At 42.4% G+C, this 144,179-nt stretch overlaps 2 protein-coding genes and 1 long non-coding RNA gene across 3 annotated transcripts; all 3 read left to right on the forward strand.

Annotated features, from left to right (window-relative positions):
- Window positions 1-24,093: 24,093 nt before the first annotated feature.
- Window positions 24,094-80,475, forward strand: prelid3b (PRELI domain containing 3). The gene is made up of 6 exons (XM_060918184.1): window positions 24,094-24,174; window positions 40,005-40,173; window positions 49,400-49,489; window positions 49,915-49,985; window positions 63,468-63,570; window positions 77,244-80,475. Exons 1-6 carry the CDS (start codon window positions 24,143-24,145, stop codon window positions 77,358-77,360), a joined length of 582 nt encoding a protein of 193 aa, XP_060774167.1. The 5' UTR covers window positions 24,094-24,142; the 3' UTR covers window positions 77,361-80,475.
- Window positions 80,476-110,912: 30,437 nt separating this feature from the next.
- Window positions 110,913-115,054, forward strand: LOC132884959 (uncharacterized). Its single transcript, XM_060919090.1, has 2 exons — window positions 110,913-111,183; window positions 111,513-115,054. The coding sequence occupies exon 2, from the start codon at window positions 112,382-112,384 to the stop codon at window positions 113,321-113,323; it is 942 nt and encodes a 313-aa protein (XP_060775073.1). The 5' UTR covers window positions 110,913-111,183; window positions 111,513-112,381; the 3' UTR covers window positions 113,324-115,054.
- A 35-nt stretch (window positions 115,055-115,089) lies between these two features.
- LOC132884960 (uncharacterized) lies at window positions 115,090-117,945 on the forward strand. Its single transcript, XR_009654515.1, has 2 exons — window positions 115,090-116,651; window positions 117,081-117,945. It is a non-coding gene; the product is annotated as an uncharacterized LOC132884960 (long non-coding RNA).
- The last annotated feature ends 26,234 nt before the right edge of the window (window positions 117,946-144,179 follow it).

A 144,179-nucleotide genomic window follows, 5' to 3' on the forward strand; every position in this document is an offset into this window, starting at 1 on the left:
TGGTTAAGATTCAGGTAAGGGTTAAGTTTAAGAAAAAAAAAAAAGGGGACTACAAAAAAGGTCCCCAAAGATCATCTTTCAGGCTTACATTTCCTATTTTTATGGTTAGGTTTACAGTTAGGGTGAGGGTTAGAGTTAAGGTTAGGTTTGGGGTTAAGGTTAGGATTAAGGCTATGGTTAGAGTTAGGTTTCAACTTTGGGTTAGGATTAATGTTAGGGTTAGATTTACTGTTAGGGTTAGGGTTCTTTTAGGGTGAGTGCTAGGTTTAAGGTTAAGTTTAGGGTTAGGGTTATTTTGCAGATGGAAGTCAGTTTGTCAGATGGAAGCATTAAGTGCTCTAAAATCTCCTGGTTAGATGGCTGTGTTAACTTCGGATTTGATCAAACACAGTGGACCAACACCAGCAGATGATGTGGTACCCCAATTCATCACAGACTGTGGAAACTTCACACTGGACTTCATACCCCTTGGATTCTGTGCCTCTCCACTCTTCCTCCAGACTCTAGGACCTTGATTTCCAAATGAAATGCAAAACAATTTCATCTGAAATGAGAACTTTGGACCACTGACCAACAGTCCAATTCTTTGTCTCCTTAGCCCAAGTAAGATGCTTCTGATGTTGTCTCTGGTTCAGAAGTGGCTTGATATTAGGAATGCAACAGTTGAAACCCCTTTCCTGAAAATGTCTGTGTGTGCTGGCTCTTGATGTCCTGACACCAGCCTCAGTCCACTCCTTGTGAAGCTCTACCAAGCTCTTGAATTGCCTTTTCTTGACAATCCTCTCAAAGCTGCAGTCATTCTTGTTGCTTGTGCACCTTTTCCAGCCAGCCTTTTCAGCAATGACCTGTGGCTTACCCTCCTTGTGGAGGGTTTTGATGATTATCTTCTGGACAACTGTCAAGTCAACAGTCTTCCCTATGATTTTGGTTGTATATACTGAACTACACAGAGATACACAGTATTTATTCTATTTTACTCAAACTTGAAATGAAATATTCTAATAATTTGAAATACTGGATTTCTGATTTTCATGAGATATAAGCCATAATCATCAAAACCAAAAAAAAGGCTTGAAATATTACACTTTACATGTAATGAATATAGAATGACAGTTTACCTTTTTGAATTATATTACAAAAGAAAATAACTTTTTCACAATATCCTAATTTTTTTAAAGATAAACTATCATAGCATAGTCTAAGCTATTCTCTACTTTTGGAAAATATTACCACATTGTCCGCATCAAGGAGTTAAGGAACATCTTATCTCATCATCTCTAGCTGCTTTATTCTGTTCTACAGGGTCGCAGGCAAGCTGGAGCCTATCCCAGCTGACTACAGGCAAAAGGCGGGGTACACCCTGGACAAGTCGCCAGGTCATCACAGGGCTGACACAGACACAGACAACCATTCACACCTACAGTCAATTTAGAGTCACCAGTTAACCTAACCTGCATGTCTTTGGACTGTGGGGGAAACCGGAGCACCCGGAGGAAACCCATGCAGACATGGGGAGAACATGCAAACTCTGCACAGAAAGGCCCTCGCCGGCCACGTGGCTCAAACCCAGACCTTCTTGCTATGAGGTGACAGCACTAACCACTACACCACCATGCCGCCCCGTTCAGTAGCATGTTGTTGGCTAACTGCAGCTGCTCTACTGCACAATTCACAAGGTGACACTTCATTTGGTATCTCAAACTCCACCAGGATACCAGTGTTGGGGAACTGCTTCAGTATCTCCTGGCTTGCACAGCACATAACAAAGTCTATATAAATGTTGAAGATTGGTGGGCTCTTGAGGGCCCTTTACCAACATCCTACAAAGGTTTTAAAGTATTGGCTAGCAACCTTGATATAGCCTTTCGTGTCAGTGCGAGATCCACTAAGGATTGCAACAAGCCTGGAGAAGTGATGGTGTGGCGGATGAATTCTATCATGACCCAAAGGCCATGAAAACAGATAAGACCCAATGTGCAACTACAGGAAATGAGCAGATAGCATACCTGAGGAGTTGGTTCATGAGGAGGGCAGGCAGGTGACCGGTGCAGCAGCACAGTCCAAAACCCACTTAGTGAAATCCAGGAAGAAGGTGACAAGTCCCAAAAAACAGCAGGCAAAGTTGTAATCCAAAACATAAACAAAGTCCCAAGCCAAAGTCACAGTGAGAGGTCCCCAAAACGGCAGGCAAAATCATAATCCAAAATGTAAACAAAGTCGAGGAACAGAGCATGAATGTGAGCAGGAGCTGGACAAAACTTAGGGTGAGTATTTATCCATCCTGAGGGAATCTCCTTGGTGTGTTTATATAGAGTGGCTGATGACAAACACATAGCAGGTGTGCTAACACAGCATGGGGAGAACAGAGAAAAATGCAGAGCAGAGCGCAAAGGCAGATCAGGATCTGGATGTTCCATGATGGATTGTGACAAGAACGGGTCAAAATAACATGACACACTTCATCATTTGGTGTCTTCAGTCCACAAAACATCTTTTAGGTGTTGTGAGAAAGAATGGCAACATTACAAAGTGGTAACTGTCAACTTTTTTGAAACTTGTGGCAAGAATCAAAATTGAAAAAAAATTCATGAGGTAAAATATCAAATGAGCTGTTGTTTTTGTTTCAAGTGCAATACAGATCAAAGATTATTTACAAATCACTGTTTTCAGTTTTATATTCAATTTCAACATGCTGTCCCAAATTCTTCAGATTTGGGGTTGTAAAAGTATATGTTTTATATACCAACATAATGTACTATAAAAGGCTTAGGTTTTCTTTTGCACAATTTAAAGATTAAAATGAAAACAACAACAAACATAGATGAACTGACCCCTCTTCAAACCTCAGCTGACTAAACCCCAAATCTGTTTGAAAGGATATTGATAAAGTGGGACACTGCTACCGGATGGTTTTGTAATCGATCAAACATTATGGTGTGGCATTATTCGGACCAATTTAGGATTCCGCCTGTGGTACTAAAACTTAGGGTCTCAACTGGTTTCTTCTGAAAGCCTTCTGTCTGTGGCTTGCTTTACATGTTACTGACAACACAAATTAAAGGTAGAGTGCACATACACTCATAGGTTTTACCAACACAGGGTTAGGCAAAATATAACTACAGGTTAGCTAATTTTAAACCATTTACCTGCAGCAAAATTTTCCCCAAAGAATAAATACCAAACCAGAAATTAAACCCAGCTCCTCTACTTGCTTAGCCGGTGCCTTTACCATTACACCACAAGCACTTATTTGTTTTATACTTTTCTTGACATTATCTAACCAGCAAATTTTTAAGGAGCGTAACATACTCAAGCTCATAATTGAGCTTTTCTTTTGGCTCCCCAAACAAATAGCATGACAAACATCACTACAGAATAGGTGAATTAGGCCAATGGGTGTAGTCATTGTGCAGCAAAAAAGATCTGTGCTGAATCAATTTGGTCTGCCCTTCTTATTTCCTGATTAGGTAATAACAGTTCAAATTTAGTGGCTATAAAAATCTTGCCACAGACACACAAGCATGCACACATGCGCAAGCAAGTGGTGAACTAAACCTCTGTGAAGCACCCCATATGCTGAGAACATGAAGGGATCAGGACACTTTGTCCAATGACCATTTTGTCCCATGCCATCAATTATTTTATATATGCGACAAGCTTGAGATATAAACAAACCATAATTCATTTAAGGGAGTGCATTAAGCAGGTTTATGACTGCGTCTCCCCATAATAAATGGAAATAAACAATTTTTGTAAAGCAAACGAGTGCCGTAGTATGACGGCTTCGACACAAAAGAGCAGTGTAAGGGGCATAAACAAGTAGACCCTTACCATTACAGGCTGCTCTTCGAGCTTTGAGTCCAGTGAAGCTGTTTAATTCATCATATAGCCAGTCTTAATAAGGCCAACACAGCCGTAATCAGTAAAATGTTTCAATAAATATTTTATTTAAATAGTATTTTATTCATTTAAGGGAGTGCATTAAGCAGGTTAATGACTGCGTATCCTTTGATTTATATACCTACCAGTAATAACCTATATGTACCTCCCACTGTCAGAGAGTGGTAGGAGACGGATGCAAGTGCAGAAGTAATGTTTATTTACAATTGTGAAAACACACAGGCAAACAAACAAAAAAACAAAACAATCTAAAACGGCAGGCAATCTCATAAATGTGAAACTAACAAAAGGTTGGGCGAGGCAGAAACAGGCTAAATCAAGCAAAGACAAAAACAGAAAGTAAGAACAGGAAACAGGCTCGGAAACCCAGGGAATCTACATAGGAGAATAAGGATCGGTAATGTGCACTGATGTGGTGTAATACTCTGCACTGAAAGTGCGTATTCTCAGTCTTTATGAAGGCACGCTGATTCCTCTTGATCATGTGCAGGTGAGCCTCGTTAACAGCGTGCGTGCGAGAGTCCGCTCGGGTGAACTCTGGACTGTGCATTCGCCGAGCAGACTCTCGCACGCATGTTCATACAATACTTTTGAAATATCAAACAAAAACGATAAATCAAAATAAAAAAAAAAATAAAAAAGTCAATTTTTTTTTAGACTGGCAAACAAATTATTCGTGTAATCATGCAAAATATCAGTCTACTACTCTTCAGAAACCTTTTATTTTTGTTCCGCGGCTTTCTCAGTTTTGTTTGATGTAATTTATTTTGGTTGCGATTCCAGCTTTCTCGTTTGCGCTCCCTGACTTTTTGCTTGCAGTTTTGGCACAAACTTCACGTGTGGGTGGGCTGTCCAGGAATGCATTCCCATTGGGTAACTTGTGTTTGACTGACAGCTATGCTCAGCGATTCCCCCGGAAGCTGTTGCAGCCACTTCCTACTCGGATTTTGGCGGACTGTTTGACGAGTGACCGATCCATTGACGGTAAACAAGGATCGAGTGGACTTCAGTGGCGACTATGATATTGAATTAATTCAACAAAGTGTAAGTACGGGACAAATGTGTTGTATGTGTTGGAGTAGTACACATTATGCAGGCGTGTTTAACGTTAGCAAGACAGCTATTAAACTGGGCAGTGGAGCTAAGTCTAACATTTGACTTGCCACGAAACACCTGCATAATGTGTACTACTGCAACACATACATGCAGGGCTCTCAAGTTTTGAAGACAGGCAAGAGTGACATCCCACCCCCAGCCCGGCCCGGCCTGGCCCAGCCCCCATAAGGGGGTCAGAGGGGGCGCGGGTTGGACGGGCCGTGGGAATGGGGGTGTTTCATTAATAATATTATTATTAGTTTTGTTGTTGTTGTTGTTAATTGATCAAACTTGTGGAGCAAAAGACTTGACACATGGCACAATTTAACCAAATACAAAGTATTTATTCAAATTTTCTGTGCGTCTTCACAACAAAAATAACAGTTAACTCTATTTTCCCCTCACTTTTGATGTAGGTATATAAGACTGGTGTGTGTGTGTGTGTGTGTGTGTGTGTGTGTGTGTGTGTGTGAGTGAAAGACAGAATAGATAGAGAGAGATTATGACTGGTGTTTTTTATTGTACGTGTTGGTTGCCTTTTTGGACTCTTATCATTTTTGGTGTAGGCTCCCATTTAAAACAGTTTGGCTCTAGCCCAGCCATTTTGAGGGTCATAATGGAGGACAATGTCCCGTCTAAAGCCAAGCTGTTGTGTGTCGTTGTTTTGTTTAGCCCGACCATTGAAAACACCCTCTCAGCATCGGCATTTGAATGCAGCAGAACTAAAACCAAGGTCGCAATCTTTGATAGCCTTCCAAATTGGTTCAAGCCAGTCACCTTTGAAAAAAGGAACCAAGGGCCTCTATTACTCAAATGTTTTCCTTTTATCGTAATTAATAATGAGCAAGTCATGTTGTGTGCAGAATATTTCTTACCTTGTTCTTTGTTGAGGACATTTTCCCCCAAAACTCCTCAACATCAAATGATGTTGGGTCCTCAGGCATGGCAATGTCCATAAGCTGGTAGTCCATGAACTCCTCACTTATTTGGTCCTGCTCTTTGGGGTCGTGATAAGGAAGGAGTCCCTGAAATCCGTGTGTACAAGACTGATTAGAATACAGTGAGAGACAGATTTGTTTTGTGATCATGACCATTAAACTTAAAAATAGTATGCAAAAACCCTTGCCTGTCCACAAAGTACAAGGCATCTTCAACCCCACACTCTTCTCTCAGCTGCACATCAACAAATCTTGCGTGTTTCAGGAGAGGATCTGTCAGTGGTACAGTAGTTTAGCCATGACATACTCCACAGCTCTGACTAGGAATGCTAGTGCTGCCTGCTGGAATTCTTTGGCCTCCTGGGATGTGACGTCTCCAGCCTCAAGAAGTCTGTTGAGCGTGGCTCTGGTGGTGAATCCCCATTGAGTTTTTCTCCTATCAGAGAGACAGAAGACATACAGAAAGCAAGTCAAATACACAGGCATCTTATAAGATATCCCTGGGTTTAATTGATACTATTAAATAAATCCATAGAAAAGGTGTATTTGTTGTCAATAAGCATAGATTACAAATCTCCATATGTGACTTCAAAACATTACCTGGCAGTTGGTGCTGTGGGTCCTTATAGGGGATATCATGGTTTCTTGATGAATTTCTTCATCTGCAAAATTTAATGTCATAAAAGATTCCAATGCATTATCAATGCAATTGCTACTCAGTTCAATGTCTATGAGTAGATTTAAGTTTAGATAATTAAGTTATTTTTTCACTCTGTGCAAGTAATTTATCAAAGGAGTAGCTACTGTACTGAATCAACAAATATGTCAGTTTTGATAACTTTAGATAGTCTTTTTTGATAAAGTCTCGTCTCGTCTTCATCCGCTTATCCGGGGCCGGGTCGCAGAGGCAGCAGTCTGAGCATGGAAGCCCAAACTTCCCTTTCCCCAGACAGCTCGGCCAGCTCCTCGGGAAGAACACTGAGGCGTTCCCAGGCCAGCCGAGAGACATAGTCCCTCCAGCGTGTCCTGGGTCTTCCCCAGGGCCTCCTCCTGGGGGGACATGCCTGGAACACCTCCCCAGGGAAGCGTCCAGGAGGCATCCGAAAGAGATGTCCGAGTCACCTCAGCTGATTCCTCTCGATGTGGAGGAGCAGCGGCTCTACTCCGAGCTCCTCCCGAGTGACTGTGCTTCTCACCCTATCTCTAAGGGAGCGCCCAGCCACCCTGCGAAGGAAACTCATTTCGGCTGCTTGTATTCGCGATCTTGTTCTTTCGGTCATTACCCAAAGCTCATGACCATAGGTGAGAGTCGGAACATAGATCGACCGGTAAATCAAGAGCTTCGCCTTTTGGCTCAGCTCCTTCTTCACCACGACGGACCGGTAAAGCGACCGCATCACCGCCTGTCGATCTCACGCTCTATCCTTCCCTCACTCATGAACAAGATCCCAAGATACTTAAACTCCTCCACTTGAGTCAGGACTTCTCCACCAACCTGGAGAGGGCAAGCCACCCTTTTCCGGTCGAGAACCATGGCCTCAGACTTGGAGGTGCTGATTCTCATCCCAGCCGCTTCACACTCGACTGCGAACCGCCCCAGTGCGTGCTGAAGGTCCTGGTTTGAAGAAGCCAACAGGACAACATCATGTGCAAAAAGCAGAGATGAAATCCTGTGGTTCCCAAACAGGATTCCTTCCGGCCCCTGGCTGCACCTAGAAATTCTGTCCATAAAAATTACGAACAGAACCGGTGACAAAGGGCAGCCCTGCCGGAGTCCGACATGCATTGGGAACAGGTCTGACTTACTGCCGGCAATGCGAACCAGACTCCTGCTCCGTTCGTACAGGGACCGGACAGCCCTTAGCAAAGAGCCCCGAACCCCATACTCCCGAAGCACCCCCCACAGAATACCACGAGGGACACGATCGAATGCCTTCTCCAGATCCACAAAGCACATGTGGACTGGTTGGGCAAACTCCCATGAACCCTCGAGCACCCTATGAAGGGTATAGAGCTGGTCCAGTGTTCTGGGACCAGGACGAAAACCGCATTGTTCCTCCTGGATCCGAGGTTCAACTATTGGCCGAATTCTCCTCTCCAGTACCCTGGAGTAAACCTTCCTGGGGAGACTGAGAAGTGTGATTCCCCTATAATTGGAGCACACTCTCCGGTCCCCTTTCTTAAAAAGAGGGACCACCACCCCAGTCTGCCACTCCAGAGGCACTGTCCCCGACCGCCACGCGATGTTGCAGAGGTGTGTCAGCCAAGACAGCCCCACAACATCCAGAGACTTGAGATATTCAGGGCAGATCTCATCCACCCCCGGTGCCTTGCCACCGAGGAGCTTGCAAACCACCTCAGTGACTTCGGCTTGGGTAATGGACGAGTCCACCTCTGAGTCATCAGCCTCTGCTTCCTCAGTGGAAGACGTGACATGGGATTGAGGAGATCCTTGAAGTATTCCTTCCACCGCCCGACAATATCCCCAGTTGAGGTCAACAGCTCCCCACCCGCACCGTAAAACAGTGTTGGCAGAGTACTGCTTCCCCCTCCTGAGGCACCGGATGGTTTGCCAGAATTTCTTCGAGGCCGACCGATAGTCCTCCTCCATGGCCTCACTGAACTCCTCCCAGTTCCGAGTTTTTGCCTCCGCAACTGCCCGAGCTGCGGCACGCCTGGCCTGCCGATACCCATCAGCTGCCTCAGGAGTCCCGGAGGCCAACATGGCCCAATAGGCCTCCTTCTTCAGCTTGACGGCATCCCTTACTTCCGGTGTCCACCACTGGGTTCGGGGATTGACACCACGACAGGCACTGGAGACCTTGCGGCCACAGCTCCGAACAGCCGTGTCTACAATGGAGGTAGAGTACATGGTCCACTCAGACTCAATGTCCCCCGCCTCCCTTGGAAGCTGGGAGAAGCTCTCCCGGAGGTGGGAGTTAAAGACCTCCCCGACAGAGTGCTCGGCCAGACGTTCCCAGCAGACCCTCACCATATGTTTGGGCCTGCCAGGTCTGTCCGGCTTCCTCCTCCGCCAGCGGATCCAACTCACCACCAGGTAGTGATCAGTTGACAGCTCAGCCGCTCTCTTCACCCGAGTGTCCAAGACATAGGGCCAGAGATCAGATGAAACGACAACAAAGTCGATCATCGACCTCCAACCTGAGGTGTCCTGGTGCCACGTGCACTTATGGACACCCCTATGCTTGAACATGGTGTTCGTTATGGACAAACCGTCCAATAACAAAACACCACTCGGGTTCAGATTGGGGAGGCTGTTCCTCCCAATCACGCCCCTCCAGGTTTCACTGTCATCGCCCACGTGAGCGTTGAAGTCCCCCAGTAGAACAATGGATTCCCCAGTCTGAGTACCTCTCAGTACCTCTCCCAGGGACTCCAAGAAGGCCGGATACTCTATACTGCTATTTGGCCCGTAGGCACAAACAACAGCAAGAGCCCTCTCCCCAATCCGAAGGCGCAGAGAGGCGACCCTCTCGTTCACTGGGGTAAACTCCAACACATGGCGGCTGAGCTGGGGAGCTATAAGCAAGCCCACACCAGCCTGCTGCCACTTACCATGGGCGACTCCAGAGAAGTGGAGAGTCCAGCCCCTCTCAAGGAGCTGGGTTCCGGAGCCCAAGCTGTGCGTGGAGGTGAGCCCGACTATCTCTAGCCGATACCTCTCAACCTCCCGCACAAGCTCAGGCTCTTTCCCCCCCAGCAAAGTGACATTCCATGTCCCAACAGCTAATCGCTGTGTTCGGGGATCAGGTCGTTGAGGCCCCTGCCTTCGACTGCCGCCCAATCCACACCGCACCGGCCCCCTATGGCTACCTCTGTGGGTGGTGAACCCACAGGAGGTCGGGCCCACATCACCGCTTCGGGCTGAGCCCGGCCGGATCCTGTGGGCAAAGGCCCGGCCACCAAGTGCTCACATACGAGCCCCAACCCCGGGCCTGGCTCCAGGGTGGGGCCCCGGCTGCGCCATACCAGGCGACGTCACGGTCCTTGATCTATTATTATCCATAAGGGTTTTAGTGAACTGCTCTTGGTCTGGCCTGCCACCTATGACCTGTCTGCCTTGGGAGACCCTAACAGGGGCGTAATGCCCCCGACAACATAGCTCCTAGGATCATTCAAGCACACAAACCCCTCCACCACAATAAGGTGGCAGTTGTCGGAGCGGTTTTGACAAAGTCACAACCTAAATTTCATAGGGGTATTGCACTTGAGAAAGGAGACATCAAAATAGCCTAACCCTCCCATTTAGCTCTTCATACAGCTGGAATATGGATGCATTTTCTCTCTGGAGAAGGAGGTTCAGTGTAGAGAACACTGGCAATGTGGCCTGAAGGAACAGGAGGTAGACTTCCATCAAGGGATTGGAAAATGCCTCCGCCAGCCTTCTGAATCTTGGTTGTTTCTCATCTGCAAATAGACTGTTAGTATTGGGTGTCTCATATAACCATCCTGTACTAGTGTCAATATGATGTGTGACTTACCAGTACTCGCAGATTTGAAGTAACCGGTGAGTGGGCCATACCGCTGCAGAATGCGGGTGATGCACATCTCCAAACTCAGCCACCTCACAGAAATGTGAGGCAGCATTTCCATGTACTCACTGCCATGGAGTTCACAAAATTCTTGTAAAATATGTAAGAAAAATAAAGTTATTTTTCCTCACTTTTGGTGTATAAGACTGGAACTAATTTAATTACAAACCTTTCAAGTAACCTTTACGGTTTGTGCTGCCCTTAAACCAGTATCCAATATCCACTACAAGGTCCTCAGTGTCAAATCCAGAGATCTGCAGAACATGACATGAGTGCATAGATGTATTGTCATTATACAGCAAATTATTTATTTAGCTTAACAGATTTTTTTTAAACAATATATTTATTGACATTTTTTACATAACAAAATGAAATTATGTACTTCACCTCAGTACATTTTGTACACACATCTGGGATATTCTTATTGTATTTATTTAATTTAACTGGTGTAATATAAACTCTCATCAACCATTTATACTGCAATAGTCTAAATCGAGTGTTGATTGATTGGGTGTGAGCCTTAGTGCATATAGATTGCCAGTCTTCTAATGATATATCTGTGCCTAGATCTTCCTTCCACGCTTCTCGTTTATGATCTGCATTTTCAACCGAATTTGATAACAAATAGTTATATAGCTCGGCTATAGCACCTTTACTTAAGCTGTCCTTAGACACAATTTTTTCCAAGTCAGAAATTGGATGTCTGGTTAAAAGACTGTTTTGGCTCGTCCTAATGTATGGTAATTCCTAAGCTGGAGGAATTTAAAGAAATTTTTTTTATCTATATCATATTTATGCCTAATTTGTTTGAATGATAACATGTCATCTGAGTTGGGCAAATACAAATCTTGAATTTTTTCTAGTCCCTTTGATGCCCACTTTCTAAATACAGCATCTGCTCTTCCTGGTATAAAATGCTGATTTCCCCAAATAGGAGTGTACGGAGATATTCGACTAGTTTCTTTAGTAAATTTTTGTACTTCAAACCATACTCTTATCATATTCTTGACAATCGGATTAGTGGTTTGTTTTATCAAGTTTGGCACTGTATCAGAGTAAAAATACAGGGGTAACGGCAAATGCAAACATTCATCTTCCATTTCTTTCCATTGTGGAACATCCCTTGTTGCAAAATAAAATTTAATAGTCCTTAATTGTACTGCCCAATAATACCATGTTATATTTGGACATTTTAAACCTCCATTACTATGTGGTAGGTCTAACAGGGATAGTCAAATTCTAGCTTTGTTGTTTTGCCAAATGAAACCAGAAAATAACATTAATTTCCTTTAAAAAAAACCATCAGGTGGAGACAGCGGAATATTCTGAAATAGATACAGTATCTTAAGGAGTATGTTCATTTTTATAATGTTAATTCTACCAATCAAAGACAAGGGCAGGGATGTTCATCTATTAATTGACTGTTATTTCCTCAGTCAATGATTCATAATTGGATTTTACAATTGGAGCTAATATGGACCTAATTTTTATTACCAAATATGTAAACTGATCTACCACTTTAAATTGGGAAGCTTCTCTAAATGGATTTTCTTTCTCTCTCTCGTCGAGTAATAAAATTGAGGACTTGGAGTTGTTAATTGTGTATCCTGAGATGCCACCAAATGTTTTTATTAATTCCAGCAACACAGGAATAGATCTACAGAGTTGTGAGACAAACAAAATAACGTCATCTGCATACAACGCTAATTTATGCTCTGTTTGACCAATTGTTATTCCAGCTATTTCAGTATGTGCTCATACAGCTATTGCTAAAGGCTCGATCGCTAAAGTGAATAACAGCGGAGACAGGGGACACCCTTGACGGCATCCTCTTTTAATGGTGATTGGTTCTGATATATTTTTATTTGTTAATATTTCTGCTGTAGGAGCAAGAAGGTCTGGGTTCAAGCCCCGTGGCCAGCGAGGGCCTTTCTGTGTGGAGTTTGCATGTTCTCCCCGTGTCCGTGTGGGTTTCCTCTGGGTGCTCCGGTTTCCCCCACAGTCCAAAGACATGCAGGTTAGGTTAACTGGTGACTCTAAATTGACCGTAGGTGTGAATGTGAGTGTGAATGGTTGTGTGTCTATGTGTCAGCCCTGTGATGACCTGGCGACTTGTCCAGGGTGTACCCCACCTTTCGCCCGTAGTCAGCTGGGATAGGCTCCAGCTTGCCTGCGACCCTGTAGAACAGGATAAAGTGGCTAGAGATAATGAGATGAGATGAGATTTCTGCTGTAGGGTTTACATACAACAACTGAACCCATTTTAGAAATGTATTGCCACATCCAAATCTTTCCAAGATATTAAAGAGATAAGGCCACTCCACCTTATCAAAAGCTTTCTCAGCGTCTAAAGATAGGAGGGCCTTATCAGAGGGGTCTCTCAATCCTTGAATAACATTAAGGACTCTTCTGATGTTATGGAATCCTTGGCGTCCTTGAATGAACCCATTTTGATCCCTATGTATTATACTAGGTAATGTTTCTTGAAGCCGTCTTGCTAAAATTTTGCACAAAATTTTGAGGTCAGAATTTAATAAGCTTATTGGTCTCATATTTTCACATCTGTTGTTGGGCTTCCCTGGTTTTGGCAATAATGTTATTACCGCACCGGTCATTGATTTTGGTAGACTGCCACTTTGGAATGCTTCCAAAAACACTTCTAGTAATGGCTTCAGTAATTTGGACTTAAATTTTTTATACAGATCAATTGGTAATCCATCTGGGCCAGCTGTTTTTCCTGCTTTCATACCATCAATAGCTATGCCTATTTCCTCTTCTTTTAGGTCTGCTTCTAGTTCTTCTACAAGTTCAGTAGAAATAGTTGGAAATTTCAGTTTATCCAAGAATGAATTTTGGGACTGCGGGTCATATTCTACTTGAGATTCATATAAATTTTCATAATATTTTCTAAATTCCTTATTTATTTCAATAGGGTCTACTATTGTATCCCCATTATTATTTTTAATTGAAACAATAGTTTTCCTTGTTTCTAACTGTTTTATTTGCCAGGCCAACAGTTTACCGGGCTTTTCCCCTTGTTCATAAAATGTTTGATTAAACCTGAGCATATCTGAGGCTGCCCTATCTGCAGATAGTTTATTATACTCTGCTCTTGAGAGCAGTAATTCTTTTTCTACAGCAGGGGTTCTATTCTTAAAGACCTGTTCTTGGAGAGTTTGTATTTTAGATTCTAACTGCTGTCTCTTTTGCCGCGATTCTCTAATTTTGGATGAGGTATAACTAATTATGTGTCCTCTTAAAAAGGCTTTGAAAGCATCCCACTTAATACCTGCTGTTGTTTCATTTGTGTCATCCTTAAAATAATTATCTATCTCGTTCCTGACATACTTAATAAAGTTTTCATCTAGCAGCCATTTCTTATTTAGGCTCCATCTCGGTGGATCTTTTACCAGCTTCTTATCCACATAGATCAGACAACATGGACCATGATCTGATATTAGTATGCTACTGTAATAACAGTCCTGTATTCTAGAAGCCAGTGTTGCAGATACCAAAAAATAGTCTATACATGAGTATGTCTTAAATGTACTCGAGTAGCAGGAGTAAGCAATATCATTAGGTTTAAAGTATCTCCATATGTCCAACAGATTCAACTCTTTAATAAGATGATTAATAATTACTCTACTTCTCTTATGAGTTTGGTCGACACCTGTGGATCTGTCATTTATTGGGTCCAGTGTGCAGTTCCAGTCCCCTGCTATTATGTACAGTGGTGCTTGAAAGTTTGTGAACCCTTTAGAATTTTCTATATTTCTGCATAAATATGACCTAAAACATCATCAGATTTTCACATAAGTCCTAAAAGTAGATAAAGAGAACCCAGTTAAACAAATGAGACAAAAATATTATACTTGGTCATTTATTTATTGAGGAAAATAATCCAATATTGCATATCTGTGAGTGGCAAAAGTATGTGAACCTTTGCTTTCAGTATCTGGTGTGACCCCCTTGTGCAGCAATAACTGGAGCTAAACATTTCCGGTAACTGTTGATCAGTCCTGCACACCGGCTTGGAGGAATTTTAGCCCATTCCTCCGTACAGAACAGCTTCAACTCTGGGATGTTGGTGGGTTTCCTCGCGTGAACTGCTCGCTTCAGGTTCTTCCACAACATTTCGATTGGATTAACATCAGAACTTTGACTTGGCCATTCCAAAACATTAACTTTATTCTTCTTGAACCATTCTTTGGTAGAACGACTTGTGTGCTTAGGGTCACTGGCTTGCTGCATGACCCACCTTCTCTTGAGATTCAGTTCATGGACAGATGTCCTGACATTTTCCTTTAGAATTCACTGGTATCATTCAGAATTCATTGTTCCATCAATGATGGCAAGCTGTCCTGGCCCAGATGCAGCAAAACAGGCCCAAACCATGATACTACCACCATCATATTTCACAGATGGGATAAGGTTCTTATGCTGGAATGCGGTGTTTCCCTTTCTCCAAACATAATGCTTCTCATTTAAACCAAAGAGTTCTATTTTGGTCTCATCTGTCCACAAAATATTTTTCCAATAGCATTCTGGCTTGTCCACATGATCTTTATCAAACTGCAGATGAGCAGGAATGTTCTTTTTGGAGAGCAGTGGCTTTCTCCTTGCAACCCTGCCATGCACACCATTGTTGTTCAGTGTTCTCCTGATGGTGGACTCATGAACATTTGCCAATGTGAGAGAGGCCTTCAGTTGCTTAGATGTTACCTTGGGGTCCTTTCTGACCTCGCCGACTATTACACGCCTTTCTCTTGGAGTGATCTTTGTTGGTTGACCACTCCTGGGGAGGGGTAACAATGGTCTTGAATGTCCTCCATTTGTACACAATCTGTCTGACTGTGGATTGGTGGAGTCCAAACTCTTTAGAGATGGTTTTGTAACCTTTTCCTGCCTGATGAGCATCAACAATGCTTTTTCTGAGGTCCTCAGAAATCTCCTTTGTTGGTGCCACGATACACTTCCACAAACATGTGTTGTGAAGATCAGACTTTGATAGATCTCTGTTCTTTAAATAAAACCGGGTGCCCACTCACACCTGATTATCATCCCATTGATTGAAAACACCTGACTCTAATTTCACCTTCAAATTAACTGCTAATCCTAGAGGTTCACATACTTTTGCCACTCACAGATAGGTAATATTGGATCATTTTCCTCAATAAATAAATGACCAAGTATAATATTTTTGTCTCATCTTTTTAACTGGGTTCTCTTTATCTACTTTTAGGACTTGTGTGAAAATCTGATGATGTTTTAGGTCATATTTATGCAGAAATATAGAAAATTCTAAAGGGTTCACAAACTTTCAAGCACCACTGTAATCTCCTGGGAGAGATGCTAGCGTGAGAAGTAGATTTGTAAAAAAGTTGGGTTCATCTGCATTTGGCCCATAAATATTTACTAGATTCAAGTTTACTGAGAGCAAAGATCCCTGGATAATCAAATATCTTCCATATTTATCTTTAATTATATCAAAGACTTGAAAGGGTATTGATTTGTGAATGAGAGTCATAACTCCTCTAGCTTGTGATGTGAATGACGCTGCATAGATGTTTCCCTGCCATCTCCTACTTATCCTTATATTGTCTTCCTTTAAAGTGCGAGTCTCCTGTAAAAAGACGATTTTTGAATCCATGTCTCTTAGCTTATTCATTACTTGTTTGATTTTCTTAGTTTTTTGTAAACCTCTACAATTCCAGGATATACATTTAAGTTCTACCCTTTGAGACATTCAGTGTTACACCACAATGGTCCCTTAGTAAAAGTAACATGACTGAGAAGTTCAACACATTTAACCATTAAAACATGCACTGAACTTACTAAATCATGAGAAAAAATGAACCCCATTTCCCCAACTGAATGGGAAGCCCCCCTTAGCTTATGCTGCTTCCAGCTACTTATGGATAGATCCCTGGATCAATCCTATTGGCCTTCTTGTTATGAAATACACAAAAGAGAGAGAAAAAAAAGGGAAAACACAAAACAATCAACCCTCCTTGCTCCTTGCTACAAATCTGCAAGAATAAACACACCTAGGTATGTATAGTATATGTACAAGCTTCATTAGTTACCAGGATGTAATACACTGACATCTCTTTTAGCCTTAACATGTAAATTAACGTTATTCAGAATTGAAATAAAATAGATGAATAAGAAAATAAGCCTGAGGGCAGTACTCAATAGAGTTGCACCATAAAATGAAAAAAAAAAAAATTGAGTGCGACTCTCTGTTGGAAAGAGTTGCCGTGCGCAAGGCCGGATTAACTATATGGGCCTGCGGCACAGTGCCCAGGGGCACTAACCACTCACAGCCAGTGGGGGGGCACCACATGACAGAAACTTTAAAAATATTTTTCGTGAATGTTTGTACACTTAAAATGGTTATACACTTGACATTGTTAAATAGTCATATATAATTCATTATGAACACTAATTTCATAAGAACAACAACAACAATAATCATAATTCTGATTTCTGAGCAAGAGTGGCCTATGTGACCATTAACCCCCCTTTCCTCAACCTGTCAGTTGAGCCAGTCCACCTACGGTGAAATGTATCAATTTTTTTAAAAACCGCGGTAGAAATGAAAAATGGACAGACATCAATTGAGTGGTTGTGCGAAGAGAAAATTAAAAAAAGAGAAAGACTCCAGGCGTGTAACTGCAATTAAAAATGTTCCAGTGTTAGATCGTTTTTTTATAAAAACATCGACAACTGCTGTCACTACCAGCGCTGAAGCCAAAGCTAGTGAAATCAGCGATGCTAGTGAGGGAGATGGCCCTGCTAGCATTAGCCGGGGAGATGCTACAACCACAGCCAGTGTTAGCCGAGGGGTTGGTGACGACGAGGATCACTTTGAGGAAGATGGGAGCGAGGGAGACCCCGGGGAGGAGGATATGTGCGAAGCCACTTTAAGCCAGGTAGAGATCAGTTCATACCATGGTGACGAGAAGGAAGACGGGGGATGTTATTTGAATTTATATTTCGAATTGAGACATTTGAATATGTTGCCTAGATCGATGCTATTTTAATTGATACACATTTTGAATTGACACATTTGAATATGCTGTATTGTATATAGATGGATGCTGTTTAAATTGCTGATGCTGTTTGAATTGATACACATTTTGAATTGAGATATTTTAATATGGATAGAATACAATATGGATGCTTTGAAGGTTTTTATTGAGACATACAAAATATGCTACTCATTTTTGAATAAGACATTTCAATATGCCTACATGCATATCGTTGGTTGTTTTCAGTGAATATGATGGGCTGATGTAGCCTAAATAAATTTTCAATGAGGAAGAATGACCTTGTTTATGTGTACTATTGTTTATGTATATGCTACTATTTTTGACAGCAAAGGGCAAGGTTTGTGTGTGCAGGAGGTTACTGAACGCGTGCGCGCAGGGTGGTGGTGGTGGGGGCACTTGAGGTATAGTGCCCAGGGGCACCGCATTGGCTTAATACGACACTGGCCGTGCGTGTGATCTTACATCTGCCATTATTTAACTCACATCGTGCGCTCAGTAACTGTCACTCAGTTCTCTTCATTCATTCCTCCAGCTTCTTCTTTAATCTTGTTTACAAACTCCTGTGCCTCCGTCGGCGTATTGAAGGTGTGTGTTTGCTCTCTGTAAGTCACCACCAACTTAGCTGGGTACATTATGCCATGTCTGAGTCCCAGGCTCCGCAGCTGCTGTCGCACTGTGTCATATTTTTTCCGTTGTCTGTGCACTTCAGTTGCCAGGTCGTTGTAGAATCGGACGTGCTTGTTCTTGTAAAGGACGTCTTTCTGCGACTTGGCTGCTTTCATCACAAGTATTTTCTGCTTGTAGTTCTGAAACTTCATTATTAAAGTTCTCGGTGACTCTTCAGTGTCCCGTCTCGGTCTGACTCAGTGCGCCCTTTCCAACACTATTGGGCTTCGCAGAGGGGCCAGATCTAGCGCCTCGGTAGCCAGCTCTCCAGAAATGAGCAGGGATCTGGGACCTCCACTCCCTCGGGCAGATTTACTAACCTCAGATTATTCAGCCGCGATCTCGTTTCCATGTCGATAATTTTATCTTCCAGAGTTTTATTCCTTTTTTCCAGCGTCTGAACCGTCTCTTTTAACTTAGTCTGCTCGTCTTCCACTGTGGACAGCCGTATCTCTGCTTCTGTTACTCTTTCAGTACAATCAACCAGTTCTTTCTTCGTTTCTTCAACTGAGGTCAGAATCCCATCCAATCTGGTTGAAAAGTCGGACCTTATGGGCCTTTTCCACTACCCTTTTTCAGCTCACTTCAGCCCAACACGGCTCACGTTTCGACTACCTCAGAGCAGCACGACTGAGCTCACTTCAGCCTTACTCAGCACCCAAAACTCGCACGGTTTTGGAGTGGGGCTGAAGTGAGCCAAACCGAGCCGAGTGGGGCTAGGGGCGTGAGGAGACACTCCCCTGTGCACTGATTGGTGAGGAGGAGTGTCCTCACATGCCCACACACGCCCCGCGAGCACGCTGGGAACCACCATCTGTAAACACCGTAAACCTGGAAGAAGAAGAATTACGACAAATTATGCGCCTCGCCTCATCTATACGCTCTTGCCAGTATCTGTTGGCGTTGTCGGTGACAACAAGCCACAGCACCAAGACCAGCAACACTAACAACTCCATGTCCTCCATGTTCATTGTTTACTATCCGGGTCGTGAGACTACCGCTTAAAAGGTCACTGATGTCACTGTTTGCGCCGCCTAACGACATCATGTGACGTCCACCCACTTTCGCTAACTCCACCCAATGTGTCCACCCACTTCCAGCCAGCATGGTTCAGTGCGGTTGTAGTCGAAATGCAACCCCAACAGCCCCACTCAGCTCGACTCAGCCCAACTCAGCACCGCCCAACTCAGCCGCGTTGGTAGTGGAAAAGCCCCATTTGGTTGTTTATTGCCATCAGTATTTCTCCTTTAGCCCCACAGAGCTCACTTCCACATTGCTCTGCAGATGCTGTGTCAGAGTTAGCTTCTTTGCTAGCGCTGCGCTCCATGCTTTGCGTCCCGAAGCTAATTAACTTCGCCTGCGTTGTTGTTTTCCCTCTGTCCCTGCTCGTTTTCCCAGTGTTCGGCATCACCTCATCTTATTCAACGTTCGCCTGTACTCTTTCAAGGTCTAATTTGCAATTTACATCAGGATTTGTTCAAGTTCGTAGCGGAGCGGAGTTGAACGTGACTCTCTAGCTCGCGGCCATAACTGGAAAACCCAGCTTAACAGATATTTAATGCAAAAGCAAACATGTTGGAACTTACTTCCAAAAACCTCTGCTCTGCGTGTTTGGCAGTGTTGTGTATTATGTGGCAGGGGCATCCATGGATGTAAATGCTTGTATTTTCCAGAAGCATTTTTGCTCCAATTGAATTTTTGGCACCAACATTAACCGGGGCATTGTCCACTGACAGGCCGACACAATTTCCCCATGGTATCTGATGCTCTTTCAGGACGTCGTTGATTTTTTTATAAATTACATCAGCTGTACCACAGCTTCTACCACTTGTGGTGCACAAATCAAGAAATCTGTGCACCACTTTTGTGGTGTCAAATACCCTTACAGTTAAGGGGTTCATTTTCTCTAGTCCTGTAACAATAAGGCATGTAACTAACTCTGCAAGCATGTACTGCATGTGTATTATTTCAGTGTGTGTGATATGAACATGAGGCCATAGAAACAGGCATTTTAGCTGTGAGAGGTATACCTGTGTCATTTGAGCCATCTGTGAGCAGTGTAAAGGGATTTTCCTTCATCTTCATCACCAGCTCATTCCTGTAATGTGGTACAACTGCTTCATTAATGATGCACATCGTTTTTGTGCTGGCACTCTTGAAATTCTGAGCTGTGGGAGAGTCTTTGAAACATTCCCTGTACAAGGGGCTGAAATGGTCAGCCACAGCAAATGGGACATTGTGTTGAGCCATTGCTACGGCAACTTTCACCTCTGCTCTCCTTGTCTGCAACAGAATCAAAGAGATAAAGATATAGCTATGCTGAAAACAGATTTGAATGTTAACACTGATTTACCCCATGTCTATGTCCATTAAAATCTATGGATTTCAGTAACAACAAAAATACACAACAGAGTAGTATTCTGTCCACGTCATGGGTGAATGTCTCATGCCATAGAATCAGTTGTATTATTTAGGAAAAATGGTATTCATGAACATTGTAATCAACCTTTTGGATGTAATGTGTTAGGTACCTTGACCTCTTGCACACTCATCTCTGCAGTCACTGGCAAGTAAAAGTCTTTGACTGTGCTGGTTGACTTAAGTGCCTGCTGTTTGGCCTGATGCCCCTTACTGTCTATGTGCCTTGTCACATCCCGCACACCTTGATGGGCACAGGAGTTCTCTTGGCGGCAGATGGAGCACCAGTAATAGGAGCTGGTGCTTCCTACAGTAATACAGTGGTGCTTGAAAGTTTGTGAACCCTTTAAAATTTTCTATATTTCTGCATAAATATGACCTAAAACATCATCAGATTTTCACACAAGTCCTAAAAGTAGATAAGGAGAACCCAGTTAAACAAATGAGACAAAAATATTATACTTGGTCATTTATTTATTGAGGAAAATGATCCAATATTACATATCTGTGAGTGGCAAAAGTATGTGAACCTTTGTTTTCAGTATCTGGTGTAACCCCCTTGTGCAGCAATAACTGCAACTAAACATTTGCGGTAACTGTTGATCAGTCCTGCACACCGGCTTGGAGGAATTTTAGCCCGTTCCTCCGTACAGAACAGCTTCAACTCTGGGATGTTGGTGGGTTTCCTCACATGAACTGCTCGCTTCAGGTCCTTCCACAAAATTTCGATTGGATTAAGGTCAGGACTTTGACTTGGCCATTCCAAAAGATTAACTTTATTCTTCTTTAACCATTCTTTGGTAGAATGACTTGTGTGCTTAGGGTCGTTGTCTTGCTGCATGATCCACCTTCTCTTGAGATTCAGTTCATGGACAGATGTCCTGACATTTTCCTTTAGAATTCTCTGGTATAATTCAGAATTCATTGTTCCATCAGTGATGGCAAGCTGTCCTGGCCCAGATGCAGTAAAACAGGCTCAAACCATGATACTACCACCACCATGTTTCACAGATGGGATGAGGTTCTTATGCTGGAATGGAATGTTTTTCTTTCTCCAAACGTAACGCTTCTCATTTAAACCATAAAGTTCTATTTTGGTCTCATCCGTCCACAAAATATTTTTCCAATAGCCTTCTGGCTTGTCCACGTGATCTTTAGCAAACTGCAGACGAGCAGTAATGTTCTTTTTGGAGAGCAGTGGCTTTCTCCTTGCAACCCTGCCATGCACACCATTGTTGTTCAGTGTTTTCCTGATGGTGGACTCATAAACATTAACATTATCCAATGTGAGCGAGGCCTTCAGTCACTTAGAAGTTACCCTGGGGTCCTTTGTGACCTCACTGACTATTACACGCCTTGCTCTTGGAGTGATCTTTGTTGGTTGACCACTCCTGGGGAGGGTAACAATGGTCTTGAATTTCCTCCATTTGTACACAATCTGTCTGACTGTGGATTGGTGGAATCCAAACTCTTTAGAGATGGTTTTATAACCTTTTCCAGCCTGATGAGCATCAACAACACTTTTTCTGAGATCCTCAGAAATCTCCTTTATTTGTGCCATGATACACTTCCACAAACATGTGTTGTGAAGATCAGACTTTGATAGATCCCTGTTCTTTAAATAAAACAGGGTGCCCACTCACACCTGACTGTCATCCCATTGATTGAAAAACACTTGACTCTAATTTCGTCTTCAAATTAACTGCTAATCCTAGAGGTTCACATACTTTTGCCACTCACAGATGTGTAATATTGGATCATTTTCCTCAATAAATAAATGACCAAATATTATATTTTTGTCTCATTTGTTTAACGGGGTTCTCTTTATCTACTTTTAGGACTTGTGTGAAAATCTGATGATGTTTTAGGTCATATTAATGCAAAAATATAGAAAATTCTAAAGGGTTCACAAACTTTCAAGCACCACTGTAAATGGCCATTTACATGTCCATTCATTATTAAAAGAGCTCTTGTACTGTAGGTGGCCGCTCCTGGTACCTTTTTCGCTTTTGTTTTGATGGTCTCTTCTGACACCCTAGCCATCTCCTCCACCGTCTCTTCCTCCTCCACCTGGACCGTCTCTTCCTCCTCCACCTGCACCGTCTCTTCCTCCTCCACCTGCACCGTCTCCTCCTCTAAAGGGTTTACTCTTTTTGCCACATCTGGGCCAGCATCCTCTCTGGGCTTTTTAGGGAGCTTTCCACTCACGGCAAATGAAAGGATGCTTAATTGTTTTTTTCCTGACAGCTTAGAAAGACGGCAATAATTAATGCATCTATGAGCAGGATATATAAAATATGACATGATTTTAAAAGTGACCTATTAAATTGACTATGCAATAGGCCTACACTTTAATTTATTTTGTGTCAATAAAATTATTTCCCCTATTTGGAGAGAGAGATGATTATAATGTGAGAATATGTCAGTCATCCTGTGCTAACGAAATATGACTAGGCCTAGACTACTTGTTCTGAACAGGTCTCGTCAGTGAACAGGCTGTAAAACTGTTGGCTAAGTTAAGGCTACAGACACACTCAGCATTGGAAAAAATGTTGCCAATTATCTGGGCAACATTCCTAAACAGCAGTGAAGTTGTCATTGTTTGTGTCAAACAAGTTGTGAATTTGTTGTAACATTAACACAGGAGATAACTTACTATGTGCTTGAAGTGATGCTCGGAGCTCCTGGTTTCTGGTTGGGACCAGGTCGAAACTGTAAGCTGGTTGTAGCAGAATCACGCGAACCTTTTATCATTGGTTGTTGCGTTACATCTTACCCAGATACTACAATGCTATTTTCTGATTGGCTATTGTGTAGCCCCTTTCTTTTTTGATTGGCTGGTAAGCTCGATTATGAACGACAGCGGAGACACGCTTGTTCCATGGTGAGACCCCGCGAGCGTTAGAGAAATGTTGGGTGCAGCGGCATAAGTTATTTTTCAGCGTGAGAGACACCATGTGTGGCGGGAGAGCGTGACAAAAGACCGAAAAGAGTGACTGTCACGCTCAATGCGTGACACTTGAGAGCCCTGTTGCCATCCCAATACTCCAGGAAGACATTGATATTACATTGAAAAACAGGTGAATACTGGAAGGATAGGTGGCAGAAGTCAGAGAGAAGACATCATGATCACCCGTTTAAGAACTGGACATACAGGACTTAACTATTCTTTTAACAAAATAGGCAAACACCCAACTGGAAATTGTGAATACTGTAGCCATCCGGAATCAGTAGAGCATGTAATACTTCACTGTAAGAAATATGAATGTGAAAGAAAAGAGCGTTATAAATCTCTCAGAACGGTTAATCATCATAATTTCATATTACCTGGTTTATTAGGGAGCGCGTCAAGTCAGATGTATTATTTTGTTTATTATTCCCCCCTCCATAGCCCCTGTTCCACACTCCAGCCCAGTCGGTGGCGGTAATGCACCTTTAATTTGGTTTGCCAACCGCCATAAAACCTTAAAGAAGAAGCGTTTGCCGGTCGAGTCTTCAGAGGTGGTCATAAGGCACGATGAAGATCTGGACGTCAGAACACATTTTCAAGTGAGTAGTGAATCTGTCTTTATGACATTTGTTTGCCCTACAGCTTGCCTAGCTAGTGACTAGAGGATATTTATTCAGATGCTTATTTTAGTTTCCTGGCTAACTTGGCTCTCGCCAACGTTTCGACCTTGGTTTTCATGTGACCATTGATTCAAGAAGCGAACTACTCCTACCCAGTCAGCTTGCTAGAAATAAAATGGATTAGATATACATTTAGCTGTTTATAGTATTTTTAATTCATCTTGTCTGGTTGTTTAGTTTCTATATCTTTGTTAACATTTTGATTGGTTAACATGCCGGACGGCTCCAGGCATTCAAAAACACGCAAATTAAAGTGTTCAATAGATCTACAGTTGTTTTGGCGTGTTAAACAGGAATGCTTTAGTACACAAATATTGTGACGCGTTTCTATACAGATGCAATGTATTTCACAATTGTACAGGGCTGAATATGAGCTCTGGGCAAGAATTGAGGCGGGTCACTTTTCACCATTCGGTCTCATTGCGTCATAGTCGTTGTAACCTTTTCCCTACATAAACGCTGATGCGGAGCAGGCTGATGATGGGCGAACGTGGTATCGACACTGAGCTCTACGTAAAAAAAATCTGGAGAGCTCATAGGTTCGTCAGAGTAAAGCCACCTGGTTGCCATCTTACCACTCACATGGTGGAGCGGAATGGTTATTTAGGCTACTGGAAGCTACACAAAATTGGACAAGTTATTTATGTAGTTGGTGAGAAATTACACGAAAAATTTCTGCATGTGCAGCAGTGAACTGTACAAACTGTCAAGTCAAAGGTTGTGGACAGACATTTCACCTGTGAATATTGATAGTGTGATCACTGTTACACGTTTGTTTACAGTGCTATTTGCGTGGCTATCGCATTTTATGATGGTTTGCAAGCGCGAAAGGAGAGAAACAGAAAATCGTTTTGTCTGTTTTTGTTGAAAATCTGATATTGATATCTGGGATGAACACCGTGACTGTGCCAGATTTTTGATGGAAATGTCCCAGACTAGATCAAAGCCAAAGTCTAGACATGTTGATATTGAATGTGAGAGCTCAAGCTCAATGTCTCAAATTCAAAAAGAAAAATGAACGGAATAAATTAGCCTCAGTAGCCTAAATAAAGAAGGACCATAGCTTTAGGCAGAAATGGCAGTGAGGGATGCAAATAGAGATATTGTTCTAGTTTGGTCCATAGTTATTTTCATTTACCTAAGGCTAAGCACAATTGACAGCGTCGCACCCATTTGCACAAATTGACAAATGATTGTCTGTTTTAACTATATGATTTTAGTTTAAATTGAGTGCAAGTATACTGATAAGTACTCTTAAATCAGGGTTGCTCATATTTCCTGGTCAACAGCTTATTTCCCGGATGGCATCTGATATATGATTTCCTGTACAAAGAAAAACTGCGTAAAAATCTCCATAAATATAATAGTAAAAGAGCTGTTCAAAAAAATGATCGGAGCCTGAACTAGAAAAGGGGAAAAATAACAACGAAGGGGAGTGCTATAAAGATATTTATTTTTTTCGTGGTCCGGTTTCCATCAAATCCTGCGCTCTGATTGGCTGGCGAGCGGGTCCGTATCCTACAATACGGACCCTGGTTATGGATCTCTGGCGACTCACTTGTTCACAACAACAAACATCGTAGCAATTTTTGTCACCATTTATTTTCGCATTTCTCAGAAGAATAGCATTAATTTTACATCATGGATAGTGATAATGACAGTCTTCACAGCAAAAGTGAGTTTTACAACCTGAAGAAGACGAAATAAAAGAAAACATTTCAGGAGAAAGCTAAAAACCTGTAACTGTTGCTAATGGTGAGCAAAAACATGGCTGAATCCTGAATGACTCAATTTTGTATAGGTGGCAAAATGTAGTTTTTTTTTTTTTCTTTCCCTGCCATGGGAGTGCACTTGTATACCGAGGAGGAAGCAATTTGCATTACAGCCGTGAATGAGGATTCAAAATCGCCTTGGCTTGGTTTTCCCTTTCGGGCGCTCTCATTTGCTGTTAGAATTTGGTAAAGAAAAAAATATAATATTTACCAGCTTAAGGTGGGTCCGTATCGTGAAATACCGTGACCTCGGCCTTGAATACTGACCTCGGCCCAGAGGGCATTGGTCAGTACTTTCAAGACCTTGGTTACGGCATTTCATGATATGGACCTCCCAGCTGGTAAATAACATGTATGTAAGGAATGTGGGTAAAGTTGAGAAAATAAGAGGAGGTAATGAAAGGAGGAGGGGGAGTCAGGAGATACTTTTCTTGGGGCAAATTTGATTGGATATGATGCTTTAACAAGCCAAATACATGCGATGTGAGTGGTAAGATGGTGGCCAGATGGCTTCACTCGTCTGTACAGCAGGAGCTGTTCAGATTTTTATGTAGAGCTCATTGGGTATCTAGTATGCTTTGGAGACACCCATGAGCATGTCCGTATCCAGCCGGTGTGCAAAGGTGTGGTGTGGTCCTTGTGATGCAAATTTTGTCAACAAAGGGTATGCATGCAGGTCTGTATGGGCTTGTGTGCACCCTCCATTTTTTTTTTTTTTTTTGGTCTGCGCGGACACTAACTGCACATGTGCTGGAAAACCAACATGGATGATAGTTCAACTCTTCACAGATCATAGATTTGAGTAGATGATCCGTGAAGAGTTCTGTCATTACTCATATTAGTACAATTTGTCATAATATAAAGACAATTAAATATGTGCCAGTAATTTGTGAAAGGAAATTATTTGATTTTATGTATATTCACACTTCTCTACTGATATTAAAAACTTAAAATATATGACGCACGAAAAAGAATTACTGTGTTTTACATCATCTTCTCAGAGGTCTTCAATGAAAAAAACATCAAGCAGGGCTACACATGGAGCCGCACCACATGTGTAGCTCTGCCTTGTTCTTGAGGCTGCAGCTGGGACCACCTCAAATCAGTTAATTCTGGTGTGTTTCATGCAGCAGTGACTCCTAGAAAAAACGTGCACCTTACATGCAAGTATAAATACTTCACTGTGCGCGAGTGTCAAAGACGTACCTGTGTTGTAGATTCTACATGGAAGTACAAGGATGTATTAGCACTAGGTAATCTGTATCGCACCTGAGCGTGTTTGACCTCTAAAGTCGGGTTTGTTTGACTAGTGTGATCGCTGCGTATTGCACTTGGGTATGGTTTACTTGGACCACTTGAAAGAAGTGCGCTTGTGTGCTGTTAGTTGGGTGATCACTAACCCACTGAACTCGAACACTCTAGTGTGCACTTAAGTCACTGGAGAATATTTTGATTAACATATCCGATTCTCATCTTATTAGTGAACATGAGTTATAGTTGGTGAGTAGAGTAAATAAGCAAATACTTGAGGGCCTTTGGATAATTAGTGCAGTGATGAGTTTTAGCTAGCAACAATTGTTTTTAGCCTCAGCTGATGCAGTGAGCAACTTCTCATTTCTTAATCATGTCAGAAGACGTATCCCATGTTTGTGGAAAAGATGTTACTGTGTTTCAGAAGGGTCAAATTATTGGCCTGCATAAAGCAAAGAAAACAACAAAGGACATTGCTGAAATGACTGGAATTGGGTTAAGAGCTGCCCAACATATTATTAAAACCTGTAAGGATAGTGGTGAGCAGTCAACTTCAGAGAAGAAATTTGGTCAGGAAAAAAATCTTGACCGACTGTGATCAGAGATCACTTAAATGAGTGAAGTTGAGCTATGAGTCAAGTTGAATCATAAAAAAAAGACAGTAGACCTCATGGCTGTGTTTTAATAGTGAAAGTAAGAGCATTTTCGTATGGATAATGTAATGATAATTCACAAGACTGGGACTTAAGACCTGTGTGGCCATGAGAGCCAATTGTTAGTGAGGCTAATCAGAAGAAATGGCTTCAATTTGCTATTTAACAAAAAGGTTGGACTCTGGAGTAATAGCAAAAGTTCATGTGGTCTGATGAGTCCAGATTTACCTTGTGCCAGAGTGATGTGCAAGTCAAGGTAAGAAGATTGGGGCATGAAGCAATGCACCGATTGTGCATAGTGGTCACTGTACAAGCCTCTGGAGGCAGTGTTGTGATCTGGGGTTGCTTCAGTTGGTCAGGTCTTAAGCTCAGAAACGTTATGTGGCAATAAAACGAAGTCAGCTGACTTCCTGAATGTACTGAATGATTAGAGTATCTCATCAGTGGACTCCCCCCCCCCCCCCCCCCCCCCCCCCCCCCCCCCGGATGGCACAGGTTCATTCTAGGAAGAAAATGGCAGGATTTATTGGGCTTAAATTTTGACAGTGTGTTTCAGGGAGCATGAGGAATCATTTTCATACATGAATTGGCCGCCATGAAGTTCTGAGCTAAACCCCACTGAAAGCCTTTGGAATGTGGCTGGAGAAGACTTAATGGGCTATTTTGACTCTCCTGTTAATACAAGATCTTGGGAAAAATGAATGCAACTGTGGATGTTGTGACTTTGCATAAGGTTGTTGAACCTTGGCAAATACATGACATAATCAAAGCTAAAGGCAATCCAACAAAATGATGTGTATATATATTTTTTAATATGTCCATAATTTTTTTTGGCTGGGCAGTGTATTGTCTATAATGGGCCTTTTCCACTACCCTTTTTCAGCTCACTTCAGCCCAACATGGCTCGCGTTTCGACTACCTCAGAGCAGCACGACTGAGCTCACTTCAGCCTTACTCAGCACCCAAAACTCGCACGGTTTTGGAGTGGGGCTGAAGTGAGCTCAACCGAGCCGAGTGGGGCTAGGGGCGTGAGGAGACACTCCCCTTTGCACTGATTGGTGAGGAGGAGTGTCCTCACATGCCCACACACGCCCCGCGAGCACGCTGGGATCTGTAAACACTGTAAACCTGGAAGAAGAAGAATTAAAGCCGCAAGCGGCCTCGACGGGCCCTCGCGCCAGCGGCCAAGGGGGGCGGGGGCATGCGTCGCTGCGAAAGACCTTCCACAGCTTCTGCGGCAAGAGACATTACTCCCACAATGGCGACAAAGCACAGAATTGGACACATGGCAACAATAGGGTCTCGCACTTCGTGCGTTGTCGACCATGGCAAGCGCCTCAAGAAGGGTCTTGAAAAGAGTTTGCTTGCCAAGTTTGACAAATCAGAAGCTGCAATATCATTTCTGCCATAACCAGCACCCCCAGGGGCGAAAGTGCACAAAATTTGGCGTATATGTCAGGTGAGCTATGAAGAGTTTGCGTATGAAGTTTGATGACAATTGAGTAAATAGAAGATGAGATATAGATTTTTGAAGAATAAATTTTTTGGTTTTTCCCATGTCAGTAGGTGGCGCTATGCTGTACATGAGCGATTATGAGTTGGAAAAATAAGTGTCTACAACAGCAACGTACAATCACAAGGTAGTGGAGTGAAGGAAAAGCATTATGGAATTATTTACCAAAAACCCGTTTTGGAGCAATTGCGTGGGCCAAAAACAGCGCCCCCCATGGACGAAAATTCCCAAAATGTGGTATACATGACATGGGAGGTAGTAAGAGGGTGGCCGTGAAGTTTGACCAAATTTGAGGAAAGATTGGATTTTTTGCCCAAAAATAGCGCCCCCAGTGGCGAAACATCACAGAAATTGGGTCAGATGTCAGAAGCCCAATGAGTGATTTGCGTGTGAAGTAAGAGCAGTGTTGAGCAATTAGAAGATTTGTTATGAATTTTTAAGCATGTAAAATTCTGCATTGAAAAATGATTGACGTATAACTTCTGAACGGGTCACCCTACGTGAAACGTATTTAGCAACTTTTGTCAGACATGTCTGTAGATGATGTGCATCAATTTTGGTGACGTTCCTATGAACGGTCTAGGAGGAGTTGCGCCGTCTTCGTGGCCATGCATTTCGCACAAAAGTGAAATTACCTCACTTCCTGTAGGGCGTGGCTAATGCATTGGCATTACATTTTTGTCCGGCTTGGTGAGATACATATGCGTACCAAAGGGCATGCCACTACTACAAACTACATGGCAACCAGGCACCTTAATGCGAGAGGCAAAAATCACAACACGTTAGGGGGCGCTATAGAGGCCCTGAGGCCCGCCTGGATCTGGGCTTCTGGTTCTCAGAAGCGGTGGCAGTCTAAGAAAAAGGAGCCAAATTTCGAGCGTTGTCGACCATGGCAAGCGCCCCAATAAGGGTCTTGTAAAGAGTTTGCTTGCCAAGGTTGACAAATCAGAAGCTGCAATATCATTTCTGCCATAACCAGCACCCCCAGGGGCGAAAGTGCACAAAATTTGGCGTATATGTCAGGTGAGCTATGAAGAGTTTGCGTATGAAGTTTGATGGCAATTGAGTAAATAGAAGATGAGATATAGATTTTTGAAGAATAAATTTTTTGGTTTTTCCCATGTCAGTAGGTGGCGCTATGCTGTACATGAGCGATTATGAGATGGAAAAATAAGTGTCCACAACAGCAACGTACTATCACAAGGTAGTGGTGTGAAGGAAAAGCATTATGGAATTATTTACCAAAAACCCGTTTTGGAGAAATTGCGTCGGCCAAAAACAGCGCCCCCCATGGACGAAAATTCCCAAAATGTGGTATACATGACATGGGAGGTAGTAAGAGGGAGGCCGTGAAGTTTGACCAAATTTGAGGAAAGATTGGATTTTTTGCCCAAAAATAGCGCCCCCAGTGGCGAAATATCACAGAAATTGGGTAACATGTCAGAAGCCCAATGAGTGATTAGCGTGTGAAGTATGAGCAGTTTTGAGCAATTAGAAGATTTGTTATGAATTTTTTAGCATGTAAAATTTTGAAGTGAAAATTGATTGACGTATAACTTCTGAACGGTTTATCCCACGTGAAACGTATTTAGTAACTTTTGTCAGCCATGTCTGTAGATGATGTGTATCAATTTTGGTGACATTCCTATGAACGGTCTAGGAGGAGTTGCGCCATCTTCGTGGCCATGCATTTCGCACAAAAGTGAAATTACCTCACTTCCTGTTGGGCGTGGCTAATGCATTGGCATTACATTTTTGTCTGGCTTAGTGAGATACATAAGCGCACCAAATGGCATGCCAGTACTACAAACTACATGGCAGCCAGGCACCTTAATGCGAGAGGCAAAAATCGCAACACGTTAGGGGGCGCTATAGAGGCCCCGAGGCCCGCCTGGATCTGGGCTTCTGGTTGTCAGTAGCGGTGACAGTCCAAGAAAAAGGGGCAAAATTTCGAGCGTTGTCGACCATGGCAAGCGCCCCAAAAAGGGTCTTGTAAAGAGTTTGCTTGCCAAGTTTGACAAATCAGAAGCTGCAAGATCATTTCTGCCATAACCAGCACCCCCAGGGGCGAAAGTGCACAAAATTTGGCGTATATGTCAGGTGAGCTATGAAGAGTTTGCGTATGAAGTTTGATGGCAATTGAGTAAATAGAAGATGAGATATAGATTTTTGAAGAATAAATTTTTTGGTTTTTCCCATGTCAGTAGGTGGCGCTATGCTGTACATGAGCGATTATGAGATGGAAAAATAAGTGTCCACAACAGCAACGTACTATCACAAGGTAGTGGTGTGAAGGAAAAGCATTATGGAATTATTTACCAAAAACCCGTTTTGGAGAAATTGCGTCGGCCAAAAACAGCGCCCCCCATGGACGAAAATTCCCAAAATGTGGTATACATGACATGGGAGGTAGTAAGAGGGTGGCCGTGAAGTTTGACCAAATTTGAGGAAAGACTGGAATTTTTGCCCAAAAATAGCGCCCCCAGTGGTGAAATATCACAGAAAGTGGGTAACATGTCAGAAGCCCAATGAGTGATCTGCGTGTGAAGTATGAGCAGTTTTGAGCAAGTAGAAGATTTGTTATGAATTTTTAAGCATGTAAAATGTTGCATTGAAAATTGATTGACGTATAACTTCTGAACGGTTTATGCTACGTGAAACCTATTTAGTAACATTTGTCAGCCATGTCTGTAGATGATATGTATCAATTTTGGTGACATTCCTATGAACGGTCTAGGAGGAGTTGCGCCGTCTTCGTGGCCATGCATTTCGCACAAAAGTGAAATTACCTCACTTCCTGTTGGGCGTGGCTAATGCATTGGCATTACATTTTTGTCCGGCTTAGTGAGATATATATGCGTACCAAATGGCATGCCACTACTACAAACTACATGGCAACCAGGCACCTTAATGCGGGAGGCCAAAATCACAACGACTTAGGGGGCGCTATAGAGGCCCTGTGGCCCGCCTGGATCAGGGCTTCTGGTTCTCAGTAGCGGTGGCAGTCTAAGAAAAAGGAGCCAAATTTCGAGCGTTGTCGACCATGGCAAGCGCCCCAATAAGGGTCTTGTAAAGAGTTGGCTTGCCAAGGTTGACAAATCAGAAGCTGCAATATCATTTCTGCCATAACCAGCACCCCCATGGGCGAAAGTGCAGAAAATTTGGCGTAGATGTCAGGTGAGCTATGAAGAGTTTGCGTATGAAGTGTGATGACCAATTGAGTAAATAGAAGATGAGATATAGATTTTTGAAGAATAAAATTTTTGGTTTTTCCCATGTCAGTAGGTGGCGCTATGCTGCACATGAGCGATTATGAGTTGGAAAAATAAGTGTCTACAACAGCAACGTACTTTCACAAGGTAGTGGTGTGAAGGAAAAGCATTATGGAATTATTTACCAAAAACCCGTTTTGGAGCAATTGCGTCGGCCAAACACAGCGCCCCCCCATGGACGAAAATTCCCAAAATGTGGTATACATGACATGGGAGGTAGGAAGAGGGTGGCCGTGAAGTTTGACCAAATTTGAGGAAAGATTGGATTTTTTGCCCAAAAATAGCGCCCCCAGTGGCGAAAGTGCACAAAATTTGGCGTATAAGTCAGGTGAGCTATGAAGAGTTTGCGTATGAAGTTTGATGACAATTGAGTGAATAGAAGATGAGATATCGATTTTTGAAGAATAAATTTTCTGGTTTTTCCCATGTCAGTAGGTGGCGCTATGCTGTACATGAGCGATGATGAGTTGGAAAAATGGCGCAATGCTGTACATGAGCGATTATGAGTTGGAGAAATAAGTGTCTACAACAGCAACGTACTATCACAAGGTAGTGGTGTGAAGGAAAAGCATTATGGAATTATTTCCCAAAAACCCGTTTTGGAGCAATTGCGTCGGCCAAAAACAGCGCCCCCCCATGGACGAAAATTCCCAAAATGTGGTATACATGACATGGGAGGTAGTAAGAGGGTGGCTGTGAAGTTTGACCAAATTAGAGGAAAGATTGGAATTTTTGCCCAAAAATAGCGCCCCCAGTGGCGAAAGTGCACAAAATTTGGCGTATATGTCAGGTGAGCTATGAAGAGTATGCGTATGAAGTTTGATGACAATTGAGTAAATAGAAGATGAGATATAGATTTTTGACGAATAAATTTTTTGGTTTTTCCCATGTCAGTAGGTGGCGCTATGCTGTACATGAGCGATTATGAGATGGAAAAATAAGTGTCTACAACAGCAACGTACTATCACAAGGTAGTGGTGTGAAGGAAAAGCATCATGCAATTATTAACCAAAAACCCGTTTTGGAGCAATTGCGTCGGCCAAAAACAGCGCCCCCCATGGACGAAAATATCCAAAATGTGGTATACATGACATGGGAGGTAGAAAGAGGATGGCCATGAAGTTTGACCAAATTAGAGGAAAGATTGGAATTTTTGCCCAAAAATAGCGCCCCCAGTGGCGAAATATCACAGAAATTGGGTAACATGTCAGAAGCCCAATGAGTGATTAGCGTGTGAAGTATGAGCAGTTTTGAGCAATCAGAAGATTTGTAATGAATTTTTAAGCATGTAAAATTTTGCATCGAAAATTGATTGACGTATAACGTCTGAACGCTTAATCCTACATGAAACGTATTTAGTAACTTTTGTCAGCCATGTCTGTAGATGATGTGTATCAATTTTGGTGACATTCCTATGAACGGTCTAGGAGGAGTTGCGCCGTCTTCGTGGCCATGCATTTCGCACAAAAGTGAAATTACCTCACTTCCTGTTGGGCGTGGCTAATGCATTGGCATTACATTTGTGTCCGGCTTAGTGAGATACATATGCGTACCAAATGGCATGCCACTACTACAAACTATATGGCAACCAGGCACCTTAATGCGGGAGGCCAAAATCACAACGACTTAGGGGGCGCTATAGAGGCCCTGAGCCCCGGCCAAGTTTGGGCTTTTGGTTCTGAGTAGCGGTGGCAATTCTCGGAACTGGTGCCAAATTTCGTGCGTTTTCGCCCATGGCAAGCGCCCCGAAAATGGCCCAACAGCGGAGAAAAATAAAGAAGAAGACGGAAGAATAATAATAGTGAACTCTTACAAGAACAATAGGGCCTTTGCCCATAGGGCTCGGGCCCTAATTAAAGCCGCAAGCGGCCTCGACGGGCCCTCGCGCCAGCGGCCAAGGGGGGCGGGGGCATGCGTCCCCGCGAAATACCTTCCACAGCTTCCTCGGCAAGAGACATTACTCCCACAATGGCGACAAAGCACAGAATTGGACACATGGCAACAATAGGGTCTCGCACTGGACGGTGCTCGGGGCCTAATAATAATAGCGAAAGTGCACAAAATTTGGCGTATATGTCAGGTGAGCTATGAAGAGTTTGCGTATGAAGTCTGATGATAATTGAGTAAATAGAAGATGAGAAATAGATTTTTGAAGAATAAATTTTTTGGTTTTTCCCATGTCAGTAGGTGGCGCTATGCTGTACATGAGCGATTATGAGTTGGAGAAATAAGGGTCTACAACAGCAACGTACTATCACAAGGTAGTGGTGTGAAGGAAAAGCATTATGGAATTATTTCCCAAAAACCCGTTCTGGAGCAATTGCGTCGGCCAAAAACAGTGCCCCCCATGGACGAAAATTCCCAAAATGTGGTATACATGACATGGGAGGTAGTAAGAGGGTGGCCGTGAAGTTTGACCAAATTTGAGGAAAGATTGGATTTTTTGCCCAGAAATAGCTCCCCCAGTGGCGAAATATCACAGAAATTGGGTAACATGTCAGAAGCCCAATGACTGATTTGCGTGTGAAGTATGAGCAGTTTTGAGCAATCAGAAGATTTGTTATGAATTTTTAAGCATGTAAAATTTGGCATCGAAAATTGATTGACGTATAACTTCTGAACGCTTTATCCTACATGAAACGTATTTAGTAACTTTTGTCAGCCAAGTCTGTAGATGATGTGTATCAATTTTGGTGACATTCCTATGAACGGTCTAGGAGGAGTTGCGCCGTCTTCGTGGCCATGCATTTCGCACAAAAGTGAAATTACCTCACTTCCTGTTGGGCGTGGCTAATGCATTGGCATGACATTTTTGTCCGGCTTAGTGAGATACATATGCGTACCAAATGGCATGCCACTACTACAAACTACATGGCACCCAGGCACCTTAAGGCGGGAGGCCAGAATCACAACGACTTAGGGGGCGCTATAGAGGCCCTGAGCCCCGGCCAAGTTTGGGCTTCTGGTTCTGAGTAGCGGTGGCAATTCTCGGAACTGGCGCCAAATTTCGTGTGTTTTCACCCATGGCAAGTGCCCCGAAAATGACCCAACAGCGGAGAAAAATAAAGAAGAAGAAGAAGACGGAAGAAGAAGACGGAAGAATAATAATAGTGAACTCTTACAAGAACAATAGGGCCTTCGCCCATAGGGCTCGGGCCCTAATTAAAGCCGCAAGCGGCCTCGACGGGCCCTCGCGCCAGCGGCCAAGGGGGGCGGGGGCATGCGTCCCTGCGAAACACCTTCCACAGCTTCTGCGGCAAGAGACATTACTCCCACAATGGCGACAAAGCACAGAAGTGGACACATGGCAACAATAGGGTCTCGCACTTCGTGCGTTGTCGACCATGGCAACCGCCTCAATAAGGGTCTTGAAAAGAGTTTGCTTGCCAAGTTTGACAAATCAGAAGCTGCAATAGCATTTTTGCCATAATCAGCACCCCCAGGGGCAAAAGTGCACAACATTTGGCGTATATGTCAGGTGAGCTATGAAGAGTTTGCGTATGAAGTTTGATGAAAATTGAGTAAATAGAAGATGAGATATAGATTTTTGAAGAATAAATTTTTTGGTTTTTCCCATGTCAGTAGGTGGCGCTAAGCTGTACATGAGCGATTATGAGTTGGAAAAATAAGTGTCTACAACAGCAACGTACAATCACAAGGTAGTGGTGTGAAGGAAAAGCATCATGGAATTATTTACCAAAAACCCGTTTTGGAGCAACTGCGTGGGCCAAAAACAGCGCCCCCCATGGACGAAAATTCCCAAAATGTGGTATACATGACATGGGAGGTAGTAAGAGGGTGGCTGTGAAGTTTGACCAAATTTGAGGAAAGATTGGATTTTTTGCCCAAAAATAGCGCCCCCAGTGGCGAAACATCACAGAAATTGGGTCACATGTCAGAAGCCCAATGAGTGATTTGCGTGTGAAGTATGAGCAGTGTTGAGCAATTAGAAGATTTGTTATGAATTTTTAAGCATGTAAAATTCTGCATTGAAAAATGATTGACGTATAACTTCTGAACGGTTTACCCTACGTGAAACGTATTTAGCAACTTTTGTCAGCCATGTCTTTAGATGATGTGTATCAATTATGGTGACGTTCCTATGAACGGTCTAGGAGGAGTTGCGCCGTCTTCGTGGCCATGCATTTCGCACAAAAGTGAAATGACCTCACTTCCTGTAGGGCGTGGCTAATGCATTGGCATTACATTTTTGTCCGGCTTGGTGAGATACATATGCGTACCAAAGGGCATGCCACTACTACAAACTACATGGCAACCAGGCACCTTAATGCGAGAGGCAAAAATCACAACACGTTAGGGGGCGCTATAGAGGCCCTGAGGCCCGCCTGGATCTGGGCTTCTGGTTCTCAGTAGCGGTGGCAGTCTAAGAAAAAGGAGCCAAATTTCGAGCGTTGTCGACCATGGCAAGCGCCCCAATAAGGGTCTTGTAAAGAGTTTGCTTGCCAAGGTTGACAAATCAGAAGCTGCAAGATCATTTCTGCCATAACCAGCACCCCCAGTGGCGAAAGTGCACAAAATTTGGCGTATATGTCAGGTGAGCTATGAAGAGTTTGCGTATGAAGTGTGATGAAAATTGAGTAAATAGAAGATGAGATATAGATTTTTGAAGAATAAATTTTTTGGTTTTTCCCATGTCAGTAGGTGGCGCTATGTTGTACATGAGCGATTATGAGTTGGAAAAATAAGTGTCTACAACAGCAACGTACTATCACAAGGTAGTGGTGTGAAGGAAAAGCATTATGGAATTATTAACCAAAAACCCATTTTGGAGCAATTGCGTCGGCCAAAAACAGCGCCCCCCCATGGACGAAAATTCCCAAAATGTGGTATACTTGACATGGGAGGTAGTAAGAGGGTGGCCGTGAAGTTTGACCAAATTTGAGGAAAGATTGGATTTTTTGCCCAAAAATAGCGCCCCCAGTGGCGAAATATCACAGAAATTGGGTAACATGTCAGAAGCCCAATGAGTGATTAGCGTGTGAAGTATGAGCAGTTTTGAGCAATTAGAAGATTTGCTATGAATTTTTTAGCATGTAAAATTTTGAAGTGAAAATTGATTGACGTATAACCTCTGAACGGTTTATCCTACGTGAAACGTATTTAGTAACTTTTGTCAGCCATGTCTGTAGATGATGTGTATCAATTTTGGTGACATTCCTATGAACGGTCTAGGAGGAGTTGCGCCGTCTTCGTGGCCATGCATTTCGCACAAAAGTGAAATTACCTCACTTCCTGTTGGGCGTGGCTAATGCATTGGCATTACATTTTTGTCCGGCTTAGTGAGATACATAAGCGTACCAAATGGCATGCCACTAGTACAAACCATATGGCAACCAGGCACCTTAATGCGGGAGGCCAAAATCACAACGACTTAGGGGACGCTATAGAGGCCCTGAGCCCCGGCCAAGTTTGGGCTTCTGGTTCTGAGTAGCGGTGGCAATTCTCGGAAGTGGTGCCAAATTTCGTGCGTTTTCGCCCATGGCAAGCGCCCCGAAAATGGCCCAACAGCGGAGAAAAATAAAGAAGAAGAAGACGGAAGAATAATAATAGTGAACTCTTACAAGAACAATAGGGCCTTCGCCCATAGGGCTCGGGCCCTAATTATGACAAAGAAGAAGAAGATCGGAAAACTAGAAGATGGAAGACCAACCCAAGCGAGGAAAGGCCAGCCAGTTTATTGTTTACTATCCGGGTCGTGAGACTACCACTTAAAAGGTCACTGATGTCACTGTTTGCGCCACCTAACGACATCACGTGACGTCCACCCACTTTCGCTAACTCCACCCAATGTGTCCACCCACTTCCAGCCAGCACGGTTCAGCGCGGTTGTAGTCGAAATGCAACCCCAACAGCCCCACTCAGCTTGACTCAGCCCAACTCAGCACTGCACGGCTCAGCCCAACTCAGCCGCGTTGGTAGTGGAAAAGCCCCATATGTGGATGACATAACAGGGATTCAAAAGTGAAGCCAAAATGTCTGAGGCCATCTAGTGGCAGGCTGCTGTACGATTTTTAAACCATGCCCATTCCCATGGAATGGGATAGATGGCAAGCTCTCATTGCAAGTTACAGCTATGTGCTACCTCTCTGGGTCTGCACTCATACAGTAAAGACTGCTTCTGTTTTATTCTGACTGCAAGCCTGGCATAGTGCTGATGTGGCTCTATAATGGACCTAAAGCATCTGGAAAGTGCTGACTGGGTCTTTTCTGTGAATAAAAAACAATCTCATATCAGTGATTTAAGACCAGGAAGTAGGGGAGTGTGTTATTGCAGCCAGTTCTTACCTTTTTTTTTTTCCCCCCAGCAGTGATTCATTTAGTTTTAAATTTGCTGCCAATTGGTGGACACATTTCATGTTAAGTGCACATTATGCTGCATCTATTTTAGTTGAATTTTTAAATGGTTGAATGTTAAGACTGTGTCCCTTCCTTTAACATGGCTATTTAACAGTTCTGATGTAGTGGTTAGTGCTGTCGCCTCACAGCAAGAAGGTCTGGGTTCGAGCCCTGTGTCCGGCGAGGGCCTTTCTGTGCGGAGTTTGCATGTTCTCCCTGTATCCGCGTGGGTTTCCTCCGGGTGCTCCGGTTTCCCCAACGGTCCAAAGACATGCAGGTTTGGTTAACTGGTGACACTAAATTGACCACAGGTGTGAATGTGAGCGTGAATGGTTCTGTGTCTGCCCTGTGATGACCTGGCAGCTTGTCCAGGGTGTACCCTGCCTTTCGCCCATAGTTGGCTGGGATAGGCTCCAGCTTGCCTGCGACCCTGTGGAACAGGATAAAGCGGCTAGAGATGATGAGATTTAACAATTCAATATTTATGGTCTGAAGTAAATATCAATTTTGTTTTAATTTGTTGAAATTTTTTTTCTTAAAATTGCTTATTTCTTCCCTATCACTTGCACTATATGTGTGACATTAGTGCCTAACCCTGCTAAAGCTGTTTTGGCTGAATTGAAAAATTTCCAATAGCCACATTTCAAAATCTAGTGGAAAGCCTTCCCTGAAGAGTGGAGGCTATTATAACAGCAAAGGGGGACTAAGTTGAGAATGGGATGTTCAAAAAGCACATACGAGTGTGATGGTCAGGTGTCCCCAAACATTTGGCCATGTAGTGTGTTTATCAGCAGCATGTTTGCAAATTTAGCTATTTTCCAAATTTTGGCAGTTTTGCGTGAAATTCAAACACTCTCCTCTTCATATGCCCATTTTCCCCCAAATACAAATTGACAACACAAATGATAGTTTTTAACATTTTTCTTTACAGCCACCCATGGGAGACAGTGACAAAAGCAGCTATGCAGAAGTACCCCAACCCCATGAACCCTAGTGTATTTGGAGTAGATGTGTTGGACCGAAGAGTGGACCAGCAAGGCCGGCTTCACAGCAAACGCCTACTCAGCACAGAATGGGGCCTTCCATCTATAGTCAATTCAGTAAGAGCATCCTTTCAATTCTTCTACACCTGTTTCTCATTATTGATAAGTAAATTACTATTTATGGTAATACATCAGAGTTCCCACTGGCATTTGTCACACTCGTCATTGATGAACATAATCCATCAGTGCCGAAGAGAAAATTGCTAGTAATCATCACTGTAACAAATGTATTTGTCATCATTATCATAAGTCATCTTTTATAGAAATCCCTCTGTTTGCTGAAATCCAACCGCAGTGAAGAGAAGGCAGGAAGCCAGAGTGTAAACAATGAGCAAGTGCTTGTGACCAATAAAAGTCAACTACACATAATGACCAAATGAGCACCAAGCTTTTGACCAATTGCGGTGTGTCTTAATTAGTCTGGTGTTGTGGTGTAATTATCTCTGCGTGAACCAAACAATGGTGCAGTCTAAGCTGAGGAAGGTTTTTTTTTTGGGGGGGGGCAGGCTTCTTCAAGCACTGAACATGATTTAAGGGCCAAAACAGCCATGGAGGAGGCACACTCTGAGTCTCTACCATCCCTGAGCACATTGGACAGTGTCAGTAATATGGGGTCAGTTTAAAAAAAAAAAAAAAATTGAAAGTGCTGGCAAGCAACGTAAAGGGAGCTACGTTTTGGGGCTATAGTCCCCGGGTATTTTCACCCTTAAAAAAAAAAGTGAGAGATTAATAGAAAACAACTGACTTGGATGTCATTTGGGATTTTGAATGTTGTAATATAATTTAGCTTGGAACTGGTGTCTTTGTGGTCCTGAGTGAGAGATGATGTATCATGGTTTTCCCCAAAGTGTTTTAGCGTATCAGGCCCGATATGCTTGCTCTGCCTGCCGATACACTTAGTTGCTTTAGTTAAAATCCGATACATTTAATTTATACCGATTACGTTAAATTTCCTACTAGGGGCGGGCGATATGGGCAAAAAATAATATCTCTATTTTTTAGGATTTTGACGATATGACGCGGTACGCGGTGGTCCGGACTACCGTTGTGGTCCGGACCACGCCGTTTTCAGGTGTGGTCCGGACCACCAAGTTCAGAAGACAAATAAATTTTACATTTTCAGCTACTTCTTCCCCTAATTTAGAATAAATTCTTTCCTTTGCCCTTTCTTCTGTTGCTTTGTAGTCTCTAGCACATTTTTTCTTATTCCTTAGAAGCTGTTCATAACCACCCTGAGACATAATGACGAAAGTTGGTAAAATTATTTTTCACTTCCCTCGTGGCAGCTCCCGCTTTTTTACATGCGTTAGAACTGGTATCTTTTATTGCGCGTGTGTTTTACGCATGCATTTCTCTTCCGGTTTGAGAAAAAATAACAAATGATGTACGACTTTGTAAAAAAACTCGTATTAAATGACAAACACAGTATGATTTTGGTAAGTTTTTATTTATATCGTAATATAATACAGCATACGGTGAACCGGACCACAATCCAGGAAAAATAATTAATTAATGCCCTCGTTTTGTATGGAAAATACGGTGATCCGGACCACCGCGTACCGCGTCATATTTAAAAAAAAAAAAACACTTGCTTAAAGATTACAATAATTACAATGACTAAAAGAATCATTGCAGTGACACAAGTATTTAAGGAAAAGCCATATTTATTTTCTTAAACAACTTTTAATAAAAATGAATAATTCAATTGACAGTTCGTAACGGCAGCAAACATTCTAATCAACCGTCTCTGACGGCAGTACGGGTCTGCAAATATCCCGCCTGTTCCGCTGCCAACAACCAATCATATGTCAATCTGAACCAACAGCTTTCCAATCATCTTACAGCTTCGTGCTCCGCTGTCCCTCTCCTGCCGTTATAGAAGTACTGCGCCTGCGCAGTGTCAAAATAATCCACGAGAAAAGTGGATTTTAAAGCTTTTTCTGAGTCATGAGAACCAACCTAACACTCAAGTATAATCAACTTTTCATGGCGATTTCAATCATATGCTCTTCGCGACCGTTAGTTTTCACAGAGTCCAGTATTGATATCTTCCCATTCATGTTCAGAGGATCTGGTCTCACTAATCCGAAAAAGATGCCTGAAAGTGGCCGGCGAGTGACCGCACTTGGCCTGATAGGAGCCCGTCACAGCTTCTTTTTTTTTTTTTCCCCCCTCAAAAAAAAAACGTAAACTACAAGTCAAAGTTTTTCAGTATAACAATAATAAAGAAAAATGTGCTCAATTTAAAATGCATTGAAACTATTCGAAATCGGCTGATCGGTTCATTCATTATTATCCGTGAGTACAGAAACACTAGTAATAATTTCTGGATCATTGCTATAAACGTGGACTAATATTTCTTGGGAACCAATCAATCAAGTTTATTTGTACAGCGCTTTTAACAATAAACATTGTCGCAAAGCAGCTTTACAGAATTTGAACGACTTAAAACATGAGCTAATTTTATCCCTAATCTATCCCCAATGAGCAAGCCTGTGGCGATGGTGGCAAGGAAAAACTCCCTCAGACGACATGAGGAAGAAACCTCGAGAGGAACCAGACTCAAAAGGGAACCCATCCTCATTTGGGCAACAACAGACAGCCTGACTATAATATTAACAGTTTTAACAGGTATAACCCTCAACTGTCCTCATGGGGCTGTCCTGCTCTGGCTGGATGCTTGATTGGGTGATGGGAGCACACTCCTCAGCAATGATGAGATGCAGATGGGACCCTTAGGGCTGGCCAAGACAATTCAGTTACATTTCACCGGGTCTGGGACATGCGACAGAATGTCTGACGGCCGATTCCCTGCAGGCTACGATAGCCAGTCGAGGTCTCCACCGTCTCCACCAAAAGATTTCCTGTTGACTCCATGTAACTCAGAGGGACAGATTTGGGGGGGGGGGGAGGGAAAGAAAACACAGGTGGTTAGGTATGCCCAATGTCACCTGAATAAGTAGGAACAATATACATATTGCACCGAGTACAAACAGGGACTCCGGCAACTAACTGACAGCATAACTAAAAGGAGAGAGCCAGAAGGTAACACAGGCATGAGGGAGCCCCGGGACATAAAGCAGCAGCCACTACACCGTCAACAAACTTGAGTGAGCAAGCGAGTGGGGACTGACAGCATCCATACATCCCAGTTTACCAAAACACTCTATGTCTGAGGACCCTCCAGATCTACTCCTTTACCTCATAAACACCATTAACAAAAGGCTTGACTAAACAGATATGTTTTCAGCCTAGACTTAAATGCTGAGACTGGGTTAATGCATTAACCAATGGGTTAATGTCATGGAATGAACCAACCGACCAATCGCATTTTTTCTTCAGATGGTATCTGGGTAAATCAGCAGCTGTCTCAGCCAATCACATTTTATTGCTGGACGGGATCATGTCACGACATCTTCCGGTAGATACCCGAAATCAGCTTTGTGCGTTGTGAGGCCAGCGGAGCAAAAACAAAAACTTTTAATATGCTGAGCAATGTTTGATACATTTTGGAAAGTTGTTTTTGGTTGCTTTATAGGTTTCTTAGAATATTTAACTCGTCACGTCTGTGCTGCTCTCCTGGGTTGCTAGAAACAGTTGTGTTGCCCTGGCTTGGCGTATAAAATGTGCCCCCCCCCCCCCCCAAAAGCAATTCAAGGCCCGTCCGTCAGTCCGTGTCTGGCGCCGGGTCTGCTCCGCTCTGTATTGATTTTTGGCTGCTTAATTAAAAAAACTCGATAATGCAAAATTACACATCGTCAAAACAACGTTCACGATGACATCGCAGACGATACATATCGCCCACCCCTATTTCCTACCCACAAGTAACTAGATACATAGAGCAAATAACAGATCCATTTGCATACTGATTGATACTTGTGTTAAACAAGCGGTCCCCCCCCCCCCCCCCAATGTTTGTGTTGATTCTGTCAAAGTAATATGTCCACATGGTATGATGTGGACAAACTGTAATCTGTTGGCTATTAGGGATGTCCCGATCAGGTTTTTTTGCCCTCCGATCCGATACCGATCATTTGATTTTGAGTATCTGCCGATACCGAGTCCCGATCCGATACTTCTTATAATCCATAAAAAAAAATAAAGACGAGGAAAGAAACGGATCCAGGATGTTCCTCATTTTTTTTTTTTTTTTTATTTAACACCTTATTTTAACATCCAACAACTCCGTTAGCAAACAGAACACTTACGTGAGGTAGTTTGAACAATAAATAACACAAATTAAAAACATAACCTTAAAATACCTGGCAGGAATGTAAACAAATAAAAAATAAATAAATAAAACTGCCACAGTGCCAGTAATTTGCTTTTAAGAACGCATCTCAGTGGTATACAGTAATTTCAATTAAGGAAATGAACGTTTTTTCTTGATGAAAACAAGCATTTCTACCCTTTCAGGTTTGAGCCTGTTTTTGTCATCCAACACGTTTGCAACAGCACTAAAAACTCGCTGTATTGTGTCGGGTGTTTGTTTTTCAGGTGCCGTATCAGGTTTGTCGTATTAAATGCGGCCCTTTCCTGTCCACCCCTTGAAATTCCAACTTTACATATTTCACAGTTTGCTATGGCAATGTTGTCCTCAACTTTGAAATACTGCCACACTGCAGGCATGCTTTGCTTTCCGCTTCGAACTGCTTCCGTGTTCAACTTTGCCGGCAACGGGCAGCCAATAACCAATAGTGTCTCTGCTACAAAGTGATGTCATGCCGCACGCGTTGATGTTGCTGTGTTGAGACAAGAGGTCTGGTCTCACTCTGTGCCAACGCATAGTTATTGATGTGTTAAAAATGAGAATATATTATATAGATATATATCCGATCCCTGATCGGGAGGTAATGCCCGATTCCGATCGAGTCTGAAACCACGTGATCGGGCCCGATTTCCGATCACGTGATCGGATCGGGACATCCCTATTGGCTATGTCAAGATCACGTGTTCAAACCATCCAATAAAAACATCGAAAGAAAATGTCAGACATCCCGGAATTTTCCGATTCATTATAAGCGATCTCCTTGGCTGTCGATGTTGTCCATCACCAGACGCACAAGGCCGACTGATTTTAATCACAAAAGTTTGACCTAGTCTATTATCATTATGGCTTCGATCAAAGACTGGTTGACTATACGTCAACAAACCCACGTGAGTGATGGCGCACAAAACCACACAACTGTCACGAAAACGTAATCAATTTTGATCACAGCAGCTGGCTTAAAAAGCACTTGCTGGACAATTTGATCCACATCAGCATGGATGACAATGAGATGGACTATAAGAGGGTTGCCCAACATTGGGCCAAGCAAAAGCCAAGGAGAATTAATCTGCTTTAAAGGAGTAGAAAACTTAATTCATTAGTTTGGGTTTGCAGAAAGATTATGTACTTATAAACACACTCACGAAGTGAAGTTGTCCAAATGTGTCAAATATAGCATAATTTCAAATAATAATCATAAGCATTTTTGGTAGTATGATGTCACTGGGATCCATTTAACAAAAGAAGGCTCCGGATTATTCTTTTGTTAAAGGGTCACGGTGACATCACACTGCCAAATATGCTTATTATTATTCGAAATTATGCTACATTTAACACTTATAAAACACATTCATGAAGATAATTTAATAAGTACATAATCTTTCTGCAAACTTGGTTCATTCATTCAAGTTTTCTTTTCCTTTAAATATTTTAATCTTAATCTAGTCCATTTAATAAAGTGCCAAAATTCAAACTTTATAATATGCAGTTGCCTTACTTTTCAGTGTATCTTAGTTATACATATATTATGGTAATTGCATCAGAAACATTCTAAATCATTAGTTATAGTAATACACAACTTTATTTTAAGGTGGCAGTTCTTAGGTTCCGATACCTTTGTGATCAACAGGAGGTCATGATGATCGATTCTCTTCGTTGGATTGCATAAGATGGAGCAAAGCACTGTTCATATTTTCATGCACATTTTTGTTACAACGCTACTTGATCATAGATAATTAAGATATCCCTGTAGATTTTCAATCTACAACCCCGATTCCAAAAAAGTTGGGACAAAGTATAAATTGTAAATAAAAACGGAATGCAATAATTTACAAATCTCAAAAACTGATATTGTATTCACAATAGAACATAGACAACATATCAAATGTCGAAAGTGAGACATTTTGAAATTTCATACCAAATACTGGCTCATTTGAAATTTCATGACAGCAACACATCTCAAAAAAGTTGGGACAGGGGCAATAAGAGGCTGGAAAAGTTAAAGGTACAAAAAAGGAACAGCTGGAGGACCAAACTGCAACTCATTAGGTCAATTGGCAAAAGGTCATTAACATGACCTGGGTATAAAAAGAGCATCTTGGAGTGGCAGCGGCTCTCAGAAGTAAAGATGGGAAGAGGATCGCCAATCCCCCTAATTCTGCGCTGACAAATAGTGGAGCAATATCAGAAAGGAGTTTGACAGTGTAAAATTGCAAAGAGTTTGAACATATCATCTACAGTGCATAATATCATCAAAAGATTCAGAGAATCTGGAAGAATCTCTGTGCGTAAGGGTCAAGGCTGGAAAACCATACTGGGTGCCCGTGATCTTTGGGCCCTTAGATGGCACTGCATCACATACAGGCATGCTTCTGTATTGGAAATCACAAAATGGGCTCAGGAATATTTCCAGAGAACATTATCTGTGAACACAATTCACCGTGCCATCCACCGTTGCCAGCTAAAACTCTATAGTTCAAAGAAGAAACTGTATCTAAACATGATCCAGAAGCGCAGACGTCTTCTCTGGGCCAAGGCTCATTTAAAATGGACTGTGGCAAAGTGGAAAACTGTTCTGTGGTCAGACTAATCAAAATTTGAAGTTCTTTATGGAAATCAGGGACGCCGTGTCATTCGGACTAAAGAGGAGAAGGACGACCCAAGTTATCAGTGCTCAGTTCAGAAGCCTGCATCTCTGATGGTATGGGGTTGCATTAGTGTGTGTGGCATGGGCAGCTTACACATCTGGAAAGACACCATCAATGCTGAAAGGTATATCCAGGTTCTAGAGCAACATATGCTCCCATCCAGACGACGTCTCTTTCAGGGAAGACCTTGAATTTTCCAACATGACAATGCCAAACCACATACTGCATCAATTACAGCATCATGACTGCGTAGAAGAAGGGTCCGGGTACTGAACTGGCCAGCCTGCAGTCCAGATCTTTCACCCATGAAACATTTGGTGCATCATAAAACGGAAGATATGACAAAAAAAGACCTAAGACAGTTGAGCAACTAGAATCCTACATTAGACAAGAATGGGTTAACATTCCTGTCCCTAAACTTGAGCAACTTGTCTCCTCAGTCCCCAGACGTTTACAGGCTCTTGTAAAGAGAAAAGGGGATGTCTCACAGTGGTAAACATGGCCTTGTCCCAACTTTTTTGAGATGTGTTGTCATGAAATTTAAAATCACCTAATTTTTCTCTTTAAATGATACATTTTCTCAGTTTAAACATTTGATATGTCATCTATGTTCTATTCTGAATAAAATATGGAATTTTGAAACTTCCACATCATTGCATTCCATTTTTATTTACAATTTGTACTTTGTCCCAACTTTTTTGGAATCGGGGTTGTATAATGTACCTAAGTAATTTATAACAAAACAGTTTAACTTGCATGTTGAACTTTTAAGGTGAAATTTCAAATGTGTATACGTTAATACTGTTTAGGTCAGAAATCATTGAAACACTGGTAAAATCTATCCTATAATCATGTATCTAAAACCTCTCCGAGACCCTGAAAATGCACCCAAGAGCATCTATTTTCAAAAAATTTTCTGGGGGGGGGCATGCCCCCAGACCCCCCTAGTTTTGCTTCACGCCTTTGGCGCTTGCTTTCGCGCCATTGCTGCTTAATTGTCTGTGTATTATCATGCCAGAATTTAGGGGTTTAATTTTTTTCTGGGGAAAACAGATATATTTTTATTAAACTGATGATGACTTCTACTTGTGATATTAAGTCAATTGACACATGCCTCAGTTTCCTGAGACATTATGGCTGATGATGATGACGATGATGATGATGATGATAATGGAGGCAGAAACTGAAGTGAACAACATAAATTTAAAAAGAGCGGTGCCAAAATAATTAATAAAGATGTCATAATCTTTGAATGTGTATGGGTGATATTACTTGGTAAAGTTGGCTATAACCTCACAATCTCCCGTAAAACATAAGAGCCTTAGGAAAACACTGCTTGGCCACTGGTCTATTCAGTAGCTAGAATAGAAACACCCCTGTGCTAACCAATGGATGGTGAACACGGTGTCGTTCAGTGTTCGGTTCATAACTCGACGGGAAAATCAGATTCCGTCACTGTTGGTTGTTCCAAGACTCTTCTCGACTCTTCAATTGTAAATCAAGTTTTTTGTTGAAGTAAAGGGAGTCCGAATATCTCTTTTGAATAATTCCATGCTAAAATAACCTGAAATAAGCTCAAACTAAAGAGGTTTGTTTTCACTTGGTGGTGCACAGGGCCCCCAAAACAAGTTTTTCTTCGGGGCTGGAGTGGTGTCCAAATTTTACATGTAATGGTGAAGCCTAGCTGTATCTGTACAAATATTTGAATTCTGCCAGTTTGGTTGGTATAAACCTGTATAAAACTTTAAGTCAGTAACTAAGAAAAAATACAGACTAAGAAAAAGTAAAGAATACTTATTTGACTTTATTTTTCAAGGGAAAAAAGTGGAGAATAGTTTTCAGAACCCAGAGGGAACCCTGATGCATGTCTTTTTAGATAATTCCTAAGAAACTTTGATGGGCATCATTCAGAACTTAACTGACATTTTTCTTCTGTCTCAATAATTGCAAGATTCTTAAGGCTCGATGCATTTTGTTTGAGTTCACACATTGGTTGTGGATATGAATGTACTAGGCCTGCAAAAATAAATTGACAACACAGACTATGTTAATTGCTTTTGTTGCTTCTGGTTTTTTGCACTCTTTCAGTGGACTTTACCATAATTAATCTATATACTCTAATAAATTTAGATTTTTAATTGTTTATGTATTGTTCTTGATTTAAAGTGCTTTTTTTAAATGATGTTTGAGTTTTTGGGATTTGGGTTTGCCTGGTGGGTGGGAACTGGCAGGTGAGAAAAATGGGAAGAAAAAAGTTGTAAAGATGCTCCCACTATCTTTTCTGACATGATGCTCTTCAGTATATATCTATCTCTATATATCTTGTGCTACTGGTCAACATAATGATGTACTTTCTTTCTTTCCACAGATCATTGGTAATGTACGTGCATGTACGTATGTTCAAGAGCATTCACTTGTGGACCCTAAAGAGAAGACTTTGGAGCTTAAGTCTTCAAATGTATGAATGCAATATTTTACACCTATCACTGGCTAACATCCAGAGGAACAAATGTCTACTTGAATTTGTTTACATTATTGAAACAAAATTTAACTCCCATTTATGCAATTGCACAAAGATGTGATGAGAGCTAAAATGTGCTCTTGGATCAATAGCATAATACCCAACTTCTGAAACAAGCAGACTATTAGTTCTACCTTTTGGTATTTTTGTGTAGGAGACATGCAAATATGAATTAGATGAGCATTTTCTGAAAGGAAATATTCATACTTGCAAAGCAAAAAATAAATTCTAGCTTGACAGAAGTTTAGTTCACATGTAGCCGTTAGCAATCACAGAAACTGATTGATAAAAAGTTTCAGAATAACAATATAATGCTTTGCAAGCACTATATTTATACACTTTCTCTGTATGTTTGTTCCCAGATTACATTTACCAACATGGTGTCTGTAGATGAAAGGCTAGTCTACAAGCCACATCCAGATGACCCATTAAAGTAAGACCCATCAATTTGGTGTGCATTTGCGCATGTTCCTTCTGTTTGCAAGATCGAGAAAGCATGGATGTGACCTGTGAACAGTTGTGATACCTCTTGTACAGAGTCCTTGTTCAGAGACTCTGATTGTTGGCCTCAAATTATGCTAGCTAGCTACATCTCTCATAATTAAATCTTATTAACTTTGTGATGCTGCTGATCTTAAAAGACCTTAAAGTGCTAGTCTTCCCAATCTCACCGACTAATTGTAACCAGGCAGGGACACCCTAAAAGGTCACACCTACACAGTATGCTAAAGGAGTTACAGTTCACAAATGGCCAAAACAAAAAATGACTAGAGCGTACTTTTCAGCCCTCAGAGGAATGAAGCAGAAGTGGTTACCCACGTTCAGTTTATTTATGAAAATTGAGAATATACAGCATGATTTAACTTTTGCCAAAAATATACCCATTTTGAACTTAAACTTGCTTAGCTATCAGTACTTCAACTTGAAGAATTAACGTTACAAAGAGCTTAATGTTCCATGAAGAGCCAACTTGCTCCTCAAAGGCTGAAAATGGTTATGTTGTCTGAGCATGTGCATGACATCTTGTATGTTTGCCTCCGTGCCGGCCGCAACAAAGACCTTAAAGTGCTAGTCTTATGAAAATGACCTCATCCCTGGAAATTATACCTTTTATAAAACTAGACATGTTAAATAGTTTACTGTCTAAATTGTATTTTAATACGAGCCCTGGAACATGTTCTATTTAGCAGTTATTTCAGCTCAGTTTGGCTCGGAGTCCACCGTTACCACCGATGGGGTTTTTTTTTTTTTTTTTTTCTTTCCCCCGTTTCCGGTTGAGAGTACGTCATGCGCATTCTGGCTGCCGCTTCTCACCAGAGCTTTTTATTTTCTTTCTTTTTTTCAATTTTCATTTTATTTATTTTTTCTGTGTGTTTGAGTGTTTTGTCCGCCGGTTGTGGTGTAGCTCCAGACCCAGTTTTGGGCGTTGGTTCCCTCTAGGCCTTGGTTCGCTGTAGGTGATGCCTGCGCTCCCAGCTGTGGACTGCAGTGAGCTCGTTGCTCATTTAACATTCGTGGTTGTCCAGCGCTCTGCGCTTTAGTGCTTGGCGTGATGTTCCGAGCAACGTTGCTCGGTGGCGTCACGGCGGCTGTGCAGGCAGCTTGGGACACACCAGCGCTCTGCGTGGCGGAGCTTCTCTGCTCGCTTTGTGGATCCACGGTGTGGTGTTCGAGCGATGTGGCTGATGGCGTCACAGCGGCTGTGCTGGAGATGTGGGACTCGTTTTCATGTGCCTTTTGGTGGGACTGTGGCTGCTACACCACTGGAATTGCATCTTGACCCCTACTTGGTGGACTTTTTACTTTTATTTTTTATTTATTTTTATTTGTTTTTTTTTTTTTCTTTGTCTATAATTGTAAAGTGTCCTTGGGTTTCTTGAAAGGCGCTATATAAATTTAACTTATTTGTTACACAAATGCGTTCCTGGTAAATTTATTGTTAATTCAAAAGAAGTGACATCATATGCGCAATGCTTGAAAGGTCACAGCATTTAGAAGAACAACTTTATTCATCACATGCTTGTGAAATTCCTCTCTGCATTTAACCCATCTGAAGCGCACACACCCAGAGCAGTGGACAGCCATGCTAACAGTGTCCAGGGAGCAGTTGGGAGTTAGGTGCCTTGCTCAAGGGCACCTCAGCCCAAGGCAGTCCTATATTAACCTAACCACATGTCTTTTGAACTGTGGGGGAAACCAACGCACCTGGAGGAAACCAACGCAGACACTGGGAGAACATGCAAACTCCACATAGAAAGGCCCCCGCCAGCCGCTGGGCTCAAACCCAGAACCTTCTTGCTGTGAGGTGACCGTGCTAACCGCTTACACCACTGTGCTGCACCGTTCTGGCTTTTGTGTAGCACGTTTTTAAATTTATTTATTTTTTTAATTAATTCCAAAACAAAATTAAAACCAAAGCATGCCTCCTAAGAGTTGTCGTTCAAGGCTGTTAAAGTATAGCCCATTAAAAAAGCAGAATTTTGATCCATTATAGCTGAAAGTCGACAGGACACTTATGGAATGAATGGGTTCGATTTGTACAGACAGGATGGTTTGGTGTCTGCTCCATACATTTTTAAAAAGATAAATTTGTGAGGAAAATTCACATAGAAGGACCTGAGCGACATCTGGTGCACGGAGCGGTTCCTACGATTTGGAAACAAAAGTCAGAAGTGCTATCCCAAAGAGCTCACCACACAGTAAGTGTCAAGCTTGTGTTAGGCACTTACTTTCACTTTTAGCGCTGGAGCCAGCAGAAGCGGGTGACACGTTGCACCATATGCACTGTGTGCAGCAGCCAGGAATTTGTTAGGGTTAACCTCCAATACTAAGTTGGTCATAAAACTGCAACCTTTTCTGGTTCTAACAGTACCAATTACTGTAGGACCATGTAGACACTTTCTGTATTGTGCTATGTTAGGTAGAGGTGGGGGTGTCTGCATGCAATTGCCTTTATTTTTTCTAAACTAAAATCATCTCTACAACCGTAAAAGATTTTTAAAACACCACTCAAGTACTTTTGCAACTCTCACTCCAGACTTTACAAGAAAGCCACTGTCATCAATTACACCTCTTTCCTCTAATTTACAATGTGATAACTGCTTAACTCTGAAATCAGATAAAGCTCTGCGGTCCAAAATTAAAAGGCTGGCACATAAAAGGAAACAAATACAAGTCAATCAGAGCAAGTGGGTGAACACATTTAAAACTATGGTTGATTCTTCAGTACAGTGGTGCTTGAAAGTTTGTGAACCCTTTAGAATTTTCTACATTTCTGCATAAATATGACCTAAAACATCAGATTTTCACACAAGTCCTAAAAGTAGATAAAGAGAACCCAGTTAAACAAATGAGACAAAAATATTATACTTGGTCATTTATTTATTGAGGTAAATGATCCAATATTACATATCTGTGAGGGGCAAAAGTATGTGAACCTTTGCTTTCAGTATCTGGTGTGACCCCCTTGTGCAGCAATAACTGCAACTAAACGTTTCCGATAACTGTTGATCAGTCCTGCACACCGGCTTGGAGGAATTTTAGCCCATTCCTCCATACAGAACAGCTTCAACTCTGGGATGTTGGTGGGTTTCCTCACATGAACTGCTCACTTCAGGTCCTTCCACAACATTTCGATTGGATTAAGGTCAGGACTTTGACTTGGCCATTCCAAAACATTAACTTTTTTCTTCTTTAACCATTCTTTGGTAGAACGACTTGTGTGCTTAGGGCCGTTGTCTTGCTGCATGACCCACCTTCTCTTGAGATTCAGTTCATGGACAGATGTCCTGACATTTTCCTTTAGAATTTGCTGGTATAATTCAGAATTCATTGTTCCATCAATGATGGCAAGCCGTCCTGGCCCAGGTGCAGCAAAACAGGCCCAAACCATGATACTACCACCACCATGTTTCACAGATGGGATAAGGTTCTTATGCTGGAATGCAGTGTTTTCCTTTCTCCAAACGTAACGCTTCTCATTTAAACCAAAGAGTTCTATTTTGGACTCATCCGTCCACAAAACATTTTTCCAATAGCCTTCTGGCTTGTCCACATGATCTTTAGCAAACTGCAGATGAGCAGCAATGTTCTTTTTGGAGAGCAGTGGTTTTCTCCTTGCAACCCTGCCATGCACACCACTGTTGTTCAGTGTTCTCCTGATGGTGGACTCATGAACATTTTAACATTAGCCAAAGTGAGAGAGGCCTTCAGTTGCTTAGAAGTTACCCTGGGGTCCTTTGTGACCTCACCGACTATTACATGCCTTGCTCTTGGAGTGATCTTTGTTGGTCGACCACTCCTGGGGAGGGTAACAATGGTCTTGAATTTCCTCCATTTGTACACAGTCTGTCTGAATGTGGATTGGTGGAGTCCAAACTCTTTAGAGATGGTTTTGTAACCTTTTCCAGCCTGATGAGCATCAACAACGCTTTTTCTGAGGTCCTCAGAAATCTCCTTTGTTCGTGCCATGATACACTTCCACAAACACGTGTTGTGAAGATCAGACTTTGATAGATCCCTGTTCTTTAAATAAAACAAGGTGCCCACTCACACCTGATTGTCATCCCATTGATTGAAAAACACCTGACTCTAATTTCACCTTCAAATTAACTGCTAATCCTAGAGGTTCACATACTTTTTTGCCACTCACAGATATGGAATATTGGATCATTTACCTCAATAAATAAATGACCAAGTATAATGTTTTTGTCTCATTTGTTTAACTGGGTTCTCTTTATCTACTTTTAGAACTTGTGTGAAAATCTGATGATGTTTTAGGTCATATTTATGCAGAAATGTAGAAAATTCTAATGGGTTCACAAACTTTCAAGCACCACTGTAACTGTTTCAGCAGCTACATACAGATTTTATTCCTTTATTTGTGCTATCATTTTATTTCCTTTAATCTGACTTAAAATCCATTGCATTCCTAAGAATGCAGTGGATCTGGTTTGCCTAAATGCTCAGCCCCACAATACCAATAACTAATTAATAAATAAATCGGTCCCCTGCAGTCTGTGGTTGGTCGTCAGTAGATAGACAGTAAAGGGCGCCGCGGTACGCCAGAAATCTGGCGCGGCGCCGGAACGCTATCACCCCTGCTTAAGCGTGCCGTCCAAAATGGCTGCGTCACGTGACTTGGTCACGTGGGTGAAATACCTCAGTAGCCCAGGCCTGGGTTTATTGGTATCAGTGAGATTGCTTCTGGACTGATTCCCCCCCCCCCCCCCCCCCCCGACTTGAACCTGATCCGACAAAATATCTGACCAATCAGGTAATTGTTTACATGTGGCGTTGTTGGAGTATGTGCTATTTTTCTGAGCATCTTTGTACATCCTTGTTGCATCAATAGAGGAAAAGCTGATTATAAAGTGTCAAAGAATCGCATACTTTGACAAAGCACAAGCTGTACAAAGATGCAGCCAAAAAGGAAGATGTATGGAAGATGATCAGCAGTAGAGTGGGTATGACTGGCAAGTGTGTGTATAAAATATAATGATGCATTTTTAGAGACCCCACAGAGATGATTTTACTACTTTCATGGGAGTCAGTCCTCAATCTATGGGAATTCTGCTCCCATGCAATTCGAACCATGTGTGAACCATCCCCTTGTAGCTTTCATCGTCTTTTTCAAAAGAATAGTCTCAAGAACGCACGCCATTGTAGAGAATATTAGTCAGTGTGGACACAAAAGAAGGCAGTGGAGCATATCACCTCACATGTGCAACATCACTCAGGGGCTTCAAAGTTTGGGAGAATAGCAGGGTACAAATAATTTACAGCAGGGTTCAAAATGGTAAAATGTCTGCCGCTGGCAGACATAATGCACGCAAAGCGTGCAGGGATGGATGGATGGATGCAAGTATGAATTTTTCATGGGGTGGGATGGTTTGGAACAGGCCATCTAAAATTGGGATAACATATTTACCCGGGACAGGTATTTGAGGCAGGTCGTCTAGCTTAAGCTTGATTAGCGTTGTTATGCATGCCAGTGTTTCCCACAGAAATTTTGGAAACTATGGGGGCAAGCCATGGGGGAGGCGCAGGGGTTGTTTAAAATTGAGTGATATGTTAAATATTTAAGTTATTACTGAAAAACTGTTGATTAAAAAAAGACACTGAGAAATGGTCCTATAAACAACTTTACCAGGACTACAAAAATGCAGAAAAATAGGCTTTACTTATCCAAATGCTCCTGTTGGTTCAAAAGTTAAAGTGCATAGAACCTCACAGCACAACATGAAGTTACCTTAAAATATAATTGCCTCAGCTTTCATGTAAGAAAAAAAACCTATTAATACTAGTACTGTGTGCAGTCAGTCTCTCCTGAAGACTAAATTAAACAATAATTATAAACTAATAAAATAAATGGCTCAGGCTTCATAGAAGAAAAAAAACAATTTGAACAGAATCTCACAGTATGATGCTGAAGCTGCCTAAACAATGGAAAATAAAATACCATTTTGGCAAAAACATTGGCATCCATTAATTTCTTGTATTAAGTAAAAAAAATGTTGCCAGATACTGCTGACGTTTTACAGCCCAAAATATGTTCAAAACCCGCCAAAATGCACTTAAAACTGCCCAAATTGGGCGGGAAACCGCCCAATCTGGCAACACAGGCGGCAGTAATGGCTGCACTCATGTTGAGGATGTAAACACAGTTGACGCGGCAATGCATGACATAGTGGATGTAATTTACGTTCACAACTTTTTTTTTTTTTTTTTTTTGCTGTCAGAAATATTTAATATTAAATTTTGTGACTCAACTGACAATAGCCGGCGGCATAACAAGCCATAGCTGACGATTTGCCGCCGGTGACGGCTACTTTTGAGACCGCTGGTCACTGACCTATAAATCACTCCAAGCTAATGGTGGACAAGCTTTTAGTGATTTATTTAGTTTTATTTATTTATTTATTTATTTATTTTTTGGAACAGAATTCAGATGCAAAAAAATTGTCAAACCAGTTTTTTATTTATTGGTGAACTTTACAACCTATTTGAGTACATCACACACACAGAAAACCCAGGATTTTATGAAGTCATTTTCATAAGGCCAGCACTTTTTAACAAAGAATCGTGTCTCAGAATTTGCTGAAAATCGCAGTAGCTCTGGTTGAAGCAATCATATCTTGAAGGATGAAAATGCATGACTGGATGTTTTTGCAGCATTAAGGTTAACTTATCCAACTCAGAAACAACCTAAAACTCTGCAAATTCAATAGCAGATTGTTTTAAATTGAGATGAAGTCTCATATGGACATACTGATGTTAACATTCATAAAACTAAAGTTGATTAATGTTAATTATTAACGATGACTTTTGCATTGCCTATTTGTTTGACGTCAAGTCAGTTTATTTGTATAGTGCTTTTAGCAACAGACATTGTCGCAAAACAGCTCTACAGAAAAATAGAGGCTTTTTTTTTTTAAAATATGTGAACTAATTTTATCCCTGATGAGCAAGCTGATGGCGATGTGTGGGTCGATTTGTTGTCTTACAATGATGTAAAGATTGTTTGCACTAGTGGATAATTGCAGCGGATACTGTAAAATTAACGTTACATATCTCAAATCAAACAGTGTTGTGTCTCCGAGGCAGCCAGGTGATGATCCAGAGTGTGAGCATGTGTGCGTACAGCAGGGGAGGGGAGTGGAGCTGATGGCGCACGAGAGTGTTTCTGAAGCAATGGGGCAAAACAGTGTGTGGTGTTTATGTAAAGGTGTTTTTTGTTTATGAAACTGTGGCAGGATAAATTAGACGATGGTGGGCCTCCACAGTTGAGTAATTAATGGGAAATTCTGCATTCCAAATTTAGTTTCCCCCCTTGGTGTTCTAATAACTTGCATGCTTCTGGGACTGCTTTCCACTAGTTTTTGGAATGTGGCTATTGGGAATAGTTTGGAGAAGGCCCACAGATGGTAGGGTGTCCACAAACTTTTGGCCATATAGTGTACCTGTAAAATGTGGATTGAGTCGCAGAGAGAAAGAGGGTGTGCCTTACTGGGCTCAGGTTGTCTTGGTGGTAAAGTTTTCTGTAATGTGTGGGTTGGACTCAAACAACAGCTTGTACTTTATTTTGGGCAAACTAGAAATTGTCAGTCTATGGCAGGGGTTACAAAATGGACAGAGAGTAAAACACAAAGGTTGTCTTGAAGCAAGAAAAGAGATGCAGGTCAAAACCAGGAAACTGAACTTGGAAATAAACAGAGAACCAAAATCATGGCTTGAAACTTAGTACCACAAAATGCAGATTGTCTTGCAACAAAACATAGAATTACATAGGCTTAAATCGACAACAAAAATAAAAATGAATCAATAATAGGTACACAATCTTAACACAACAGGACAATATACTAATCACAGGACCTGGATAGAGTCAAAACAAGAGTAGTGCTGCTCATGCTAGAATTGAACTGTTCGTTCCTCTGAAATGGCAAAACATAGGATTCTTTGGCAGACCTTCCAAAAGCTGACAAGGGTCAAGAGGAAGGCATTGGCCAGAAGGAGGGGCATCTTCAGTAGAGCAGGGAGGTAGAGTGATTGTTCTGAGCAGAGCAAGGAGGCACAGTGACCTCCTCAGTGGGTCAAGGATGCAGCACAGCATTCTTAGTGGAGAAGGTAGGGGCACTACATCCTCAGTGAAGCATGGAGGCAGAGTGATGTCCTCCGTGAAGCAGGGAGATGGATTGACCACCTCATCGAAACGGGGAGATAATGAGGCCTCCTCAGTTAAGGCAGGAGCTGGATACAGAACAGACCTGTAGGATGGCTTTAGCGATCAGCACTGGAGTCAGGTGACAAGACTACTATGTCATCAGCAAAGCCAGGACGAACTAGCACAACGGCGGCATCATCTGCAAAGCCAGCAGGGGGTGGAGTGACAACTTCCTCAATGGTGCAGGGAGCTGGAGTGAAGTCTTCAGCAGAGCAGAGGCAGAGTGGCATTCTTTATGAAGCCAGAGAGGGGAGCAGTATCCTCCACAAAGTCAGAGGGGCATCTTTTGAACTAAAAAAGACAGGGAAACCTAAACATGGCTCAGAGCTTGCTTTAGAAAATACTTTGTAAGATCTTGCAACGTGACATGGAATCTAGAAGCGCATACTGTAAGTAGACAAATGAGAATGAATACAAAACAGATGCACACAATCATGACACAACTGTACAGTATACCAATGACGTGACTGGGTGAAGACAAGACATAGGGCAGCGATCCAAAAATAAAAATGGTGCTGTTCTCACTGAAAGGTGCTCCCAAGAAAGGGGAAACTTTTCATATCGGTGCCATGACTTATCTTTGAATTTATGAAAGGGATTTTATCACTTCTATAATGCCATCTGAGTGATGTGTAAGCATATTGGGCAAAAAAAAATTGTAAATGAAAAATCTAAAACTATTTGAATATGGAGCAGTTCCTCACAAAGAAATTAAGTTAATTCTGTTAATCTTGTCATGAGCTTGAATGACTGAGCAAAGCATGCTACTTAACATACTGTTTTGAAATTTGGTAATAAAGTTGCACCAATTAACTTGCCAGTGATCAGAACCGGATGATTTTCATCCTGATCGGCACTGATTGTTGATCGGATGATGAAGCCTGAATATTGCCAGTTTTGTTGCAGATTTTGTCCACTTGTCCTAACACTTGTCTGTTTCCATCCACACATTCATGTTCTCTGCCCCTCTCCCTGACGACAGTGTGTGCATGGACTCCCTTTGCCCCGATGTTATGTGAACCGACACACTTAAAGGAAAAGTACCTGTTTGGAGATATTTTACTGTGTTGGAGGAAGATGTAACATTCTGCATAATGCTGTCCCAGCATGTGATGGCATGCCAGTGTTCCGGAATGAGGCATGATGTGCAGCACAGTGGTGTCTAGTGTAAATTACTGCCATGCATAACGTGCATGCCAGTAATTTGAGAATAATGGTGTTGCTTTTTGTGCACACTTGGTACCACTTTTTTTTTTTTCTCCTCCCCCCTGTGTAAAAGGTACAAGAATCGTTATTTCTGTACTGAAGTTAAAAGTTAAGGAAGACTGGTGCTTCTGAATGTGTTTTGAAAAGGGAAACCAGATACAGGCCTATTTATTTATTTATTTATTTATTTATTTATTTAGATTTGCTGTTTATAAGATTGTATACAAAAAGCTGCATGGTCTTTTAAACTCATGTTTTTGTTTTTTTTACTTTTTGAACAAAAAAGAATTATATAATGTGCAATTATTTTTGTATACTATATTGTATTATTAATAATGTTAAAAGGTGGCATGGTGGTGCAGTGATGAACCCTTACAGCAAGAAGGTTCTGAGTTTGAACCTTGTGGCTTTTCCTTTCCTCTGGGGTCTTCTGTTTTGTCCCACAGTCCAAAGACATGTGGCTTAGGTCACCTGGCTACTCTAAATTGCCCATACAGTGCCCTCCATGGCACCCCTTGTAAAGATTAGTAAAAAGGGCTAGAGAAAAAATTGCACCTTTTGGTGAAGTAGCTTTATCTCACATGGCTTGGGACAAGCCATGATAATTGCCATGATAATTTAAGGACTGAAGTTGCCACAAACAGTCTTGCACTTGAGTCTCCATTAGTGAATAGCTGATAACATCAAACTTGACTTCATGTTAAAATGATAATGAAGATCCTGGTTACACAGTTGTACTTTTTTGATTATATAGCACATGGGTATAGAAATAAGTTATTTATAATCTTGTCACCCAGATGTGGATTGATTCCCCCTTTTAAAGCTGGTTCCTCTCAAGGTTTCTTCCTCACGTCATTGAGTTTTTCCTTGCCACAGTCACTTCTGGCTTGCTCATTAGGCGTACATTTATAAATTCGTTTATGTAAAATGCATAATAAGAATTTGCAGATTTCTGTAAAACTGTTTTGTGACGGTATATTGTTAAAATGTTCATCGTGGGACTGAGGGAGAAAATGATTATATAGATGTGTAGTCTGCTAGTATTCTTAAACCAAGAAAATCAGAATCAGTAATGGCAGGTTAACTTTAAAACAAATTCGGTAGTCGGTATTGGCTTAGTAAAATGCAGTTGGTGCACTTTTTTTTTTTTTAAGCAATTTAATTTGTTTTAGGAGGAACATGCAAAACAAGTTCACACAGTTACATGACTGTCACATACAGTGGATATAAAGTGTACACAACCCGTTAAGATGATAGGTTATTCTAATGTGTGTGTAAAAAAAAAAAAAAGACTAAATAAATTCAAAACTTTTCCTGCCTTTAATGTGACCTATAACCTGTACAATTCGATTGAAAACAAACATTGGGGGGTGGGTTGTACAATAAGCTGGTTGTACAATAAGCTGGTTGCATAAGTGTGCACACCCTTAAACTAATACTTTTTGTTGAAGCACCTTTTAATTTAATTACAACATTCAGCCCTTTTTGGGTAGGAGTCTGTCAGCCTGCCACATCTAGACTTGGCAATATTTGCCCACTCTTCCTTGCAAAAGCACTCAAAATCTGTAAGATTGCAAGGGCATCTCTTGTGCACAGCCCTCTTCAGGTCACCCCACGGATTTTCAGTTGGATTTAGGTCTGGGCTGTGGCTGGGCCATTCCAAAAAAATGGAATTGGGGGGGGGAAATCATTGTCATGCTGAAAGATGAAATTCCTTTTTGTCTTCAGCTTTTTAGCAGACACTGGTTTTGGGCCAAAATTGACTGGTATTTAGAACTGTTCATAATTCCCTCCACCTTGACTAAAGCCCCTGTTCCAGCTGAAGAAAAACAACCCCAAAACATGATGATGCCACCACCATGCTTCACCATGGATATGGTGTTCTTTTGGTGATGTGCAGTGTGTGTGTGGGGTTTTTTTTTTTTTTTTTGGCACCAAACATACCTTTTGGAATTGTGGCCAAAAAGTTCAACCTTGGTTTCATCAGACCACAACACGTTTTCCCACATGCTTTTGGGAGAGTTGATGTATTTTTCTGCGAAATTTAGCTGGGCCTGGATGTTTTTCTTTGACCCTATCTCATAGTCCAGACATATGGAGAATACGGGAGATTGTCACATGTAGTACACAACTGATACTTGCCAGAACTTCCTGGAGCTCCTTCAGTGTTGCTGTAGGCCTCTTGGCAGCCTCCCTGACCAGTTTTTGTCTTGTCTTTCCATCAATTTTGGAGGGACGTCCAGTTCTCGTTAATGTCACTGTTGTCCCATATTTTCTCCACTTCTTGATGACTATCTTCACTGTGCTCCATGGTATATCTAATGCCTATTATTATTATTATTATTATTATTATTATTATTATTATTATCTCTCCGCATTGAATTTCTAAACTAAAAAAGCATGGATTTGATAAACTGGTCTCCTAACGAAATTGACACAGTTTCTGGGTTCGGGGGAAACCCACCTGTCCTGCCGGAACGTTGGAGGACATTGAAGATATCTACCTATTTGGAACCATGATTATCAGACTTTTGCTGATTGGATTAGGCATTGCCCTGGTATATCGAGGAAATCGGACAACGGTGACAGCTGTTCAAAGCCCCACAAAGCTGCCCGATATGATTGGAGCGGTGGGCAAAGCTGTCGGCACTCAGACTGTGGTAGAACTTGAACCACAACATGGTTGTCATCTTGGAGACACTTTCGGTTTTGCAAGGAATAAGTATTTCGGAGACCAAATTTAATTGAACAGAAATGGACAGATATGGACGAGTGGTGTGGACGTATAAAGACTGCGTCTGTTTGAAAGACCAAACAATATCTTATCGACATTCAGCTCCCTGAACAGCACCGGCCTCGATCAAGGCCGTTGCTGGGAAAACATTTCCCCCAGAAGGTCACTGCTGGGAGACACTCTTGCATTCTTCGCATTCCTTCCCCAATTTTCCGCGGTCGCCGTTTTTCACCCCCAGTGTGACAAGCGGGTGCGTGACCAGCGCCGTTTGCATGGCTGCAGGAGCGGACGGCTGCTTGCTTGCGCTGGGTTACCTCTACCTCCTCCCCTCCCCTCAAGTCCCATGTTTTAAAGTGTCCTAGTGTTATTGTGTGCTTGTGCGGAGGTTTTTAAATGCTCCCACACTGTACTCCTGATAGGAGCATAGTGGGGGGGGGGGGGGGGGGGGGTTCTTTTTTTTTTTTTTCCCCTCATCTTTCCTCATGTTACTACTGTGTTTCTTTTATCCCTGTCTTCCTGTCCTGTTCCCCCTCTGTAAGGACAGGTTGATGGTCAATTTCACTGGTAACAGTGATAATAAAGGGTTCATTCATTTTTTTTATTATTTTTTTATATATAATATATATATATATATATATATATATATATATATATATATATATATATATATATATATATATATATATATAATTTTTCTTTTCATACCCTTGTGACTGATACCTTTCAACAATGAGATCCCTTTAATGCTTTGTAAGCTTTCTGCGAACCATGGCTTTTGCTGAAGGATGCAACTGGGTAAATGTCTGAACTTTTATTTGGGGTTAATCAGTCATTTTAATTGATGGCAGGTGTGTACCCAAAAAGACTGGATGCTGTAATTAAATCAAAAGGTGCTTCAACAAAGTATTAGTTTAAGGGTGTGCACACTTATGCAACCAGCTTATTTTACATTTTTTATGAATGTTTTTCCCCCTAACAGATTTTTGTTTTTCAATTGAATTGTACAGGTCAGGTCACATAAAACGTGGGGAAAGTTTTTTTTATTTATTTATTTATTTATTTGAAATTGTATATCGTGGCCTCTTAGGTTTTTCTAATGTAGAAAAAAAATGATTTTAACGGGGTGTTTTTTTTTTTTTTTTTTTTTTTATAAAATCCATTGTACCATGCAGGTAACCATAAACCTGGGGTTTAAACCACCGGCCCTTATAACCACCTTGAGTGCACTGATGCTGTTTGATCTGATATTACAGGACTGTGTTGACCCAGGAGGCCATCATCTCTGTGAAAGGAGTTAGTCTGAGCAGTTACCTCGAGGGACTTATGGCGAACACTATCTCAACTAATGCAGGAAAGGTTGGGCTAAATGTCTTAGTTCTCTACTGTTTTGCTACTTTTACATGTATGATTTGAAAAATAAGGTTGGTTGGATGTGTGTGTGGGGGGGATTTACAAATTGAATGGTTGGTGTGGGTTTTTTTTTTTTTTTAAAGATTAGATTCAACTTTGTCATTGTGCAGAGTACAGGTACAAAGCCAATGAAATACAGTTTTTCAATTGTTATGCTTTTGTAAAGTTTGATGTTTACTTTTATTTAAAAAAAACTTTTTTTTTTTTCTCCCCTCATGCTGTTTTAGCATGGCATAAAAATCCCTTTAAGCCTAGGTCACAACCGGACGTACGATTTTTTTTTTTTTTTTTTTTTGCCGTTTCCCAAATCGCTGCATTTTTTTTTTTTGTTCATGGAGAAAAACTTAAGGCCAACGTGCGTCTGTCTTGCAACCTGAAAAAAACGGAAGCGCCTGTAGAGTTTGTTTGACATGATGACAAAGAACCTCTGCGGCCGGTCTACGGCTTGAAAATCAGCACGTCACACGCGCGCCCTCCGTGCGTTTCTTGCGTTTTTTGCACGTAGACCGGCCGTAGGAGCACATACGGCTGGTTGTGACCGAGGCTTAAGATAAAACAGGCTGATTTTGGTGATGTGCTAACAGAATTGGTGAGTATGGATGATAGAGTTGGATGTGAGCCAATCAGAGCAAAGCTATTTACTTATTTTAAATTAGGTTTCAGTGCAAAAGAAAAAATAACCAATGCAGGGTTCACTCACCTACCCACCTGCCATTTAACATCAGTTTCCGCTGCTGGCGAGTGGTTTTGATGTTGCATAGTATCAAAATCCCTTAAGATACAGGCCTAAAAATTAACTTCAGTACTTGGTCACCACTTGGGCCAGTATCCCTGAATTCTTAGTGGTCCAGGCCAAAATAAAATGGCCCTTAAATTTCCTCTAGTCCAGTGGTTCTCAAACTTTTTTCACCAAGTACCACCTCAGAAAATACTTGGCTCTCCAAGTACCACCATAATGACCAACATTAAAATACAGTAGCGTAGTAGGCCTAAGTATTCATTAAAAACAAGGGGGAGGTTTTATTTAACAAGTATATTTAATATTGTTGGCCACTAACATTACACACAGTACTTTGAACAGTAACACTGTGTTTTAAATATAGGAAAATAAAACACTGTACTTAAATAATGAATCAAATAAAATTAATTGCACATAAAAGTGAAATAAACATTGTACTAAAATATTAACAGTTCTTAAAGATTAAATGAAAATGTACTTAAGTTAAATAACTGTACTTAAATGTTAAGTAAAAAAAAGTACTGTACTCGATGTACTTGAAAAAAATCAAAACAGGCTATGCATAGCTGCAGTTCTTGCCGTTTAACTCCAGTGACTGCTTTCTGAAACAGAAACACACACCCACAAACAGAGGAAGAACAAAAATAAAGAATAAAGATTAAGAATAAAACAAAAGTGAGGAAAAGCATTAAGCATGATACATGTCATCTCTTTGGCTAATGGTAAACACAGCAGTTCCCCAATTGTGTGCGGCTTACCGGCTCTGACGATCAGGAGGCTGGCACGATATGAAGCTTCCTGCGCTTTGGCTACAGGTGTACCATAGGACAGATTGGTGGACTTGGACTGCTTCAGTTCATCACGTTTTCGTAAAAAAAAATATCCATTGGTTTGTCTTTTAGTGCTGTGTGTTTGGTTGTAAGATGCCGTTTGAGATGCAATGGTTTCATGGACTCATTGCTCAGAACGTCCCCGCATACAACACACTGCGGCCTGGGCAGCTCCTCTGTCCCGCTCCAAATGAATCCCAGTTTTATGTATTTTTTGTCATACTTCCTCCTCACTGGTTTCTGCTGTTTGCTAGCAGTTCTGGGGCTGGTTTTGCCACTGTCATTAGCATCTGCGCTCGGCTCACACACGTCCTCTTCAGTTCTCCCTCTCTCCTGATCCACGCTCCCATTCGCGGATTTAAGCCACGACAGTAATTTTGTCGTACTCGTCATAATTAGCAAAGCCACCTCCACCTTTTCCCATCACAGCCTAGTCTACCAATGGCGGATAACTGTCTGTCAGCGGAACCGGCGGGAATGCGTACGTATGCTACGTATGGCTACCCAGAAGCACTTGCAAACTTTTTTTTTTAATTATTAACTTAATTTGTATCTCCTTTCATTTTCTTGTCATCGGTTGATAAGAGATTTTCATCCATTCGGATATTATGGATAGTATTTCACGTTTTTATTTTTATTTTTTTAATTTTATTTATATTCAATTAAGTGATTCTTTGGCGTACCACTAGAATGGAGCCTGCGTACCACTAGTGGTATGTGTACCACAGTTTGAGAATCACTGCTGTAGTCGAACACCGAAAATAAATAAATAAAAATTTAAACCATTTTTACTTGAATAACACCTCATGGTGTTTAACTTATGCCCCCAGAAACGGCTTAATCAACATTTAATTGTGTAATTGTTTAGATATTGTACATTATTCAAACATTACACTACATTAGTCATTTAGCTGGAGTTTTTATTCAAATGGCCCTTTTCCACTACCCTTTTTCAGCTCGCTTCAGCTCACTTCAGCCCGACACGGCTCGCGTTTCGACTACCAAAAAACAGCACGACTCAGCTCACTTCAGCCCTGCTTAGCCCCTAAAACTCGCACCGTTTTGGAGTGGGGCTGAAGCGAGCCAAACCGAGCTGAGTGAGGCTGGGGGCGTGAGCAGACACTCCCCTGTGCACTGATTGGTGAGGAGGAGTGTCCTCACATGCCCACACACGCCCCGCGAGCACGCTGGGATCTGTAAACCTGGAAGAAGAAGAATTACGAATTACGAGAATTTCTGAAGCCTTATGCGCCTCGCCTCATCTATACGCTCTTGCCAGTATCTGTTGGCGTTGTCGGTGACAACAAGCCACAGAACCAAGACCAGCAACACTAACGACTCCATGTCCATGTTTATTGTTTACTATTCGGGTCGTGAGACTACCGCTTAAAAGGTCACTGATGTCACTGTTTGCGCTGCTTAATGACATCACGTGACGTCCACCCACTTTCGCTAACTCCACCCAATGTGTCCACCCACTTCCAGCCAGCATGGTTCAGCGCGGTTGTAGTCGAAATGCAACTCCAATAGCCTCACTCACCTCGACTCAGCATGGCACGGCTCAGCCCGACTCAGCCGCGTTTGTAGTGGAAAAGCGGCAAAAGTGACTAACAATAAGTGCATGTAGCCAAGAGAATCCAAGAGTGACCAGTGCTGAAGTACTAGTGTAAACAAATAGCCTACAAATACCATTCAATATCTGGAATGATCAGGGTAGTTAAGAAGTTGAAGCTTGGACAAATACATAGACAAGGAATTATTTAAGTATGTGTTTAAATTTATTTTTAATTTTTTCCCCAAAGTTTGATAGCATTTGCATTAAAATGGTTAGCCTATGCTTCTCTCCTAGCTTTTGCCTCTTGAGCCTATACAAGAGACATCACGGTACAGTAGGCTGGTAGAGTTCTATTAGACTAGACCTAGGCACTTATGGCAAATATGGTTATGGTATTTGGCACACTTTTGTCCAAAGCAGCTTACAATATATAAACCGTACATTTATTAGTAAACCAATATAATCGTTCTACTCTGACATAACTATTATCTGAAAGGTAGGCTGCTGCATGACCTGTAGGAATTTATTTTTTTTATTTATTTATTTTTTTTTGGTGCTTTGGCTAGGCTGAACCTCAGTCTTTAAGCAAACAAACTCTCCCTCTCTTTTACATATAATTTTGCCAATTTTATTACTGTGTAGATAATTGTACACCTCTGTGCTTTTGTAGTTCCTTAGCTCCTCGCCATCAACGCCCTCACTAAGAATAAAATGGTCAATGTCAGCATAGCTGACGTTGGACCACAACTTCACGTCGTCTATCCATTCCGTGAGGGTAGACGGATGAGGCAGTTTGATCATAATATCCCCCAGAGCATGTCAGAAAATCAGACCTGTAACCATCTTTTAGGTCATCTTTATCTACAGTGGTGCTTGAAAGTTTGTGAACCCTTGAGAATTTTCTATATTTCTGCATAAATATGACCTAAAACAACATCAGATTTTCACACAAGTCCTAAAAGTAGATAAAGAGAACCCAGTTAAACAAATGAGACAAAAATATTATACTTGGTCATTTATTTATTGAAGAAAATGATCCAATATTACATATCTGTGAGGGGCAAAAGTATGTGAACCTTTGCTTTCAGTATCTGGTGTGACCCTCTTGTGCAGCAATAACTGCAACTAAACATTTGGGGTAACTGTTGATCAGTCCTGCACACCGGCTTGGATGAATTTTAGCCCGTTCCTCCATACAGAACAGCTTCAACTCTGGGATGTTGGTGGGTTTCCTCACATGAACTGCTCGCTTCAGGTCCTTCCACAACATTTCCATTGGATTAAGGTCAGGACTTTGACTTGGCCATTCCAAAACATGAACTTTATTCTTCTTTAACCATTCTTTGGTAGAACGACTTGTGTGCTTAGGGTCGTTGTCTTGCTGCATGACCCACCTTCTCTTGAGATTCAGTTCATGGACAGATGTCCTGACATTTTCCTTTAGAATTCGCTGGTATAATTCAGAATTCATTGTTCCATCAATGATGGCAAGCTGTCCTGGCCCAGATGCAGCAAAACAGGCCCAAACCATGATACTACCACCACCGTGTTTCACAGATGGGATAAGGTTCTTATGCTGGAATGCAGTGTTTTCCTTTCTCCAAACATAACGCTTCTCATTTAAACCAAAGAGTTCTATTTTGGTCTCATCCGTCCACAAAACATTTTTCCAATAGCCTTCTGGCTTGTCCACGTGATCTTTAGCAAACTGCAGATGAGCAGCAATGTTCTTTTTGGAGAGCAGTGGCTTTCTCCTTGCAACCCTGCCATGCACACCATTGTTGCTCAGTGTTCTCCTGATGGTGGACTCATGAACATTAACATTAGCCAATGTGAGAGAGGCCTTCAGTTGCTTAGAAGTTACCCTGGGGTCCTTTATGACCTTGCCGACTATTACACCCCTTGGTCTTGGAGTGATCTTTATTGGTCGACCACTCCTGGGGAGGGTAACAATGGTCTTGAATTTCCTCCATTTGTACACAATCTGTCTGACTGTGGATTGGTGGAGTCCAAACTCTTTAGAGATGGTTTTGTAACCTTTTCCAGCCTGATGAGCATCAACAATGCTTTTTCTGAGGTCCTCAGAAATCTCCTTTGTTCGTGCCATGATACACTTCCACAAACATGTGTTGTGAAGATCAGACTTTGATAGATCCCTGTTCTTTAAATAAAACAGGGTGCCCACTCACACCTGATTGTCATCCCATTGATTGAAAAACACCTGACTCTAATTTCACCTTCAAATTAACTGCTAATCCTAGAGGTTCACATACTTTTGCCACTCACATATGTAATATTGGATCATTTTCTTCAATAAATAAATGACCAAGTATAATATTTTTGTCTCATTTGTTTAAGTGGGTTCTCTTTACCTACTTTTAGGACTTGTGTGAAAATCTGATGATGTTTTAGGTCATATTTATGCAGAAATATAGAAAATTCTAAAGGGTTCACAAACTTTCAAGCACCACTGTACCTAGCAGTTAGCGTTGACTACAAACCTCAACATGGTGGAGCGGAAGAAAGATACCGGCTTCCGCTATGACACAGCAATGAATCAGGTCAGAGTTTGGGAAAGTTGTGTGCTATGTCCAAAGTCACACTCACTAATTCACTGCTCCCTACTCACTATCTAGGGAATTCTATTTAAAGGACTCTTTAGTGAGCTCATTGGTAAAATGGAAAAAAAAACAAACACTTTCAGATACTATTCCGCCACACCGTTATTTAGGTCATTACTGTCGCACAATTAAAACATGCCGGATCAGTCGGCTGGTGGGTTTTCAAAATAATAAATGCATGTGTTTTTGTGATACATATTATACTGATGCATATTATACTATTCCCACATTAATAAATATAAAGGACTTTGTGTCTACTGCATCTTTTTAGTTCTTTTAAATCAAGGCTGAATACTTTCTTTGCCGCTGGCTTTTATTAAATCAAATTTGAGGCTTTTGATTTATTCCTGGGGTGGCACGGTGGTGTAGTCGTGAGCGCTGTCACCTCACAGCAAAAAGGTCCAGGTTCGAGCCCTGTGGCCGGTGAGGGCCTTTCTGTGCGGAGTTTGCATGTTCTCTACGTGTCTGCGTGGGTTTCCTCCAGGTGCTACGGTTTCCCCCCCACAGTCCAAAGACGTACAGGTTAGGTTAACTGGCGACTCTAAATTGACCGTAGGTGTGAGTGTGAATGGTTGTCTGTGTCAGCCCTGTGATGACCTGGCGACTTGTCCATGGTGTACCCTGCCTTTCGCCCATAGTCAGCTGGGATAGGCCCCAGCTTGCCTGCGACCCTGTAGAACAGGATAAAGCGGCTAGAGATAATGAGATGATTTATTCCTCTCTCTCTGACCTGTAACTTTTTGTATTTTCTCTTATTCCATTTTAGCTTATTTTCTATTTCTTATTATTTTTAATTGTACTTGAATGTCTGTTTATAAAGTGTTTCTTCTTCAGTCCATTCACCCCAACACAAGATTTGCCATTTTTGTGCCACAACTTTATAAATTTGTTTCGTGCCTGTTGTCATAAGGGAAAAACTACTGCTATACTTAATTTAAAATACTTAGCGGTCCTTATGAAACAACTTTTACAGCTGTGTGAAAATGCGCGACAACAATGCATGATGGTATATATTGCTTGGTTATACACCATTTTCACAATGCATTGTGGGATACTATGAGTCCACTATAAAGGGTGTAATAATTCTCAGTATACACTCAGACAGCACTACAAAATGGTGAACTCACTTCATAGTACACTATATAGTGAGTGATTTCGGTCACAGCAGTGGATATCATGGAGCGATCTGAAAACTCACGAACAGCTTTGAATTTTGCAGTAACTTTTATTAGAATTCATGAACTTGGAGTTGAGGAAAGAAAGAGGTACTCAAAGCAAGGAACACTTTTTTTTTTTTTTTTTTTTTCCCCCCCATACTTCTCAAATAATAGGGTGACCAAACCTCAAATTTTAGTAGCCCTGGTCAATATTTAGTTGCCACTGGTGACCGTGTGACTGCCAAGTTTCAACCCTCAATGTAGTTTCCTCCTCCACTTTAACACTACTACAAGCTACTATGACTTTATAATGAAACAGTTTTACAGCTGGATGGCCTTCCTAACATCAGTTCAAAACTCATGGCCTCTAGGGGGCTGGGTTCTAGAGGTTGTCATCCAGCAGGAGCTGGTTAAACCGGGAGAACTGAAAATATGACAAACCAAAAGATGACCGAGAGTGTACGTTAAGAGACAGTAAATGCAGGGATGAGAGTTTTCCACTTTTCAGCGGATTTCCACTTTCTCTGAGTAAAAATCAACCTTTTTGTATTGTGCCAAATCCGTTGAGATTTTCTTTCATTTATTGAGGGGGGTTGGGGTATGTTCCTTCGTGATACTCAAGCGTAATTCATTCCTACGACGATGTTACATGTTTATAGCCTAGTAAACTAGACCCACCTGCCTAGCGGCCAAAAATATTTTTGCCTAGCGAGTGGGTCTAGCCTCGCACCATATAAACAAAAACACCCCGGGTATCAAATCGTGCCTGCCAATCACAACGCAAGGTTTTTGTTTGGATTCTTTGGGCGGGCTTTTGCAGGAGTGATGACAAGGCTGCGCGACGCTGGAGAAAGCACAGCAGGAAAGATGGCTACGGGCTAGTGAACAGCGCACGTTTGACTCCGCTTTGGAATCAGTTTGAGAAGAATTAGACTTGGAGTTTTCGTTGAAACATGAGCAGGAAGAGGCTCTCCGCTCATTCCTTTTCAAGAAGGACGTTTTCGCTGTTTTGCCGACCAGCTATGGCAAAAGTCTGATCTACCAGCTGGCTCTGCTCGTAGCCAAAAGGATGGGGCTAGTTTGTGCAGTACGAAGAATTAATAAACAGCTTTGAAACATTACTTTTTGATTGTTTCTTATTTTCCCGTTATTTTAAATTTTAAGGGAAATTATTTCACCAAACACCACTAAATAAAAACTCTCAAAAACAGTTTAAGCAAACCCTTGAAAAACACTTGGAAAAAAAGTGTATGTGGTACAGACTCCAAACTTGTGGTCATTATCTCCAAACTTCTTTAATATCTAGAACCTGTTTATTAATTAATACGCATTTTGAAAAATTATTTATTTCAAGGTCTCCCCCACTGCTTTCTGTCGCTCTGACTACGTCACAGTCACTGTTGCGCTGATTGGTCAGAGCGTTGGCCTATACGCACAGAGACAGTTTGAAAGACAGCGGTTTATTTCTCCCACCCCCTTCGGAAATGTCTACGGATCGAGGCCAGACTAAATATTCACATTTAGTCTGGCTTGCCAGGCTAACATGTTTACATTTTCGCCATCTTTAGTCTCGCTAAGTCTTGTGGTAGAATACGTGTTATCTACAATGTAATTGGCCAAAACATCGATGGCGAGAGCATGATAGCCAATCATAACAGTTCTTACAAAAGTACCCACATCTGTTCTATTTTATTGAAACTTGCACATGTTCATCATCGCTGCTCTTCAAAAATACGTTTCTCTTTTGTATCGGCTTTTTTAAGTTTATCCCATAAACTTGGCATTCATTTGATTTAATACATTGAACATGTATATGATGGTCAGTAAATCTGAATTAATGCTGACAGTTTTGAAAACTTAAATATTTCAAAAGACTTTTTGAAGAAATCATATGCAACTAATGAGGACATAAGGAGAAAATGTCAGTCACCCTAAGAAATTTTATTTAATATATGAACACTTTGATAATTAATAGAACTTAAGTTTAATGTGAATTTAGTTTGTCATTTTTGTTGATCATGAATTATAACCATACCCTTGAATGTAGAATGTGATTTTTATTTTGAATATTGATTTGAAACATATTTTCATGTAAATATATAAAAAAAGGTAACAGGGTTTTTTTTTTTTTTTTTTTAAATCATCTACTACAGCTCAGATTATAGGAAAAGTGGTTTGTAAGGCCTTATTTTTCAAAATTTTCCTGGGGGGGGGGGGTATCCCTCCCCCGTTGGCTTCATTTTCTGCTTTTTTTGATGACCACCCACTCTCATCCCAGTAAATGGAAAAGAAAGCAGAGCAACAGCTCTGGTTTTAAGGCACCAGTAACCCACGTTTTGCCCTTTCTCATATTGGTACAAAACAGTTCTGCCGTCTAAAGGTCAGACTTGGTTGTTGGAGGCCATTGGGGCATTTTATAGGCTAGGAGGGAAAAACCTCATAGCCACCCTGGCAATAAACAGCCTTTTATTATTTTTTTATTTTTATCCCCCCCCCCCCCCCCCCCCCCCAAAAAAAAAAAAAAAACCTTTACAAAAGCATCTCGGGGAGAAATATTAAATAATTGAAGTGTATGGCATGTCACCTTTTAAAGTTAACACCCCCACCTTTTTTTTTTATTTTTTTATTTTATTAATTAATTTATTTTAAACTGGGTCCTAATTTCCTTTCTCTTTGGGTCCAAATCTCATCTCATTATCTCTAGCCCCTTTATCCTGTTCTACAGGGTCGCAGGCAAGCTGGAACCTATCCCAGCTGACTACGGGTGAAAGGCAGGGTACACCCTGGACAAATCGCCAGGTCATCACAGGGCTGACACATAGACACAGACAACCATTCACATTCACACCTATGGTCAATTTAGTCACCAGTTAGCCTAACCTGCATGTCTTTGGACTGTGGGGGAAACCGGAGCACCTGGAGGAAACCCACGCGGACACGGGGAGAAAATGCAAACTCCACACAGAAAGGCCCTCGCTGGCCACGGGGCTCGAACCCGGACCTTCTTGCTGTGAGGTGACAGCGCTAACCACTACACCACCGTGCCACCCTTATTTGGGTCCAAATATTTACTTAAAAATAGTGCTGTCAAAAATGTCGCGTTATCGCGTTAACTTGACTCAATTTTAACGGCGATAATCTTTTTATCGCGAGATTAACGCTCTGTGACATGATGTAGGTTTTTCATAAGCTTTTGAAACTGCCAGGAACTTGGAACAGAACAGAGACTTTGCTTAGAAAAACGATAACAGCTAGACTGTAATGCCACGCCCCGCACAGCCAGAGTTCTCTGCCCTCCCCCCAAAGAACCAGCGCGGGCAGCTCATGCTGCCGCGCCTCGGGACGAAGAGCCACGGTGCTCGGCTTAGGTTTCGTTTTCCCATCGGCGGCTCCAGCCCGACTTTGCAGTGGCTGTGACAAGACGTGTTATACGGAGCAGTAGTAACTCGTCCCCTCACTTTTAATTACCCGAGCGCACGCCTTAACGCAAAGCGTGCGCACGGGTTATAACTCGTGCGCGCGCATTATCTCGTGCACATGCCTTAAGTCGTTCCCACACTTTATTTTTTTGTTCACCATGTCCCCTCTACGGCTCCGTAGTGTTATGCTCTGCAATAAAAAAAAAAAAAAACATTGGTACAAAGCAAGCCCATTCACTTTTTTATGCTGGTAAGAGAATTACAATGGTTTTTCATGTGACAAAAATATGCGATTAAATTTCGATTAATTGCGAGTTAACTATGACAGTCGCGACATTAATCGCGATTAAATATTTTAATTGCTTGACAGCACTACTTAAAAACGATTTAAATCAGTCGAGTATCAAGTTAGAATGCTATAACCAGCAGTCATTGTTTTACCTTTCTCTTCTTTTGGCCTCTGATGCACCCCGTTCAGTGGCTTTAGTCTGTTATATTGTATGATGTTTACATGAGATCCTTTACATGTTGTCAGGCACTCATTCATATTGTCAATTAGCTAAATATTTAGGTGTTACTTTGGAAATGGACTTCACAAATTCTGTGTGACTTCTCCTATTGACAGTATTGAACTTCTTGCTTTTTATTACCCTATTATCTCCTTGTTCCTCAAATGTGTTCTTGTATTGTCCATTTTAATTATATCGACTGGTAAAGCACTTTGGGTCAACTCCTGTTTTTATCCCCTGCTGAACGAAAGGCCCGAAGGGGGATTATGTCGTGGCAATGTCCGTCTGTCCTGGGAAGGGTGTTCACCTTCTGAAATCAACTCCTCTCAATTTTTGGAGGAATTTCACAGAACTTGAATGGGGTGCTGCATCAGAGAAACACATTATTTTTGGCTTCTCTACAGTTATTTTTCATTCTGCTGATTATTATGATCACATTATCTATCTAGCAAGTCTTTTCCCCACTCAACTATTTGTTTATTGGTCAGTTGTTTGGTTGATTGCAAACACTGGGGGAGGGAATCACTTTAGGTATCTCTCAACAAGACATTTTTAATATTCATTTGCACAAACAGTTGGAAATTAAAAATGTTGTGCTGTCAATAATTGTTATGGGTTACAATTAAAGGATACATCTTGTGCCCCTTTTCTGCAAACTTGGAATGGCCCATTTGAGTGTCTGCTCCTTTAAATGATAATGAGCCACTGCTTACCCCACCCTTTGCTTCTGTGGGGTGTGCAGACACTTGACTGCTACTCATCTCTACTGCAACAAATTACAAATGGGTATAAAGCATTGGTTTTGCTACAGGACCTATGTTTTATGTTGTACATCAAGTCGTGACCACCAAGTGCACTAAAGTGGTGTGGGTTTTTTTTTTTTTTTTTTAAATAACCAAGAAATGCATATTAATTTAGAATATTTATTAATACTATAATACTTATTGTGTATGCCTAATAAAATGGATAATCCTTTATTACCTCAGATAACAGAAAATAAATCAACTTGCATATTAAGTTGCTAAGCTTGTACCTTTTAAGAAGTAAACAGTGTAAAATATCAGTTTATTAAAGGTAGACTGCCTTTCAGATTTTTCAAGTTTGGGTCATAAAAAGAATTTTCCCTGACACCCAATTTTTTTTTTTTTTAGTTGACTGAAAGCTACTGAATTCAAATCATAGACTTGCAATTTTATTAGGGTTTTTTTTTTAATGGAACAATTAATTAATTTAGGGCTTTTGTTTTTTTCTTGCTTCACCATGACCCAATTCACTATAGTACGTCATGCATCATGTGGTGGGATTTCCCTGTTCGCACAAGGTATTGTGGGATACAAATTTGAAACAGAGGAAAATTGAGGATGTGGATGAAATGTGAAAGACTGACGACAGTAACAAAGTGAGCAGAAAAGACGTTATGTTGTGAAGGAAAGGAAATGCAGGACCAAACTAATAAATATTGGTGGTCAGCAAGCACCTCTGTGTGATCAGCTGTTCATTTAGTGACGGAATGATGTAGCGGTCAGTGCACGGTCAAGGTAAACCTGTAGATGGCAGTAATGCAACACTGGATGCCAGCTGCTGTAAAACCCAAAATAAGCAGGTAAACCAGTGTATGTGCCCACCGATGACTTCGGTCTGCTTGACTGCGTGAAGCGAGTGATTTCATGCACATTATTTGCTAGGGAATCCCCTCAAATTTAAATAACTTGCCAGCCACAGAATGACACTTTTTTTTTTTTTTTTTTTTTAATAGATAAAGAGATTGTAGAAATAAACATAGCTCACAATGACTGAATTTCAGAGGGAACTAAATTTCACCGATTTTATGAAATCAAAAGGCTGTATAGCTTTAAATGCAGTGCATAGGGTTAATCAAGTGCAAAATTGTTCACGAGATTAAAGTGGACCACTTTTTAATGCATACACACAATCATAAGTGCAATTTACATAACCTAACAACACTGAGACAAATATTAAATTGTACACTCAGTATGAAAAATTAACAAGAACAGAGCTGAAATTATAGCCTGTGCAAATCCATGGGACACCGGAGGATGTCATTTCATGTTAAGCGTCTCAAAATCAGGATGATGTGATTGGATACAGCTGTTTAGTTTAAGTTCATAATAGGCACTTGCCTTAATGTGTGTTGAGGTCTGCTGTATCTTCACATTCTCCTCTGTATGGTGTCATTTGGAGATCAAGATTTTATTTTTTTTTTCCAACTGATTTGTGGCACATTTGCACTGAGGAACTCTCCGGTCACGTTGATGGCATCAGGTAAAACGAGATTCTCAATAACTGTGTGGGTCTTTTTTTTTTTTTCGCATTTTGAAATGTGGTGATCGAGTCTGATGTCCAAGGTGCTTGCTCTGGAACTGTGTGAATAAAAAATAGAAATAAAATATTCCCTCTTCAGATCTTGTTGCTTTTTGTTGGGGGGGGGGAATCAGCTGGCTTGTCTTCTATGGAAATTAGCCACTTTATGAATCTTGGTGGTTTCATGCAGTCTATAACTCACCAAACAAAACAGTGTCACCTTACACAAACCATGCTTATCATATTTTCAATTACCTTGCATAGTTTTCTTCCAGCCTTTTATAGAAAGAAGGAATTTCACCCTGTTAGATATATTCCATTCAGCTAGCATGATATTGAATGAGTTGAAGACAAATTCAGTATCATGCTAGCTGAATGGAACGTATCTGATCTACTGCTCAACGCCAGCCAGTATATTATATATTATCTCTTCCATGACCTTTGGTTGTGTTTCTACCTGACTGCAGGGCCGTGAAGCAATGGAGTGGGTTATCAGGCGTCTGAATGCAGAGATTGAGGAGCTGACCATTACAGCAAGAGGCACGATGCGGACACCTATGGCTGCAGCGGTTGTAGAAAAATGAACTTTTCAATTTTTTGCATCCTTTAGCATTTTATTTATTTTTTTTTTTTTGCGGACCACTTTAGTGCGTCTTTTCTCGTTCTGTCCTACTTTCTATTACTGGGATTGTGTGTGGGGTGGGGTGTTTTTTTTTTTTTTTTTGAGCATACTTCTCCCCATCTCCCTTGTACAATTGACTCTATATTAGAGGCTACTGGCACACAGTGAATTCTCAGCTTTGTTTAATATTGAAAACAGGCTGCTAGCACTGAACAAGATGCAAGAGGTCGTTCTGAGTGTTGCTGCCCTCAGTGAATTACTACTGAAACTACCTGGGTTAGATTACCATTATTGTATTACTCACATTTGATAACTCAAGTGTTTTTATATTAAAAAAACAGGGGCAGAATGATTGTGCAACATCTATTTTGAATAGAAAAACCCAGGAATTTAATGTAGAAGTCTTAATTATATTTTAGGTTTTCTGAAATCAGCACAGGGTCAAAATTATATATACAGGTTAAAAAAAATACAATATGCCGTATATTTGGTTAAATGTCCCTTTGCAAGTTTGACCTTGACTGGAAGCTTCTGGCAGAATATTTCACCACTCTTCTTGACAGGGTTCAATTAAGCGTTTTGGTTTCCTGGCATGGACTCAATTTTTAAGCACCGTTCACATATTTTCAATCGGGTTGAGAGCGGGACTTTGGGAAGGCCTTTCCAAAAGCTTAATGTTAGTCTGCTTTATCCGTTCCACAATCATATTTGGTGTCGTTAACCTGTTGGAACACCCAATTGTGTCCAGGTTTCTGATGATTTGAGGGTATGCTGAAGAATTCTGAGGTAGTCTTCCTCTGTTGTTCTATCCACCTTGTGCAATGCCTCAGTTCCACTGGCAGCAAAACAGTCCCAGAACATTGATGCTACTATCACCATGCTTAACAGTTGGTACAGTGTTCTTGGGGTTGAATACCTCAGCTTTACTCCTGCAAACATCTGGTCATCATGGCCAAACTTTCCTCCCAAAGATATCAATTTTAGAGCAGGGACTTCTTTCATGGCTGGCAGCCTCTCAGTCCATGTTGATGTAAAACTCACTTGACTGTAGACAGTGACACTGGTGTTCCAGCAGCTTCCTCCTTTGTGATTTCCTGGGTTATTCCTGACCATTCGAACCAATTTCCTTCCAGCTGTGGTTGACCGTTTTGGATCTTCTTCCAGACCTTGGCAAAGTGGCGACACCCTCCAATAACTTGTCAAACTGTTTTTATGTTGGCACAAAGAAGCTAACAGCTGTATGCAAGCCTGATCCTTAACAGGAAGTTAAGAGGCCTTAGCAAGTTGAGACAGTTTGGAACTTTCAGCACCACTAAATGAATAATCTAAGTAGGTGTATGTATATTTTTGACCCTGTATGTGTTGTTGTTGTGTTTTTTTTTTTTTTTTTTTTTTTTTTTTAACCCTCTGATTTTAGAAAACACTAAATAAATAAATTGTGCACCAAATTCTATTTTTTCTATTAAATATGCATGTTTGTACAGTCACTATTCCCCAGAAAAAGAATAGCTTAAAGAAACTGTTGAAAGACGAATGACATTCATATCCTTGGTGAGTGTATGTAAACATTTGACTACCTGTGTATGTGGCTTAAATTTTTTTTTTTTTAATATTTATTTTTTGAAACCACACACAGGCAGTCATATATCCAGGGTCCCAGGCAAGCTGGAGCCTATCCTAGCTGACTATGGGCAAGAGGCAGGGTACACCCTGGACAAGTCACCAGATCATTGCAGAGCTAACACATGGAGACAAACGACTGTTCACACTTGCGTTCACACCTATGGTCAATTTAGAGCCACCAGTTAACTTAACCTGCATGTCTTTGGACTGTGGGGGAAATTGGAGCACCTGGAGGAAACCCACACAGACGCAGGGAGAACATGCAAGCTCCATGCAGAAAGGCCCCCTTCGAACCCAGAACCTTCTTGCTGTGAGGTGACTGTGCTGCCAAGGATATGAATATTAATGGCACTATTTGGCTTTCAACAATACAAGTGGCGTATTTCCAAGTAAAACACTCGTGTCCACACACCCTATATGCGTGTGTGTATGCATGTGTTTTTTTTATATAATTTTTTTTTAATATAAAATATATAAATGACACACACGTATATACGTTATCTTTTTTTTATATACCTTTTTTATATAAAATGAGGTGTGTGTGGGGACACAAGTGTTACTGGGAAATACATCCATGACATTGACATGTTTTTCAATATGTCACTTGTAAGGAAATTGTTGAATTTTGATAAGTTTGGGTACTTTTGTTTGTGATGCATCTATATAATAAAAAGAAAATCACATGCTGGCTTGAAGATATGAAAATTTACGTTCTCGCGTTACTCATTTTTCATATGAAATGTATTTGTGGATCTGAGTGACATTTCCCAATATCTTCACTCTGACGCGATCACTCCATGTTTTTCCTGCTGACTTGACGCATGTTGTCAAAATGGTGAACTGATTCAAAATGATAAAATTTTGATTAATTTGCATTTTTTGTGGCTGTATCTATATAATATAAAGAATATTATATTGTGGTGCGAAGGTATAAAGTTTATAATAGTTTATTATGTTGAAAAATATCATTCGTTCGCTACACTCATTCGTGAAATATGTTCACCACTCAGCTAAACTTCATATCTTTTGTGTATATAAATTGATTTCTACCACAGAAATGCTGACTTGATGTGCTAGTTGTTAATGTTATTATAAAGTTGCCATTTTTATAAGGTAATGTTGTGCTAAACATGTCTGCGTTACTTTTATGCATTGTACTCTGCTCAATTTAGGTGTGTTTTTCAACATCATTCTCGGAAGTTAAAGTAAGGCAAATACTGTACTTTTGTACCTCAGTTTTTCTAGGATTTATTTTACAATCTCCGTTCCAGACAAAACTGTAAAACAAACAGAACATGATGATTTGCAAATCATGGAAACTCTTGTTGAAAATAGTACGGGGACAATATATCAGTTGTTGAAACTGAGACATTTTGTTATACGTTTTTCCGAAAATGTTTTTGAGTTTGATGCCAGCAATTTGTTTTGCATGAGGGTGGCTGTTAGTACAGAAACATTACATGATTTTCAGTTTGTGTTTTATATTTCATTTAATTGAGTAAAAAAAAAAAAAAGTAATTTGTACTGATTTCCTAACAAAAAACACTCAAAGAATTATGCGAAGTAGGCCACAGGTGCTGCGGCATATAATTAATGCACTGGGGATTACTGCTTATTTACCTGATATGCATAGTAATGGTGAATTTTAAGAGGGTGTTTACTATTGTAAAATCATGAAGCAAATTATGGACAATATACATACACGCATGATTAAAAGATGCAGCATTATATGTCATACCAGTGCCGCCCCCCCCCCCCCCCCCCAAGTTTACTGGCTGGGGGGGTGCTTGATGAAGATGGTCACCTGCAGGCCCCCTCCCCACGGCTCTCATCACAGAGCATTTGGACCTGAACAAACAGTTAAAGGAGTCATAGAAGTCTTGAAGTTGCATTTATTTTAAAACAATAATTAGAACAATTTTTACCAAATGTGCCGAGTTACAGACACAAAATTATTTCCAAATAAAAATGATTGAAAGTGTTATACTGTTGTGATTTTGAGATTAAATGGCACATGAACCATTTATAGTTCTAACTGATTTATAACTCTAATTAGAAAGTTGGGGTGGCACAGTGGTGTAGTGGTTAGTGCTGTCGGTGCTGTCGGTAGTGCTGAAGGTCCGGGTTCGAGCCCCGTGGCCGACAAGGGCCTTTCTGTGCGGAGTTTACATGTTCTCCCCGTGTCCGTGTGGGTTTCCTCCGGGTGCTCCAGTTTCCCCCACAGTCCAAAGACATACAGGTTAGGTTAACTGGTGACTCTAAATTGACCATAGGTGTGAATGGTTGTCTGTGTCTATGTGTCAGCCCTGTGATGACCTGGCAACTTGTCCAGGGTGTACCCCGCCTTTCGCCTGTAGTCAGCTGGGATAGGCTTCAGCTTGCCTGCGACCCTGTAGAACAGGATAAAGCGGCTAGAGATGATGAGATGAGATTAGAAAGTTGGATAGCTTATTTCTTCTTTCTGTAATTTTTCATTCACCTCTCCACTGCCTATCACTACTTTGATTCATGTGTTGAGTGAAGGAGTACAGTAGTAGTAGACTGTGCTCGTTTGAAATAATGTAAAAAAAAAAAAGTCATTTTCTATGGCTAGCTAACTTGATGTTTACAAAGTGATATATATTCCAACATAGTCATAACATATTCATAACATTAGTTAACTTGATATAAGAGTGTGTCTGAAGACATCACTCTCATTCTTAAAAAAAAGTCATATGTCCATCTTTTGCCGCTTGGGGGTTCTGACATTGCTAACTATTGTTTGAATCGAATCGTTTGAATAATTTTTGAGCGCCCGAGAGGACAGTGCAGCTTGAGCGGTGGATGTTTCTCCATGGCTCTAGTGCCTACAGGTTTTGGGCAGGCACTTTTTCCACGTGGTCCTAGTGCCTGCATTCGTGGGTCCCCCCAGATCTTAAAATGCACGTGTATGGGGTGTGTGCCAGGGTCCCCCCCATATAATGGTAGGGGAAACTGCATACTGTACTACCTCCCCAACAGGGTACAGGGTTTTTATTTTTTTGACTGATTGATAGTACTCAGTGACTTTGTGAACTAATAAAAATGTATTTTTTGGTAAAAGTGATGTATTACCTTGATATAAATGTAAATGATGCAAGCTATGGAGAGCCATCACATTTAAGTTCTTTTTATTTTGGTATAAGGAACACTCAAATTTTGTGGTTCACTGACATCACTAAAATTAAATTTGGAAATTGATGATCACACAGTGTTTTCTGTAACTGGTGTGGAACACTTGTTCTTTTGGCTGCTTTCATTAGGGGTCACCACAGCAGCTCTGTTCCGCATATTTGACTTGGCATTACTTTTTACACTGGATGCCCTTCCTGGCACAACCCTCCCCAGTCTATCCAGACTTGGGACCAGCACTAAGGATGCACTGGCTTGTGCAACCTCAGTGGCTCAGTATTTTACCTAATCTGCATGTCTCTTGAACTATGGGAGGAAACCCTCGCAGACACAGGGGGAACATACCAACTCGAAACAGATGGGCCCCCGTCAGCCATGAGGTTCAAACCTAGAACCTTCTTGTTGTGAGGCCACAGTGCTAACCACTGCACTGTGTGAAACACTTAAAGCCTATAAAAAGTTAACTGTTATTTGCTGTAGTTGCACAGTGGGAAACATTGCTGCCTCACAGCCCCAGGGTCCCTGATTCGAGTCTGAATCTTAATACTAATAATGTCTGGTACAACCCCGATTCCAAAAAAGTTGGGACAAAGTACAAATTGTAAATAAAAACGGAATGCAATGATGTGGAAGTTTCAAAATTCCATATTTTATTCAGAACAGAACATAGATGACATATCAAATGTTTAAACTGAGAAAATGTATCATTTAAAGAGAAAAATTAGGTGATTTTAAATTTCATGACAACACATCTCAAACTTGGGACAAGGCCATGTTTACCACTGTGAGACATCCCCTTTTCTCTTTACAACAGTCTGTAAATGTCTGGGGACTGAGGAGACAAGTTGCTCAAGTTTAGGGATAGGAATGTTAACCCATTCTTGTCTAATGTAGGATTCTAGTTGCTCAGCTGTCTTGGGTCTTTTTTTGTTGTATCTTCCGTTGTATGATGCGCCAAATGCTTTCCATGGATGAAAGATCTGGACTGCAGGCTGGCCAGTTCAGTACCCGGACCCCCCTTCTACGCAGCCATGATGCTGTAATTGATGCAGTATGTGGTTTGGCATTGTCATGTTGGAAAATGCAAGGTCTTCCCTGAAAGAGACATCGTCTGGATGGGAGCATATGTTGCTCTAGAACCTGGATATACCTTTCAGCATTGATTGTCTTTTTCCAGATGTGTAAGCTGCCCATGCCACACGCACCATCAGATGCAACCCCATACCATCAGAGATGCAGGCTTCTGAACTGAGCGCTGATAACAACTTGGGTCGTCCTTCTCCTCTTTAGTCCGAATGCAACGGTGTCCCTGATTTCCATAAAGAACTTCAAATTTTGATTCGTCTGACCACAGAACAGTTTTCCACTTTGCCACAGTCCATTTTAAATGAGCCTTGGCCCAGAGAAGACGTCTGCGCTTCTGGATCCTGTTTAGATACGGCTTCTTCTTTGAACTATAGAGTTTTAGCTGGCAACGGCAGGTGGCACGGTGAATTGTGTTCACAGATAATGTTCTCTGGAAATATTCCTGAGCCCATTTTGTGATTTCCAATACAGAAGCATGCCTGTATGTGATGCAGTGCCGTCTAAGGGCCCAAAGATCACGGGCACCCAGTATGGTTTTCTGGCCTTGACCCTTATGCACAGAGATTCTTCCAGATTCTCTTAATCTTTTGATGATATTATGTACTGTAGATGATGATGATATGTTCAAACCCTTTGCAATTTTACACTGTCGAACTCCTTTCTGATATTGCTCCATTATTTGTTGGCGCAGAATTAGGGGGATTGGTGATCCTCTTCCCATCTTTACTTCTGAGAGCCACTGCCACTCCAAGATGCTCTTTTTATATCCAGTCATGTTAATGACCTATTGCCAATTGACCTAATGAGTTGCAATTTGGTTGCAGAAGTCAGAGTGGGTGGGTGGAGCACAGAAGTACGGCAGGCCAGAACTGAGTTCCAAAACTCTTTTATTTTAGCTTTTCAGTTTTAACTTCACACTCTCCCAGTCGCACGCACACACACAAGTCTTCTGGTGCGGGAGAGAGCTCCCTTCCTCTGCCCTCTCTCTCCTTATATAGGGCGTGGTTGCTGGGAAGACACACAAACACAGGTTAATTCACATCAGGTGTAGTGATTCTGCCACTTACCTTCCCTGGCTCCGCCCTCTGGTCACAGACCGATGCTTGACCACGCCCCCACTGCCACATTGGTCCTCCAGCTGTTCCTTTTTTGTACCTTTAACTTTTCCAGCCTCTTATTGGCCCTGTCCCAACGTTTTTGAGATGTGTTGCTGTCATGAAATTTCAAATGAGCCAATATTTGGCATGAAATTTCAAAATGTCTCACTTTCGACATTTGATATGTTGTCTATGTTCTATTGTGAATACAAATATCAGTTTTTGAGATTTGTAAATTATTGCATTCCATTTTTATTTACAATTTATACTTTGTCACAACTTTTTTGGAATCGGGGTTGTAGATCAAAGGGGACTAAAAATGATGTAACAGCATAAGATCACATTTTTTCAAATTTATCCAAACTTAAGGTTTTTGAAAAGACCTAAATTAAATTTTAAAAGCTGAATTTGATCAATTTTCTGATAAATAGGAGGTGTCAACCCTTGTTAAATAGTTGTTGAATCACTGAATGGTATCCTGTAGAAGAGAGACTGAACTGTTAATATCCTTATACAGTTAGGTCCATATATATTTTGACACTGACAAATTTTTTTTTACCTGTTTACTGAAATATATTCGGGTTATAGTTATACAATGGACATGGACATAAAGTCCAGACTTTCAGCTTTCATTTGAGGGTATCCACATTAAAATTGGATGAAGGGTTTAGGAGTTTCAGCTCCTTAACATGTGCCACCGTGTTTTTAAAGGGACTAAAAGGAATAGGACAATTGACTCAAAGGCTATTTCATGGGCAGGTGTGGGCAAGTCCTTCATTAGGTCATTCTCAATTAAGCAGATAAAAGGCCTGGAGTTGATTTGAGGTGTGGTGCTTGCATTTGGAAGATTTTGCTGTGAAGAAAACATGTGGTCAAAGGAGCTCTCCATGCAGGTGAAACAAGCCTTAAGCTGCAAAAACAGAAAAAACCTATCTGAGAAATTGCTACAATATTAGGAGTGGCAAAATCTACAGTTTGGTACGTCCTGAGAAAGAAAGAAAAAGCACTGGTGAACTCATCAATGCAAAAAGACCTGGACGCCCACAGAAGACAACAGTGGTGGATGATCGCAGAATAATTTCCATGGTGAAGAGAAACCCCTTCACAACAGCCAACCAAGTGAACAACATTCTCCAGGAGGTAGGCCTATCAATATCCAAATCTACCATAAAGAGAAGACTGTATGAAAGTAAATACAGAGGGTTCACTGCACGGTGCAAGCCACTCATAAGCCTCAAGAATAAAAAGGCTAGATTGGACTTTGCTAAAAAACATCTAAAAAAGCCAGCACAGTTCTGGAAGAACATTCTTTGGACAGATGAAACCAAGATCAACCTCTACCAGAATGATGGAAAGAAAAAAGTATGGTGAAGGCGTGGTACAGCTCATGATCCAAAGCATACCACATCATCTGTAAAACACGGCAGAGGCAGTGTGATGGCTTGGGCATGCATGGCTGCCAGTGGCACTGGGTCACTAGTGTTTATTGATGATGTGACACAGGACAGAAGCAGCCGGATGAATTCTGAGGTATTCAGAGACATACTGTGTGCTCAAATGCAGCCAAACTGATTGGTCAGCGTTTCATAATACAGATGGACAATGACCCAAAACATGAAGCCAAAGCAACCCAGGAGTTTATAAAAGCAAAGAAGTGGAATATTCTTGAATGGCCAAGTCAGTCACCTGATCTCAACCCAATTGAGCATGCATTTCACTTGTTAAAGACTAAACTTCAGACGGAAAGGCCCACAAACAGACAGCAACTGAAAACCGCTGCAGTAAAGGCCTGGCATAGCATTAAAAAGGAGGAAACACAGCATCTGGTGATGTCCATGAGTTCAAGACTTCAGGCAGTCATTGCCAACAAAGGGTTTTCAACCAAGTATTAGAAATGGGCATTTTATTTACAATTATTTAATTTGTCCAATTACTTTTGAGCCCCTGAAATGAAGGGACTGTGTTTAAAAAATGCCTTAGTTCCTCACATTTTTATGCAATCATTTTGTTCAACCCACTGAATTAAAGCTGAAAGTCTGAACTTCAACTGCATCTGAATTGTTTTGTTCAAAATTCATTGTGGCTATGTACAGAACCAAAATTAGAAAAATGTTGCCTCTGTCCAAATATTTATGGACCTAACTGTAAATACTCTGGAGCTTACACAAAGTTGTGTCCTAATCCCCCCCCCCAAAAAAAAAAAATCGATTTAAAGCTACTACAGTTACACTACAGCTCGCGATGCTTTGTGATGGGTGATGGATGAAAAATTAGGCTTTTTGGTGACGATGCATGGTAATATACAGGCGAGCTAAAAGTTGCGGTCATGCAGCAGACGAACACTTGACTGTCATGCCTTTGCGTGCTCGAACGGCCACGTTCGCTCACAGGATCCAGTTGTTATAGGAAACACCGGATGCTGATTTGAGTGCAATCAGCATGTGCGTATAAGGATGCTGTTTTCATAAAGACTTTGCAAACTATTATCATAGTCAGTTTTGTTTCTAGCCATTTTTATGACTCTGCTTTCAGTTTTACTTGTATTTTGTTTTTGTAAATATCACGCCTGCTAATAAACACTCTTCCTGCACTTAGATCCGTCTACTGCCACATACAGTGGTGCTTGAAAGTTTGTGAATGCTTTAGAATTTTCTATATTTCTGCATAAATATGACCTAAAACAAAGCAGATTTTCACACAAGTCCTAAAAGAACCCAGTTAAACAAATGAGACAAAAAATATTATACTTGGTCATTTATTTATTGAGGAAAATGATCCAATATTACATATCTGTAAGTGGCAAACGTATGTGAACCTTTGCTTTCAGTACCTGGTGTGACCCCCTTGTGCAGCAATAACTGCAACTAACAGTTTCTGGTAACCGTTGATCAGTCCTGCACACCGGCTTGGAGGAATTTTAGCCCATTCCTCCATACAAAACAGCTTCAGCTCTGGGATGTTGATGGGTTTCCTCACATGAACTGCTCACTTCAGGATCTTCCACAACATTTCGATTGGATCAAGGTCAGGACTTTGACTTGGCCATTCCAAAACATTAACTTTATTCTTCTTTAACCATTCTTTGGTAGAACGACTTGTGTACTTAGGGTCGTTGTCTTGCTGCATGACCCACTTTCTCTTGAGATTCAGTTCATGGACCGATGTCCTGACATTTTATAATTCACTGGTATAATTCAGAATTCATTGTTCCATCAATGATGGCAAGCCGTCCTGGCCCAGATGCAGCAAAACCGGCCCAAACCATGATACTACCACCACCATGTTTCACAGATGGGATAAGGTTCTTATGTTGGAATGTAGTGTTTTCCTTTCTCCAAACATAATGCTTCTCATTTAAACCAAAAAGTTCCATGTTGGTCTCATCCATCCACAAAACATTTTTCCAGTAGCCTTCTTGCTTGTCCACATGATCTTTAGCAAACCGCAGACGAGCAGCAATGTTCTTTTTGGAGAGCAGTGGCTTTCTCCTTGTAGCCCTGCCATGCACACCACTGTTGTTCAGTGTTCTCCTGATGGCGGACTCATGAACATTAACATTAGCCAATGTGAGAGAGGCCTTCAGTTGCTTAGAAGTTACCCTGGGGTCCTTTGTGACCTCGCCGACTATTACACGTCTTGCTCTTGGAGTGATCTTTGTTGGTCGACCACTCCTGGGGAGGGTAACAATGGTCTTGAATTTCCTCCATTTGTCCACAATCTGTCTGACTGTGGATTGGTGGAGTCCAAACTCTTTAGAGATGGTTTTGTAACCTTTTCCAGCCTGATGAGCATCAACAACGCTTTTTCTGAGGTCCTCAGAAATATCCTTTGTTTGTGCCATGATACACTTCCACAAACGTATTATGAAGATCAGACTTTGATAGATCCCTGTTCTTTAAATAAAACAGGGTGCCCACTCACACCCGATTGTCATCCCATTGATTGAAAACACCTGACTCTAATTTCATTTTCAAATTAACTGCTAATCCTAGAGCTTCACATACTTTTGCCACTCACAGATATGTAATATTGGATCATTTTCCTCAATAAATGATCAAGTATAATATTTTTGTCTCATTTATTTAACTGGGTTCTCTTTATCTACTTTTAGGACTCGTGAAAATCTGCTGTTGTTTTAGGTCATATTTATGCAGAAATATAGAAAATTCTAAAAGGTTCATAAACTTTCAAGCACCACTGTACCTGACAGGGTACTTGCAAAATCTCTGCGAAAACAGCATCCTTATATGCATGTACTGATTGCGCTCAAATCAGCATCAGTTGTTTCCCATAATGACTGGGTCTCAAGCACACGCACAATGCACTCTGAATGAGTCCCAAATGTAAATGCACTTGTAGGTGCAATAGGCTTATCAAATCAGTCTCATAAATTCATTAATCATTAATTCAAGTGTCTAAGAGTTTATAGCTAAACTATTAAAATCAATGGAATAACTTAGTGATGTTGCTTTAGTTTAGTGAGTATTCTAGCTCTAATGTAATGCATTTACTCTAGATCTATAACATTCATACAACAAGCAAATGGGTGAAGGCAATTGGAATACTTTTCTGGGCAGAGGTTGGCATTCAGTGAATATTGCAACAATAAACAGGACACAGTTTATTCCAAAGATACCATTTATTGAAATAGCTGACATGAATAAGCAAACTAATACTGATCAGATATAGCAACAATAGCAGCCAAGGAATAATTCAATATAAATGGTGACACAATGTATACAAATAAGAATCAGTAGTCTCATCTCATCTCATTATCTTTAGCCGCTTTATCCTTCTACAGGGTCGCAGGCAAGCTGGAGCCTATCCCAGCTGACTACGGGCGAAAGGCGGGGTACACCCTGGACAAGTCGCCAGGTCATCACAGGGCTGACACATAGACACAGACAACCATTCACACTCACATTCACACCTACGGTCAATTTAGAGTCACCAGTTAACCTAACCTGCATGTCTTTGGACTGTGGGGGAAACCGGAGCACCCGGAGGAAACCCACGCGGACACGGGGAGAACATGCAAACTCCACACAGAAAGGCCCTCGCCGGCCCCGGGGCTCGAACCCAGGACCTTCTTGCTGTGAGGCGACAGCGCTAACCACTACACCACCGTGCCGCCCTAGAATCAGTAGTGTGTATGATAATTAAGGCACTAATGGTGATCAGAAGTAATAAGCTATAGCCAGTGTTCGTGTAGTTGTGAATGGATGTTAACAATGTGATAGGGAAACCACGTGTTTGTGTGTATGAGTAGGTGTGTGTGGGTGTGTGTGTGTATGGAATGCAAATTCCGTACCAGCCGCGCCCAAGGGGGATGGTCAGCAGCGGTCTCAAAAGTAGCCGGTCACCGGCGGCAAATCGCTGGCTATGGCTTGTTATGCCGCCGGCTATTGTCAGTCGAGTCACAAAATTTAATATTAAATATTTCTGACAGCAAAAATAGTTGTGAACGTAAATTACATCCACTATGTCATGCATGTCCGTTGCCACGTCAACTGTGTTTACATCCTCAACATGAGTGCAGCCATTACTGCCGCCTGTGTTGCCAGATTGGGCGGTTTCCCGCCCAATTTGGGCAGTTTTAAGTGCATTTTGGCGGGTTTGGAACATATTTTGGGCTGTAAAACGTCAGCAGTATCTGGCAACGTATTTTTTTACTTAATACAAGAAATTAATGGATGCCAACGTTTTTGGCAAAATGGTATTTTATTTTCCATTGTTTAGGCAGCTTCAGCATCATACTGTGAGATTCTGTTCAAATTGTTTTTTTTCTTCTATGAAGCCTGAGCCATTTATTTTATTAGTTTATAATTATTGTTTAATTTAGTCTTCAGGAGAGACTGACTGCACACAGTACTAGTATTAATAGTTTTTTTTTTCTTACATGAAAGCTGAGGCATTTATATTTTAAGGTAACTTCATGTTGTGCTGTGAGGTTCTATGCACTTTAACTTTTGAACCAACAGGAGCATTTGGATAAGTAAAGCCTATTTTTCTGCATTTTTGTAGTCCTGGTAATCTTTTATATTGGTAAAGTTGTTTATAGGACCATTTCTCAGTGTCTGTTTTTTTAATCAATAGTTTTTCAGTAATAACGTAATATTTAACATATCACTCAATTTTAAACAACCCTCGCGCCTCTCCCATGGCTTGCCCCCATAGTCTCCAAAATTTCTGTGGGAAACACTGGCATGCGTAACAACGCTAATCAAGCTTAAGCTAGACGACCCGCCTCAAATACCTGTCCCGGGTAAATGTTATCCCAATTTTAGATGCCGTCCGTCCGTCCGTCCGCCCGCCCGCCCGCCCGCCCGCATTTTACCATTTTGTACCCTGCTATTCTCCCAAACTTTGAAGCCCCTGGGTCAGCACAGGAAAAGTTAAAGAGAGAGGGAGATAGAGAGAGCATTAACTAGTCATAACTAAGGTTAACAATTTTCTCTCCATGCTTCCACGGAAGGTGGTCACATTTTCTGCTCTCCCTCCTTTTTTTCCCCTGCTTATGCTTCTGTGTCTTGTCTCGTCTGCTGTACTTTTTGAAGAGACTCTTCCTGCATTACTTTCTAAACTAAAAAAAGCATGGAATTGATAAACTGGTCTCCTAAGGAAATTGAGACAGTTTTCTTGACGAGAAGTTTGGGTTCGGGGGAACCCGTCTGTCCTGCCGGAACGTTTGCGGCTGGTTACACGATGGACGCGTGGGAGCGGTGGCGGGTCATGTGCCTGGCGATTCTTTCTGTGGAGGACACTGAAGATATCTACCTATTTGGAACCATGATTACAGGACTTTTGCTGATTGGATTAGGCATTGCCCTGGTATATCGAGGAAATCAGACAATGGTGACAGCTGTTCAAAGCCCCACAAAGCTGCCCGATATGATTGGAGTGGTGGGCAAAGCTGTTGGCACTCCGACTGTGGACATTCAGAACTTTAACCACAAAATGGTTGTTATCTCAGAGCAGCTTTCAGCTTTGCAAGGAATACGTTTTTCGGAGATCAATTTGAATAGAATGGACAGATATGGATGAGCGGTGTGGACGTGCAAAGACTGCGTCTGGAAAGACCAAACAACTTATATCTTATCGACATTCGGCGCCCTGAGACAGCACCGGCCTTGGTTCAGGCCGTTGTTGAGGCAACATTTCCCCCTGAAGGTCACTGCCGGGAGACACTCTCGCATTCCTTCTCTAACTCTCCGCGGTCGCCATTTTTACCCCCAGTGTGACAAGCGGGTGCGTGACCAGCGCCTTCATGGCTGCAGGAGCGGACGGCTGCTTGCTTGCGCTGGATTACCTCCTCCTCTCCCCCCCTCAAGTCCCGTGTTTAAAGTGTACTTGTGTTGTTGTTGTGTGCTTATGTGCAAAGGTTTTTTAAATGTTCCCACACTGTACTCCTGACAGGAGCATAGTGGGGGGATGTTCTTTTTTTTTTTCCTTATCTCTCATGTTGTGTTTCCTTTTTATCTTTATCCCTGTCTTCCTGTCCTGTCTACCCTATGTCAATTGTATGTTGTATATGTACGGACAGGTTGACAGCTAATTTCGCTGGTACATGTGACTAGTGACAATAAAGGGCATCATCATCATCATCATCAATTGCCCAGATGCCAGCCTTACTGAGATCGCTCTTGTTAGCGATTGAAAGTGAGCCTTCCGAAGACAGCGCGGAACGCAGGTCTAAGAAGTAAACAGCTCTGTTCCTTTACTTTACAGCTCGTTAGCTAAACATCCTCGGTGTCCCATTGGTCATCCGATGATCTGGAAGGAATCTTGTTTATAGTTCATCGATGTTGAAAAAGGGAAAAGGGATCCGGTTGCCTTTTCTCTTCGAAACACTGCGTGGGCTGCAGTAACTAACCGGTTCAGTTATTATTACAACTCTGTGAAGGTCAAATACATTGAACTTTGGCTAAAGGTCCGGTATCAATAGCTCGTTCTTTGTTCTTGTCCTTCTGTAGTACCAGTGCATCAACTTCTCTCTTTCACGCATGGAATCCACCACCAGAGAGAAAAATTTTCGATTCTGCCGCAGGTTTAAAGCAGTCGTGACGTCACTGTACTTGGTATCCGGTATCGTCTCTGTGTCCAATACCATTACAGGGAGTCAGAAGAATGGGCGGAGATAGAACATGGCGTCAAGTACAGGGATTGGTGTGTTCAAACTGTACTGTGAAAGGGGAAAGATGGTTGCTATGGCTACGGGCATGGCAGCCCCCCCCACACACTTTTTAAGTCTTGGGGAAGGTTAGACTATGCTGAGCCGCTGTGCTGATGAGGCTCCCACGTGCGCTAGGGACATAGATTTGAGACAAATGCATCTCAAGAGGCTCAAAGAAGGTTCCCAGAGCTTTGGGAAATATTTCCAAAGCCATCTGCAAGTATTTGCTGCCTAGTTTACTGATGAAAATATTGCCACCAAATTTTTTGCGATGTTTTTGGCCACTCGAAAGGCAGAGACACAACAAAAAACAACTCGGGAAGCTCAATCATTGTGTATTGCACGATTAGTGGCAATGCTACCAATTTTTCATCAAGTATTAGCAAACCCATCATGAATTGTAGTGTGACCTAGGGCCTACTAGCAAGCAGGTTCTGAGTTCGAATCTACCATTCAACCAGGGCGTTTCTGTGTGGAGTCTGTATGTTCATCCTGGACCTGCACAGGTTTCCTCTGGGTGCTCTGATTTTTCTCCCACAGTCCAAAGACATGCAGATTAGGTTAAATGACTGTAAACTAGGTGTGGGCACGTGTGAATTGCTGTCTGTCTGTCTGTGTTAGCCATGTGATAGATTGGCAGCCTGTCCAGGTTGTACTCCACCTCTCGCCCAATGTCAGCTGAGGTTGGTGCCATCTCACCCACAACCCGCAATGGATAAGCAGTATAGAAAATGAATTAATTGATTTGATTGATTAATCAATCAATCAATCTTCACTATATGACCATACATGCTTACTCGCTTTTAGCAACAACATTAAAAATGACAAGAACAATCATATAAGTTTCTCCTTCTCATCATTTTCATTATTATTATTACTGGCAACCATTGGTCTAAAAGACTATGGTATGCACCCAGTCTCAGTTTAGGTTCAAGTTTGGTTTACACTGGAACAGCACCTGGTGTTCCAGGTGCTGTTCCAGTGTAAACCATTCCCACACAGGAGTGACAGTCCCTGCTGCAACCATCACACTTGCAGGTGGAATCAGTGCTGGGTTCTCTGTCTGAACTTCCGCTGAGCATACTTATCCTCTGTAGCCTGTCTCAGCTTGGCTTCACCTGCTAGTAGACCTCTGCCCAGTTCCTACCTCCATCGGTTGCAGTTGATTTGCTATCGCTTCCTATCCATTGACATTTATGTTAAGCACTTTCATATCCTTCTTATAGACATCTTTGAAACGAAGATGGGGAACCCTTGTGCTCTCTTTCCAACAGTCAACTCCCCATACAACAGGCCCTTGGGGATCCTCCCATCCTTCATGCAGCAGACATGGCCAAGCCAGTGGAGGCAGTGCTGTCGGAGCTGAATGAAGGCAGTAGAGATGTCAACATGGGCAGGGACTTCATTGTTAGTGACGGTCAGTACATACAATCCTTAGGATGCGTCAGAGGCAAGCCAAAGGTGGAGATTATTCAGTTTCCTTTCCTGTCTGGAGTGGAGAATCCAGGACTCGCTGCCATAGAGCAGTGTGGTGAAAACGCAGGCTCTGTAGACTGCTACTTTAGTGTGGGTCTACAATTTGGTGTTTTCCCAGATTCGCTTTGAAAGTCTGGCGAATGTTGTTGCTGCATGACCAGTCTGTCTGTTGAGCTCGATGTACATAAAGAGGTTATCAGACACAGTGGAGCTGAGATAGGTGGACTTGTGCACCACTTTTATCTCGTAGTTGTTTATAGTGATCATTGGGGGAGTGTTTGACACCCTGGCCCATTACATTGGTTTTCTTCAAGCTGATGGTCATGCTGAAGTCCTGACAGGCACAAGCAAAGCTGTCCATGAAGGCGCTAAAGTTGTTCTTCCTTGCGAGTTACAGGGGTGGTATTGTCCGCACACAATATGTCTCTGTTAAGGACCTTGCTGACCTTGGTCTTTGCCCTCAAACGGGATAGACTGTACAGCTTACCATCAGATCTGGTGTGCAGGTAGACCCCATCAGTGGGTGCACCAAAGGCATGCTTCAGCATGACAGAAAAAATTATACTGAAAAGGGTTGGGGTGAGCACACAACCCTGCTTGACACCGCTTCTGATGTCAAAAGCCTCTGAGAATGATTCGTCGAACTGGATGAAACCCTTCAGGTCCATGTGAAAAGATTGCATCAGACTGAGGAGCTTGGGAGGACAACCAATCAACCCAATAATTTTGAAGAGACAGTCATGACTGACAAGGTCAAAGGCCTTGGTTAGATCTATAAAGGTGACGTACAGTGGTTGCCTCTGTTCTCTGCATTTTTCCTGAAGCTGACACAGGGAGAACATCATGTCAGTCATGGAAAGTTTTGATCTGAAGCCACACTGTGATTCAGGGTAAATCCTGTCCGCCAGCTTCTGAAATCTGTTCAGGATCACTGAGCTAAGACCTTGCTGACAATGCTCAACAATGAGATCCCCCGACAGTTATTACAATCACTGCAGTCCCCTTTGTCTTTGTACAAGGTGACAAGGTCACAGTCTCTCACATCCTGGGGCATGTCTCCTTCCTCCCTCCCAACACAGGCAAAGTAATTTGTGCAGGTGGTTCAGCATAGTGCCCTTTCCACACTTGATGACCTCCAGTGGTATTCTATCAAGTCCTGGCGCTTTGGGTTTGAAGGCAGTCAATTGCTTTATTCAGCTCTTCCAAGGTTAGCAGCTCAGCACTGAAGTAGATATACTGTTGGCTCTTCCATACAACTCTGAGTAATGCTCTACCCACATCTCCATTTGCCTGTCTTTATCTGTGATGCTTCCACAACTTGCAGATTTGATTGGTGCTGTCTTGTTCTGGCTAGAGCTGATGGCTTTATTGAGCCCAACATACATGCCATGGATGTTGCCGGTATCGGCTGCTGACTGGATGCTTTCACACAACTGTAACCAGAAGCCATTTGCACAGCCTGTAACTGTTGTTTGTAACCTTGCTTCTGGCTGATCTCAGTGCTTGCATTGTTGATTGGGATGGGTGGCATTTGTACTCCAACAGTGTCAAGTGTTTCTGCTCTGACAGTGGTGAGCTCTGTTGAATTAGGTTTGACCCAGTCTTATGTTTTCCCCAGTTTCTTGCCAAAGTCTGAGATGGCAGTGCTGGTAGCTCTCAGATGGCTCCATCTCTGCTGGGCATTTCTCTCTGGAAGGTCTGCTAGGAGGGTGTCTGTCAGGATCTTGCTGAACAACTCCACTTTCTGCAGGGTTTATAATCTGTGTCAGGCATCGAATCCCTAAGCTCCACACACCCAGTGAAGCAGATGGACCATGGTGGGACAGCACCCAATTGACTGGGGGCTGCCCAGCTTGATGCAGGTGGTAGCTGTCCAGTGAAACCCAATGGTCCCTCCCACTGTTGGATGCAAGCTCTGGCACACAAGCTCTATGCCATTTGAGCAACTGGCTGATAACCAGTAACTCCTGTTTCCTGTGTTGTGCCATCGCTCTGAGATGACGCTGGAGTGACCTCTCCAGGGTGCATGCCTGGGCAGGGTAATATGGAGAACAAGCTGTTACCCATGCAACAGGTCCCCCTCTCCACTCCACCAGTGTAGTATAAGGGAAGGGCAGCAGCCAATAAACTTGGCACTGGTGTTGTTGCAGGAATTGCCAGATCAAGGTTGTAGGTATCCTTGGACTGCCTTAGGGACTACAACTCTGAAATTTTTTCAAGGTTTACTCCCATAGCCTTTCCCATGAATAGGTATAGCCTCAAGGCAGCAGAGTCCTACGTGGGCTACCTTCCCAGGTTGATGAGCCCCGCCTACTCAAAAGCGATTGGTTTTGAGGTACCAGAGACTCTTCTTTGCCCTGTCTCCTGTCATTAGGAATGATTCTGCCAGGTTTAGAAAGTTAAACCACACATGAAGGCCAGGAGCTGGACATAGTTGTCAGAGGCTAATTGAGACACACATCACAAGGAGCATTTTATTGGTAGTGGGAGCTTATCTCCATAACCACTCCTTGGCATAACAGCCTTCAGAAGAATTATTATTAATAATAATAATAATAATAATAATAATTAATAATATTTCTGGGCGGCACGGTGGTGTAGTGGTTAGCACTGTCGCCTCACAGCAAGAAGGTCCTGGGTTCGAGCCCCGGGGCCGGCGAGGGCCTTTCTGTGTGGAGTTTGCATGTTCTCCCCGTGTCCGCGTGGGTTTCCTCCGGGTGCTCCGGTTTCCCCCATAGTCCAAAGACATGCAGGTTAGGTTAACTGGTGACTCTAAATTGACCGTAGGTGTGAATGTGAGTGTGAATGGTTGTCTGTGTCTATGTGTTGGCCCTGTGATGACCTGGCGACTTGTCCAGGGTGTACCCCGCCTTTCGCCCGTAGTCAGCTGGGATAGGCTCCAGCTTGCCTGCGACCCTGTAGAAGGATAAAGCGGCTAGAGATAATGAGATGAGATGAAATAATATTTCTTCCACAAATGTTCCACGTAACATAATATTCAAATTTGTAATGCAGCATCACAGACACAAAAAGTCAACATGTGTCAAGTCAAGTTTATTTTTATAGCATTTTTAACAATAGACATTGTTGCAAAGCAACTTTACAGAATTTTAATCACTAACATGAGCTAATTTTATCACTAATCTATCCCCAATGAGCAAGCCTGTGGCAATGGTGGTAAGGAAAAACTCCCTCAGATGACATGAGGAAGAAACCTCAAGAGGAACCAGACACAAAAGGCAACCCATCCTCATTTGGGTGATAACAGACAACTTGATTATAACATTTTTAACAGTTTTAACATGAAATCTGTTTTGTTGAAGTTATAAACTGTTCATTGATGGAAACTTGAGTGCAAAGCTGTTCATGAAAAATACAGTCCTAAAGTTAGCAAGTCAACTGTAGTCCTCAGACATAAAACCATTACTGTAAGTGTCCAGAGCAGTGTGACTTTCAACTGTCCATATGGGGCTGTCCTCCACAGGAGTGATGTGATGAGACTCTAGCCAAACATGGGGCATCAGGATGGATCAGGCAGGTCAGAGGAGTAGAAGAAGTCAGCATCTCGATCTCAGGATTGACATGCAAATCAGAGGGACAGACAGAGTGCGGGGTGGGGGTGGGAATGAGAAAGAGAGAGAAAACACAGGTTGTTAGGTATGTCCAATGTCACCTGGTGAGTTGGAACAGTATACATTTTGCACTGAGTGCAAGCAGGGACTCTGGCAAAACTAAGTATGACAGCCTAACTAAAAAGGGAGAGCTAGAAGGTAACAGGCATGAGTGCGCCCCGGGACATAAAGCAGCCAGCCACTACACCGTCAACAAACTCAAGTGAGCGAGTGGGGGACTGACAGCATCCATACATCCCAGTTTACCAAAACACCATGTCTGAGGGACCCTCCAGATCTACTCCTTTACCTCATAAACACCATTAACAAAAGGCTTGACTAAACAGATATGTTTTCAACCTAGACTTAAACACTGAGACTGTGCCTGATTCCTAAACACTACTTGGAAGGCTGTTCCATAACTGTGGGGCTTTGTAAGAAAAGGCTCTGCCCCCTGATGTAGCCTTCAGTATATGAGGTACCAGCAGATAGCCTGCACCTTTTGACCTAAGTAGATGTGGCGGGTCATAAAGGACTAGAAGTTCGCTCCAGTACTGTGGTGCAAGACCATTCAGTGCTTTAAAGGTCAATAGTAGTATTTTATAAACAATACGAAATTTGATTGGGAGCCAATGCAGTGTAGATAAGACAGGGGTGATGTGGTCATATTTTCTAGTTCTAGTAAGGACCCTTGCTGCTGCATTTTGAACTAATTGGAGCTTGTTTATGCACTTATTGGAACATCCAGACAGTAAGGCATTACAATAATCCAACCTGGAGGTAACAAAAGCATGAACTAGTTTTTTCTGCATCGTGTAGTGACATTAAATTTCTTATCTGAGCAATATTCTGAGATGAAAGAAAGCTATCTGGGTAATGTTATCAATATGAGTTTCAAATGAAAGACTGGGATCAATAATCACCCGAGGTCTCTTACTGCTGCATGTGAAGAAACGGAAAGGCCATCCAGAGTTACTGTGTAATCAGAAAACCTACTTCTAGCTGCAAGTGGTACAAGTACTTCTGTCTTGTCAGAGTTAAGCAGAAGGAAGTTAATAAGCATCCAGTGTCTGTCCTTTACACATTCCTCAATTTTATCAAGCATCTGGTTTTGCAGAAACGTACAACTGTGTGTCATCAGCATAACAGTGGAAACTAAGACCATGCTTACAAATAATATCACCCAAAGGCAATATATATAAAGGAAAAAGCAGTGGACCCAAGACAGAACCTTGTGGAACACCAAACTTTACTTCAGTAGGTCTAGAAAAATCACCATTTACATCAACATACTGATAGCGATCAGTTAAATAACAGCTGAGCCAGGAGAGAGCCGTTCCCTTAACTCCCACAACATTTTCTAGTCTATCCAGGAGAATGGAATGATCAGTGATATCAAATGCTGCACTAAGGTCAAGCAACACAAGCAGCAAGACACCACCCTGATCAGATGCCAACAGGAGGTCATTTACTACTTTTAACCAGTGCTGTCTCTATGCTATGATGAGGTCTAAATCCTGACTGATACATTTCATGGATGTTATTCCTATGTAAATATGAGCATAACTGCTGTGCAACAGCTTTTTCTAGGATCTTGGAGATCAGAATTACTTTATTAATCCCTGGAGGGAAATTCAAATTTGCTACCAAGCTCCTGAATCAGAGAAGTAGTAAACAAGTCTAAAAATAGAAGATAAAATCGTCTGAAAAAAGAATAAATAAAATACATTTAAATAAGTTCAATAACTTAAGTAAAAGCAAAATGAAGTGATTTTATATACAATGATTCCTATATACACACAGTGGTGCTTGAAAGTTTGTGAACCCTTTAGAATTTTCTATATTTCTGCATAAATATGACCTAAAACATCATCCGATTTTCACACAAGTCCTAAAAGTAGATAAAGAGAACCCAGTTAAACAAATGAGACAAAAATATTATACTTGGTCATTTATTTATTGAGGAAAATGATCCAATATTACATATCTGTGAGTGGCAAAAGTATGTGAAGCTCTAGGATTAGCAGTTAATTTGAAGGTGAAATTAGAGTCAGGTGTTTTCAATCAATGGGATGACAATCAGGTGTGAGTGGGCACCCTGTTTTATTTAAAGAACAGGGATCTATCAAAGTCTGATCTTCACAACACATGTTTGTGGAAGTGTATCATGGCACCAACAAAGGAGATTTCTGAGGATCTCAGAAAAAGCATTGTTGATGCTCATCAGGCTGGAAAAGTTTACAAAACCATCTCTAAAGAGTTTGGACTCCACCAATCCACATTCAGACAGACTGTGTACAAATGGAGGACATTCAAGACCATTGTTACCCTCCCCAGGAGTGGTCGACCAACAAAGATCACTCCAAGATAAAGGTGTGTAATAGTCGGCGAGGTCACAAAGGACCACAGGGGAACTTCTAAGCAACTGAAGGCCTCTCTCACATTGGCTAATGTTCATGGGTCCACCATCAGGAGAACACTGAACAACAATGGTGTGCATGGCAGGGTTACAAGGAGAAAGACACTGCTCTCCAAAAAGAACATTGCTGTTCGTCTGCAGTTTGTTAAGATCATGTGGACAAGCCAGAATGCTATTGGAAAAATGTTTTGTGGATAGATGAGACCAAAATAGAACTTTTTGGTTTAAATGAGAATCGTTATGTTTGGAGAAAGGAAAAACACTGCATTCCAGCATAAGAACCTTATCCCATCTGTGAAACATGGTGGTGGTAGTATGGTTTGGGCCTGTTTTGCTGCATCTGGGCCAGGACAGCTTGCCATCATTGATGGAACAATGAATTCTGAAGTATACCAGCGAATTCTAAAGAAAAACGTCAGGACATCTGTCCATGAACTGAATCTCAAGAGAAGGTGGGTCATGCAGGAAGACAATGACCCTAAGCACACAAGTTGTTCTACCAAAGAATGGTTAAATAAGAATAAAGTTAATGTTTTGGAATGGCCAAGTCAAAGTCCTGACCTTAATCCAATCGAAATGTTGTGGAAGGACCTGAAGCGAGCAGTTCATTTGAGGAAACCCACCAACATCCCAGAGTTGAAGCTGTTCTGTACAGAGGAATGGGCTAAAATTCCTCCAAGCTGGTGTGCAGGGCTGATCAACAGTTACCAGAAACGTTTAGTTGCAGTTATTGCTGCACAAGGGGGGTCACACCAGATACTGAAAGCAAAGGTTCACATACTTTTGTCACTCACAGATATGTAATATTGGATCATTTTCCTCAATAAATAAATGACCAAATATAATATTTTTGTCTCATTTGTTTAACTGGGTTCTCTTTTAGGACTTGTGTAAAAATCTGATGATGTTTAAGGTCATATTTTTGCAGAAATATAGAAAATTCTAAAGGGTTCACAAACTTTCAAGCACCACTGTATATTGCACCTGAGTTAAGGATACAGTATACATGGTAAGACAGTGTACCACAGTTATACAGTGGCATTGTACAGCTTGACTGCAACAGGTAGGAATGATTTCCTGTGTGTCTCAGTTGTGCAGTGTGGAAGAATCAGCTGTTTACTGAACATGCTCCTGTGGCTGATCAGCTCCTCATGTAGAGGGTGGGAAGGACAGTCTAAGATCGTTAAAGGGGATAAAGGGGAGGTTTGATACTGGCTGATAATTGGACAGCTGACAGGGATTAAGGTCAGGTTTTTTAATCAGGGGTTTGATAACTGCAAGTTTAAAGGATTTGGATACATAGCCAATCCTAATAGAAGAATTAATTATTTTTAGAAGCGGTTCAATTATTTCAGGTATTATCTGTTTGAATAGACGTGTCAGTAAGGGATCTAGTACACAAGTTGAGGATTATGATGCAGAGATTAATGAAAGTAGTTTGATTTCTCTTAGGGGAGTAAAACATTCTAATTGCTGATCGGCTACAGTTATATTGTTAACTACAGGGTTACTTAAATTGTCCTTTAAAGTTGTCTGACCTTAAATTAGTAGTTTGAATTTTTTGTCAAATATTTTTGATTTTGTCATTAAAAAAATTCATGAAATCATGCAACTTCATGAATTTTTTTTAATGAAAAATCTCAAATATTCGACAAAAAATTCAAACTACTAATACTAACGCTGCACAACTGGGAGTTAAGGGAACGGTTGAATCAAAAATATTCAAATGTTCAAATATTCAAACTTACTTAAGCTGTCCAATTATCAGCCAATATCAAACCTCCCCTTTATCCCTTTAACAGCATTAGGGAAGTCTGGGAAGGTGTGAAAACCATCACAGGCCACAATACAAAGACCAGAGTCGTTGAGGGGACAGTGGAGAGGGCAAACGAGTTGAATGACTTCTTCAATCGGTTCAACCAGCCCACGTCCCCCCCCACCCGCTCCCTCACTGCAGCCATCTCTCCTTCTTCCCTCAACACACCTCCCCCCAGTCATCACAGCAGCCCCCTCCTCCCCCACCTCAACACAGACTCCTCCATGCATTACTGCAGACCAGGTCAGAGGTCAACTGAGGAAGCTTCACCCCAGGAAAGCAGCGGGCCCGGACAAAGTGTGTCCATGACTACTGAAGACCTGTGCTGCTGAACTGGGTGAACTACTCAAACATATCTTCAACCTCAGCCTACAGCTGGGGAGAGTGCCAACCCTCTGGAAGACATCATGTATCGTTCCAGTTCCCAAAAAGAATCGGCCCAGCGAGCTGAACGACTTCCAACCGGTGGCGCTCACTTCACATCTGATGAAGACATTGGAGCGGCTCTTCCTCAGCCTCCTCAGACCCCAGGTACAACATGCCCAGCACTGTCTGCAGTTTGCATACCAGGCAGGTGTTGGTGTGGAAGACACCATCCTCTACCTGCTACCTGCCCACTCGCATCTGGATAAGGGAAATGGCACAGTGAGGATCCTCTTCTTGGACTTCTTGAGTGCCTTCAACACCATCCAGCCCCTACTGCTTTAGGACAAACTGAACAGGATGCGAGTGGACCCCTGCCTGGTCACCTGGATCTCCAGCTACCTCACTGACAGGCCGCAGTACGTCAGGCTGAAGGACATCACGTCTGACACTGTAATTAGCAGCACTGGAGCACCCCAGGGCACGGTGCTGGCCCCACTTATATTCACCCTGTACACCGCGGACTTCTGCTACAACTTGGAGCTGTGTCACATTCAGAAGTTTGCCGATGACACAGCCATCGTTGGGTGTATCAGTGACAACAGAGAGGAGGAGTATAGGAGCCTGGTGAGGGACTTTGCTGTGTGGTGCAACAGGAACCATCTGCAGCTCAACACCTCGAAGACCAAGGAGCTGGTCATTGACTTTGGGAGGTCCAGACCAAAGGTCACGACCAGTTCTGATCGAGGGAGTCGAGGTGGAGGCTGTGGATTCCTACAAGTACCTTGGGCTGTGGCTGGACAGCAAGCTGGACTGGACTTGTAACACCAATCACTTATACAGGAAGGGACAGAGCAGGCTATACTTCCTTAGGAGGCTGCAGTCCTTTAACATCTGCAGGAAACTCCTGTGGATGTTCTATCAGTCTGTGGTTGCCAGTGTCCTGTTTTACACCGTGGTGTGCTGGGGGGGGGGCAGCACATCCAAGAAGGACACATCCAGGCTGGACAAACTGATTAGGCGGGCCGGCTCTGTGGTCGGCATGAAGCTGGAGACTCTGGTGATGGTGGCAGAGAAGAGGTCTATGGACAAACTATTGAACATCATGGGCGATGCCAGTCACCCTCTGCACACCGTCATCAGCAACCAGAGGAGCCTATTCAGTGACAGAATGCTCCTTCCCAAGTACAGGATGAACAGACTCAAAAACTCCTTTGTCCCTTACGCCATCAGACTGTACAACTCCTCCCTGGGGGGGGAGGAGGGGTAACAGGAGGACAGAGGATGGGAAGGAGCAGTAGCCTAGCCTAGCCTAACAAGCAATACCAGACAATGTGCAATATAATGTGCAATATCTTTCCTACTCCCCCCCCCCCCCCCCCCCCACACACACACACACACTTACCCTAACCCCACTTTCCCCCCTTCCCCCTTCCTCTCTTCCCCCCTTCCCCATATCTTATTCTTTTACATTTGGATATGTAAATACTTTATTTTAATTTATCTAGAAGTTTTTCTCCATTTCTTTTCTGTGTTTATCTGTAATGATGCTGCTGGAATCTTAATTTCCCTGAGGGAACCCTCCCAAAGGGATCATCTCATCTCATTATCTCTAGGCACTTTATCCTGTTCTACAGGGTCACAGGCAAGCTGGAGCCTATCCCAGCTGACTATGGGCGAAAGGCAGGGTACACCCTGGACAAGTCGCCAGGTCATCACAGGGCTGACACAGACACAGACAACCATTCACACTCACATTCATACCTACGGTCAATTTAGAATCACCAGTTAACCTAACCTGCATGTCTTTGGACTGTGGAGGAAACCAGAGCACCCGGAGGAAACCCACGCGGACACAGGGAGAACATGCAAACTCCGCACAGAAAGACCCTCGCCGGCCACGGGGCTCGAACCCGGACCTTCTTGCTGTGAGGCGACAGTGCTAACCACTACACCACCGTGCCGCCCCCAAAGGGATCAACAAAGTTTTATCTAATCTAACTACTTTCATTACTACAGGTGTGCATGTGTCTATAGTGAGCTTATTCCTGGTTAATTTTGCTACAGTATTAAATAGGAATCTAGGGTTATTTTTGTTATCTTCTATTAGGGAGGAGAGATATATTGACCTAGCAGCACTAAGAGCTTTTCTATACTTCAGGAAGCTCTCCTTCCAAGCTAATTTGAACACTACCAATTTTGTTTGACGCCATTTACATTCCAATTTTCGAATGGTCTGTTTTAAAGTGTGAGTGCCATTGTTATACCAGGGTGCTAATTTTTTTTTCTCTCTGATCATTTTCCTTTTAAGAGGAGCTACATTATCTAAAGTATAGCGGAACATTGACTCTAAGCATTCAGTTGCCTGATCAAGTTCTGCGGGGGCTGCCAGTGACCCAATCAAAGTTGATAACTCTGGGAGATTATTTGTAAAATTCTGTGCAGTAGTTGATGTGAATGTATGTTCAATACAGTAGCATGGTGAGGTGCATATATTATTACTCACACATATTTTGAATGAGATAATGATCTGAAATAACTTCTGACTGTGGAAGTGTGACTGTATTTTCTATGTTTAACCTGAATGTTAGTATTAGATCGAGAATGTGACCACCATTATGGGTTGGGCCTAGGACATTCTGATTAACCCCTACTGAATCTAAAATGGACGCAAACGCTGTTTTCAGAGGGTCTTCTGGGTTATCGAAGTGAAAATTAAAATCTCCGACAACTAAAGCTTTGTCTCAGGAAATAACCAGGTCTGAGATACGTAAAATCTGCAAATTCATAAAGAAACTCAGAATATGGCCCCGGGGGCCTGTAAATAATAAGTAATGGAATTAACTGGGTAGACTTACTTTTTGAGGCTACATACATTATATTAGTATGAAGAACTTCAAATGTATTAAATTTATAACCAGGTTTTTGTGTTACACCTAGATAATCATTATAAATAACCACGACGCCTCCTCCTCTGCCAGTTAAACGAGGCTGGTATATGTAACTGTATCCAGGAGGACTAGCTTCATTTAATGCTATATATTCATTTGGCTTAATCCATGTTTCTGTTAAACACAGTATATTAAACTCTTGATCAGTAATAAGTTCATTAACAATTAGTGCTTTAGATATAAGAGATCTAATATTTAATGGCCCTACCTTTCGATCAAAGGTGCTGGCAGTGGCTGTACAGTCAGTATGATCTAATTTTATATTGATTAGGTTACTGGAACAAACTCTATGAATATTTCTACTTTTCTGTTTAGCTTGGAGAACAGACACAGTCTTGATGTAGTGGACCCTGAGTGACGACTCCGTGCAGCTAGCAGACAGTCAGTTTAGCCTGTTCGTCTACTCCCTGGCATTGGCTCTGGACTGTCAGAAGTTAACTAGACCTTGTGAGGGAAATTTAATGGATGAACATTATTATTCTGTGTTTCTGCATGTTGAGCTAAAGTGGCTTAGTGTACTGAGAAGAGATGTTTTCCACATGCTGTAATCGCCTTTCTGTGACCTTGGTGGTAATAAGCAGGGTGCTTGAGTTCTTCCTAACTACGCATCTTCTCATGATGTAACCACCTTTCCTGACCTTGGTGGTGATAAGCAGGGAGCTTGAGTTCTCCCTAACTTGCATCTGCCTGCACATACCAAAGCATGCCAGGTGCACTCATTAGCAAAGCTTCATAGAAAATCTTGAGCCAATCACGTGAAGACACGGGCAGTAAAGCGAATGCCTTTAGAATATATAGATAACAGCCACTAAAACACAACTCTGAGTGCACGTACTCTTGGCATCATCAGAAGTGGTGTCTTCTCTCTTCTTCCTCTTTCCTTTCCTATTTTATATATCTTTTATATGATCTACTATAATAAATAACTGAAAAGACAACTGCTAAGCGTTCTGAAGTGTTTATCAGAAGTTTCCATTACAATTTGGCATCCCTGGGTGGGCCCTATGCGTCTGATCCTCGGACGATGGAACACTCCCAAGGCTATGGTGCAGAGCTGAGAACTCGGACGAGAGACCAGACTGTCAGGGCTCACCAAACCAGTAAGTGATAACTTTGCATTCTTGTGTAAAGAAATTAGTGGAAACAGTATTTAAAGACTGATATAAGAGATGGACAGAGATTGTCCCAGTCAGGGAAGACTGATATAAGAGACGGACAGAAGTTTGTCCGAGCCCAGGAGGACTGCTAAGCTGTGGTATCATCAATATGTTTGCAGACAACGGATAAAACACAATTTTGAGACAATAAACCGCGAGTAGTTTATTGGGTTGTGTAAGAGAATTATCCGCCAAAGTGACGACTGGGTAATCGCTTGCCTACTTGAGAAGGGGAAGTACGGGTGCGTGTTTTGACGGATTCACGTTCAGCGATTCGTAGGAATTGAATCTTGCTCCCTTTGTTCTGTGTGAACAACTGGCCCATCGGGGGAACGGGATAGAGAGGTTCGATCGCGAAAACGCAAAGACACACCGGTGTGCACGCAAAATATTGATGAATTAACAGAGTACTGTCCTCCAAATTCTGAAACAGAGAAACAGATTTTGTACACGTGTGAGTTGTCTTTGAGGTTGTTGTGCTAAATGATACCTATTTTAGTTTAAGGCAAATGTCAGATAAATTGTTTACTAATAAGAACATACCTAAAGGATTATTGTGTCGCATTTTTGGACATAGTCCAACTTGTTCTTCTTGTGATCCTGATAAAGAAACTCAGCCATTGTTGTCATAACCTATTGATATAAAAGTGTACAATGAGGAACAGAAACGGTAAGTTAGGGAAAGAAAAGAAAAAGCAAGTAAGTGTGAGGCTACATGTGCTATCATAAGAATTGGGCGTTTCTATGACAGCCCAAACATCCAGGTTATGAAAACCTCATATGGCGAGGATTATTTGGCACAGTTTGACATATGGGTAAAGGACTTAGGATTCCCTGAGAAGGGCAGTTTTAGTCCCAGGCAGATAGGACAGTTAGAAGAAAAGTTGAAACAGAAGGAAACCCTTAGCAAAAAGTAGTATACTTAAAGTTCATTTTGTAAAGTATTCTGAAGTGTAAGTATATCAAGTGTACTACAGGCCATGTACTTCAAGTGTACTAGAAAGCATACTAATTTAATACTTCTTCGGACTAAATTGGAACATTTTAAGTTTATAAAAGTATACTTTCAAGTCCGTTTTAAGTTTACAAAAGTACACTTTCAAGTATACTCATTTATATACTATCAATGCACTTGGTATATCCCTATTGTGTACTTGAAGTATATCATAAGTACACTTATTTATGTACTGCCATTGTACTAGTTATATACTGTAAGTATACAAGAGGGATATACCAAGTACATTTACAGTATAGATATAGTATAGATGAGAGTACTTAAAGAGTACTTTTGCTAACTTAAAAGTAACTTTGAAGTATACTTTTATAAACTTAAAATGTTCCAATTTAGTCCGAAGAAGTATTAAATTAGTATGCTTTCTAGTACACTTGAAGTACATGGCCTGTAGTACACTTGATATACTTATACTTACACTTCAGAATACTTTACAAAATGAACTTTAAGTATACTACTTTTTGCTAAGGGAAACCAGTATAAAAATGTCATATACAGTGGGGCAAAAAAGTATTTAGTCAGCCACCAATTGTGCAAGTTCTCCCACTTAAAAAGATGAGAGAGGCCTGTAATTTTCATCATAGGTACACTTCAACTATGAGAGACAGAATGGGGGGAAAAATCCAGGAAATCACATTGTAGGATTTTTAATGAATTAATTGGTAAATTCCTCGGTAAAATAAGTATTTGGTCACCTACAAACAAGCAAGATTTCTGGCTCTCACAGACCTGTAACAACTTCTTTAAGAGGCGCCTCTGTCCTCCACTCGTTACCTGTATTAATGGAACCTGTTTGAACTCGTTATCAGTATAAAAGACACCTGTCCACAACCTCAAACAGTCACACTCCAAACTCCACTATGGCCAAGACCAAAGAGCTGTCAAAGGACACCAGAAACAAAATTGTAGACCTGCACCAGGCTGGGAAGACTGAATCTGCAATAGGTAAGCAGCTTGGTGTGAAGAAGTCAACTGTGGGAGCAATTATTAGAAAATTGAAGACATACAAGACCACTGATAATCTCCCTCGATCTGGGGCTCCACGCAAGATCTCACCCCATGGGGTCAAAATGATCACAAGAACAGTGAGCAAAAATCCCAGAACCACACGGGGGGACCTAGTGAATGACCTGCAGAGAGCTGGGACCAAAGTAACAAAGGCTACCATCAGTAACACACTACGCCGCCAGGGACTCAAATTCTGCAGTGCCAGACGTGTCCCCCTGCTTAAGCCAGTACGTGTCCAGGCCTGTCTGAAATTTGCTAGAGAGCATTTGGATGATCCAGAAGAAGATTGGGAGAATGTCATATGGTCAGATGAAACCAAAATAGAACTTTTTAGTTAAAAACTCAACTTGTCGTGTTTGGAGGAGAAAGAATGCTGAGTTGCATCCAAAGAACACCATACCTACTGTGAAGCATGGGGGTGGAAACATCATGCTTTGGGGCTGTTTTTCTGCAAAGGGACCAGGACGACTGATCCGTGTAAAGGAAAGAATGAATGGGGCCATGTATCGTGAGATTTTGAGTGAAAACCTCCTTCCATCAGCAAGGGCATTGAAGATGAAACGTGGCTGGGTCTTTCAGCATGACAATGATCCCAAACACACCGCCTGAGCAATGAAGGAGTGGCTTCGTAAGAAGCATTTCAAGGTCCTGGAGTGGCCTAGCCAGTCTCCAGATCTCAACCCCATAGAAAATCTTTGGAGGGAGTTGAAAGTCCGTGTTGCCCAGCGACAGCCCCAAAACATCACTGCTCTAGAGGAGATCTGCATGGAGGAATGGGCCAAAATAACAGCAAGAGTGTGTGAAAACCTTGTGAAGATTTACAGAAAATGTTTGACCTCTGTCATTGCCAACAAAGGGTATATAACAAAGTATTGAGATGAACTTTTGTTTTTGACCAAATACTTATTTTCCACCATAATTTGCAAATAAATTCTTTAAAAATCAGACAATGTGATTTTCTGGATTTTTTTTTTCTCATTCTGTCGCTCATAGTTGAAGTGTACCTATGATGAAAATTACAGGCCTCTCTCATCTTTTTAAGTGGGAGAACTTGCATAATTGGTGACTGACTAAATACTTTTTTGCCCCACTGTAGGCTTGCCATTGAAAAGTTGTGTGGGAAACTAAGTAACTGCTTTTGGTCTTACAACCGTTTTTTGGTTGATGGAGTTACGTACCACAGTAAAACCTATGACAGACTAAAGAAGAGATTCAACAGTGCTGCATACTTGAAAGATGGTACATTTTGTTGTATTATAGAATTGGTTATTTTTAAACAAATATGTTCACATGAAATCTCTGCTTTTTGTCCATGTCGCAAACTATGTTGTGTTTTAGTTGACGTACTTAGTAAATCAGGCAGGCCTGTACGTAAAGATTCACAAATAAATGTACAAAGTCATTTTGTATATGATGTTCAAAAAACTGAAACTGTTCATGCTGTCTCGCCTGACATGATCAAAACAAAATGTGTCCTTGTTAAAACAGCTGACACACTGTACATAACACCATTGCCAAACCCTTTTGAAAGGGACTAGTTAAATAAATAAAGTCAAGCCAAACTTTTTCCTGTTTTTGTGTATGATGAAGTGTAAGGTACATGAAGATAATGCAATTCAGTACACATAATGACTAAGTGTTAATCTCCAGAATTATAATAAGACATTAAACAAGACATGCATGTTGACGGTTGGGTTGGCTGGTAATGTTCATCATGTGCTGTTGAGTAAGGCTGCTGCAGAGGGGATGAAGGACTTTTTGTTTATAGTGGTACATTGTAGCGCCAGCCTGATGGGAGCAGTTGGAAGGAGTGATGGAGGGGGTGAGAGGGGCCCTCTGATCAGGTTGGATTCCCTAATCACTTACCAGCTGTATAGCTCAGCTAATGTAATATTAATTATAAATATAATATATATATATATAAAATATAATGTAATATAAATTATAAATATAATATATACATATAGTATAAATATATAAATTAAACGTTGAGTCAATTAATGAGTTGACCTTATTGTGCTCTTGAAGCAAGATATATGCTAAGCATTCCTATTCTGTGGCAAAAAGATTTACAAAGTATACTTAGGTCCAAGTATAAGTTTTAGTATTAAAGTAATGTATAAGTGTAAGTCTTAGTATTGATATAGGTCTACTTATACTTTTTTATACTTGGTTCAGTATAAACCAAGTATACTTCCCTGTACTATGTTGTAAGTGTATCAAGAATTAGTTTATAAGAAGTAACCTTCAAGTACACTTCCTCGATTTTAGTATAAAATAAGTATACTTGTAGCACACTTGATTAAACTTCTTTTTGCTAAGGGAAAAGAAGAGTCTGCGGATAATATTAAGTTCTTAGGGGACTGGAGGGCGTTTTCTGCATGGAAAGAAGAAACACTTAAGAATCTGGAATCTCTCCCAGCCTACCAACCGCCTCCAGCGTCAGCACCTCCCCTCGCTTCTCCATCACACACGAGATCCGGTCTTGCATATGGTGACGGAAGAGACACCCTCCTGGACCTGACCACATGCTCACCAGTGGGTCCACAAGGCTGTAACCTAAAGTCTGAAGTCCTTCATTTTCCAATGGTGGAAGTGGCTGGAGCTGACAGCATGCTTCTAGTCCACAGACCCTGGACGACAGCTGACATGAAGGAAAGCATGGCTTCTCTTCCAATGTGAGAGAGGTAGGAGGAAAGAGATTTGGTAACGAACTGTTGATGTTTTGCAGAGAATTCCGACTGACTACCCATGAACTTCGCCGCCTACTCATGACCAAGATGGGTATAGATTGGAGAAGGTTTTCCAGAGAGCGGCCAGAAGCTGACCAGCGGATGGCAATAGTGAGTATAGAAATACCCTCACTACTCTCTGTGCTCGTCTGATCGAAGCTTTTCCCTTGAACATACTGTAGACATTACTAAGATCAGTATGTGTAAGCAAGAAGATGGTGAAGTGGTGTCAGCGTTTCTCGCCCGTCTCACCGCCGCACACGAGAAACACAGTGGCCTGACCAGGCCCATGACCCTGGCTGCAGTGGAGGGCACTCCTGAGCCTCACCAAGATCAAGCAGTACGCTGTGCATGCAGAAAGGCTGCTGAAAGAGAAGGAGAAGACAAATTCAGCACAAAGAGACCAAGACCTACACACTGCTGTTCTCACTCTTCCCCAGACTGCTCAGCCTGGACCTAGAGGAAGAGGTAGAGGCCAAGGCAGGACGACCTGGGGTGACTCGTTCTGGATAAAAGGCGCAACCTGCTACAACTGCAATCAGAAGGGACACATTGCTTGAGATTGTCTCCACAGTAGCAAACAGAGGCCCTGTGAGGAGTACAGCAAGGCAGACTGACGGGCGAACTCCGGGAATGGGCCCCGCACAGAAAACAGGGGAGGTAACACACACACACCTGATGATACACATAGACAGGAGCATTCACATAACGTTAAACACATTAGTAGCAGCACCTGCATGCAACAGCAAGACTACACAGAAACGCAGATACACCAGTCCAGATAGATACACCTGAAGTTGCATTAAGTTTGTTAAAATACGCAACTACTCCCTTCTCTAAACTCCCTTGTATGCCCCTCACTGTATGTGGGCATGAGTTAAACTTTTTAGTAGATTCTGGAGCAGGACACTCAGTGATACAACATGGGGTACTTCCAGTAGACCCACCGCTCAGCTCAAATTAAATTCAGATGATGGGCATCTCAGGACGACCTGTAACCGAAACTTTCTCAGTCAACCTCCCATGTAAAAGTGAGGGAGGAATAGTTACGTCCCACTCATTCCTCATCTCACATACATGTCCAGTAAATTTGTTAGCACATGATTTAATGTGCAAATTAGGAGTAAATCTCACGTCCACTCCAGATGGACTAACTATTGAAGTAACTGAAATGTGCGGTGTGCAGTATGGGTTTGGAAGCCCCCTGTATGTGTATGTCTGACGGCTCTGCTCAGATCAACTCACACAAACTCCCAAACACCTTGTACAGCTCACACACTTGAACACCTCATCAGTTGACACAGATTATATGAAAGAGGAAGATTTACATTGTACAGCACATGTTCACCAAGGGCAAGATGTGGAGTTTGAAAAGACTTGGTTTGCAGACCCCCATGTATGTGAAAGAATGACCCTCAAAACTACATATTGGTCTAAACATTATTGCACTGTGCAGGTCCATTTTACTCATTGTCCGAACAACTGCATCAATGTTCATCGCAATGTTCGCAAACATGTTATACGCGGCCTCGTGTCAGAGGACTCTGAGGTCAGCTGCTGGCAGCATGATTTCTTTGACATCGTTAATTCTATACCCCATGTCTCATTAGCAAAGCCACGAGCCACCCATTGGAAAGACGTAGGGAAATGGGTCAAGAAGTGCGCAGTCAATGGCAATGAATGGTCCCAAACAGAGGACCCTAGTGTGTTGTTTTGCCAAAAGCTTGGGGTCTACAAACAAAGTCATGCTATGTGTGTGCATGTTAAGCGCAGCGTAATATTAGCCACTGATGACCGGGATCCTGGGGATCCCGGCCATAATGGCCTGTTTGTCTCTGTTTCCACGGGCATAACTCCAGCAGAGGTGCACCCCAAATTGGCGGGAGTTCCAAATTCCTTTTGGACGAAGGGTAAACATGATGTAGGCCTAATAAAGAATGCTGAACCAGTGGTGATCACCCCCAAATCAGATTCCAGGCCTAAACAGACACAGTACCCACTCAAACCAGAAGAAATTGCAGGTATAAGACCGGTTTTTGATTCATTGCTGAAGGCAGATGTAATTGTCCCTTGCCAGGACTCTCCAATGCGCACTCCTATTTTTCCAGTTAAGAAGGCAAGAAAACCGTCCCAGCCCGATGAGTGGAGGTTTGTCCAAGATCTGCAAGCAGTCAATGCTGCGGTTGTTCCACATGCACCCGACGTCCCTAAAGTGCACTCTGCAGACCACACCCACTCTGGGATTGCCTGACCCCAATAAACCATTTGTTCAAATTGTAGATGAAAAGAGGGGTTTTATGACCTCTGTTCTTTTGCAGAAACACGGGGATAGATTGAGACCTGTAGCCTACTTCTCCAGCAGGCTGGATCCAGTGGCGGCTGGACTTCCTGTTTGCCTGCGTGCAGTTGCTGCAGCTGAAAAGGCGGTAACTGCCTCCAAAAATATTGTGGGGTATTCTAACCTCACCCTTTTGGTCCCACATGCTGTCTCCCTGCTTCTGTTGGAGAAAAAGACGTCACATTTGTCAGCACAGATATGGTTAAAGTATAACACTGTCATACTTGATATGCCTAACATCATGGTGAAACGTTGTTCTGTTCTGAATCCTGCCTCTCTTCTCCCTACAGAGGACAATGGAGAACCAGATGACTGTGTCACTCTCACTAACAATTTTTGTTCCCCCAGGGCAGACTTAAAGAGCGACCCTTTAGGAAATCCAGACATGGTCCTCTATGTGGATGGTTCAGCCTCCAGAGACTCAGAGATGGGAAAGAACAAAGTAGGTTTTGCCGTAGTCTCAGATCACGAGGTCCTTAAGGCGTCGTGTCTGTCCTCAAACCTGTCGGCGCAGGCCGGAGAGCTCTGTGCCCTTATTGAGGCATGCAAATTGGCGGCAGGGCAATCTGTCAATATTTTTATGGACAGTAGGCACGCATTTGGTGTTGTGCACGATTTTGGCACCATTTGGAAACAGAAATTTTCTCACTAGCACAGGATCTCCCATTGCACATCATAAACTGGTCTCTTAGTTGTTGGATGCTATTCTACTCCCTAGAGCCATTGCTGTGTGTAAGTGTGCTGCCCATACTAACAATACTGATCTTGTGTCTCAAGGGAATGCCAGGGCGGACGCGGCAGCTAAGTGTGCAGCCTCAGCTTCCAGTTCACCCTCTAACCTTGCTTTTCCTCAGGTTTCTACCTCCTGTTTACAGCTAGTGGACCTTCAGAGCACTGCCACCCAGGACAAGAGACGAGTCTGGAAACAGGCAGGCTGTATCTTTGCAAACTCGGTCTGGGTTTGTCCCTCGGGCTGTCCCTGTTTACCAAAACACGTTCCCTTTCGATGCAAAATTGGCACATGGGCTCATCCATGTGTCAAAAGGGGGGATGGTAGCAGAAGTAACAAAGAGATGGTTCACAAAGGGGTTTTCAAATTATGCTGCGAAATTTTGCAAGCAATGCTTGATATGTGCACAACATAATGCAGGTCAAGGTAACAAACTAACTCAAGCAGCACACCCAATACCAGACAAACCATTTGATCATCTTCAAATGGACTTCATTGAACTGACACCTAGTGAGGGGAAAAGGTATTGCCTGGTAATAGTTTACATGTTTTCAAAATGGGTTGAAGTATAGACCCTTTTCACTCACGTGACCTTCGTAAACGCGACCGCCATTTTGGACATGAAGAAATAACGGTTTATGGCACAGACCTTTTCGGTTCTCGCTCATCTAGCTGCTACAATGACTGCTTAGACTGCAACAATAATACCTAACACACATTTAAGTATCCGTCGTAAAGAAGTGAAACTCGTCGAGTGACGAGTGTGTTCATTGATAAGCTAACACAATCTAAAAGTAGACATACCATCACACTGCCCTGGCGCTGTATACAGTTTACCTTCTATGGTTTGTGCACTCACTATTTGCCATTACTTTCTCCAACCCAGTGTTCGAACTATGCCGATATTTTCGGGGGGTCCCTTTTTTCCCTTGGGGGGGGGGGGGGGGTGCTTGCGCTTGTCTCAGAGCGCGGATCTCCAAACACATGAGAAGCCTATCTTACGCACATATCACGTGGACTCCACACCTCCACCGCATCTGAAGTCATAACTCATCAGGAGAAATCGTGTCCGCATTGGCATGTTCAAAAAACAACCTCGCGTCAACAATGATACCACACGCAAGAAAAAAAAAACAGTCAGGCTACTCAACACATCTGATCCACAGCAGCACCAAAGCATCACTGGAAATCATGTCAACAACCAATCTTCCATTTCAACATGCGTCAACAAACAAATGGCACCACAAACATGAACGAATTGGTCAGGCTACCGATTCCAAACCCACAGCAGACGAATAATTAAATGCATCTTACCTTAAAGCAGAATCGACCACAAAGGAAGTCTGTTGGCACACTTCCTTTCTACTAGTTTGTGTCCCCAACCTGGCAGCAGCAGTCGTTGTCATATCGGTTTATTTTATCTTTGATGTAAACACAACACTTCGGATATGCAAATGCTTCCCGTTACACACGATTGCTATGTCAATAAACATCATTTTGCCAATATTTTAGAGACCATCCATCTTCTCCGTCGGTCAGCATCTGTTGGGATCCGATAAAATGATAAATCTTGCCTTGTGTGTTGATGGTTACTACATCCAGGTGCACAACAATATAATGGCATGATGGAAGTCTTGCTGAAAGTAAAAACTTTCTTTGATGGCTATATTCCTTTCGATGCTTCGCCGTCATTCCTCGTTGTTGGCTGTGGTAGACTACTGGTAGTTCATGTCCAAAATGGCGGCCGCGTTTGTCGTGACGTCACGTGGGAAGGGTCTATTCCCCACAGCTAAACAAGACTCAGAGGCAGTAGTCAAAGCACTCCTGAGAGATATAATTCCTAGGTGGGGTATACCTAACAAAATCTCAAGTGACAATGGAACACCCTTTGTTAATGCAGCCCTAAAGAAATAGGAGCATTCCTAGGGATAGACCTGAAACAACATTGTGCCTACCATCCTGCCAGTGCGGGAGCAGTAGAGAGGAAAAATGGGTCACTTAAAAATAAACTAAGCAAAGCTTGTGCAGAAACAGGGCTAGGATGGACAAAGGTCCTCCCCGTAGTGCTCACAGAAATGAGGATGCAAACTAGGCCTAAACATGGGTTAAGCCCATTTGAAATTCTGTTTGGACAAGTACCCAACACAGGGATAGGGCCAGCCCAAGGAACACTGCCGGACACCAGACTGTGTGATGAAGCAATGTTGAATTACTGCGCAACATTGTCCTCTGCTTTGAAATCTATCCACAAACAGGTAAAAGAAGCACTTCCCAAGCCCGCTGAGGGACCTCTGCACGATCTACAACCAGGGGATTGGATAGTGGTGAAGGACTTCCGATGAACCAAGTGGAACAAGCCACGGTGGAATGGCCCATTCCAGGTCCTGCTCGCAATCCCAGTGGCAGTGAAGGTCACAGGCAGAGTGACGTGGATCCACGCTAGCCACTGCAGGAGGGTTCCTGAACCGGCTGAGCAGAAGGAAAAGGAAGGCCTAAGTGACCCGGATGCTGGTAAAGCTTGTGAGGGAGAAAGGCATCACTACATGGAACAATGCGAGTATCACATCAATCATGCACGCACCCTCACTAGGGAAGAGTATTTCAGTGTCTAGCCGATAGATAAGTCTTAGGGTTTCGAGTTTCCTCCAAGTCCCGGTGAGGTGGGACGAGGGCCAATAGGGCATGCCCGCCCTCTGAGCACCAACAAACGTCAAGAAGGACAAGGGTTAACTCGGTAACATTACTGAGGCACTGAACAAGATGCGCAAGGTTGCTGAACAGTTATGAGCAGATGAACATGAAGGAGTCGAAGACAGCTGATGGCGTTGGTTTAGTGGATGGAAGACTCTGATTCTATCCACCATACCAGTCCTGGGTTTAGTGATTGTGATGCTATGTTTGCTCCCTGTTTTCTGTCAATGTTGTATGTCTGTGTTTCAGAGGCAGCTGACAAATATTGGTTACCAGATGGTGAAAATAGACCCAGACGACTTGCCTGACTGGCCTCCAAACCCACACGAAGACTACAACCCACTGTTTGACGACGTCAGCATAGCTGATATGAAATTAGCCCTAGCTTAAAACGCACTCATTTGTGGTTGCTTTTCTGTTCTGTTGTTTCCTGATCTATGTATATAGCTTGCTAGCATTAACTTAAGACATCTATGTCTTACAAAACAGCCTTAGCATTATCCCTGTACACACAAAGACATGTTAAGTCGAATCTCTCTGGGAACTCTTATCACTGAAACTGTGTACATTTCTTTTCTTTTAGCAATTATTATCCTGTAGGATAAAAAGGGGGGAAATGTGAGGGAAATTTAATGGACAAACATTATTATTCTCTGTGTTTCTGTATGTTGAGCTAAAGTGGCTTAGTGTACTGAGAAGAGATGTTTTCCACATGCTGTAATCGCCTTTCTGTGACCTTGGTGGTAATAAGCAGGGTGCTTGAGTTCTTCCTAACTACGCATCTTCTCATGATGTAACCACCTTTCCTGACCTTGGTGGTGATAAGCAGGGAGCTTGAGTTCTCCCTAACTTGCATCTGCCTGCACATACCAAAGCATGCCAGGTGCACTCATTAGCAAAGCTTCATAGAAAATCTTGAGCCAATCACGTGAAGACACAGGCAGTAAAGCGAATTCCTTTAGAATATATAGATAACAGCCACTAAAACACAACTCCGAGTGCACATACTCTCGGCATCATCAGAAGTGGTGTCGTCTTCTCTCTTCTTCCTCTTTCCATTCCTATTTTATATATCTTTTATATGATCTACTATAATAAATAACTGAAAAGACAACTGCTAAGTGTTCTGAAGTGTTTATTAGAAGTTTCCATTACAACCTGTTCTGAGACTATGAGCTATGCTGCAAGAAATGAGAGCAGCACCTTCCCGAGTGGAATGGATACCGTCCCGCCCTAACAGGCCAGCAGTGCCCTCAAAATTAGCCCAATTATCTATAAAGCCCATACTGTTTTCAGAGCACCACCTGGACAACCAGCAGTTCAGCGACCATAACCTGCTGTATGCTATATTGCCACATCACATTGGGATGGGGCCAGAGTATACTACAACATCGGACATCACCTTCACTAATTTAAACACCTCTACAAAGTTACTCTTAGTAACCTCAGACTGACGAAGGTGTATATCATTAGCTCCTACATGGATAATGATTTTCAAGAACCTGTGCTTGCCAAGGACCATAAGATTACTTGCTATGTCTGGCGCCCTGGCTCCTGGTATACACCTGACTAAAGCTGCTGGTGCCCCTAAAGGCCTAGCTAATTTCACGTGCTGTATGATAGAGTCCCCTATAACCAGAGCTCTTTCAGGTTTCTCAGCAGGTGCATCACTGAGGGTAAACCTGTTCGACATGTGAAGCGGAGAGGAGTGGTGCTCCTGTGGGCAAGCCTCAGTGGTAGCTTTGGTGCTACACTTATGCTGCCGAGTCGTCACCCATTCGCCCCAGCTGTGAGGGCTCTAATGCTGGAGTTGGGAAATTACTAACTCTACCTAGAGCATCCAGACTGCATTCCTCTGCAGAAACTACACTGTTCTCATTCTTACTAGCCTTCTCCAAAGTCTGGATACACACCTCCAAAGCTGCAGTCTTCTCCATCAGAGAGCTAACTAATTGGCACTTATCACAAATAAAGCTATCACTAGCAACAGAGGAAGAATGACTAAACATTGTAAACATTAGCACACTGAACAAGCTGAAGGTGTGCCATGATGAAAGGATTCACGTACCTTAATCAAGGATATGTTGATATTAAAGCAGATCCGATGTGGATGGCCTCCACTTGTGGTCTTTATGCAGGAGGAGAAAAAAAAGAAAGCTTCCAGTCTTGGCGTTCTTCTGGAAAAATTTATAATGCAGAAAAAGGAAAGTGAAAGTACAATAAAAAAAATGAAAAGGATACTAGAAAATTATTTGTAGAGAAAAAAAAATTAGTGATTAACGGCAACACTCATGGAGAAAAGACTCATCACAAACAACTCAGAAACCAGGAAGTACGTCACACAGAATGTGCATCTGCCACCGTCCACCTGGAGGTAAAACCTGATTTGATAGTTAGCCAAATGTTCTAATATTGTGGCTTTGAATGGACAGTTTTAATAAATGAATGTCTAAAATGTGGAATAGAAATAGGAACATCAGAAATGCTTATTTAATGTTTATTTATTTCAGATTTAATGTGTGGTGCTGCCATCTTGTGGTGTAATATGATACTGCACATTGTATGCATTAAAATGTAATGAATTCTTTTGAACCACAAACTGTTTAGGTTACAGGAGCGCCTGTTGATGCAAATATGTCACATTTTGCATGAGACATAAGTATGGCATTTTCAATACAGTTTTATGATTATATTCTGGCTTTTGGCATATAAGCCACTTACTGTATTAAATCTTTAATCTATTAATATTATGCAAAACAAAACTCCAAATGGATTTATTGGTATTTCTCAGCTGTGGTTTTAAATGCAAGTAAAATGCATCTTGACAATAGTCAGTTAAATATTCTAGTGTTATGAATTTTATAATTTCCTGCAGTGGAACTAATGATATCTTTTGATGCATGCTTACAATCAGAAACACTTTATTTCCCATGAGCTGTGCTCAGAGGAATTGGTCTTGCTGTGGTGCCAGCGTGCAACATTAAACAGTACATCAAAGCATACAGTGTAGGGTTCCAAAGTGGTTCAGCAGACAAGCATTTGTCCCATCACCCAGAGATCATGAGTTTGAATCCTCATGATGCCACAGCCATATGTGGCTGGAAGTCCAATACCCCTTTCAAAGTGAGGTCCAATCAGGGTTATACGCACAGTAATTTTGTATTGAAATGTGTCAACCTGTATTGTCTGACTCCTTTGTTACAACCCACCTCTTGACGTGAGTCGGACAAGGTTTCAATGTGAATGGCACCACCCAGGTTGCCGTTGCCTATAAACAATGCTGGCAGAATGTTTTCAAATACATTGGTGTTGAATCATTATGGGTGGTGTTGTGGAAACTCACTCACCAAAATAAATAAATTGAAAAAAAAATCAAAGGCTAAGGATTTGCAGAAAAACTTTTATTGAATGAAAAAAGCAAAAGCCTAGTCAGTCTGCAGAGTGATCTATCAATCATAGGGTTTCTCATTTTATACAGTTTCAAAATAAGTTTATGCCCAACAATCTCACTGGTTAACATGTCACACCAAACCTCATCAACATTCTCTACTGGTAAGGCAAGGCAAGTTTATTTATATAGCACATTTCATACACAGTGGCAGTTCAATGTGCTTTACAGAAGTAAAAGCAAAACAGTAAACAATAGAAAATAAAATTACATAAAATAAATGGGGAAGAAAAATAAGAAACAATAGTGGAAATAAAATAAAATGAAGTAAAAATTCAGTTAAAAAAACAGCAGAATAAAATAGAATAAAAGTTAAGTAAAGTTTAAAACATGCAGAGACTGTAAAAGTTAAGAAAGTTTAAAACATGTAAAGATGACCATATTAATCAGTTAGCAGAAAGCATCTGAAAACAGCTTGGTCTTTAGTCTAGATTTGAAGCTGCCAACAGCAGGAGCATTTTTAATGTCCTCTGGGAGTTGGTTCCATAGCTGTACTGCATAGTAGCTAAAAGCTGCTTCACCACACTTTGTTTTAACAACAGGTTTTACCAGTAAATTTTGCTGCTGCGATCTGGTAGATCTGATTGGGTTAGGCCGCTGCAACATCTCATCTCATTATCTCTAGCCGCTTTATCCTTCTACAGGGTCGCAGGCAAGCTGGAGCCTATCCCAGCTGACTACGGGCGAAAGGCGGGGTACACCCTGGACAAGTTGCCAGGTCATCACAGAGCTGACACATAGACACAGACAACCATTCACACTCACATTCACACCTACGGTCAATTTAGAGTCACCAGTTAACCTAACCTGCATGTCTTTGGACTGTGGGGGAAACCGGAGCACCCGGAGGAAACCCACGCGGACACGGGGAGAACATGCAAACTCCACACAGAAAGGCCCTTGCCGGCCCCGGGGCTCGAACCCAGGACCTTCTTGCTGTGAGGCGACAGCGCTAACCACTACACCACCGTGCCGCCACGCCGCTGCAACATATCAGAGAGGTAATTGGGCCCTCTACCATTTAGAGATTTGTACACCAGCAGCAATACTTTAAAGTCAATTCTATAGCTTACTGGAAGCCAGTGAAGGGACTTTAGAATTGGAGTAATGTGCTCTGTTCTTTTTGTTCGTGTGAGAACCCTAGCCGCTGCATTTTGAATCACCTGAAGTCGTTTGATGGTCTTTTTTGGGAGGCCTGTGAAGAGGCCATTGCAGTAATCAACCCTACTAGAGATGAAGGCATGTATAAGTTTTTCCAGATCATTTTTTGACATAAGTCCTTTTAGTTTGGAAATGTTTTTTAGGTGATAAAATGCCGTTTTAGTGATTGCCTTCATGTGACTGTCAAAATTTAGCTCGCTGTCAATAAAAACACCAAGATTTTTAACCATATCTTTTGTTTTAATCCCCTTTGTGTCAAGAATAGTGGTAATCCTGAGTCTTTCATCTTTTTTCCCCAAATAGAATTACTTCTGTTTTATCTGTGTTCAGCTGAAGAAAATTTTGTGACATCCAGTTGTTGATTTGGTCGATACACTGGTAGAGACATTCAAGGGGGGCATAATCATTAGGTGACAGAGCAAAATAAATTTGGGTGTCATCTGCATAGCAGTGATACAAAATTGAGTTGTTCTTGATAATTTGTCCAAGTGGGAGCATATAAAGGTTGAATAGTAATGGTCCAAGAATCGACCCCTGGGGAACACCACAGGTCAAGGACATTGATGTTGAGGTACAATTTCCCATGGTAACAAAGAAGCTTCTATCTTTTAAGTATGATTTTAACCAATCGATAACTTTACCAGTCAACCCAACCCAGTGTTCAAGTTGATATAGCAGTATGTTGTGATCAACAGTATCAAAAGCTGCACTGAGGTCCAGTAACACCAGGACCGATGTTTTGCCTGCATCAGTATTAAGACGTATGTCATTTATAACTTTAATCAGCGCTGTTTCAGTGCTATGACTGGCACGAAATCCTGACTGAAAGTTATCAAAACAGCTGTTTGATATCAAGAAGGCAGTTAATTGATTGAAGACAATTTTTTCAAGGATTTTCCCGATGAATGGTAGATTTGATATTGGCCTGTAGTTGTTTAATACTGAAGCATCCAGATTATTCTTTTTAAGTAAGGGCTTTACAACGGCTTTTTTCAGGGACACAGGAACAATGCCAGTCTCTAGGGATGTATTTATGATCTGAAGCACATCTGTAATTATAAGATGAAGAACAGACTTAAAAAAGTTGGTGGGCAGAATGTCCAGTTCAGATGTTGAGGAACTGAGATTTTGTACAGTTTTTTCAAGAGTCTCGTAATCAATTAAACAAAATTCTGACATTGTGTTGAAGTTGTCTGTCTGTGTCATTGGTGATTGCAGCTTTTCAATTATTTGCAACTGAGATATATTATGAGCAATATTCTGCCGTATTTTATCAATTTTACCTTTGAAGAAGGATGCAAACTCATTGCATTTATTAACTGAGAGAAGTTCAGGTACTAATTGTGGTGGGGGATTAGTTAGCTTCTCTACTGTTGAAAATAGCACACAGGCATTGTTCATATTCCTGTTGATGATGTTGGAGAAGAAAGATTGTCTTGCTTTACGAATTTCTTAATTATATTTACAAAGCATCTCTTTATGAATTTGATAATGGATGTGAAGTTTAGATTTACGCCATTTTCTTTCAGTCATTCTACATTCTCTCTCTAGCAATTTAACAGCTGGGTATTGCTTCCATGGTGCTTTCTGCTTGTCATTGACTCTTGATTTTGAATGGAGCAATGTCATCCATAATTTGGGTCATATTTAAATTAAAAGTTTCCAGTAAATCATCTACAGAGTCTGACATCTTGGTTGAGATCCGAGAGAGAGCTTGCTCAAAGAGAACACGTGTTGTCATTTATGACTCTCCTACCCATAGTCGTTGAGCTGTTCTGAATGTGAGGAGACATAGAAACATCAGAGAAAACACAGAAATGATCAGATAAGGCCAGGTCAACAACAGTAGTAGAAACAGTAGTGAGATGTACTGGTCAGTACATCTCACGCCTCTCACATTTTGTACTGACTGGGCCAAACATTCCAGTACATGAACGCATAATTTAGAGAGAGTTAAAAAAAAAAGACGATGTAATATAGATTGAACTATTCAGAGTGTGATTCAGAATGACTGCAGCCAAATCAGCACGTAAGACTTTGAGTGGGTGGGTGGAGCACAGAAGTACGGCAGGCCAGAACTGAGTTTTCAAAACTCCTTTATTTTCAGCTTTTCAGCCTTCACAATCTCCCAGTACCACAGACACGTGCGCGCACACATCATTTGTCTGGCTGGGGAGAGAGCTCCCTTCCTCTGCTCTCTCTCTCCTTATTATAGGGCACGGTCACTGGGGAAGACACACAAAAACAGGTTAATTGACATCAGGTGCAGTGATTCTGCCACTTACCTTCCCTGACTCCGCCCTCCGGTCACAGACCAATGCTTGACCACGCCCCCGCTGCCACATACCCCCACCGCCCAACTCAGGCCGGGCAGCCGTCCGGCCCGCAGCCGACTCCCCCCCCCTTGACGGGAGAGGAAGTCCGCTACGACCATCTGCACCTCCGGCCTGTGGATCACCTTGAAGTTAAAGGGCTGGAGTGCCAGATACCAACGGGTGATCCGCGCGTTGGCATCCTTCATGCGGTGGAGCCACTGGAGGAGTGCGTGGTCCAAACAGAGGGTGAAAGGGCGTCCCAGCAGGTAGTAGTGGAGGGCGAGGACCGCCCACTTGATGGCTAGGCACTCCTTCTCTATCGTGCTGTAGTGCCCCTCAGACACCGACAGCTTCCTGCTGATGTACAGCACGGGGCAATCCTCCCCCTCCACCTCCTGGGACAGAACAGCCCCCAGCCCCCTGTCCAACGCATCCGTCTGCAACATAAAGGGGAGAGAAAAGTCAGGGGAGTGTAACAGTGCCCCCCCCCACACACAGTGCAGCCTTCACCTCAGAGAAAGCCCGCTGGCATTGCTCTGTCCACTGGACCGGATGTGGTGCCCCCTTTTTAGTGAGATCAGTCAGCAGGCTGGTGACGTCCGAATAATTAGGTATAAACCTACGATAGTAGCTAGCCAGCCCCAGGAACTGTCTTACCCCCTTTTTTGGTCGTGGGCCTCGGGCAGGCCACAATTGCTGCTGTCTTATTAATTTGGGGACGCACCTGCCCATTGCCCAAGTGGAAGCCCAGATACCATACTTCCACCCGCCCAATCGCACACTTCTTTGGGTTGGCTGTGAGACCCGCTTGCCTCAGCAACCCAAGGACGGCCCTCAGGTGTTGCAGATGCCGCAGTCAGTCATTACTATAGATTATGATATTGTCTAAGTATGTGGCTGCATAGGTGGTGTGGGGGCAGAGGACCCTGTCCATAAGCTTCTGGAACGTAGCGGGCGCCCCAAACAGCCCAAAAGGAAGTGTGACAAATTGGTGTAAGCCAAACGATGTGGAAAAGGCCGCTTTTTCTCAGGATAGTGGAGTCAAGGGGATCTGCCAATAACCCTTTGTCAAATCCAGTGTAGAATAAAAGCGAGCCGTGCCTAGTCGTTCCAGCAACTCGTCAATACAAGGCATTGGGTACGCATCGAATTTAGACACGACGTTGACTTTTCTATAGTCCACACAGAACCGGACCGACCCGTCGGCCTTGGGAACCAAGACCACCGGGCTGCTCCAGTCACTGTGGGACTCCTTGACGATGCCCATTTCGAGCATGGCCTCGAGTTCTTCCCGAACCACCTTCTTCTCGTGTTCGGGTAGCCTGTAAGGGTGGCTGCACACTACCACCCCCAGGGGCGTCTCAATGTGGTGTTCTATGAGGCGGGTGCGGCTGGGCCGAGGTGAGAACACATCTGAAAATTCGGTCTGCAACTCGGCAATCTCCGTGAGTTGGGTCGGGGAGAGGTGGTCTCCGCAGGGGACCGGAGAGGTAAGCAATGTCAATGGTCCCTTTTGAACCTCCGGCCCCAGCTCCGCCTTCTCCAGAACCAATGACACCAACGCCATGGGGACCTCCTCGTTCCAGAGTTTGAGCAGATTGAGGTGGTAAATGTGTAGCGCCCCACCCCGTCTGTTCGCCTCACCTCATAGTCGACATCCCCGACTCGCCGTGTGACCTCAAAGGGTCCTTGCCACTTGGCGATCAATTTGGAGCTCGACGTGGGCAACAGTATGAGTACTTTATCTCCCGGTGCGAACTCCCTAAGGCGCGTACCGCGTCGTACAGGCAGATTTGCCGTTCTTGGGCCTGCCACAAATTTTCCTGGGTTAGGTGTGTGTGTGTGAAGTTTTGTGCACAGATCAATAACGTATTGGATTTCATTTTTGCTCGGTGAAGGTCCCTCCTCCCAATTTTCCTGCAGTACATCAAGGATGCCGTGCGGCTTACGCCCATATAATAATTCGAACGGGGAGAACCCCGTGGAGGCTTGTGGGACCTCTCGCACTGCAAATAACAGGGGTTCGAGCCATTTATCCCAATTGCGTGCGTCCTCGCGTACAAACTTTTTAATTATATTCTTTAGGGTGCGATTGAATCGTTCGACTAAACCGTCCGTTTGTGGGTGATAAACACTGGTGCGGATTGGCTTAATTCCCAATAACCCATATAGTTCGTGCAGTGTGCGTGACATAAACGAAGTGCCTTGATCAGTCAGAATCTCTTTGGGGATTCCGACTCGGGAGATGACATGGAAGAGTGCTTCCGCAATACTATGTGCTGAGATATTGTGAAGAGGCACTGCTTCCGGGTATCGCATTGCATAGTCCACCAGAACTAAAATAAAGCGATACCCTCGTGTTGACCAATCTAATGGCCCAATGAGATCCATCCCAAATCTTTCGAACAGGGTCTGGATTAATGGTAGAGGGCGCAAAGGCGCTTTTGGAATGGCCGCTGGATTTACTAACTGGCATTCGCGGCACGCCGTACATCACCTACGGACATCACCGCGAATCCCTGGCCAATAGAACCGGGCCATTATTCGGGCTAGTGTCTTATCCTGCCCCAAGTGTCCAGCCATGGGATTAAAGTGAGCCGCCTGGAATACCAATTCCCGGCGGCTCTTTGGGATCAAAAGTTGTGAGATCATCTCCTTAGTCTGTGTCCTGCGTCACTCGGTATAATCTATCCTTCATAATGGAAAAAATAGGGGAAGGACGGGGTGGCGTTTGGCTGGAGCATTTGACCATCGATTACTCTCACTTGGTCAAATGCATGCCGCAGAGTCTCGTCTCGTGACTGCTCTAACGGGAAACCTGCGAGGGATTCCCCGAGAGAGGGAGGAGGAGCCTGCTGCTCCTCACTCTGACGCGGTGATGACATAGACGGCTCTGTGACAGCTGCTCCCACCAATGCCACACCGGGACCTCCCCCTGCTGAACTACGGCAGGACCCACTCTTCACTAAATTAGTCATTAACTCCCGAAATACCAGCCAATCAGTCCCCAAAATTATCGAGTGGGTAAGGCGAGGATTAACCGCCGCCTTTACACTAAATTTTTCCCCTCAAAAAAGAATGTGGACCGACACTAAAGGGTAGTTGTGAACATCCCCGTGCGCACACATCACCTTCACCAATTGTGCTCTCCCCATTGAGGTCTGATTACAGGCAGAGTCCACCAAAGCCTGATACGTATCCCCTTGGACACTCACCGGTATGCGATACACTCCGGCCCGATCGAGGGCGGTTCCTGGCGCGTCGGGGATCCGGACCACCGCGCCCACCTCCATTGCCGAGCACTGATGCTGGAGGTGCCCCGGCTCCCCGCAGCACCAACAAACCGGCCTGGGCTTTCTCTCTGCACCAGCGCTCTGGGGCTCACTCACCTGAGGGGGGAGAGAGACAGACATGGAAGCAGGAAACGGGAGGGCACCGTGGGTGCGGCGGGCCGGCTGGGGTGGAGCTGGCCCCCGCCTCCACGGTGGGGGAACGGGGCGAGGACGAGACACAGAAGGGGAGGGGGAGAGAGAGAGAGAGAGTGGAGATAGAAGAAGAGGAGATCTGCGATCCTGCCATGGGACCAGCCGCCAAATGATCATTCGCCAATTCGATGGCCTGATCCAGCAACTCCGGGCGATGGCACTGGACCCACTCCACGGTCCCTACGGGAAGTCGGACGATGAACTGCTTCAGTGCCACCAGATTGACGATTCCCTCGGCGTCGCAGTTATCAGCCCTCAGCCACCGACGGCAGGCGTCCCGGAGTTTCTGGCCAAATGCGAATGGCCGGCCAACCTCCTCTAGGCGTAGAGTGTGGAAGCACTGGCGTTGTTGTTGTTCTGGGGTGCGCCCCACACGCTGGGGGACGGCCTGGCGCAGGTCCGCGTAGACCAGCCAGCTGTTGGCGGGGAGCTGTAGCGCGGCCAGCTGCACCTCGCCCGTTAACAGGGGGAGGAGGCGTGCCATGCGCTGTTCCACCGGCCAGCCCCAGGCCTCTGCTGCTTGTTCGAAGAGCGCTAGGAAGGCCTTGCGGTCATCGTGCGGGCCCATCTTCATTAGGGTGAGGTGGGGAGGGCCCGCGGCGGTGGTGGACCCCGCTGACACGAGGAGGTGCCGGAACGCCTGACGATCTTCTTGTTGCGCCAGCATCAGGGCCTCGAACTTTTGCGATTTGCTCCTTTCGGAGGGCGACCAGCGCCTGGTGCTGGCTCTGTTGGGCCATGGCGAGGGCGTGGATCAGGTCCGTAAAGGGGGAGGACTCCATGGGGCTGTTCTCCTCTGTGCTCCGGTCCCGGGTTTCAGCACCACTGTAAGACTTTGAGTGGGTGGGTGGAGCACAGAAGTACGGCAGGCCAGAACTGAGTTTTCAAAACTCTTTATTTTCAGCTTTTCAGCCTTCACAATCTCCTAGTACCACAGACATGCACACACACATCATTTGTCTGGTTGGGGGGAGACCTCCCTTCCTCTGCTCTCTCTTTCCTTATATAGGGCACGGTCACTGAGGAAGACACACAAACACAGGTTAATTGACATCAGGTTCAGTGATTCTGCCACTTACCTTCCCTGACTCCGCCCTCCGGTCACAGACCGACGCTTGACCACGCCCCTGCTGCCACACAGCATAAGATAAAAATTGATACAAGTTGCAGATGCAGAGCTAACACAAAACATAATGTGATGCTTAATGCAGAATGAACAACACATGATTCATAATGTACAATACATGATTCAGAATGACATTGGCCAGACCACTGCAACATACAATAAAAAAATGATGCATGGTGCGGGTGCAGAGCTTAGCAAAACACAAGAACAATACCAGACCTCCCAAGTAACCCGCATCTTTCAGGTCAGACCTGCAAAATGATATCCAATCCAGCTGACCCACCAAGACATGATTGAGCTCTGAGGATTTACAGAAGCTTAAACTTGCCGATAAGTCATCTTTTTCAATAACTGCCAGCAGCTGGTGATTTTGCCACCCGTAAATGCTCCATCCAAGGTAATTAACATGGGACAAGTCTTGTAGTGACTGCGATTAACATGTAACAAATTATGCATGAAAAATGGACCATGTCTTTATGATTTTCTCCAAATCCAGGGTGAGTTTTAGAGCGATAAGAGGCAAACAAGCAATGTATTGCTATATAAATACTAGTGCATCTCCAAAAATGATAATATCTTGAAAAAGTTCTCTTTTTTCATAATTTAATTCAAAAAGGTAAACCTTCATATATTCTATATTCATTGGACGTAACGTGAAATATTTCAAGCATTTTTTGTTTTAATGTTGATGATTATGGCTTATAACTCATGAAAATCAGAAATCCAGTAACTCAAATCTCATCTCATTATCTCTAACCGCTTCATCCTATTCTACAGGGTCGCAGGCAAGCTGGAGCCTATCCCAGCTGACTACGGGCGAAAGGCGGGGTACACCCTGGACAAGTCGCCAGGTCATCACAGGGCTGACACATAGACACCATTCACACTCACATTTACACCTATGGTCAATTTAGAGTCACCAGTTAACCTAAACTGCATGTCTTTGGACTGTGGGGGAAATCGGAGCACCCGGAGGAAACCCACGCGGACACAGGGAGAACATGCAAACTCCGCACAGAAAGGCCCTCGCCAGCCACGGGGCTCGAACCCAGACCTTGCTGTGAGGTGACAGTGCTAACCACTACACCACCGTGCTGCCCCAGTATCTCAAATGATTAGAATATTTCCTAAGGTCAATAAAAATAGGATTTACAATACAGAAATGTCCAGCTTCTGAAAACTATGTTTATTTATACACTCAATACTTGGTTGGGGCTCCTTTACCATGAATTACTGCATCAATGTGGCATGGCATGGAGGCAATCAGCCTGTGGCACTGCTCAGGTTGCTTTGATAGCGGCTATCAATTCATCTGTACTTTTGGGTCGGGTGTTTCTCATCTTCCTCTTGACAATACCCCATAAATCTTGCATGGGGTTCAGATCAGGCAAGTTGGCTGGCCAGTCAAGCACCGTAATATCATGATCAGCAAAAAATATCATGATCAGCAAATATCATGGTTGTAGTTTTGGCACTGTGGGCAGGTGCTAAGCTCTGCTGGGAAAGGAAATCGGCATCTCCATAAAGCTTGTCAGCAGATGGTAGCATGAAGCGCTCTAAAATTTCCTGGTAGATGTCTGTGTTGACTTTGGACTTGAGAGAACACAGTGGACCAACACCAGCAGATGACATGGCATCCCAAATCATCACAGGCTGTGGAAACTTCCCACTGGACTTCAAACACCTTGGATTCTGTGCCTCTCCACTCTTCCTCCAGACTCCAGGACTTTTGATTTCCAAATGAAATGCAAACTTTAGTTTCATCTGAAAAGAGGACTTCGGACCATTGAGCAACAGTCCAGTTCTATCTCTCCTTATCCCAGGTAAGACACTTCTGACATTGTCTCTGGTTCAAGAATGGCTTGATATTAGGAATGCAACAGTTGTATCTGCTTTCATGAAGACGTGTGTGTGTGTTGGCTCTTAGTGCACTGACACCAGCCTCATTCCACTCCTTGTGAAGCTCTCTCAAGTTCTTGAATTTACTTTTCTTGACAATCCTCTCAAGGCTGTGGTCATCCCTGTTGCTTGTACACCTTTTCCAGCCAGCCTTTTCAGCACTGACCTTCTTTGGCTTACCCTCCTTGGGAGGGTGTCAATGATCATCTTCTTGACAACTGTCAAGTCAGCAGTCTTACACATGATTGTGGTTGTGTGTACTGAACTAGACCGAGAGATACACAGTATTTATAATGTTTTACTCAAACTTGAAATGAAATATTCTAATATTTTGAGTTTTTACACTGTTTTGTAGATCATAATGATCAAAATTAAAATAGAAAAATGCCTGAAACATTTTAATTTGTGTGTAATGAGTCTAAAATATATTACATTTCATTTTCATGAATAACTGATGGAAAATATTGAACTTTTTCACAATATTCTAATTTTTGGAGATACACTAGTATATGGGGCAGCACTGTGGTGTAGTGGTTGGCACTGTCACGTCACAGCAAGAAGGTTCTGGGTTTGAGCCCAGTGGCCGACGGGGGCCTTTTTGTGTGGAGTTTGCATGTTCTCCCCGTGTCTGCATGGGTTTCCTCTGGGTGCTCCAGTTTCCCCCACAATACAAAGACACGCAGTTTAGGTTAATTGGTGGCTTTAAATTGACCATAGGTGTGAGTCCATCTTGCCTGTGACTCTGCACAGGATAAGGAGTCATGGATAATGGATGTATGTGTGTGAATGGTTGAGAGGAGAAAACCTCTATGGCTACGTTTACATTACGTCGAATCAGCGGATCATCAGATTAACGTTCTTAAAACGATTCGCGTTTACACTAAAACCGTTAGCCATGCACACAGCAACACCAATACACGGATACGCTCGGCTCCGCAGGCATCCTGCGCTCCAAATCACTCCGCCCTGAACAGCGAGTGCCCTCTGGAGGGTGCGCACTCCGGCCCTGCGCAGCTCACACAGCGCGCGAGTGAAGTGCACAAGCCACGATTCGGGACTGAGCCGCTGTGTGTGTGATCCCAGCGCATATCACTTACTACTTGCAAGTGGAAGGATGGCAAGCCTAAAGACAATCATAACTACACAATGGGCAGTATTTGCATCAGTATTTGCAGTATTTTCATACTTTTATACTCTTTAATGAAAGGTGATACAAGGCGGAAGTCCGCGCCGTTTTTCAGCAGTCGCGTCACATGACCAACGCCAGCGAATCAGGAAGGTGGATGTCACAGCGACGTTGTCCAATGAGGACGCCAGCTAGAGCTCAGCACAGCGTATTCGCGTATCTCAATGTTTACACAGCACCGGACCAGATACGATCTAGATTGAATACGTGGACGCTGGCGGATTCCCGTTTCCCGGCTTTTCCAGGTGGTTTAATGTAAACGGACAGTGCATCCGCGAAGAAAACGAGACAGATACGGTCTAATGTAAACGTAGCCTATAATAATCCAGTAGAAGGCAATAGGAAACCACTATGGGTTGTTTTACAATCAGGGTACGCAAGCTAAAAATCACATTTAACACTTATTATCTTCAATATCAAAAGGCTTGACTAAATAAACTTGGTTGTTTATTGTAGCCCTGTGATAGCTCTATTTACCATGCAAAAAAAATTTGGTGATAATGTTATTTTTGGTGAATGTATGGCAATATATGTCATATTTAGCAAAATTACTCGTGTCATTTAGAAAAAGTGCTTTTTTGACCACGGGTAGCTCCAGAAGGGATGCACTTAAATCACTCTTTATACCATAAAACAAATATTTGGTTCCATATCATTGGAAACATAGTTAAGTTTTAATGTTGAATGCCAGTAAGTTTTCAGACTATTTTGATCAAATTAGTATGTAATTGTGTCAAAAAAATGTCCTCTCCGAGAATCACTTCATTTGTTTCTCCCAGCCCTGCTTAAAGCTACACTTAATCTTGTTATAATACAAACTATTACACATGCCTATCTGTTCTTTAACTTGTCCTTCACTTAAAATCTGGTACAAGAACCAGTTTGAATCAATTTGAATTTTGGACCCCTGTGACACAAACTTTGTACCCTGATTGTAAAACAACCCCTACTGTAATTCTTCCCTAGAAACTTTCATGGCTGAAGCCATTAGAGTGAATTTGCCATCAGGCAGAACACCGAGAGAGAGAGAGACTAGTATATGGGCCCACAAGTATAATGGGGGTATTCTGCCTTTTGAAAAGGATATTGGGTTATATGTAGTTTGGTCAGTTGGTCTGGTGGATGCTGCCACCTAGTGGACTTAATGTGCAATAGCACTATCGGATGCATGGGTTCCACTTCCTGTTAAATTGTTGAGTCTGACTCCACGACTTCATAACGCCACGCTGTCATGCATTGTTGTTTGTTTTACACACTTGAGCTCTGGACGATTTATGTCTGTAAGTAGCCTATGTATTTTGTGTTTGAACATAATGAGTTGAAATTATGGTAAAATTTGATAGTTTAGTTTTCTGGTAATTAATAAGATGTTTGTTTCCTAGTATTTTGATGCTAGTCGAACAAGGCTTGTAATGTCCGTGGAAACAAAGATGCAGTGTGTTATGTTTGAGTGCAAGTGTTATTATGTGAAGTTTATGTATGCTTTTCTTGTTTTTTTGTAGCTTTACAGTAAATGAAGAATGAATGAAAACAAAAAGATAAATACAAGAAACGTGAAATTTTTTTCAGTGTTAGCTAGCTGCCTACTGCTACAGGAGTTGGAAACGTGGTGGGAGGGCAGCATAGTAAAAAGACATCAGTGCAGCGGGCTCCAGTAAAAAGAAAACAACACAGCAGGCTCAAGTAAGAAGACTAGCGAGGACATGAGTCTACAATCAAGCAGACAAGAGCAAGAGGCAGTTGAACAAGATGCAGCTGTTCCAGAGCCATCTAGAATAGGAGACTCATTTGAAACACAGGATGCCTGGTCACAAAAATCCTATCAACCATCAAAGTGTTCCAGCAGCGGGTCAACCTCGACAGCCGCCGCCAGAGCACGCGCTAAATCGAAAGCTGCGCAGGCCAAGCTACGTTTTGCCGAACTCGAAGCTAATGTGATGAGGCAGAAAGCTGAACTCGAAGCCAGCCTCCATATCCTCAGCTGCAAAAAGGATGTGGCTGCCGCCGAAGCTGAAGCAGCTGCCTACGAGGAGGAGATTGAAAGCGGGGAGAAGCGCTATAGACTGTATGTTCCAGAAAACTCTCTCAATGCAGCCGATCGAGTCGGTAACTATGTCCAGCAACATGTAACGCTGTTTGGCGGAGAACCACAACCAGTACAACATAGCACGGTGAACCCCCAACCTCCACCCACCAACTCATACAGAGATACCACACATGAGCCGCAGCAAGCACAAGATCTCGCCAGGTATCTTATGCGTCGAGAGCTAGTGAGCTCGGGCCTCCTCAAGTTTGATGACCGCCCTGAACATTACTGGTCATGGAAAGCATCTTTTGTGACTGTCATTCAATATTTAAATGTGTCACCTAGAGAAGAGTTAGACTTGTTAGTCAAATGGCTTGAAGCCGATTCAGCAGAACAGGCGAAGAGAATTCGCTCAGTGCATACTCTCAATCCTGCCGCTGGCCTCAGCATGGTGTGGCAACGCCTGGAAGACTGCTACGGCACACCAGAGGTCATCGAACACGCACTGCTTAAAAGGTTAGAAGATTTCCCTAAGCTAACAAATAAAGACAGCGCCAAGCTCCGAGAACTGGGTGACAGCCTGCTCGAACTGGAATGTGCCAAGGTAGATGGCTTTCTACCCGGCCTCACCTTCTTGGATACAGCCCGCGGGGTAAACCCCATAGTGGAAAAGTTGCCCTATAGCCTTCAAGAGAAATGGATAACAAAGGGGTCCAGATTCAAAGAAGAACACAGTGTAGCTTTCCCTCCTTTCCCTGTCTTCTCAGAGTTTGTCCGCCAACAGGCCAAAGTGAGAAACGACCCCAGCTTTGCCTTCGCTGCCTCCAGCGGTCACACACCGTTCAGACCTGACAAGGCCATAAAGCCCAGCCAGAAAGCTGCAGTGAGCGTGCATAAAACGGATGTTGCATCCACATCCAATGATGGTCACAACAGCTTTATGGAGAAGAAAACGAGTCAACCAGATTGTGAGTGTCCAATACATAGGAAGCCTCACCCACTCAAAAAGTGCAGGGCCTTTAGACAAAAGACTATTGAAGAACGTAGGGCCTATCTGAGAGACAACCGTATATGCTTCAAGTGTTGCGAGTCAACGTAGCACATTGCAAAAGACTGTAAAGAGCTCGTCAAATGTATTGAGTGCAGTAGTGAAAAACATATAGCAGCCCTCCATCCTAGTCCTCCTACGCCCCCAGAGAGTGTCAAACTGGATAAGGAGGAAAGTGGGGAGCTGAACGAAGACACACCAACAGCCGTGTCCAACTACTGCATCGAGGTTTGTGGTAATACAGACACCCCACGCTCATGTGCTAAGATTTGCCTGATCAAAGCCTTTCCTGCAGGGAAAAAAGAGAAAGCAATCAAGATGTATGCAGTACTCGACGAACAGAGTAACAAGTCACTCGCAAAGGCAGAGTTTTTTAACCTCTTTGGTGTCAAAGCTAGCCCAGCACCGTACACGCTGAAAACCTGCTCGGGGACAATAGAAACCTCTGGCAGGCGAGTCAACAACTTCATGCTTGAATCCATGGATGGGAAACTACAGCTCCCTCTTCCCACACTGATTGAATGTGACTCAGTGCCTGATGATAGATCAGAAATTCCGTCGCCAGATGTTGCGTACAACCACCCTCACCTCCAGCCAGTTGCACACAAGATTCCTGCTGTGGACCCTGACGCACCCACCCTTCTACTCTTAGGAAGGGACATCCTGAGAGTTCATAAGGTGCGGGAGCAAATCAATGGGCCACACAATGCTCCTTATGCACAACGGCTCGACCTGGGCTGGGTCATCGTGGGTGAGGTCTGCCTGGAGGCTGTCCACAAACCAGACAAAGTCAACGTGTACAAGGCAAACGTGCTACCAAATGGCCGTACGTCCTTTCTCCGTCTCTGTCCAAACAACATCCGGGTGAAGGAGGACTACAGTGGCAAGTCACACCATCATAAATGCCTCTCCTCCACCCATGGGGATGATGTTGACTGGTCTGCAAACACAGATAGGCTGGGACACTCCGTCTTTGAAAGCTCAAGAGACGACAACAAATCAGCGCTCTCAATGGATGATAAAGCGTTCCTGACCATCATGGACAACAACGTCTATCAGGATGATGACCACAGCTGGGTAGCACCTCTGCTGTTCTGGTCACCACGACGACTCCTTCCCAGCAACCGGGAACAAGCAGTGAATTGTCTTGCCTCACTCCGGAAAACACTGGAGAGAAAGCCAGAAGTGAAAAGTCATTACATCAAGTTCATGCAGAGAATGGTGGACAACGACCAAGCTGAGCGTGCACCACCTCTGGAGCCAGGTAAAGAACACTAGTACCTGCCCACATTCGGTGTGTATCACCCGAAGAAACCGGGTCAGATAAGAGTAGTGTTTGACTCGAGTGCTGAATATCAAGGCACCAGCCTAAACGATGTGCTCCTCAGCGGGCTGATCTGAATAACACATTGTTAGGAGTGCTGCTTAGATTTAGAAAAGAGCCAGTCACTGTTACAGCAGATGTGCAGCAAATGTTTTACTGCTTTGTGGTCAGAAGTGATCATAGAGACTACCTCCGTTACCTCTGGTACAAAGACAATGACTTAAACAAGAAAGTGGTGGAGTACAGGATGAAAGTCCATGTATTTGGAAATACACCGTCCCCAGCCATTGCCATATACTGCATGAGGCGAGCCGCTGAGGGAGGTCAAGCTGAATACGGCTCCGATGCAAGACAGTTCGTAGAGCGTCAATTCTATGTCGATGATGAGCTGACCTCTGTTGCCACCCTTGAGCAAGCAATAGACCTCATTATGAGAACCAAACAAATGCTCGCAGAGTCTAATTTAAGGCTACATAAGGTGGCATCAAATAGCACACAGGTGATGGAAGCCTTACCTGAAGAAGACCGGGCCAAAGACCTGAAAGACTTGGAACTTGGAGTGGATCCTCTCCCTTTCCAGAGAAGCCTGGGCCTCTCCTGGAACCTAGAAACAGACAGCTTTACCTTCCTAGTGTCTCGGGAAGAGAAGCCATACACACGAAGAGGTATCTTGTCCACAGTTAATAGTCTGTATGACCCTTTGGGGTTTGTTGCTCCTGTAATAATGCAAGGAAAAGCATTAGTGAGAGAACTGTCAGCAGAGCAAGGGTGGGACACTCCACTCGACCCAGATAAAGAGTCACAGTGGAACACATGGAGAGACTCACTAAAAGCCCTGGAAGACCTGTACATACAGAGGTGTTACATCCCTGTATCATTGGCCTCAACACAGAGGAGAAAGTTTTGCATTTTCTCTGATGCCTCTACAGTAGCCATTGGGGCAGTGGCCTACTTAAGAGCCATCAGCGCTGACAACAAACCACATGTGGGCTTCGTTATGGGAAAGTCCAAGCTGGCCCCTCGGCCTGCCCATACCGTCCCCCGTCTCGAACTCTGTGCGGCTGTACTAGCTGTCCAGCTGTATGAGCTGATCAGAGATGAGATGGACATCGATGTGAATGTTGTCAGGTTCTTCACAGACAGTAGAATTGTGCTTGGCTACATCCATAATTCATCAAGAAGATTCTATGTGTATGTATCCAACAGGGTGACTCGTATCAGACAGTCTACCCATCCAGACCAGTGGTTCTACATCCCCACGGATCTGAATCCTGCAGACCATGCTACAAGGTTTATGCCTGCAGTAGAACTACAGCAAAGCAGTTGGCTATCTGGTCCCAGTTTTCTCACATGTGAGCATATAGAGCTCACATGTGAGACCCTGGAACCCGACGTCTTCACCCTGGTGGAGCCTGACGCAGATGCCGAGATTCGGCCTGAGGTTGTGGTCCTGGCTACCAGAGCCCTGGATGCTTGTTTGGGCTCACAACGGTTCGAAAGATTCTCTAATTGGAGACGCCTCTGCAAAGCTACAGCCAGGCTAATCCATGTTGCAGCATCCTTCAAAGGAAGTTCAGCCAGCTTGGAGCACAAGAGGTGGGGCTCCTTCCAAGATACACTCACCACAACCGAGCTGTCATACGCAAAGAGTGTTATCATCCGTGCTGTTCAGCATGATGCCTTTGAAAATGAACTGAAATGCCTTGAAATGAATGAAAATAAGATAAATACAAGAAATGTGAAAATTTCTTCAGTGTTAGCTAGCTGCCTACTGCTACAGGAGTTGGAAACGTGGTGGGAGGGCAGCATAGTTTAGTTTTAGTTTAGTTGAAACAGGGACCATGCACAAGAGTCATTGGTTACAAAAGTAAGAAGATGGCTTGCGCCAGATTATAGCTAAAAAGCTAATTTCCATCTGCAGTCCCTAGGCAGGTAAAACAAATACAAACAAAATACGTGAGAATAAGAGCAGCCATAGGTGCACAAATGCATGTGCGCAGACACACACACACACATACACACAAACAATCAGTTAAGAATTAAGACATAAGATATATAATTGCAGCATTACATAATATGATTAATGTTGACAAGACTGGTTGCTCAACATCCATTTTTTCACGCTCCTTGAGAAGGCCTTGAAATCAACAATACTTTTTAAGTCATTGGGGAGACTATTCCAAGCTCTGGTAGCTCTAAAAGAGAAGGCTGATTGAGCAAAAGCAGAGCGCTGATTTGGGAGGCTACAATCTCCCCTACTGGTGGATCTTGTGGTTCTGCTCATCTGTTCAGAGCAGAGTTGAACAAATTTTCTCAGAGGTGGGGGTGCTGTATTATTAATGATTTTATGTATTAGACGCAGATCAGAGTACTGTATAAGGTTTTCAAGGCTAAGCATGTTGTACTTGCCAAGTATGGCACAGTGATGGTACTGAAATGGTCTTTTGTCTAAGACCTTCAGAGCCTGCTTGTACAGTGAAGCAATGGATCTTAAGGCAGTCTTGTTGGCCTGAGACCAGCTTGATATACAGTAATGTGAGACATAATCATTGCATTGACATACATCATAGCAGCATCAACACTTAGAGAGGTACGGATGTGTCTAAAATTAGCTATGCTATACCTTATAGTATTACCAAGCTTTTTAATATGTTTTTTAAAAGAAAGAGTAGAGTCTAAAATCACTCCCAAGTATTTGAATTCTTCAACGTTCTTTAACCTTGTTCCATCAACATATATATTTGGAATAATATTTTGTTTAGATCTATTATGAAAGAACATTGTAACAGTTTTGTCAGTGTTTAGTGTAAGACAAGATTTTTTTAACCACACTGAGACCTTCGTTAATGTTTGAGTCAATTTGTTTGCAACCTGTCCAGGATCTTTACCATATGTGAATAGGACAGTATCATCAGCATACATCAGTATCTCCACATCTTCACATACAGAAGGGAGATCATTGATGTATGTACTAAACAAAAGCGGTCCCAAAATGGAACCTTGTGGAATCCCCATAGTGCAAGCTCTTAAGGAAGATATTTTATCCTTAATTCTAACACATTGTGTCCGATTCATTAAATATGACTCAATCCAGTTTAGTACACTTGGAGCCAGCTGAAAGCACCCTAACTTAGAAAGGAGTACTGAATGGTTGACAGTATCAAAAGCCTTTCGAAGGTCTAAGAACACAGCACCCACCACTCCTCCCTTATAAAGATTAGCTTTGATGTGTTCTACAAAGTAGCAACACGCAGTGTCAGCAGAGTAGTTAGCTCTAAAGCCAAACTGCATGGGATGCATTAACCTTTTTATATCTAAGTGATTAATTAACTGCTCTGCCACTGTTTTTTCAATCACCTTTGAAATAGCTGGCAGAATACTAATGGGTCTATAATTGGTGACATCCTGTTTGTCACCTGCTTTAAAAATCGGTGTTACTATAGCTGTTTTCAGCACATTAGGAAAATAATTTTCCCCCAGAGATCTATTTACAATGTAAGTTATGGGAGCAGTTAGGACATCCTTAAATTTCTTTAGGAGAAATGTGTCAAGACCCCATATGTCTTTTGCTTTGGAATTAGATATTGTTGATAAAATTTGATTTATCTTGACTTCATCTACAGAAGTAAAATTCAAATAAAATGTATTAACTAGATTTTTAGATGGTTTATGGGCTGATATACTGCTGCCCAATTCTAAAACAGAGTTTATAAAATAATCATTAAAACTATTTGCAATTATTAAACTATCATTCTGTAAAATTCCATTTATTTTAAGATGAGAGGGTACACTTTCTTTATATTCTTTTCCTGAGAGTTGATCAATGGTTCTCCAGAGTAATTTTGAATGGCCTTTGGCTTGTTTTATAATTTCAAGAAAATAGTTTGCTCTGGCCTTCCTCAGTTCTGATGTGACCTTATTTCGGAGGCCTTTATATATTAATCGGTCAATATCTAGACCAGACAGGGATTTTTTCAGGGCTGCATCTCTTTGCTTAATAAGGTTAAATAAACTATTGTTAAACCAAGGCAATGTTCGTTTCCGAAATTTATAACGGATGGATTTAGTGTATTTTGATATGAGCCTTTTGATAGTATCCAGTAGATCTTTGCATGCTTGTTCACAATTCTTGTCATTTACAACGTTACCCCAATGTGTTTGCCTAACTTCTGCTTCAAAGAACTGCATTTGTGTTTTAGGGATGAGTAAGATATATTTTTTCCATTCTGGCATATTGTTATTTATAAGCCGTTTTTTTGACAACTGTCTCGTAACCAGGGTAAGGTTGTGGTCTGATAACCCAGTAATTAAGTTATATGTTTTTGATATGCGTTCTGATTTATTTGTAAAAATTAAATCCAGTAATGTCTTTGAAGATCGTGATATCCTAGTTGGATTTTCAATCAGTTGGGTTAGATGAAATCTATTTGCCATATTTTTTAGTTTTTTTCTTTTTGTTTTATCTAGCCAGTTTAAATTAAAATCGCCCATTATTAGCACTTCTTTGCCATTACATGTTTTAAGTACATCAGACAGTTTATCCACAAACTTATCATTCTCAGATGGTGGTCGATAAAGAACAATAACATTGAACGATATTTCAGGAGAGAGATTAATATTAACACCAACACATTCAAGATGATTTGGCAGATCGAGCGGTTTACATTGAATGAGTTCTTTTACATATATCATGACCCCGCCCCCTCTGCCATGTCCACGGTCACGTCTAAAGACACGGTAACCTGGAATATTGTAAACACCCGATGGAGTGGTTGAATTCAACCATGTTTCGGATAAGCACAAATAATCAACATTTGAGTCAGTCAGAAGATGTTCAAGTTGTTCCGTTTTAGATATTAAACTCCTAATGTTTAAATGTCCACCAAAGATCCCCTTAGGCTTTAACGCTGGATCCCAAAGCACTTTAGCATGATTAACAGTCTGAAATATCCTAGTTTGTTGTTGTTTTATAGCCGCGATACCCCGGTTGCATGTATATGCAGATTTCAACGGTGAGATGAGCTGTCGGCATTTCTTATTATCCAGTTTAAGAGCCTCAAGTTCAGCGTTACCTTGTGCTGCCGCGTAATCAACCAACTCGCTGTTGGAAAGTTGGAGCATAGGGGGAGATCAGGGAGACTTTGCATGGGGAAAACTTGACAGTTTGTATTCCCATAAGTTAATTTCAACAAATCAGGTTTTAGATTACATCAGAAATTAGATATTGTCCCTTAGATTAACCTGCTTCCTTTGGAGCCACAAAGCTGGACACTGCAGCAAGGTATGTGCAGTTCAATATTTTTGTCAACCAAAACTTGTATTTTCTACTTTGCAGTCCACCTCCGTTCTGTGGTGAAATGTATGCTCGTTAATTCTGGATTTGTTAGGAATTAAACTATGTAGCCTAGAGTTACCATATATAGTATTATTTCCATCCATCCATCATCTGTAGCCGCTTACCCTGTACAGGGTCGCAGGCAAGCTGGAGCCTATCTCAGCTGACTATGGGCGAGAGGTGGGGTACATCCTGGACAAGTTCCCAGGTCATTGCAGAGCTGACATATAGAGACAAACTACCATTCACACTCACACCTACAGTCAATTTAGGGCCACCAATTAGCCTAACCTGCATGTCTCTGGACCAGACCACCTGGAGGAAACCCACACAGAAACGGAGAACATGCAAACTCCACACAGAAGGGCCCCTGTCAGCCACTGGGCTTGAACCCAGAGCCTTCTTGCTGTGAGGTGGCAGTGCTAACCACTACACTACCATGCCACCCTTGCATGCATATACAGGGGATATAAAAAGTGTACACACCCCATTAAAATGATGGGTTTTTCTGATGTAAAACAATGAGACCACGATAAATTATTTAAAAACTTTTCCCACCTTTAATGTGACCTATAACCTGTACACTTCAATTGAAAACAAACAAATCTACTCGGGGGAAAAACATTTAAAAAAAAAAGTACAATAAGCTAGTTGCATAAGTGTGCATACCCTTAAACTAATACTTTGTTGAAGCACCTTTTGATTTAATTACAGCATTCAGTCTTTATGGGTGAATATACCTGCCATCAATTAAAATGATTCTGATTATGGCAGGCTGATAGACTACCTAAAAAGATCAAATGCTGTAATTAAATCAAAAGGTGCTTCAACAAAGTATTACTTTTAAGGGTGTGCACACTTATGCAACCAGCTTATTGTACATTTTTTATTTTTTTTGTTTTTCCCTCTGACAAATTTTTGTTTTTCAATTGAATTGTACAGGTTATAGGTCACATTAAAGGTGGGAAAAGTTTTGAAATTATTTATCGTGGTCTCATTTTTTTACATCATAAAAACCTATCATTTTAACAGGGTGTGTACACTTTTTATATCCACTGTAGATAGCATGGTTGATTGATGTGAGAGAGCCAGCAACAGATGGAAAAATTGCAAATCAGTAAGCAGCCTACTGTATAAGAAACTCAGTGTGTATGCAAGTTTTTTTTAATATATATATATATATATATATATATATATATATATATATATATATATATAAATATACTGTGTGTATATATGTGGCTGGTTTGGTTTGCATCCCACTAGGGCTCATATGGATATCACAGGAGGCAGGTTTGGTCACAGCAGTATCCCCCTTTTATTGCTGAAATACATAAAGTAGTGGTACAACGCGGGCATGAATTACGGCAGCAGATCTCTGACAGGATTCTAATCAGTCTTCCAGAATGCTCTGAATAACTCGTGTGTGTGTGTGTGTGTGTGTGTGTGTGAGAGAGAGAGAGTGGAAACGCTATAGCACCTATTAGGAAACACATTAGGCACATAAAACAATGAACACTGAGGTTACTTCTATATGTATGATTACATTGTGGGATAAAATAAAAACATAAAACAATAGACTGGGTTTACATAAAGTGGTCGTATAGTGGTTACATTAGTTTACAATGGTTGGGGATACATACATAATTATCTCAATTGCGATGGGGATACGTGGTGACCTGTTTTAGTATTAAAATGAATGAACAATTGTACATGAAACACGGAGCTACGTGGATGCAGCGAGACATACAGGCGATAACGTCTGCTCACCGAGTGAGGCAGCTCATTGTTAACTCGCTAGCATCCTGACGTGACTAGCTCAGAAGCTGATAATAAACCGAAGCTTCTCATGAAACAGTATTACATTACATAGAAGAAGAGGAAATAGTATAAACAATGCAAAACAATTATGTTACCTGAAATACATAAAGTAGTGGTACACCGCGGGCATAAATTACGGCAGCAGATCTCTGACAGGATTCTGGAAGCGTGGTCAGAACAAAGTTATGTTAGCCTGCTAATCAGACATGTACAAAACCGTATTTAACTATCATTATGCGTGCATTACAATACGTTTAAAATATCAGTCTTAGTTTCCTAACTACACTACATGATAACACAGGACATATGCACACTCCAAAGACTTTATAGTATAAATAGTCTCGGACTGCTCATGAATTTGACCTACGTAATCAGTCTTCCAGAATGCTCTGAAGCAAGCCGCGCGCCGTACCACCATATGAACTCACAGGAGCTACTCATAGAGGGCGCCCTTGTACCATTTTAAATAATTTTATACAGCATCAAGATGTACCGTTACACACACACACACACATATATATATATATATATATATATCATCTCATCTCATTATCTCTAGCCGCTTTATCCTTCTACAGGGTCGCAGGCAAGCTGGAGCCTATCCCAGCTGACTACGGGCGAAAGGCGGGGTACACCCTGGACAAGTCGCCAGGTCATCACAGGGCTGACACATAGACACAGACAACCATTCACACTCACACCTACGGTCAATTTAGAGTCACCAGTTAACCTAACCTGCATGTCTTTGGACTGTGGGGGAAACCGGAGCACCCGGAGGAAACCCACGCGGACACGGGGAGAACATGCAAACTCCACACAGAAAGGCCCTCGCCGGCCCCGGGGCTCGAACCCAGGACCTTCTTGCTGTGAGGCGACAGCGCTAACCACTACACCACCGTGCCGCCCATATATATATATATATATATATATATATATATATATATATATATAAAAAATGTGTGTGTGTGTATTATGGCATGCCGTTCAGGAAATTAATCTTTGAATATATTGAATGAATCCCCGAATATATTGAATGAAACATTGAATATATGGAATGAATCCCCGAATATATTGAATGAAACTCTGAATATATGGAATGAATCCCCGAATATATTGAATGAAACTCTGAATATATGGAATGAATCCCCGAATATATTGAATGAAACTCTGAATA

This window comes from Neoarius graeffei, chromosome 4 (genome assembly GCF_027579695.1).
Source record: "Neoarius graeffei isolate fNeoGra1 chromosome 4, fNeoGra1.pri, whole genome shotgun sequence".
Classification (NCBI taxonomy): domain Eukaryota; kingdom Metazoa; phylum Chordata; class Actinopteri; order Siluriformes; family Ariidae; genus Neoarius; species Neoarius graeffei.

Bases quoted from the DNA above. Each gene is read 5' to 3' on its own strand.
- prelid3b (XM_060918184.1), top strand. From the start codon at position 24,143: ATGAAGATCTGGACGTCAGAACACATTTTCAA. The intron at 40,174-49,399 runs GTAAGAGCATCC...TTCTTTCCACAG, and splicing joins TTCCATCTATAGTCAATTCA to ATCATTGGTAATGTACGTGC. The intron at 63,571-77,243 runs GTTGGGCTAAAT...ACCTGACTGCAG, and splicing joins TCTCAACTAATGCAGGAAAG to GGCCGTGAAGCAATGGAGTG.
- LOC132884959 (XM_060919090.1), top strand. From the start codon at position 112,382: ATGAAAGAGGAAGATTTACATTGTACAGCACATGTTCACCAAGGGCAA.